Here is a 144,179-nt window from a genome sequence, read left to right on the forward strand (position 1 = left end):
TTGTCAAGATCTACATGATGTACCACTCATTGCCATCATTTATTTAGCTTAGATATATATGCACCTATACATACTCATCTTTTATACAGATTTATAGGTACCAAATATTGACTTCCCTGAATTGTCAGGACGAGCATGCCTCATTGCAATAACCCAATGTTAAGAATTGGGAGATAATGTTCAGGTCCAATCCCAACCATAGCCCAATTACTTGTCCTGAGAAGGAGGACATGTATTTGACTGGCTACCTCTTTAAACTCATGAGTTTATCTTTACTTGTGTTGCTTAATTTTGAGTTTTGGCCAGTTTTGGTAATGTTACTTTTATGTGGATTTGACTATGTGATTTATTTAATTAATGATTTAATTATAATATTTGGGTTAACCATATAATATTGAGAATTATTTAGTATTATTTAATTAAAAATAAAATATTAAAATATGATGATATTTAATTAATTGAAAATTAATCATGTGTTTGAGTTTAAAAGATTTAATTTAAAAGTCTAATTTAAGAAGTTGGATTAAAAAAGAATTAGACTATTAAAAGATTAAAGATTTAATATTGTTTTATTATAATTATTTAATTAATAATACTTAAATTAGAGTTGTATTTAAATAATGATATTTAATTATTATTATTAATTTAAATTACAAACTATGCTGGAAGTATTTTTATTTTCTTGATTGATAAGAGGTTGAAGCTAGGGTTAATTATTATTATTTGTTGTGATTAATTATTTTAATTATTAGTTAATCTCGAGTAAATTTAAACCCAAGACCTCCTAATTAAGAGGCTCACAATTTACCATTGTGTTGTAGGCTCTTACCTAGTGCTGGCAGTAATTAATAAAGCGGAGGAAAATAAAATAAAATAAATTTTTATTTAAAAAGCTCTTTAAGTGTGTATGAAAGGATTGAATAATTAAAGTAATTATTTAATAAAGTTAGTGAATTTTAGTAATCAGGAATAGAATCCTAATTAGGGTTATGGTTCTTTATTAGAGGGTTTGTAGTTCATTTGACAAACACATAAGTTTTGGGGAGAAAATTTTGGAATGGAAGCAAAAGAATTATTGGAAGCTTTGAGGGTTTTAGATTAGCAAGGGTTTCACCAGATTGTCCACATTAGTAGCAACATATTAAGGTAGGCCTTGAAACCCATGGTAGTAAATTTGTTTGAAAATATTTGTATTATTCATCTTCTCTTGAGTGCTTGCAATTTGGTTGTTTGATTTATTGTAGCAACTTGGATTTGTATAAATGATAGAAAAATTTGTATCTAAATTGAACCTAAATTAGAAGACTTGTTATTATCAAACCCCTAAATGAAACTTCACAAAAGAAAAACCAATCAACATAGAAAACAAAATATATTATGTTTGCATGTTTTCAGAAAATCAAAGGCATGTCAAAATAATAATTGCATGTTTATTTTTATTTTATAAAAATACAATTTAACTTTCGGATTTATTTATTAAAAAATGATTTTTTATGATTAATTATTAATTTCATAAATTATTAAAAAAAATACTTTAAAATTTTATTATTCATTTATTTTGAAAATTAAATAAATAAATACCAGTTTTCTTACAATTGGGTTTTTAATATTAATTTATTTTAAAACTTTTAGTTGGTTATAACTCCTTATATATTTATTAATGTAAGTGGAGTTACAATTTAAATATATACTTGTGATTTAATTTTATAGTAAGAAGAGTTATAATTGAGTTAACTATATAATTATTTAGTTATAAGAATTTGTAAATAACGTAATTATAATTATAATTTCAAGTTTGAGTTACTTGTTGTTGCCTATTGTATTAAAGGAAAAGTAAATATAAATACTATTAGATTTAAATAGAAGTCCAATTAATATTTTAGAAATCAAATTGATATTAATATTCAATCTAATAATATTTATTTGTGTTATTAATTAAATCATTTATGATTTAAGATTATTTAAATTAATAACATCATAATATTGCATGTTATTTTATATGCACAAAGAGATTTAACATTTAAATACTTATTGATTTAAATAAGTATATTAGCATAACAATTTATATCAACAAGTATATTCTTATTTTTTGTTTAAATACATCTTTATGGCCCAAACTAAACAAGAAAAAATGATGGAATCAAATCATATGGCTGAAAACTATGCGTTCTCTTAAATATTCAATTTATAGTCTTGTGATGTTTATTTTTGTGATGGTTTTCTTCATGAGTTGTTTAGTTGGCCAAGTTAGGATGTGCATTAGAGGTCATTTTATATATTTCTTTTATGATTATTTGTCTGGATGTCATGATGTATTTTTTATTGAATTAAGAGTTATTTTATGAGATTTTGTTTGATAGGCATTTCCAAAAACTTGGGTTTTGAGAACCAATGTTATTTTTAGGTTTCCTAATAAGGAACTTAATTTAATCAGTATTACTTTTGTGGTATGGGACACAATTATAGTTTGTGAGTTTTTGAGAAGGTAGTCTAGTTGCATCCTATGGGAGTGGCTTGCAATAGAGGCTGGAGCCCAAAGTGAATACCAAGGTAACTCATTGTAAGTTGTGTACCAAGTGATAACATAGTAATTTAAAATCTTTCCTCATCCATGTCTCGAGATAAATTAAAAAGTCAATGTAGAGATTTTTCCTTGTCCATTCCTTGAGTGCTTGTATAGGCTAAGGATGGGAGTGAGATAATACCTTGAGTGGTATGACTAGTTTCATCATCTTCTTGAGAGGGTATTCTAGTTTCACATAGAGTCACTAGGGGATCGGGGTCCTGAGAGACTACTAAAGTAACCTTAGAGTTAACTCATGTGATGACACTCCATAATATGTAGCCTAAGTCTCCTTCATGGTTTTATTATATCTACCTTTAGTGGTGTATTTTTTGGATGTTACATTTAATGGTTTATTTATTGTGAGTTATTATTTATTGATTGAATATCATTTATTATTGATAGTTGACTTCTTTTAATGGATGTCAGTTATTCATTGTGGTGTTTTATTATCAAAGTTAGTGATTGGTGGTTAATTTTTAGTGATAACAGTTGTTATTTTTTGGTCATTGTACTTGTGACACTTGACATTGGTTTGGAGGTGGTTGTATCTTTTTGGTTTTGATATTTGATTTATACTTGGTATCTATTGTTGATTTTGGTATATGATGTTAGTTTGACTGAGTGTCTATTTGACTTTGATTATCTTATCTTTATTAGTAATTTGAGTTGCCCTTGAGGTAGATTTGAATATCAAGATCCCTTGCCTAGGATTTTTTTATGATTTGATTATTTTTGCATGGATTGTACATTATCTCTCCTGCATAGTGGGAGTGAGAGTTTGATTAGGTGACCAAGTGGTCAGGAGGTAGTGACTTCTTACCATTTGGGTCCCCCTTATATTGATAGATGTTGGATGCTCATTGATATAGGTGTACCATTATCATTATTATTCTTTTCTAGGAAACTTCTATTCATTTGATGTATCTATGTATTATGTATCGTGAATTTTGAGATCATATGAGATGTACTATATAATGATGTACTCTTATTTATTATTGCATACCCTATGAAATGTGTAATGGATTGTGTTATTTGAATGTACTTTATCATATTAATTGTTTTTATGTATGTGTATATGAGATTATGTATACACTGATTCATTTTATGGTCATGGACATTGTAATTAAGACTTAAAATTATTAATAAAACTTTCTTAAATGTGACTCAATGCAAAGAAGCCCTTGAGGAATGGAAATTGTATTTGTATTTGCTTATGTGTACTCGATGTGTATGTGTATATTGCTTTCAGATTGTTACTTTGATATTGTATAAACTCTTTTAAAAAATAGTTCAATAAACTTTGTAACATATTAGGTTTATTTCTTTGGGTTCCTAAGTGGGGCATTACATATTATCTATTATATGTAAAAAAATGCATCCCTTCTCTTCCCACAAAAGTATTCTACATCTTTCTTTCTCTCTATGATTAAGAAGTGGATTAGAATTATTGATTATTATTGTTGGCTCCTGATTTAACAATTTTGCAAATAACCAAGAAATGAGATAAATGCATCTAAGTCTAGCAACTTCCTATGATAGATACACTAGACTGTAGTCTTGGGCCAACTATAAGGCATAACTCCTTCACTTCAGGCTCTGCTAAACCTAGGCGAGTGGACCTTGAGGTTCTGAGATATGGTACTAGTGCAATTAAACATAAATCTAAACCTATTTACTGCAAATGAAAACCCCTTATATCTCCTAATAACTCATGCAATAACATAGATCTACAGTAGCAAATTACAATCTATGAAATCCATAAGTTGAGTGAGGGTTAATTCCTTTCAGCCCACTACAAGACATGAAAAATTCAATTTATTTGAATAAAAGATTTTGTGCAAATGACATTCATATCAGCTTGCATTTGATTTAGTGATCAGTGCCTTATCTATTGAAACATAGAGTCATTACTAGCAGGATGACCTAACTTGTTTGTATTACAATCAAGTTTATCAACTGAAATCCCCAAATCCCATTCTTATGCAATATCCCCTTCATACACCCAGAAACCCTATCAGAACATTGAATTATTTACTTAACTCCTTGAGTCAAAAGCAATAGCAAATCCATTTAATCACAAAGTTAATGACATATGAAGAATCAAGAGACAAAATAATAGAACTCAGATAATTCATGTAAATCCCCTTTTATATTCATCCATGGAAAGATTGAATATATTAGATTGGTAAGACTAAATGAAACTTAAGATACTTCACATAATCTAGCATCAATTTCCAATATCTTAGAATGACAATACATGAAATGAAATGAAAATATGCACATAAATAGGTGTGTGGTCTTCATTGCTAGAGCTTAGCTCAATAGACAGGAAGCAAAACCATCAACAACCCTGATTTCAACAGTAGAACTAGAACCCTACTGGTATTACCTAGAGCAAACTGCCAACTACTACAATGAAAGAAAGAAAGAAAGATATAGGAAAGAGATGAATTCTCAAATCTGATGTAAGATTGACATGTGTCCACTTGAAATTCCCTCCTTTGCAATGAAAAGACTCGCTCTCTAATCTCTCTCTTCCATGGATGAATCAAATCCCTCAACTGCTAATCATATCCTTTTTGTTTTGCCTTTCCAAATGCGAAATATCTTAGCAAAAGACAAAGATTTCCTAATAAACCAGATATGTGCCAATTTATCAAATTGAAGCCAAAACATCACAAAAACTCAAAATAATCTAATACAAGAGTCAATGAATAATTTTATGATGTTTTTCCACTAAATTCTACAACTGGTGACTTGAAACACCTAATAAAACATGTAGATCAATCTTTGAGAGAAAACCTCCTATAGCATGAACCAATGGTGTTCTGTCCAAAAACTAACTCCATAATCAAAAAATCCAAATTCTCTCGATTCCGATGATATATAATATCACTATGTTCACATACCAGGAACCTCCATAAAGTCATTTTGAAAATTACCCCCTGGTACAAAGCTCAAGTCTACATTGCTTAATTTTCAAAAATTTAAAATATTCTAAAGTACTAACTTTAGAATATAACATTTTTAATTCAAAATCTTTTGAATGTGCATATGTTGAAAAATAATTTTAAAAATGATATTTTTAAAAATTATTTATTTTTGAAAAGCACATTGAAACAAAAACAAAAACATTTTATTTTTAGTCCACCTGGGCCCTAACATGTGCCATGTGGCATGTTATCATTGGCCTATTTTTTGCTACATCACCTACTAACAAGGCTGGCTACTTCATCTTGACCTGGGCCCACTACCACATGGCGCTTAGGCACATTCTCGCATTGCTTAAAATCTGTGCACTATCACAATGCAGGAATGCACCTTGTCACCATGTGTCCTTGCGACACGTGACACTTCATTCAAAATTTCATCTTATTCAGTCTCCATCCAGTGTGCATAGTGGGCCCCATTTAGCACAGGCTTGCCTTGTAAAAGGCCAATGTCTTTTAGACACAATGCATATTGTTTGGGATAGTATTTAAATTGCTTAAAAATTTCCCATGACACCAATGTGGGATATTGTTCTTTCCCTGCACATGGCTTCATCTATGTTTAAAATGTCATGGCTTTCCTTTTTTATGCATGCTTCCTAAATAACATGGAACCTCTACTCTATGGGCTTGCGGCTCCTTTTCTTCATATGCTTCCTACCATATTGGGTGCTTTATCCTTCCATGTGGGAGAAAACTTCTAAAAAAATATTGTGCCCTGCTCTAGTTCAAAGCTATCTAGACACACTTTTATGCTATGATTTCCTTTTATTTGCTTTGCACAGGCTTCAACTGCTCTTTGACTAATTGGTGGATTTCCTTCTTGCCCTTGCGTGTTCCTTTGCTGCTCTATTTATCTTTAGAATAATGAAACTCTCTTGTATTTAGAGTGAACTTCCAACCATGGGCATGAAATTTTTGTTTTACTTGAGTTGTTGGTTTTAAAACCCCTATTGCTTTGTCTTTTATGACATGGAGCTTCTTTTGTTGACAGAACCTTAGCTTTAGCATGCTGTGCAAACTTTTTTTCCTGTTCCACATGTTCTTATTTCCTATTTCCTTGTTCTTTTGCATGGTAACTATCCTTTAAACTTGTGTGGGATTCCTCTTTTTCATTGTTGTCCTGCCTTCTCGTTTCCTTTGCATTGAATCTACTCTTGTCAACAACTGAATTAATTGCTTTCTTTTCACCATTCCACAAAGAATTATGGCCGCTACCTTGGCTATGTTCTCATCTATAAGTGTGAAATGTACAAGAGACTTGGGTCTTGTAATTGAAATGGAATGGATTTCTGCTTGCTTAAAAGGAGATGCTTGGTGTAGTTTCCCTACAACATCTGAGATTTTTGATGTATCATCTTGAAGATGAATAGAAGTTGTAGAAAATATAGACAAATTGCATGGACTAAAAGAATGTTTTTCTGATCTCATGCATTACTAATCTCTAAATATTGTAGAGTTTGTGCAGTGCCTTAACCTATTCCTTAAATTCCATAGCAGACGACTGATGCTTCTTCTTTTTATTGTGCTGGTCATGATTTATGCTATTGCTTTCTAATTCAAATCTTTTTTTGTTTATCTTACCCTTTTTCTCAATAGACATCACAATTCCTAAAGTGCTTTGGACTCTAGTTGATGTGGAAGTTTCTTGATCAATACTATCTTTTAAACCTATCGGCAAGTCAACATCATCTTGTGATCCTCTAAGCTTCTTTAATGGAACACTTTCCAAATTCTCTCTTTCAAAATCTTCCTGTGCTCCTTGTATTTTGGTTTTAAGAAAACATTTCTACCATTTTCTTTGTGACAAGATTGAATATATGCATCATAAAATAATATAATATTACCTCATGAGGAGAACCAACCAGAGGGAATTAGTTGGGACCCCAAAGCAGGTCCAGCTAAAAAAATTTTCATTTCAAACAACTGATCCATCAAAATGATCCATTTGGACATCTTAGACTCACAGGATTCAAATTTGATCATCGATTCATTATTTAAAACTCACTTTTAATCAAATCTGTAATTTGTGAATTTGTGTCTGGAGGCCCACCAGCTGGCCTTAAAAACTGATTCAATCAAGTAACCAGGCCACAAAAATCGACATGAGTGTTCAATCCTACCCACTCTACTATAGTGCAAATTCTTAGCCTGTGACAAATTCCCAATCAAAATATTTTAATTTCCAAACATCCATACTTCAATTACCCTATAGGTAAACAGTGTTAAAAAACATAAACCGGGTTCGGGTTCGACACTATAAATTGGGTTATTAATCATTTGAGGTTTTGAAAACCAAGATATAGGTTCTTTTCCATGAGGAGAATATGATTCTATGTTTTGGGCTCATGAAAAATCATAAGACGCATTTGGCAAATTTTTGAAAACAAGCACTTGGTAATTTTAAACTAGCAAATATGTCAAAAAGTAGTTTTTGGTAAACGGATGGACATAAGAAAGTATGCACATGGATTCATCATGACTTGAGAATTGGCATACTTGAAAGATTTTCAGGACAAAACACAATGGTACAATCAATTTAGGCTTACCAATCATGGGATCAAAGTTATAACGTGCTAAACAAGGATACGAATCAATCTGGATACCTTAGCTGTAACAAAACAATACAAACTAGGCTTTTAATCATGCTAGCAAACTGATCAAATGGATTCATCATGACTTAAAAATTGGAACATATGAAGTGTCTGACCCTTGAAACACACTACAAAAATAATTTCCTCATTTTGGTCAACTAGGTCAAAGATATTATTGGTCGAACAGGGCTTCTCAGAACTTTGAACAACTACACATGCATGAAACAGTAAATGACCAACTTTGAGGGGTTCAAGACCTAGTCAAACGGATTCAAAATGGGCTAAAAATCGGAACCTGTGTTATTTGATATGGACACTAAATAATCCCAAAGCAGTGAGTCATGAAAAATTTCTAGGTAAAATATATTCAAAGACAAATTGGGCCTCTTGTCACTATTTGACAAAGGCAGAATTGCAAATTTTGACACTAGCTCAAAATGGGACTTCACCGAATGATTCAATATGTCCAAATAACATTGTGGATCACGTGCATATGTCAAATGAAAGGTGTTAAGCCACTCAAACACCATCTAGGCCTCAAACTAACAATTGGCTACATACGCATAAAAAGCATTTTAGGGCATTGATTCTCCAAAATTTTCAATATGTGACTGAAAATTGACCATGCAATTTTTAGTTCCAACAATTGCCAAGCTCTACAATGGAAAGAAGTGAGGAAAATCATCAAGTTTTCATTCTTAAGCATATTATCAGGTTATTTTGTAGGTTTTTTAGATCCTGTAAAAAAATTCTAGGTGTAATCTTTACCAAAAGAGGAGGAAGTATATGAAATTTGAAGATAAAGATGATGGGTAGACCTTGTGATGCTCTTCCATTGCATGTCCCAAAAGGGCATTATGCAATATAAGGTAGTAATTAAAAATGTTTCTTTTGTTGACATTAAGGACAATTTGTCTATTAGTGTCACTTACTCAGTTGGCTTTATTGCTATCGAGATCTATAGTTGCTATTGAGCTTATCATTCATCTAGCAGTGTTAACCAAGTGTTTCAGTTTCTATCGAGCTAAATAGTTAGATTGTAGTTCATTTCAAGCTTCATAGTATCTACTGAGGATCTGAGATAGTTTACAATATCACCCAAGTGTAGCATAGTCTACTAAGATTTCCAGTAGAAGTGATGAAGATCTTAGTTTTAACCAAGATTTGTAGTGTTAACCAAGTGTATCAGTATCTATAGAGCTCACAATGTTAATGAAGTGCATTCAATGTTGATCAAGCATCATAGTCATGTCAACTGAGTGAATTTAGTATCTATTGAGTTTTTCAATTTTCACCGAGTCATATAATGTTAACCAAGTTTGTGATACTCAAAGTGATTAGTATGGACCAAACTTCATCTTCAACTGAGTGCCAAAGTTTTTTGAGTATTTATAGTGTTTGACAAGTATCAAAACATCACCAAGTTTGTCTTCAAAGTTTGAGTTACAACAATGGGCCAACTTTGTGAATTATGATGAATTTGGTATTGTAGTCAACTCCATAAAGTAATTAATTGGATTCATATATATGTATTGTATTGTATCATATCCAAATGAAATCAAGTATGAGCATGTGAAGAAGTAAGAAAAAGATGCGTGCAAATTGAAGAATTCTACAAGTAGTATATGGTATAGCAAAAACTTGTCTATCATAGTAAGGTGATCATTGCAAGTCAAGGAATCTCATTTAGAAAATCAAAGTTACAAATTAGAGATCATCCACTGATTCATCCTAATAGGTGCATCAACCAAATCCTTTAACTGGGTGGACTCAACAGTCTTTTGCTAAATCTCCTAAAAGAGTGCATACTTCATTGTATGTTTGTAAATTCTTTAACAAGGTGGACCTAATAGTCCTTATTGCTCCTAATAGGGCAGATCACTAGAAGTGGTCAATTGTAAGCCTTAATAGATCAACTTCACCCCTTCCCTCTTAGTAACCTAGCCTACCTTATATTTCCAATAATTGGTATCAGAGGTTTTGGTTCTCACATCATAAGTTTAGCAACTTGAGAAAAGATCAAAGGAAATGGAGGTATACAGGCTAGAAAAGGCTATTGAGAATGAAAATTTGGATTTAGAATTAGCTATTGGACAACTCAAGAAAGAAAAAGAAGAAACTCTCTCAATAGAAAAAGGAGAAACTCTCTCAATCCTTGCAAAGAAGGAAAGATCTTGCAGCACAAATGAATGGCAATCTCTATATTGAAGAAAGAAATTAAGTCTTATGCCCAAAAAGAAATTTAGATGAAGTTGATGCAACAGTCAAAGACCTACTTGAGAAAAATCTCATTCTTCAAGAAGAAGTCATAAATTTGAAAAGAGAACAATAAATTCAATCAATTAGATTATGTGAAGTCATGGAACAAAAGGAAAAAGCCAATGAAGAGATAGAAGAAAAAGACAATAAAATTAATCAACTATCTCTTCAGCAAATATACTTTATTGATCAACTCAATGATGCAAATCAAGAGGTTATCAATCAGAGGATAAAGAATGAAAGATTACAGAATGATCTCAACATGGAAAAGAAAACCAATGAGAGAATGATGAAATCTCAAGAAAGCATGAATCAATTGAATGAGAAAAGTCAATATAGATACGAAGGCAAAGATGGATTAGGATATACAGATGGAGGTGAATCATTTCAGAAAGGAGCTCAAAAGAATAAATACCTACTTGCAATCATTGTGGTAAGATAGGTCATACATCAAATAAGTGTTGGAGAAATGGTAAAGCAAAACTCAATATAAAGTGTTACAAACTCAATAAGCATGGTCATAGAGAAAGTGAATGCAAAGAGAAACCTAAATTTGAAGGAAAGTGTCACAATTGCAACAACAAAGAACACAAATCTTCAGAGTGTGAGACCAAGAAATGGAACCTAGTAGAAAAAATTGTGAAAGCCATATTTAGATGGGATTACAACATGGTGTAGATGCCACTACTGTGGTGAGTTTGGGCACATTGGAGAAAATTGTGTAAAACATCACATGAGGAAGAGAGACACTAGAAAGAGATGTTTTGTATGTACATAACTTGTACATCTTGCCAAGAATTGTATGAACTAAGGAAGAGTTGAAGATGAAAAGAAAGCCAAAAAGGTGCAAAAATCTCTAGAGAATGAAAGCCAAAGTCCTCAAGTTATTGACCCCCAAATCAATGAGTTGGATGGCACAAGCACTTCAACTTAGTTCCCTATGGAGATTACTAGAATTGTGATTCAGAAGAAGGCATCTAACATTAGTTCCAATCAAAAAGCAAAAGATCTATATCAACATTTAAGATGTACAAGGATCACCGAGTGATGATAGAAGTTTAAGACCTTACCAAGAAAGGTTGGCTCAGCAAGAACTTATCGAGCAAGGTCAAGTTTCATATCTTTACCTGTTATTAGATGTAGATACCGAGTTAGTGACTCTACCAAGTACCATGTTCAGACTGAGTGATGGTAACCCTAGTGAGTTTGAGGCTTGTATCATGTTTGAAATTCTTACCTAGTTGAAGGTGTCTTCCAAGAAATAAAGATCAAGCTGAATTGAGGATAGCTTGTCACCAAGTGGACAATTTTACAAAGCATTAATGATGATTCTAAGACAAAATTTTGTTATTTGTTGAATCAATTCACCATGAATTTTTAGAACTATTAATGAAGAGTGATTTCAGACCCCCCGAGAGATTTGAAGTAGTATTTGGTGAAGGTTACTTTTGTGTTCAATAATTTACCAAGTCAATGGCATCTTCAAGAAGCAAAGAAAAATAGGGTTTTGAGATGGTTATTCATGGCATGGATTGCAAGGCTCCCACATTCAAATTGGTACTAGAAATTGCAGAGGCACTTGACCCAATTGGAGCATAATCTTAAATCCCTCCTAAGGTACTTTTAACTTATGATATGAGGTCATGTTATGACTATTTGATTCAAGAAATTAGAACACTAGACATGAACCAAGAATTCAATGAACTTTGTGTGGATGGTGTTTTAAAACCCAAGCATACACATGCAGAAATAAAGGGTTTGACACATATTATGTATATGCCACAAGATTTTCAAGGGAAATGGATCATATACATCTTTAGTAGAGTTCATGAGATGCATTTATGGCTAGATCACCCTATCTAGGTCACAAAGAAGATGATACACAAGATTATAGGATCGCCAATTTTGAATAAAGCCAAGACCATGAAAACCCTAGGTCGGGTTGAACTAATAAAGAGAACTCTTGCCAAGTTGGATGGTAAAGGAATGAAGCTTAATTGTGTAACTGACATGGAAATCAAGTTTTGGATACATGTTATTCCTCACAAGTTATATAGCTTACGTAGACATAACAATGTTCCATTTGAAGCAGTTGGCCTAGCACTGAAGGTGGTGAAATTTTTTATCTTTTGACCTTGTCAAGCTACTATTGAGTCTATTGGGAAAAAACATGGAGAGTATCTAAGTCTCCAATTTCAATCCATGCATGTTTGGTTCTCTTTTAACTTATTTATTCTTTTATGTGCAAATTTTTTTCCCTTCTAAGAAACTATGGTATGGAGGAAAGACACACCTATATTATACAAAATAAATGAATTCATAGATGAAATGGGAGAAAATTTTGAAAGTATAATGTATGCCTACTTTGAAGCATTCAAAGAGAAGATGTAGATTAGATATAGGATTTCTCAGAAGCTAGTAGAAGACTATGATAAGATATCTTCTTTTTGGTAGACTACGATAAAGTTCACATCCAAGAAGTTAGGCCAAGAGTGACATGGGTAAAACCTTTGGGTTATAAAGTGAACATTGATGACACTAAAGATATAATTGAGGCTCTCCTTAATGAGCCTATAGATCCCAAAGCTACCTACTTTGGAATATATGAGGAGGAAAAGACTAGGATACAACTTGAGATCAAGCTACCCCAAGTAGTAAATAGAGGAAGAAAAAGGAAAGAGAAAATCATGAAAAATATCAAATCATCAAGCTGTCCTCTCATCCTTACTGAAGGTAAGGGAGATGACATAGATGAAGATGAAGATGAAGATGAAGAGGAGAATGTAGAGGAAGTAGAAACCGAGGAAGAGGAGGCTCTTGAGAAGAAAGGGAAGGTTACAAAAAAAATTTAAAAAACCTATAAAGTCTTCCCCTATTGTGTTCACAAGGAGATCCACTAGATCTAAAAGGAAACTTAAGTTGGGTGATGAAGAAATTTAATAGATCATATTTCAAAAGACTTCCCCTACTTTTGAAGAGAGGCCGAACAAAATAAAAGAAGGAGGAGGTGTGGTATCCTTCAAAACACTCAAGTATGATACCTAGAGTGTAATAGAGCAAAAACAGATTGAAGATTCCCTAGTGGCATAGATGGAAAAATGGAAGTATTCCCCTAACAAATTGGTCAAACAAGTTCTTGATACAATCCTAAAAGTAGTTACACTAGTTTGGGAGAATGCACTCAATGTTTCTAAAGACACTAGAGAATGGACCTTAAGACAACTCATGCCGAGTCTTAGTGACAAAGAGGTGAAGAAAACATTAAAGGAAAATGAGAAGAAACTTATGCCTAAATTCAATGTATTGTTGATCTTGTCTAAGGGCATTAAATATATGGTGAAATCCAATACTATTGCATGGAAAAATAGTTATGGGTTGCACAAGCCTAGTAATAATGTTGTGCAAATAGATGATAATGATGGTGAAGAAGAAGAAGTGGAAAAAGATAATGAAGATGTAGAAATAGAAAATGTAGATGCTAATGATATTGATGAGGAAGAAGAACAAGAAGCTATAGGAGTAAGTCTTCCATAAATATAGAGTATTGAGGACACTGATCCAAAGAAGATAGCATCATAGATTATGACTTCCCTTCCTCATTCTCTGAGTGAAGCTTTAGTAAAATCTATCTTAGAGAAGGTTTCTATTGAGTTGGTTGAGGTCAAATCTACAACATCAATCACCCACCCAATCTCTAGAATTACTTTACCAAGTACTTCAATGAGTGAAGTATCTAACACTTCATCTATCAAGTAGTAGGCTTGGATCTTTCTAGCATCAGACTTGACCGAGCAACAACAAGGTATTCATATTGTTAGTCTTGTTTTCCCTAAATTTTTTGATAGTACATCTATTTCCACTATTGTTTCCACCATGGTTAGTGCAATTACAGTTGAGACTCAGTCTCAACTAAGCACTAAAGTTCTAAATAAGGGAAAATAAATTATTTCACCTATTATTCATAAGAATAAGGGTAAAGAGGAAGAAATTGATCTAGATGAGGACATTGTTATTACAACTTAGGGTACCTCTAACCTCACTACTAAGCTCTATAGTTGCCACTGAGGTTATCATGTATCTAGTAGTGTAAACCAAGTGGTTCAGTTGCTACTGAGCTAAATAGCCAAATTGTAGTTCATGTCAAGCTTCATAATATTTATTGGGCATCTGAGATAGTTTATAGTATCACTTGCTCTACCAAGCTTTCTAGTAGGAGTGATGAAGATCTTAGTGTTAAGCAAGCTCTGTAGTGTTAACCAAGTATATCAGTGTCTACTAGCTCATAGTGTTAACAAAGTGAATTCAATGTTGACCGAGCATCACAGTGTCAACTGAGTGAATTCAATATCTATTGAGTTTCTTAGTGTTCACCGAGTCATACAATGCTAACCGAGTTCATGCTACTCAAAGTGATCAATATGGACCAAGCTTCATCTTCAACTAAGTGCCAAAGTTTTCTGAGTGTTGACAGCGTTTTCCAAGTATTAGAACATTACTAAGTTTGTCTTCAAAACCCAAGTTACAGCAATGGGCCAACTTTGTGAATTATAATGAATTTGGTATTGTAGCCTAGGCCCTACTCCAAAAAATAATTAATTGGATTGATATACATGTAATGTATCATATCATATCCAAATGATATCAAGTATGAGTATGTGAAAAAGTAAGAAATAGATGAGTGTGAATTGAAGAAGGCTGCAAGAAGTATATGGCATAGCAAAGACTTATCTATCACAGTAAGGTGATCATTATAATTCAAAGAATCTCATTCAGTAAATCAAAGTTGTAGATTAAAGGTCAACTACTGGTTCATCATAACAGGTGCATTCATCAAATCCTTTAACTAGGTGGACTCAATCTTTTGTTAAATCTCCTAAAAAAGTGCATACTTCACTGTATGTTTGTAAATCCTTTAACAAGGTAGACCTAACAGTCCTAATTGCTCCTAATAGTGTAGATCACAAGATGTGGTCAATTGTAAGCCTTAATAGGTCAACTTTATATCATAGTACTAAAGCTTGTGGGTATCATCCCCACTCCAGTTTTACTTTCTATTTTGAAGGTTTCTTGGTCACCATATCTTTTGTCAAAGTGTTATGAATGTTATTGATTTCATTCTTACATGCATGCAATTAGATCAGAATAATATATGAAGGATTAATTAGTGAAGGAAGCTTAAAGTTTTGTTGGTTCTTGATTCACCCCTCCTCTCTCAGTAATCTAGCTTACCTTATATTTCCAACATCATTATCATCCCCACAAATTATTTGAATAATTTCCTATTTAGGGTACTTCTAGAGAAAGTTGAGGAAAAATATGGGTTTCATCACCAAAAGGGAAGAGTCATCCCCTATTGATAAAGTTGTTTTGTGAGCTTCATTTGGAGCAATAGAAAAACGTTCCAAAATCATATCAGGGTTTGAAATTTGAATCATCAAGAAGGTAAGGCTTACCTACTTTTATATTTTAAGCTCACTAATATTTTCTAAAATTTCCTAAGGTTGATTATCATTGAAAAGTCTTCTTGAAGTGGAGTAGGTTGTAAATGAGATTCTTGTATTTAATCTTGAGGAGCTATCAACTTTGGATGTTTTTTTTTTAAATGCATGGATAAATTTAAATCTTTCAATGTCTTTATAGGATAAAACTACAATGAAAATGTGGTGCTTAGGGAACTTGGCTTTCAAGGAGATTTAATCAATCAATTTGACACAAATCCTTGTTTGATTATAATTATGTACTACAATCTGATTAGATTTTATTTTACTTAAACAAAAAAAAATACATAAAATATAATTTCCAATAGATATATAATCCATCTTCCCTTGGCCACATTTTCAACTCATATAGATAACTCTATTTTAGAGGCTTTTTGGCTATTCCCCTAGCTCTGTTCATTTTTAGCATGGCTTTTATCGCAGAAGTTCAAGATTTGGCACTCAAAATTATAAGGCATTTTTTGAGCTTTTTAAATTACATGTTTCTTAGTATTGTGTACAAGGTCTCATACTTCATTTACATGAAACATATCATATATGAGTAGAACAAGGTTTCACATGATGATGATTGTGGAAATGTGCTTGTGAATAATGGATACATATTACAAGATTAGAATTGCATTCAAAGAGTCTCAGAAGAAGAAATCGCATATTAGGATAAACTACAGAATACTAACACTACCAATTGTTGTATTGTAGAGTGCCCATTTTTCAAGACTAGAGCAAGTTATTTGAGAAAACCAAATGCAAAAATTAGAGCCTCGGAATTAGTGAGGGTGGCATAAAGTTTATTGATTTCTTTGATAATCGGTTACTAAAACCATTGAAAATATTTTGGGTTAAAAACCTTTACAACTAGGGAATGCTTGATCAAACTTTTTGTCATAAATTTAATAAAGAAACATTGATTTTACTAGTGTAATAGTATCACATTCACTATGTTACATTTTGGTTAATAAATAAAGACTTACTAAAAATGAGCAATGGACTTAAATTTGATGAGTGGATCCCGGTAGTAAAATCCTTGGGAGAAGTAGTAGTATTAAATTAGGTAGAAGAAAACATATAATTTGATAGATGAGATTTTCTCAATGGAACCCAAAACTCAACCCCTAGGAGAAATGGATGTACCAAAATGATGTAAGCACATCAAAAAAATTCCTCAATAGAGCTTTCTTAATAGATTCCTTGATCAAATCCACAAGAGATGTGATAAAAATGGGTAGAATATAAGATCCATATTGAAGGGTAGATCTGTCATAACAGAATCTTAGATTTAATCCCAAGGAAACATTAAATAGTAATACATAAATTAAATGTTTTAAGTAGGTTTTTTATGAAGATATATGTTTTCACTTTAAAAATGATAACATCTTCAACGGGTAAGATATAGTGATACAAAAGAGATAACATTACATTAATCTTTAGTGCATTTAAAAAATGATGGGGAGAAACAGAGGATGACCATATCCAAAGATTTGAGATGTGGCCTATTTATGAACATTACTTCTCCTATGTATGGTTAAATTCTTAGCATTCTTGTGCACATTAGAGGAAATGATCCCTTTATTCTCAGTAGGAATCTTTCAAGAATTTAATCTCAATCAAAGACAAAACTAGTTCTAGAAGAGCTTTTGTGTGCTCGATCCATGCATAAATGGATAGTCTTCAAAGGTGTCCCATACAAAATCATACTTGACACCTAAACACAAATGTCTCACTTAGTTATTTTTCTCTTGTAAACGATGAGTAAATGAGTAGATCATTTTATTGTTAATTGATTCCATACTGAGCTTTAATAACATTAAAGATAATTTCAGATTTTGCATCCCCACCTGACTGCTAATTAAGAGAAGTATACAACACACAATAAAAATAATGGGTAGATCTCTTCCTATTGCTCACTAGTTGTGGTTCCACTTAATGTGATTTGGCCCTTAGTTCCCATCCCACATAACCAAAAATGTCCAACTTAATAGTAATGGTATTTTCATGTCCATTTCCCTACTTAGTATGTTTCTCAACTTAAATTTGTCAAGATTTAAGATATTTAAAACCTTCACATAGTTAAATCCATTCTAAGTGTTGAAAGGGCCATAATCCCATCTTTGAAGAATATGTACTTTCTCCCAGGTTCTCTTTTTGAATTATTATATATACAAAACAAATCCTATCTCTTCCTACCAAAGTATTCTACATCTTTTGATCTCTTTTTGATTAACTGAGCATGCCCTAAATTCAAATCTTCAATGCTTGTGATCCATAGATTGTGGATAATGTGTAGACAAGGGTAAGTAATTATTAAAAAACAACCAATTTTTAGACCATTCTCTTTCCATATTCAAAGAAAATTGGTGTATTTATTTCTTCTTAGATATTATTTGTAATGAGGCACCACCATAAAAATGGAAAGGAGCATAGACCTTGGAGTGAAACTACATTGTGTATTGGTCAAGTTTGATTACATTTGAATCAATGTTTTACTATATTGAGCACAAATATTTCTAAATATTTTTGGGGAGAAAATTTCTTATCTTGCTATCATAAAATTTAAAATATTATGTATCATTCCAGTAAATATATTGTGTGCAAGATAATCTTTACCATACAAAGCTAAAAAATCTACAAACAATAATGCTCATTGATTTCTATTCCTTACTCTCCCCCAAAGTACATAATAGAAAATATAAATGTGTAGATGTCGAGTTGTTCTATTATTAACTCTTAAGGATTATTAATAAGAATAATAAATTCCTGGTGTTTGTCCAAACAAGTTTACAAAAATTCAATAAATCAAATTCAACTATAATAAAAACCCAAGTCCAAATGTATAGGTTTGAATCTTGGGGGATCTTCTCAACAGGAACAAAATTTTGTCCAAAAGAGACATCCCTAAGAGAAATAAGTAAACAAAAAAATATATTATTAGGAAATAAAAACCATTGATTTCTATGAAATTCTAAATTACCTATCGAAGGGGGAATGTTTAAATCCTCTGTAATCCTCAATAGTTTGTTGTGAAATCAAGAAAATGAAGGCTAACTGAACACAGAGCCAGGTTTAGTTGGTCCTAATTTTTCCCAAAACTAAAAAAATAAAACCCTAAAATGCAAGACATCCTTCACTAAAAATGATAGGAGATGAAGCATCTTATACACATCAAAAAATAACTGAATTAATCTATTGAAATTAATGAAGTGCTAAAAATGAGGAAACGAAGATCCATAATGCTAAATATTGGGACATGAACTGCAATAGTCTCATGATTGTTTTTTCTCCCTCAAACTCTTCATATTCAAAGAGATCTTTATAATGGTTGTGTTTGACCCATGTAATTATATCAAATATTTGATTAATATAGTGATTCCCTACTAGAGTGTGGATGTAGGAAAGTTTTGTTGAACCACAATAAACATTGTGTTATATTTTGTCTTCTGAATTTTCATTTTTCTTTTATTTCTCTATTTTTTAATATTCAACAATTGGTATCAAAGTACATAAGATCCTGAAGAGTAGAGTGTCCTAATAGATCCATTAAAAGAAGATTGCAATTCAAATATGAAAGATTACAATAGTCTTAATTCTAGTGAAAAATTAAGAAATCATGCAACTTGGTAGTGCCGAGGAGGCCACACACAACAACTCTCTTAGAACTAATTTTTTGAATTAACAAAGAGGAAAATTTATTTGAGTGCTAATCCTTTGCAAGGTGGATAAGAGATGGGAGAAAATATTTAGGGTTTCATTTTCTTTTCTATGGTTAGAGGAGATGTTGAAGGATAGTGGCCAATCCATATTATCATCATTGACGTACATTAATAGATACATTAAGACTTCACCATACTCTTTCTCTTGGAGATATCTTCTTGTTTGAGAAGATGAATTTTCTCAGTGTTGGACAATCATCCATAAGATTGAATTGATGCATATATGTATAATAGTAGAAGTTGAGTGAAGGAAGCTAATAGTAGAAGTTGAGTGAAGGGAGCGAGCACGGTTTAGATTAAAATAGTGAAATGGTGATATCCTTGTGGATTGGATGCGATGGCATCTTTGATTAGAGAGTCAAAGAATGTAAATAGACTCAAAAGGAGACAATGATTTGTTGTTGTGATATGACCATATGAGTTTTATTAAAAACATTAGAAATAAGCCTCTTCGATATTTCTTGTCCCAAGCATAAGGACGTATTAGAGTGCTTGTATGATGTAGATGGTTTTGCATTTAATATAGCTACTGATATGTTAAGGATAATTAGAGAGAATGCAAAGAAATTGGAAAAATAAAATTCCCTCTAGGGTCAAACCGTTTCCTTCAAAATAGATAACCGAGAAGCACCCATATCCTTAGTTTAGTGCACAATACAGGAAGGCCCCAGTGTTGGAGAAGTATAGTAAGTTGCAAGGAAACCTCAAAAAGAGGGTACCAACTATGTGACTCAAAGAACTGAAATGTAAATACAAAGAGCAATTTGGTTATGGTGGTGCTTTGTAGAGTGAAGACAGAGGAATTTTCATGACAGACTCTATATTATTTGAATGTATTAGTGAGGTAAAGGCATCAAATCTTTAGAGTGGAAAAGGAAATATATTCAAGGTAGTCCTATATAAGAATACAAATATGGGAAATTCTCAAAATTGTATTGGGAGGTGTCAATTTTCATCTACTTGTCTCGATTATAGAGAAATCATAGCTTTAGGCATCACTATTGCATGTGTGATGATTGGTATCTTCTTCTTTTTTTTTCTTTTTTTTTTGATATCATAATAGTTTGACGTCACACCATAGTGGAAGTTTTGGCAATAATTTAGTGTTATAATGATATGGTTCCCTCCATCAAATTGGAGATTTTTGTTATTGTGCCATGCTGAGCTCTTGATTCTATATTAGAGCATCGGTATGAAAAAAATTCTCTTGATAGGTTTTTCTCATTGAAGCATGAATTTTGATTTGTAGAGATCAATTTATCATGTTGTGTTTCTAGGATATGCAGACATGCAGTGCAAGTCTTGACAATTGATCTTGATAGTGCTCTTGGTATCAAGTACATTGGTATATTGACCATGAAGGTTCTCTTGAAAACCAAGAGGCTTGGGTGAGGCTACAATTCTCTTGGTTTAGATAAGATTTGTTGAGATGGTTTTTCTTTGGAGGTTTTAGCATGAAGTCCAAGGAGCCTACACCTATAGATGGACACAATTTCATTATGGACCTAGTGGAGATTGTTCTTGGAGAAGAATCATTATGACTTGGTGTATCCTTGAGGAGATTCTCACTCACCACACTTGGTCTATTTAGAATATTTATCTCCTTGTACATTTAGGAGATGGAGTATTGTTCCTAGTTTTGAATTTTTTTGAGTTTGATCTTCTTGTTTACAAGGATATTTCATTCATGGTGGTTGGGTGTTGTAAATGCTCTCACATGGGGAGGTAAAGGAGATCATACTTGACAAGTTGAGCAATTGGTGGTATTAGTAGAAGGATGAGTTATGGTTTACATGGGTGTTCCTTCCAAGAGAGGATTTGGAAGAGGTCATAATATTTTGTAGTAGGGTGGTTGCGGTATATAGATAAACTCAAGTTATTGCCACACCTTTTATGTGTTTATTGGTAGATTGAGTCAATTTTTGGTTGACATTTCTCATTATTGTATGAGTTGAATATTTCAGCATAAATTTACTAATGTTTTATAGTTGGTTAGATGTGATTAGAAATTAGATGGGTTGCTATTCTAGATGTGATTATTGTCTATTGGAAATTTCTTACCATGGGATTTGGTAAGGGAAAGCAGAGTTTAAGTGGAAGGTTGTTTAGATATGAGGTTGTAGCATGAGTTGAACTTCAAGTGGGAGATTGTTGGTTATGAAGTCCAACTCTTCATTTCATCTTCCTTGACTATTTATTTTATATTTGACTCTATGTCTTTTGTTGAAGACATTGTATAAATATAAGGGCAAAGCCCTCTGTATCTAAGTTGCAATGAATGAATAAATGATTAACTCTGCTCTTAGTGTGGACATAGGCATAAGTTGTGGTGAACCATGATAAAAAAAATTTATTGTCTTAATTAGTGTGTTCTCAATTTTTATGATAACATTATGCCATTGACAAGAGATGGTTAATTTTTGCCATGTATAGGCATCTAGCAAGGAAGAGAGTGTGTGGGTGCTCTTTTGAAGGTCATTAGCACCCCTAAAGAATGCTGAATTTTTTTTGGCTTGACAATAATTGGTACTTCATACCTACCAAAGGCTCTCCTCTACAACTAGTGTGATCAACTTAAACATGACAAAGGCTATTTCATGCCACAAAGAACTGGAGCAGAACAAGTAGGAAGACGAGGAGGAGGATTTAATAGAAGGTCATTTCCTGGCATTGGGCATAAGTTTTGTGACTTGGACATGACAATTTCTGATGGAGAATCCCTTGGTAAATAGCCTAATCAACTAATAATTGGTGACACAAATTATTAATCCATTATATGAATCAAATACTATAATTTACATAATCAACTATATTAGTAGCTAATTTAAAGGGACAAATGATAATGTTAGTTATTTTAACAAAGTCATAAAACTTTAGAAAATAATGTGTGAAGTTAAGTCAAATTACATAATTACATTCATCCAATATTTGTCATGGAACAATATTATGTCCTCATCCTTGTACAATATGCTTTTGAGTTGACCTTTCTATCTTAAAATATCACTTAAAATATTGGCAATATCAACAACAACTTTTATCTAGTAGTGAGTCTAGAATCACAAAGAATCAACCAATTATAGCACATATCAAAAAAAACCTAGGATAGCACAATATATTTATTAAATGAATCTTGTTAGTTATGCCAAGGAACTCCTAGAAAGGCCTAGAAATTAAATGGTAATTAAAATCTTTTCTTCCTAATCTTGCTACTCTTATATTCAAAAATCTCATATAGTACTCAACCTTGCAAGGTAGTGAATATAGAGAGCACGTTAATAATGTTCAAAGATCGACAGTATAAAATAATTAAATAAATATAATATTCAACATAATTGGCCACTAAACTATGGAGCACATTAATACTAATCTCACACCTTAACCATATGCTTAAAAATTCCCCATGGAAAGAAATATTGAGATGGTGTCTCCATTTTAAAGGAATATTGCAAAGAAAGAGTTCTGAAATCCTTAGAATTTATTACATATATCTTCAGTACTTTGAATTCAATGAGTAATTTTATCTATAAAATTAATAATATATCTCTATAAAGAAATTTATAGCTTTATTTATTTTTATAAATGTAATTAATTATAAAGCGAAATAATATTTTGAAAATAAACAAAGTTTCTTTATATAATTAAAAATAATTAAGCTATGAATAATAATTTTTGAGTGAAATTTATTGACCCATGTTTTATGATTAGTAATTTTGTAAGAACCAATCTATTACAATTCGACTTGTTTGAAAAAAATCTCTTAATTCTTAATTGATTAGATTTCAAATAACCACTACAAGTATTATTGTAATTGTATTGAATGATATTCAAAATAGGATTATAATTATGCTCAATAATACTAATATTCAAAATAAAAATAAAATCTCAAATTAATACTCAAGGAAAATTCATCTATAATATTTATTATACCTATTTATTTTCATTCTTATTCTTTTTATAAAAGAATTCAAAAATTTAATTTGTAATCTACTTGTTAAATTTTTTTGCCCATAAATATATCCTCATGAAGAATAGTTGTAATTTAAGCTTGAACTTTATTTTTCAATGATTATCGACATCATTTTATGGATTCAATTTAAATTGTATATTTTTTATTGTTTGATAAACAATATTATCATTTGAGGATTTTGTAATTTTTCATAATTTTACTAAAATATATAATTTTTAAGATAATTCAAAAGATGACATTTTTACATGTAATTATAAAGAATATTTCAAATTTCAGCTCATTAGAATTTGTAAAATTCATTAAAAAGGATTCAAAAACAAAATATTATTCTTGTTGACATTCCAAGGCAAATAGTCAACATCATCGCCCATCCTCAATAGAGATGGTCGAATATAGTGATGTCATTGGGGGATGGGGAGGGGAGTGTCTTTGTGTTACTACAAAAAAAATTCACTACAACATTTATATGTAGAGCTCAATTGTATGCCTTAATTTCAAGAAGTAATAAAATAAATTACATTAACTAGTTAAGACAACAATAGCAGCTGGATCAACAAGAAATATGGCTACAACCAATTAAATGTGACGTCTTTCCCAAGAGACGTTGAGATTCCTAAGTATAACAAGTATGATGGTAATGGGGATCCACACAATCATGTTGGACAATTTTACTCTTTAGGCATGGACTGTATACATGATGACACACCTTATGAGACTCTTTCCTAGAAGTTTAAATGGCCAAGTTGTGGAGTGGTTCACAAAAATCATGTCTCTACTTAAGTATTTTGAGGAACTTATTCAAAGATTTGTTCAACACTCCTACAACATCTATCATCTTGTTACAATGCTTGATCTATGCAATATTAAACAAAAATTAGGTGACCCTTTTGTTACCTTCTTGCAAAAGTGGAAGAAGTTACATGCAAGAAAATGAGAAATTGGCATCTTTGTCAACAACCCTATACATGAGTTGTATTATGATCTTAGAAAATAAGTCTTCCTTGCATTTAATGACATGATTGAAAGTACCTTTTGTATAGAGGATTTTATGGTCAAGAAGGGAGAGATTACATTAAACAAGGACAAATCTTAGTCTGCCCCAACAAAAATATTTCTCAGAGAAAATCCAATGTATCCACACTGAGATAGAATGTAATTGATTGATAATGTACTAGATGTTGAGGAAATGCATATGAATATTGTGACTAGAAAATTATATGACATATAATTATAAACCTCAAAAGGTTTATATTCCTGTGTAATGGCTTATTTCTAAGAATACAAGCTAGAACAATGCCAAAAAGAAAAAATCAAAGTAGACCAATGCAAAATGTGACACTGCCTAAAAAACTCAAATAATGTTTTAACAAAATAATAGATTAATTATCTTCATGTACAAATTATGTTTCAAAGAACTAGTGAATTAGACATATCAATTTAGTAGGTATACTGTTATTATTTTTCTGTTCAATCTTAGAATATAAAAAAACTCTATCATGTCTTCTTGTTGATCCAATGAGAGAAGATACAATCATTTGGAAAGTAATTTTAATGAACATATCTACAATACCATGTACAAATTTTTGAAGAATTCATCATAAATTTCTTAGAAAATAAATTACTAGAAGTATATTGATATATGTGGCCTAGACATGGTAAAAACAAGAAAAAGTTGGTCTTCTTTACAATTAACAAATAAATTAAATCATTACTTGTGATCCAATTCTCATTAGCTTGGTTGAATCAAGAGAGATGTTGTATTGAATGTACTTGTAGAATTTAGGCTTTACAAGCTTCTCCAAAACATAAGACCTTACCCTGATTAAAAGTGATGCAGGAGGATCCTAGGTGTAAGAGCAATCTTGCATCAACCAAAAATATTTTATTTTTAGTATTTTCTATTTTAATAAGGACTAGTAGATAGGGTGGTTACTATTTATGGGAACTTGCTATTTTTACTCAATTTGTCATATGAGCTTAGAATGTTCTCATTTTCTACAAAAAGGTTCATTTTAGAGTTATAAGCTTACCATAAAAATCTCATTGCTCAAGCTTAAGTATCAAATAAGTTATTGCAGATTTTCGGTGGAAAATTTTGCTAAAGAATCTTCATACCTAGATGAGGCCTAAAAACTTGATGAAAGGGCACTAAACTATTCCAAGCTTGTAGATCATGATCTAGCATTTTTGAAAAGTGGTTATAATAGCCAATTGGAGCAATGGTTTGTGAGTTGTGGCCTTTCAAAGTTGGGTTGCTCAAAATATCTAAAATAATTGTCAAAGATGTCTTTGGTCAACTTTATATGTATTATTAGGGTCTTTCGGCCCTAGGTATTAAGTTTCAATGTCTAGAACCTTCCCAAGTGGCATAAAATTACCTATTTAAGAAGGGCTCGAACATTGTCTAGAATAGCTTTGGGTGGTGGTTCACAGCTTTGTCTTGTAGATTATTGTAGTGAAGGCACCTATGTGGGTTAGCATTTTGTACTTGTGAATTTTGTAATTCCACTTTTGCGATGCAAATAAAAAGTCCATATTTTATTCTCGCATTTACTATTGTTTCTTTGTTTATGTTATGATTTTATGATTTTAAGGGGAGCACCGATCATAAAAAAGTTGTGTCACCTCCATATAAAAGAACTTTATTAGTGTGCAACACAACCTTTACAATTCAACAATTCTTATTTAGCTGATAATTTTTTTCACCCATATAAAACAATATAATTTACACTTCATTGAATCTAGTTATAGAAAAGCATATTAAACACTAAAGTTAAATCAACAAAATTGTTTTACCTAGCCTGATGCAACTTCTAGCTGATAGCGCATTAGATCCAAGGGTGTAGAAGCCACATGCATTCCAAAGAAAGTAGCATGGTTGTAGAGGGAGAGTCTTAAAGGCAATTTTATGGAAGCCATCCTGGTTGGCACTCCAATTGCATTTGAACCACAAAAATGTAGAAATCATTTAAGGTGATGCTCTACATTTTCCATGGCATGCCATTAGGTTCTCAATCTCAATCCATAGCATGCATCTGAAATGATCTCATATAAAAGTCATCTTGAAACTCCACAAAAGCATATCTACCTTAAAAACATGACAAACAAAGGAAAAATCTTTGTACTAATCCAAAACCTAGAAAGAATCTATGATCACAATGTTCCTAGTATGCAAATAAATATTGTTCTAAATTTCTAGTACTATCATTAATATTTTTGAAAATAAAACTAGAGTTGCATTGATAGAGAAGTGGTATATATGGGGAATGCTAGCATAAACCATTGATATATGCATTACAGTACTACTCACATATTAGTAGTACTAGTATAAAGTAGGTAAAGAACAATATTGGAATGTCAAGCAGGCCAAAGTAACAAGTGTGGTAAGTGTTAGTCTTCTATCAAGAATAAATCATAGACCTATTCGTTTTTTTAAAAATAACTTACAAAGATTCAATTCAAATATATTTTGATTAAATCAATTAAAACAAACAAATTTCGTGAAACATTGACCTACTATAATATAGAAAAATATTTAAAAAATTATAGTCAAATCTAAAAGTTTCTTTCAAATTCAATGACCAGCTACCACTTCAAGCTCCCACATCTCAATTCATTTTGTACTTTCATTAATCGGTAAACATTTGATCATTTTTCCAAAAATAACTTCAAAACATATTAGAACAGATCAATCAGTAATGAAATTTTATGAAACATTGGTCTACCTTAATATTTGAAAATACCTTCCAGATTGCACCATATCAACATTAATTCTAGAGTAAGTATATATCATACTTTCTGGTAGAAGCCAAGGACAACCATGCTCTTGTTCCATCCATTGTATCTTTCGAAGAGAAAAAAGAAATTGAAATTAGTAAAAATGGCATATGAACCCATCTGTTGGATGTGAAGTCTAATTATCATGACTGTTCATTTCAAATTCTTCTTATTTATCTTTGTTTTCATTTGAAGACTAATGTATAAATATAAGGGCAAAGCCCTATGTATGTAAGCTGCAATGTATGAATGAATGGTTTGCTCTACTCTTGGTGTGGACGTAGAACGTAGCCATAGTTGTAATGAACCATGATAAATCTTTTCTCTTGTGTTAGAGACCGGATGCCAGTGTGCATCGCTATCAAGAGAGGAAAGATACATGTGTTAGAGACCGGATGCCTGAAAAGAAATCTTTTGAAAGGATATATTAGTGCACACAAAAGTTGCTCAATAAGTAAATAAAAATCTTGCATATAGCTAGAAGCGATTGATTAAAGTTGTGAAGGAGTCATTGAAGACATGAGTGTTTGTGCATAAAGCACACAAAGAAGCCAGCCTGGTGTGGATAGGTGCCCAGAGGATTGGGGCATTCTTTAAAGGCCAAATATTTTTAAGTCGGGATTTAGAAGAATGCGAGCTGAAAGGGATTGACGCCAAGTCAAGTCTATGTGAAATTTCAGAAAAAGTGTAAGAGATGTTGCCGTGGAGATGAATTTGTTACCACTGGTGAGAAAAGTTACCATCGTTGCACTATATTGGAAGAGATGGTCAAGGATAATAACCAATTCACATCATCATCAGTATTGGATATCGATAGGTGTATGAAGATTTCACTATACTCTTGCTCTTGGACATGGTCTCCCTGTGTAAAAAGATTAAGAATCTTGGAGGTGGAGGATCATGGATTGGACTAACAAACCTGTATAATAATGAATTTCAAGATTAAGCCCTCAAATGCTAGCTGGTGTGGTAATTATTCAAGGTAGCTGCAACTGCAGAGGACTGTTATATTTTTATGGTAGTGTACTGGCATTTTTCTAATCCTAATGAGGGGAGAGAGAGGTAGTTTTTTTGGGCTATATTATCTTTCCTGGTCCAGTTTGATCAAGATAATTAATTGAAAATAATGTTGTTTGGTTTGGCTCATTTTGGAGAAATTTTAGTTGTTCACTATAACGTTTGATATGGTTTTCTGAATTTTTTAATACTATGAAGAGTTAACTATCATACTGTAGTGGAAGCTTTTAGTGGATAGTAAGAGTTCTATTGTCATGATGCTTTTATTTGTGCCATGTTGGGCTCTTGATTCTAAATTAGAGCATTGGCATGAGAAAGTTCTCCTCACAAGTTGTTCTCTTTAGAGCATGTGGTCTTCCTTTGTGGAGATGTTAGATTATATTGTCATGTTGTGTCCCTGGATTGCAAATGTGTAGTGGGAGCTTTTGGCAGTGGTATTGAGTATATTCATCATTGGGTTGGAGAGCTTTATAATTATGTGCCTTCGGTTTTAAATCTTGGTATGGATTGATGATAGCGATTTGGGTGAGGCTATAATTCTCTTGGATTAGAGAACATTTGTTGAGACAATTTCTTTTAAAGGTTTTAGCATGAAGTTTGAGGAGCCTACATCTATAGATGGGCGCAAGTTCATTATGGACCTAGTGGATATTGTTCTTAGTGAAGAGTCATTGTGACTTGGTGTATCCTGGAGGATCATTCTCATTCCCTACACTTGGTCTACTCGACAGATTATCTCCTTGTGCATTTGAGTTTAGGAGAGAGTTTAGTATAGTTCCTAGTGTTGAAATGTTGGGAGTTTGGTCTTCTTGTTTATAGTGGTTTTCATCTATGGTGGTTGGGTGTTGTAAATGCTCTCATATGGGGAGGTAAAGGAGATCATGCTTGACACTACTGAGCACTTGGTGGTATTGGTAGAAGGATGAGTTATGATTTACATGGGTGTTCCTCCCAAGAGAGGACTTGGAAGAGGTCATAATATTTTGCAACAGGTTGGTTGTAGTTTTGCAAATTAACTCAAGTTAATGCCACAACTTTAATGTGTTGATTGGTAGATTGAGTCAATTTTTTTTGCATTGTTGTATGAGTTGGATATTTCAACATAAGTCTACTGACATTTTATAGTTGGTTGGATTTGATTAAAAACTAGTTGCGGTTGCTAATCCGGTTGTGATGATTATCTATTGGCAAGATCTTATCAAGGAATTTGGTAAGGAAAAACAAAGTTTAAGTGGGAGATTATTCATATCTGAGGTTGCAGTATGAGTTGAACTTCAAGTGGGAGATTGTTGGATGTGAAGTCCAACTGTCATGACTATTCATTTCATATTCTTATTTATCTTTGTGTCCTATCTTGAAGACTAATGTATAAATATAAGTTATCATGTAAACTACTTAATTACATAAGCTTAAATAATTATCACTATACCTAAATATCTCCTCTTAACCAATCACCTTGCTCTCTTTTACATTTTATTAAAGTATATAATTTAAAAAGTAAAACCACGTTATTATTAACCATATTTTATATATTATTAATTTTCATCTTTAATAAAAATAAAAAATATGTATAGTATGTAATTTCAAAATTTTAATCTTTTTAATATAGTATTATCCACATACTATATAATTCTAAATACACAAGTTTTATTTAAATTAGTTTTCATAAAATATAATTAATTTACTAAAATCAATATGTAAACAATTATTTTAATTTAGATTATTAATTTGTAAAATTTTATTACATTTTTATTAATTTATTTTATATTTAATTAAATTATATTAAGTATGGAACTATAGACAAATCATGGGTGTTGAATTTATTTTGTTAATCTCTTCTTTTTCAAATTCTTAAAATAGATTGTATTGCCTTTTATATCAATGTATTTATGCATAATAATAATATTTTTTATCAATATATATTAGTTATATTTTATTAAATTATATTAAATATAGAACTATAGGCAAATACTAACCACTATGTGGTACTTGTTTAAACATATATGTGGAATCCCTCTAGAGCAATCAATTTTTGTTGATGTAGTCTTGCATTAATATTCATAATCTACAACCCTATATCACACTTTAATATTGTTGATTCTGATGTACACCCAATCTTTCTAACTCACATAAATAAAATTAATAAGGAACCTTGCCATGAAAATGGAACTGATTAGGGGGTTTGGACTCCTTGTTCGTCACTGCAGTTGTTGCTCATCATTTGGTAGGTACTAATGCATGAAACTTTGGGGGGACACAATCACACTCTTTATGTGTTAGATTAGAGGTCAATCACTTTCCTCCCCTTCAATTTTTGTTTGATTTTCCTTTATTTAACCTTGATTCTACTAATCCTCTTTACCTCTTAAAATAAAAATAGGGCTCACCAGATTTGGTGGCTGTAAGAGAGGTTGCAAATTGTCTTGGAATCCTTCATTGTGAATTTCACTTTATGGTGAAAGTGTTTGTTTCACTCATATCTTTCTCGGCTTACTTAAAAAAATAGGGACTTTTTGTTGTAGAAGGAGACATCAATGACCAACCTTTTCTTAAGAAATTGTTTGTTGTGGTTCCATTCACTTATGTTATGCATATAGTTGCATAAGAAGGGGTCAGATATGTGATGGGCAATCCAAGCTCCTATGTAATTGTTGGTTTGGTAAATGTCATCAAGGTATACAAATCTATAAATCCTTGAATTGCAATTATATGGGCATCTTCTAGCTTTGCATATGGGTTCAACACAAATGTTTCATTCTCTGAAAATGATAGAACTGATCAACCTACTAGTCTTTAAGTAGCTACAAAAAAGACTAGAGAGAAAATTTATCATACTTATAATCATATATATGGCCTTTCTATAATTAGATTTAGGTTTTTCACTTGTATGGACCTTGGGCCAGACCTAACATGGCTTATTTATTTTTTCACCAGGGATATTCTTAAAGGGAAGACCATTCCTATCTTCTAAGCACCTAATAATGTTAATATTTCTTGGGATTTCACATATATAGATGAAATTGTCAAAGGATGTGTTGCTGCATTAGATACTTTAGAGAATAGTATGTGAGGTGGAGGCAAGAAAACTAGTCTTGCTCAACTCAGAGTTTACAATTTGGGAAATACTTCACCTATTTCTATGTTAGATCTGGTAAACATACTTGCATGCTTATTGAAGGCAAATGCTAATAGGAATCTTATAAAAATGCAAGAAAATGGAGATGTACCACTTACCCATGCCAATGTCAGTCTTGCTCATGCAGAGTTAGGAAACAAACCATCTATGGACCTCAAGACTGGTCTAAATAAGTTTTTCAAATGGTATTTGAACTATAATGGTGTCCCTTGGAGGATTGCAAGATGCTAAATGTTGAAGATAGCTTCTAGATCAGCATCCTAGCATTCTTCCAACTATATTCATGATATTTTAGTCTTAAGAAATCTTTGTTTTTGAGATTTTTCTTTATTAATATAAAACTTTCTTTAGTGCAAGGTTTATTTGGGATCTTGTCTCCTACACAATTATATATTTTACATTATATTTTTATGTTGATTTGTCTTTGAAGGCTAAAGCCTTAGTTCTACAAGAATTCGTATTTTTATCCAATGAATTTAATTCTTATGGACATTTGTTTCATGTCAATAATGTACATTTATAAAGGATGTAATTATACAACTCATATGATATTGGAATCTATAAATGTTTATAACTATAATGGTAATATTTTCGTACACAAATATGGAATTTAGTCCATTTATAGCTCTAACAAGCTTGTATTATGGATATGTTAGCAGTTAAGTCCCTCGATGATGTTTCAATCTAGTTCAGATGTTTCTCATGTACCATCCACTTTAAGGGATATGAATTCATTACAAATCAAATATTGTTAATTACACCATGACATCTATTACTAGACATGGGAGTTTTGCATATTTTAATGTTAATCGGCTCCATCATTTGTTTAAACATGTTTTCCAATGCCTTTTACTCTTAAAATGAGTTATTATTGTTTATATGCATGCCTACTCATTTTATGTTTTCTCATTTAAGCATACAACATTTGTTAGTAATGAGTGTTCCAGCTATTGGAATGCCTAAGTCGGTGAATGTTATTACTATTTAGCAATTTTCTTTTTATAGTGAAAGTTATATTCAATTTTACCTATATGAAGGTTGAGTTCACCAATGATGATGGTCTTGTCTTTATGAAATTGTGCTTCATTATCATCTCTTATTACGATCAATGTTTAAGTCTATTACTCTTTCTGATGGAATTTATTCAAGTCTAGTTACATTTTGACTTTGCAAGAACATCAATTCAAATGAAGTTTTCAATATCACTGCATTTAGAATAGAGGTGTTTAGTAGGACCTTATTAAGGTGTGAATCTTCATATAATGTCCATAGTGCACTTACATCTCTTCTTAGAAACATTCTTGAACACAATTCTGAGCAGCATTTTTTATGCTTTGATCTTCTAACCTTGATTCTTCTGAAGGAAGAAGATAGATGAATTGTCTCCCTTGTGGAAAGGACATAAAATAAATGTTGCACACTTATGTATTTAGTTCTTTCTCATCCATTTTCCTTGGTTATCTTATCATTTTTATGAAAAACTAAGTTGAAGGGTCAAAATTGCAACTGGTGAGAAATTTGCCTGACAGAAGCTCAATAGAGTGTGGGCCTTGGACGAATTCAATAGAATGGAAACCTTTAATGCATTGAACTGAGCTAACTAAGCCCAACACTACCACTAGTTTCGCAAAGAGATCAATAAAGTGTAGGCACTAGGAAAATTCAATAGAGCATATATGTTTATTTCATTAATCTTAGTTGATAATATCCAGTGTTACCCTAGCACAGAGGTGCGGCGATGTGAGGGGGCATAGGGATGAGTTTTGAGTGCAGGAAAAAAGGGCCTCAATTTGGGGATAGCAGGGGGATGACATGGGTGTGGCTATGGGGGAGTAGGGGGTGGAGGGGTGGGAGTGGAGGGAGGGGGTTTCATAGTATATATATAATATATATGACTGAAAATGCTAATTATGAAATGATACTTCAATATATTATATAACATATCAAATATAGTTGAATAGAGAATTTGAAATGTGATTCACAAACCATAAGTTCAAACTTGAAACTTGAAACTTCATAACCGTTACTAATGACCATTTAACAAATTAGCTTAGTTCAAGATGCAAGATTCAAAATTCATTGTTCAAATATGATTCTATGAATATCATATATCATAAAGATACTCATGATAACAATGAGCCAAATAGCATGAAACAATGAAATAATAAAAATGTATCATAGCCATATCAAAGTGATTACAATCAACAAAATGAAAAAATGTCAATAATGATAATGGAATCATCTCAAGTGCTCTCTAATCATCCCCTATACTGAATTCCTCATCACTGGAACTACTAGACTCCTCGTGGGTAAGATCTTGATCCTCTAAAGGAACACCAACTAGCCCTACATTGACTTCTACTACATCATCATCCTCATCAATTTGAGCTTGATCCTCTAGCTCCACATCCCATCATGTTGTAGGGCTCTCCTTGTACTTGCATGTCTTGCGATCTTTGAGCTACAAGTAACCATGTATAGCAACCAACTTCTCTGCTCTCTTAGAGGTAAGTCTATTCCTCTTAATAGAGTGAATGAAGCTATAGGTGGATTAGTTCCTCTCTGTAGCTAAGGAACTAGACACTTGAGATAACAAAGTTGAAATTTACAAACAAATATTCGTACAATTTGTAACAAATAATAAATGGTAAACCAATGATTATTGAATCAATGAGTCATAAATTAAAATCAGTAAAGTAAAACTCTTAAAGTTAAGATTATAAATGGCTAGAATTAGTAATTAGTATTAAAAACTTGAGAAAGTAGTCAAATGGCTAGTGAGGTGATCTTTGACTTCTGTGACCCATGACATTTCCACCACAAAATGAGATTCTTTTATGCCATGGTTTTGAGATCCACCTTTGCAATATCCGAGTATCCTACAATTACAAGTTTACAACATAATATTAAAATAACTTAAATAAAGTTATAACTTATAAGTAGAGTAACAATTAATTATTAAAAGAACTTATAATTATAAAGACTTTAGAGCATTTAATCAAGATTTAAGAATTACCTGAAAGACTAGAAAATTAGGACCACTCAATGAAAATCTCACTAGCAATCTCAATATCATACATCCTAGCAATGCATCAAAAGAACCCATTCTTCACCTCATCATCCCAAAGTAGTATGACTCTATCATGCCTAGATATGTAGCACTTTAGGTTCAATCCATAGGCAGCCATGTGTAAAGGAGTGTTCAACTTCTCCCACCTATAGTGAATGAAAGGCTCAATGTGCTCCATATAGAATGCTAGAGTGGGGTCTCTCTCATGCACAACAACCCTCATCTCCCCAAGCATGGAATCAATGTACTCATAAACCTCTCCAAGGATAGGTGAATCTACATCTCCATATCTAATCACTTGAAACACTAGAGTAGTGATGGAGACTATGTATTTTAAATCACTCCAAAATTGATCACTCTTCACTGTCTCCTTTACCCTTTTCCCACTTAGATCATCAATTCCATTCTTATGTCATACGCATGAGTTGCAATGGCTCTTGCAACTCAATCATTCTCTCCAAGAGAATATAATATGATGTGTACTAGTATCAACTAGTTTTAGAAATTGCTTCTTTGTGAAGCTCCTGAAAAGTGCATGTGATGTATGGTGATTGTAGATAAACATCTACACCTATCTCCCATCATTAATCACCTTTCTAATTCACTCTATTTTCCCCATGTCTTTGAGTGTATTTTTCATTGCATGCACACAACATGGAGTCCACCAAATATTCCTATATGCTACCTTAACAAGCCTTCTTGTAGCTTTGCACACATGTGTTGCATCTGTCACAAATTGGACCACATTTTGTGGCCCAACCTCCTCAATGGCTTCCCTAAGCACATGAAACTAAAAATCAGCATCTTTATGATGTCCTGAATAATCAACTACCTTCAAATAATATGGACCCTTAGTGCATGTAGCCATAATGTTGATGAGTGGATGATGACTAATGTTCATCCACCCTTTCATGATAATGATGCAGCTTGAATCCATCCAACATGCTTTCATTTGCTTCATCAAGATCCCAACCTTGTCATAGGCTCTATCCAACACTATGGTCCTCAACTTGTGGTCACCTAGTGGCACATATGATGGCTCTCCCTTATTTACTACCATGGACATCATCCTCACAAAATAGGGAGATCAAACCACATGTGTAGAGATGCCATTGGAAAAAGAAGAAATCACCAACAACAACATCTAACCAGTCCCTTGCATACATGTTAAATAAATGAGCAATGGGGTTACTACCACTATGACTTGTAGTTGCTTTCTATATCCCCCTATTGAACTATGTGTAGGTGAGAAAAATGATTTTGTAGGTTACATAGTCCCTGCTCTTTGATGCAAGATATGATTAGATGTATCTCATTGCTCCTATAACTACTTTATATTCTATAACTATTTCTTAGTAGACAAAGATTTAGGCACTAGAACATCACTATCATTAGGAATTCCCCATAGTTTGTTCACTTCAATTCTGTATTTCATATTCTCAGGATTTGACAAGAATATGCATGGGTTCGCACCATAGCCACTCAAAAAAAAAAGGTGTGAATTAACTCTTGTAATGCTACCAAACCATCCTGTGTGACATATATTACAGTTTCATTTATGTGTGCCACCACCTGAAGGTGTAGGGTGTGCAATTTTTGTAGCAAACTATTTTAGAGGGGACATTGGATCATAAGGACCCCTAGCATACTTTATCAAAATCTTTGAAGGGATATCAATAGAAGGCACTGCTGGTGAAACACAAGGAGGCTCTTCCTTAGATTGACCATCTATATCAGCCCCATGATCACATCCTTTGGGCTTAGGCTCATAATTAGATGCACTTGCCTCATTAATTTCTATGTCTTTTGCACTTTGGCTGAATCTAGATGCCATTTATAAAACTGCATTTCACAAAATGAAAATAAAATTATAAAAATGATCATGATACATTTCAGCCCAAGTAAAAATAAGTTATACAAACTAGTTTTAGCCTACTTAAAATTTAAAAACTTTACTATTTAATTTTAGCATTTACTATTTAAAAATATTTAAAAAGGAAGCTAAATATTAAATACTAAATACATTTCAGCATATGTCATATTGCCATATTTTTATTTTAAGAACAATGAAAAAAATAATATAGATAACAAAAATCATAGAACTATTAACTATCTCCTATCAACAAGATTCAAGAATGAAACAATAAAGAATTTAAGTTGAAACTTGAAAGTAAAACTAAATACTAAATTTAAAAATTATAAATTGGCTTCTAAAACCAAAAAAAGTTGTAAAAAAAAATCCTACCTTGAACTTGAGGAGACTCTTGCCAAATCAAATCTTCTTTATCCTCTTGCTCCTCTTGATCTTGCAATCCCTTGCTAAATCACCCACTAAGCTCTCACAAACTCTTCCAAACTCTTTTGCTCACTTAGCTCCTTGCTGCTCCAAAACAATGAAATGAAAATGAGGTCTATTGGTCTTGTCAAACCTTCAAAAGACCACATGGAACCCACACCCAATTAGGGTTACCATGCCTAAAAATCAAATTTAAATAAAAAAAGAAAAAAAAACTTTTTATTTTCAAGTTTTACGGCCATCTACCTCACCGCCCGCTACAAGCTCACTAGGAGCATCCTCAAACCTAAGCACCCACCACACACTTGAGCACCACATCCCACTTGGATTCTTGACTAGTGTAGCTAAGGTGTGTTAGCAAAAAAAAATTCAGCGGGGGTACTCAAGTGCATGACACACCCACACTGAGTGCTTATGTGCACCGGTTGCATCATGGTTTTGACCCGATTGCACTCACCTAGGTTACATTGATAATATCCAATACCAATGAATTGTTTTTTCTTTAATAAAAATAATTTTATCAAAGCCTTGTTGTAATTTTCCTACATTAGAGCCATGGTTTTTAATAGCATAACCAAACATATCTAAGAGATCTTGTTTCATGCTAACTAATGATAACTTACCATATGAAATATAAAGTACTAAATTTTTAGTTGTCTCAAGGAAGAAACTTTTTTGACCATGTTTGAGAGTTCTATCTATCCTGCACATGAAATGACACAATTGTGAGAATACAAATGGAGATGATTATACGAATACAAATGAGTATAACTCACATATTTTTTTTGATTTTAAAGATAATTTTTTCCAATGTCACATGTCTAAATGAGAAAACCTATTACTTCTTGGAACTCAACTAAACTTTTCATCCTCATTTGCTACATGTGATGGTCCTTCAACCAAGTCATCATTGGAGGAGTCTAGACCTTGTCAGGTATTAGCGATTAACCTTACTTCTGTTAATATAGAATGATATAATTTGTAATTAGTAAATAACTTAGTTATAGAATAGAGTGAAGGTTTGAATTTTTCCTATCCAATTTCCATCAAGGACAGGCTCAGTTGTCTAATTAGCCTCATTTTTCTTCTTAAAATATTTTTCTCTTGCAATTTCCCTATAATTCCCATAGAGAAAAACATGCTTTTAATGTGTGCTCTTCTTTCATCTATCACATACCTTTCCAAGCTCTCTAAGTTTTTCAATTTCTCATCAAAATGACATTCTCCATTGTGAAGAATTGTATGCTTACTTTTTCCTTCTTTTGGAATTATTCCTTCATCTGATGTACATTTGTCCTCTTCATCAGTATTTTCCTCTTCATCATATACTATTGGTAATTCTCCCTTTCTTATGTATATTGTACATTTTAGAATATCTTCGTCATCTTCACCATCTTTACTATCATTTCCATCTGAAATCTACCTTCTGATAAATTTAGATGAGATATTTTCAATTTTTGAGTTCAATCCATGTATTTCATTCAACTGGCATCTATCTACAAAGATATTATAATTCATTATTCTATGTGATTGGATTTTAGATCTCAAGAACATATCATAAGATTTTAGATCCTCTAATTTCATTAACATGGTTGAAGCCTCTTCATTGCCCCTGACCATGCATGTTTTAGGGATTATCTTACATTCTTTACTAGCATTCTCTATTCCATCTTCTTAAGAATTTATTAGGGGATTGCTTCTGAGATTTTGAACTTTAGATTCAGTTTCCTCTAGTCTTCTACGTAGCCTTCCAACCTTGTTGGTGTTGTAGATCCTCATGTACACAAGATCTATAAATTCATTTACCTTACATTTGTACTCTTCAATCTTCTATATAAATTCATCTATTAATAACCTAATATTTTCTTTACTTCTTAGTTTCTTTTGGGCCTACATCGCCACCACCATTCTTTCAATTTCTTCAATCTTCATTCCCAATTGAGCAACTTCTTCATCCTCTTGTTCCAATTTTCTTTGCATTGTTTGTGTTTCCTACTCTTTCAACTTATTTTCTCCTTGAAGCTTCAAAATATACTCACCCATGGACAAGATTCTAGTCTGGATCACTATAGAGTCCAATCCCATGATCTTGGTTTTATTCTTAAGTGGAAGCGAATTGGGTAATATAATAATGCATTTTACCTTGGCCCCATATTCTAGTGTTCCAATGGTCTTGTGTAAGTCTTGAGGATCTAAACTTGCGTAGGAAACCATCAATTTTTTGACACCATCAAATATAAATTTATCATTTAAATCTATATTTGCATGCATCCTTACATCATTACACTAAATGGCCTAAGGATTCAATAGTTTGAATATTTGAAAAACACATATTAGTTCTTGAATGATGGATAACAATGAAAAAATTAAATGATTGACACCAATAGTCAAACAAAAATTAGTTGCCAACTTAATTGAAATGTTACTTGAAGAAGAATTGTGAGTTTGATGTCTCTATATGGCACATGTGAGTCTCCATTTGTTAAGGATTTAGCAACTCTCTTCATCATAGAGTTTCCTTGATTAATTTTACATGTCTGAAATTTTAGAGTGAAGAATTCACAACCATCCATGAGAGAATGATTTGGGATCCAATCATAGACTAGAATCTAACATCCATTGTTTGCTTCAGATCCAGGGCCTACTTGATCTATGTTTTCTAATCCAACCATATCCACAATCATAAGTTGTCCTCCACTTCAGGTATATCTATTATTATTAGAAGGCATAAAATTACATAATTTAGTAAGTATAAACACATATTATACACATCTAAGGACAACTCACTCATTAGATAGTGATTTTGGGAACTTCTTTCATTGGTGAGAGTGCTCTTCATAGTTCTCCTTTTTTCAACTTTTCATACCTCCTTTGTAATCTTATTAGCTTCACTACCATATATGGAAATTGCATTCTTCACCTTCTTTTTAATTATTTCTAGTTTCACCTACAAGTATAAAAAATGTTATGGTCAATAAATTTATCAATAATATTTGAAGCAATGACTAGTGTAGCCCTAAATTTAGCACATAGATCTACATACAAGTAAGAAATTGAAATATTTTGTATAAAATTACATAATAATCCCACAACATGGATAGTTCACCTATCTCCAAGTGAGAATTCATAATGTATCCTTTATCTTCATCATGAAAAATAATCAACAAACAAATTATGACATTTTTCATTATGCTAGTGCTAGATTAAAATGGAGTATATGGGCCAGTACCACTAGTTGAAGTTATTCTTTAATGGATCTCAAGTTGGAAAGGCTGAGACTCTAGAGCTAATATTGCTTATTAGGATGTCAAGAGTTCTATTTTGGCTTCCAAGCTCCAACCAACCAATAGAGATTACCATGAATCCTTCAATTTGTGCTACTTTAATTTTGTTATTGCTGACCTTTGCATTCTTAGAAATATGATTTTCCCTTCAAGAGAATACACTACTAGCTAAAAACAAGTATTGTTTTCCTATCCTTCAGAAGGTGAAAATATATGCTTGTGTTGTAGCCTATATATTTTAGGATATAATTGTGTATATTTTTTTATTATTAATGTTTCTTATTATATTCTATGATCCATCATCAAGATGAGACACAAATTCAAGGATGTGACTATGTATAAATTTCTATCATAACTTTTTCTGATCATAGTCCATGATATTTCTCATCATTGAATTTTCTTTTCATTCTGCTAATGGATCATGAAGCCTATATGTTTCTTGATATGATTGTGCATGTACAAATTTATTCAATGTCACTAAAAGAACCATGGATCTACCAATGTATATGTCACTACATTTAAATATTTATTATTTATTTCTATTAAATATTTACTATATATTGCTATTGGCTAAATTTTGACCATAATAACAAATCATAGTTAGTAGAAAAAAAAACATTTTGATGAATTGATTGGTCAAAATTTTGACCAAAATTCATTGAAAATTGGGTCCAAATTTAATACTGTAGTGTGTTATCTTAATAAGGTGCTATTGAAATTGTAATTGAGAAATCCCCAAGACCGACTCAACGAACTATTTTGAGGACCTAGTATAAAGGAAATTTATTTTCCTTGTGATATAGTGTCTAAGTGGGGATTATGAAAGTGATATGTGAATTAACTAAATGTGAGTAAGTGATCAAAGGGATTATTGTGTTGCAATTTTGGAGATCTACTATTGAGATTTTAGAAGTTTTTGGTACAGAAAAGGCATAGTAAGAGGAAAAAGCAAGATTTTGAGGTGTTGAGATTAGTTGTATTTCTATTAATTTGAAAGGAATAATATAGAGACTAGTTGGATAGTGAGCTTGGTGGTCTTTACCCTAAAGCTTTTTGGGCAATGAGTCTTTTTGCCTTCTATAACTCCTAAAAAGGTTGGCACAACTCCTAAGAAGGTTGGAATCTCCTTATAGGGATTCAAAGTCTCCTATCAGGGAGTGATGTGTAATGAATGTATTTCATTGGCTCCTAATAGAGTCCATCCTCTTACAAGGAACTTATATATTAGTATGTCATTTTGTGGTTACCATCCCCACCATTGTTTTCCCTCTAATCAAGGGTTTCCCTAGTTAACATATATGGTGTTATTGTGTATGTGTATCTTTTGATGGTTGTTCTTTATATTGATCACATATTTGAATTTTAATAAGGTTAATAAAAGTAATATTGATCTAATTATTGATTCATCCCCCCCCCCCCCCCCCCAGTTATCTTGGTGGACTTTACTTTCTAACATACCCTTCCTTTTACCAATTGATTCAAAGGTTTAGGCTTTATTACAGACATATACAAGGAACTAGAAATAAAGAAGATAAAAAAGGACAACAATGCCCTATCAATAACATAGAAATCCCTAGAGAAAGGTCCATTAGAAAGGTAAGAGAATTTTTTTGCCAAAACAAAAAGGGAAGGAAAGGAATTAGAGAAAAATAAAGCACTTCACAAATCAATCCAGGAGGAGATTAATAAAAAAAATTTCTTTCAAGCCACAAGGAAATCTTATTATACTCAAGGGGAATGGATAAGAGTGGTTAAAAGAAGAAACCATAGGGAAATCATCTAGATTAACCCCATAAACCTATTTATTTTTAGAATTCTTTTAGAATAACTAAGAGGGGGGTGAATCAATTATTCAAGGTCCAAATGTATAAATAATTATCATTATGCATGCATCCATAAGATTATGCACTCACTCAAAACTTGTAGGTTACTATTAAATGAATTTGCAAAAATGTAAACATGAAACATAATAAATTCAACAACACACTTGACACAATGATTTATGTTAAAACCCAATTTGGGAAAATCCACTAGTAACAAGCTACTCATTTTCACTCTTCTAAAGTGATGTCCTATAAAAGGCCAACCTTGTTAAAGGTTACAATACACACTGTTAAATGTGACCTTATTAAAGTATTTTAATCACCCTATTAGGAGGGAGACTTATTAGAGGACTTTAGACCATTTACTTGGAATATCACCTGGTTAAAGGATTTATAAATAACTATTAGGTCAACCTTAATCCAAAGGATTTACCCTAGAATACTATAATTATTAGAGAGTAACAATAAGGCTTGATTTGAAAACAACTTAAAACTGCATTTGTAGATTACAAATCTCTATTTCAATCCTCCATTCTACTTGGATTTCACACATTTTAGCTCTAATATCGTGTTCACCCTTCAAGCATTCATACCCTTTAGCCTTCTTTTTTAACATGCCAATGCATACTCTTCAATTAGTCATTGAATGAAGCAATACCCTTGACTCCTTTTCTCCCTTAGGTTCTTGCACATGACAACCCTTGCTTCTAATGAACCATCCTTATAAATGGAGAATTAATATCTTTTGTCATTCATTCTTCATTATCCATTTTAGGTTTAGGATAGATTAGGTAGTATTTAATGAATCTACCCCTCATTCCATATTGTTTCTGGAAACTTCTCCTTCAATCCTCTTTTAATTCACCTCAAATGGTTTACCATTAATTTTGTGCCACTAGCTCATCAATCTTATCTTCCCCCTAGTTCACACAATCTAAGAAAACAAACTTGTTAGCTTAGATCCATCGAATTCATGATCGTTCTAATAATTTTGGCACTTGACATTAACTTGCTTCTAATGCTTGATACAAACTATGTTGTTCAACATCCTCTAAAAAATCACTCGGCACAAACTAAAGTTTACTAGTGCTCAACATTAACTAAACTTTACTCGACATCCACTATTTTCCCAGCATACACTAGAATAGACTTTTACTTGGCTCCAACTAATTTTTTGCCTAGCTTGCACTAAATTTACTTAGCACCTACTATCCATTCAGTCAAGCTTTGTAGAAAAAATTTGTTTAACTTGTTCTTCTTAACTTACTTAGTTTAACCAACAGTTGCAACCTTAAGTAGATTATTAATGCATTATGTTACCACTATCTTAGTTGATTCTTGTACTCCTTTTTCATATCATAACTCAATCTTTCCTCTAGGTGCTATTATTACATCTATTGATCAAATCCACTTCATTAATCAAATAAGTGATAGTACTTAAATCATATAAGTAGTTGTCTTGCCAACAAAATAGCAAGTTTGACATCAATGAAAAAACAATGATTGAAACACATGTATCATACTTGTATCAATATGTTTTCAATAATCCCCTTCTTAACAATCTCCCTCTTTGGCATTGATGGCAAACCAAACTGATCCACCAAATTAACTTTGTTAAACTAGTAAGACCAATGCAATACCAAAAAGAAAATAATTCCTTGTATTGAAATCTCCCTCTATTAGCAACTTTCATCTTTTGAATAGGTTACAAAATTCTATTTTGTTCTAATCAATAGACATTCAATTCATCTATATGACTCCCTTTGGATGAATTACTTCTTATATCTCCCTTCTATAGTATCTCCCTCTTACTAGGTAGATGTTTATCAATAGATGCACTTTCTTTCTCAGCAGTCAACATTTCTTAGATTTTTTTGTTTCTCTTTGTTCAATGTCTATCTTACTCATATCTCTCAATCTCTTATATTTCTCCCTTTAGGATCAAATCAATTTTTTTGTATTTCTCCCTCTTTGACAATAATGCCAAAGGCTTGTCATCTTAACATGCAGATATGAACTTCTTCAGTTTCTCTTTTAATCACCTTGCTTGTGACTGGTTTGTAGTTTCAACTTCTTTGATTACTTTAGGCAGCTCCTAAAGTAAGATCCCTTTCATCAATGTGTAACATATGTCAATCAGCTTGTTTGATGTAGGAACTCCCTTTGTTTCTTGGATAGCCTTTGATATGGGTACCACCCCTAGTTTATCTCTTAGATACTCATGAGAATCCTTAGGTAATGCTTTTGTGGAGATATCAGCAATTTTCTCTTTTGTGTTAGTATATATCTTCACCTCTTTATCTTGAACTAATTCTCTCAAGTAATGATACTTAATTACAATGTGCTTAGTCTTTGTGTATATCATAAGATTCTTTGATATATTTATAGCACTTGTATTATCACAATAAAGTATCAGTGGTTTTGTGATCTCTTCCTTCATACCTTTGAGTAGCTGTTTGATCCATACAATGTTTGTATAATTTATTGTAGCAACAACATATTCAGCTTCAGTAATAGATTGTGAAGTGCAATTTTGTTTCTTGCTAGTCCATGTAACTAGTCTCTTACCTAAGAAGAATGCTTCTCCATTGGTGCTCTTTCTATCATCAGTGTTTCTAGCCTAATCAGCATAAGTATAGACTCTTAATTCAAATTTCTCATTTTTCTTGTAGTATAGACCATATTCCTCTATTCCTTTCAGATATCTCATTATTATTTTTATAGCCATCAAATGATTCTCCCTAGGATTAGCAAAGAATCTTGCAACTATCCCTATAGATAATGCAATATCAAGCCTATTATGTACTACACATTGTAATTTTCCAATCATAGACATATATAATGTTTAATTCACCTCAACTAAATCATCATTCTTTGACAATTTGTGCCTTGTCACTATAGGTGTACCTACTAGTTTGGAATCCTCCAATCTAAAAGTTTACAGGATCTCTTTGACATACTTTGACTAAGTGATGTATATATCATATTTCATTTGATGTACTTGCAAACCCACAATGAACTTGATATCTTCAAACATTGACATCTCAAATTCTTGCTTCATCTCATTTTCAAAAGCATTACATAAAGCATCTTTACCTCCAAATATGATATCATCAACACAAATTTTAGATAACAAAATACCTTTTCCTTTCTCTATCTTCACGTACAAATTGATGCTATCATCAGTCCTTTCAAATCCAATGTTCACAAGATAATTATGAAGTCTCTCATACCATGCTCTTGGTGCTTGTTTAAGACCATATAGAGCTTTGTGTGATCTACATATCATATTCTTATTGTTAACATCAAAAAATCCTTATGGTTTTTCTATGTAAACTTCTTCCTCTAATATGCCATTCACATATGTAGATTTAACATCCATTTGATAAACTTTGAAACCTTTGTATGCTGAATAAGCAAGTTGAGTTCTTACTCCTTCCAATCTAGCAATAGAAAAAAAAGTTTCTCCATACTCAATTCTTTCTTCTTGTGTATATCCTTTATAGACTAATATTGCCTTGTTCCTTATGACTTTGCCATTTTCATCTAGCTTGTTTCTATATACCCACTTGGTGTCAATCACATTTTTCTCTTTTGGTCTAGGAACTAGAGTCCATGTCTTGTTTTTCTCAATTTGTTCAATCTCTTCTTCCATGGCTTTACTCTAGTCCACATCTTCTAAGGCATCTTTTACTATTTTGGGTTCTTTCATGCTTAGTAGACATGTATCATTTCTCAACTTATTCATTTTCATTGGTCTAGCATCTTTATCTCCAATGATTTGTGCAGTAGGATGATGTCTCTTGACATATTTGGACAATCTTGGTTCAGCTCTGGTTTCTTCATTTGGTTTCTCAATTTTAGAGTCACTATGTACATCTCTATCAGGTATTTTAGCATCTCTCTCATGTACACTAATAACAAAATCAGAATATACCTCAACTTCATTATGTAACTTTGCATTTAAATGTAGCTTGGTTCCTAAATGCAACTCAACATTCATAGTACATGACTCGGTAGTCATTGAAACTTACTATTTGTATGGAATTTGATTTGTAACATCTTCTTTAGTAGGCATACCTTCATAAAAGTATACAAATAATTTGTATTCTTCTGGTTCTTTCATAGGTTCAGCCTCATTTACTTTTGTATATTCATCAAATTTAACATTTTCAATTTTCACAACTTTGTTAGTGTTAGTATTTAAATACTTATAAGCTTTACTTCTTGTGAAATAACCTAGGAATATACCTTCTTCACTTTTTGCATCTAGTTTACCATTCTTGAAATCTTTGAGAATAAATAATTTGCTTCCAAATACCTTAAAATATTTTACATTGGGTGAATATCCATATCATAGTTCAAAAGGTATTGACTGAGTACATTTCTTGACTTGTACACGGTTCAAGGTATAAATAACTATGCTTACAACTTCTTTCCAGTATTTCAAAGCAACATTTTTCTCCATCATGAGTGTGCTAGCACAGTCCATTACATACCCATTCCTCCTTTTAGCAATTCCATTTTGTGGAGGGGTTCTAGGAGAATATGTTTGTCTTTTGATTCCCCTATCATTATAGAACATCTCAAACTCATTTGATGTAAATTCTCCTCCTCTGTCAGATCTCAAACATTTTAGACTTTTACCTATCTCCTTCTCAACTCTTTCTAAGTACCCCTTAAACATTTTGAAACCATCAAATTTCTATTTTAGAAACATGACTGTCATCATTCTAGAATAATCATGAACAAGTAGCATAATGTACTTATCTCCTTTGTAGATTTGCACTTCAATTGGTCCACACAAGTTAGTATGAACAATCTCTAGTATTCCTATAGAGGTATGAGTTTTACTCTTAAAACTTGACTTTTTCATTTTGCCTAATTAACATTGTTTGCACATTATATTTTCGGGCTTCTTCAACTTAGGGAAACCTCTAACTTTTCTCATGTTTACTAATACTAACCAAGTTATCAAAATTAACATGACATAACCTCTTGTTGCATAGCCACACATCATCAAATTTTACAATAAGACAAGTAACATCCTCTATATAAGGGTAGAATAGATTACTCCTAGTTTGATCACCCTTTCCAATTAGTTTTCCATCAGCATCATATATCTTAGCAATCTTCTTTTCAAACTCAACCTTATATTTTGAATTACTCAATTGTGACACACTCAATAGATTATAGTTAAGTCCTTCAACATAGTATGCATTGTCACATTAAATTTTTTTTGTGAGTTTGATAGAACATTTTCCTCTTATCAAACATGGTGCATCATTACCAAATCTTACACTATTTCCATCATAAAAATTCAAGGTAATGAACTTACTTTTATCTCCAGTCATGTGATGTGATCACCCACTATTAATGATCCATCTATCATTCTTGTTCACACAAGACACAAGTATAGTTGCCTCATATTCATCAGATTCATCTTTCATAGCAACATACACCACTTCATCATCATGTTCATTAGATTCTTATTTTGCTTCCTCCTCAGCAATGTGGCAAGACTTATTTCCTTTGTCTTTGTAATATTTTTCATCTTCATCTCTTCTACTTTTGTACTTGTTACAACCTCTATAGTTCTTCTTCTCTTTACATCTAGTAGTAATATGACCAACCTCATTGCAATTGAAATAAATGATAAGTAGTTTACCTTTAAACTTTCCTTTACCTCTGTGAAATCTCTTTGCCAATAGTGCTTCAATTTTTTTTACATCTATATCACTATCATTGGACACATATTTTGTCCTTTTCTTCTTCACATTAGATTCTTTTAATAACAACTTAACTTTGAAAGTAGATTCAGTACTTTCATGTTTGTAATTATCAAAGTTAGATAGCTCAAAAGCAATGAGTCTACCTACCAGGCCTTCAAGAGATAGAGTATTCCCAAGTATACATCTCAGTTCTTATATTGCAAAAACTATAATAGCATATATAGGCAGCAGTGTTCTCAAAACTTTTCTTAGTACAATATCATTATCTATTGTTCCAGTGGCTCCTCTTATTGTACTAACAACATCTTTTATCCTTGAGAAATATTCAGCAATTTTTTTCCTTCTTGCATTCTCACATCATCAAACTTACCCTTGAGACTCTTAGATTTGGCTCTTAGAACATTCTTGTCTCCTCCATAGATGGTGTGTAAAGCATCCCACATTTTCTTTTGCACTATCAAGACTTTTGATATTATCAAATTCAGCATAGCTTAGGGAAGAGGCAATCTCCAACATTGCCTGGTTGTGTTCTTTATTCTTTTTCAGATCCTTAGTAGTTAGGGCTCTAACAGGATCAACATGCTTAGTAGTAATGGTAGATTGTGCATGATCTCCAAGTCCTCCAATGTGTAGCTTCATAAAAAATTTCCATGTGAGAAAGTTATCTCTATTAAGCTTGGGTACATCTCTTTTTGACATCTTGATCTTTATGCTTCTAGTACCTTCAAACTAGTCCTCTTAAGAAGATATCTCTAATACCAATTTTTGGAATTCTTTTAGAATAACTGGGGGGGCGGGGGGGTGAATTAGTTATCCAAGGTCCAAATGTAGAAATAAAACTTTTCACAACTTAGTGAACCCAAAAAATATTTATCATTATGCATGGATCCATAAGATTATGCAATCACTTAAAACTTGTAGGTTACTGTCAAATCAATTTACAAAAATATAAACATGAAACATAACAGATTCAAAAACACATTTGACATAATGATTTATGTGAAATTCCAATTTGGGAAAAACCACCAGTATCATGGTACTCTTTTTCACTCTTCTGAAGTGATTTCTTGGGAAAGGAAAACCCTATTAAAAGATACAATACACACTGTTAAATGTGACCTTGTTAAAGGATTTCAATCACCCTATTAGGAGTGAGCCTTGTTAGAGGAATTTAGACCATTCGCTTGGAATGTCACCCAATTAAAGGATTTACAAATGACTGTTAGGTCAACCTTAATCCAAAGGATTTACCCTAGAATAATACAATTATTAGATAGTAACAGTAAGGCTTGATTTAATAACAACTTACAAAAAAATTTGTAGATTACAAATTTTTTTTTAGCCCTCCATCCTACTTGGCTTTCACATATTTCAACTTTGATATCTTATTAACCCTTCAAAAATTCATACCCTTAAGCCTTCTTGCTTAACATGCCAATATAGACTTTTTAATTAGGTCACTAAATGAAGCAATATCCTTGACTCCTTGTCTTCCTTAGGTTCTCACACATGAAAACCCTTGCTTCTAACTAGCCATCCCTATAAATAGAGAATTAAGATTTTTCTTCATTCATTTTCCATCATCCAAATTAGGTTTAGGATAGATTGGTAGGATTCAATGAATCTACCCCTCATTCCATATCATTTCTAGAAACTTCTAGTTTAATCCTCTTTGAATTCACCTCAAAAAAGTTTACCATGAATTCTATACCACCAGATCATCAATCATATCTTCTACCTAGTTCACACAATCCAAGAAAACAATTTTTTTGGCTCAAATCCATCAAATTCATAATCTTTCTAATAATATTGGTACTTGACATTAATTTTTTTCTGATGCTTGGCACAAACTGTGTTGCTTGACATCCTCTAAAAAATCACTTAGCATGAACTAAAGTTTACTAGTTCTCTTAATCAACTAAACTTTACACGACATACACTAGAATAGACTTTTACTTGGCTCCAACTAATTTTCTATTCGGCTTGCACTAACTTTTCTCGGAACCTACTATCCATTTGGTCAAGCTTTGCAGACAAACTTTGTTTAACTTGTTCTTCTAAACTTGCTTAGTGTAAACAACATTTGCAACCTTAAGTAGTTTATCAATGCATTATGTTACCACTATCTTAGTTGATTCTTGTACTCCTTTTTCATATCATAACTCAACCTTTCCTCTAGGTGTTATTGTTACATCTTTTGATCAAATCCTCTTCATCAATCAAATAAGTGATAGTACTTCAATCATATAAGTAGTTGTCTTACCAGAAAAATAGTAAGTTTGACATTAGTGAGAAAACAATAATTGAAACACATTTATCATACTTGTATCAATCTATTTTCAACAATCTCCTTCTTAACATTAATCCCCCATCCTAAGTACATTTTAGAGGCTAACCAAATCCCTCTAGGAATAAATCCACCATAATTCCAAGAAAAATCAAGCAAAACCTCAAATCCTAGCTCATACCTCCAAAAAACCTAAGCCTCTAAACAATAATCCCTTTACTTATGCATACATCCACCCTCACATAGTAGACCCCCCTTCTTCCTCTATCCAAATAGGTGATCTTCTAATCTATCTAAATCCTTCTTATACTTACTATCAACCTTTCACAAAGCCCCCTTGCTTCCCGATACTTGAATCAAAAGTAAAAGTATCCAATATGGATAGTTTGTTTGATGAGGAATAAATAGACAAGGCGAATAACCTAGTGAAGCTCTTAAATGAACTAAGCAATTTTATTATCATCAGCAATATTCACACTAAGGAATGTTCGTAGGACTACTAAGACCTAGTTTTGTTTGCAATCTAGGATGGTCCCAACTCAAAAAAACCAAAACTCATCAAATGTTTGGAAGACTTATGGCGGGACTAGGTAAGCATTTATAACTTTTCCAAGCATTTGATTTATATTCATTGTCTTAGTGAATATGTTAAATATGAACTTTTATCATCACACTCTTCTTTTTTAAAGGATATCCAAAAATCTTCATTAATTGGGAACCAAATTTTAAAGAATCTAAAATTCAAAAACTCCAAATCCCAATTTGGGTAGCCATTAAAGCATTACTTGTTGGACTCTGTCAAATCTAAATTCTTAAGTGCACAAGCTTAGTTTTTGGTAATCTAAAGGGAATAGATGCTAGTTATGAACACTCAAACAGTATGAATTTTCTTATTAATTTGAATTTAAAACACCTAAACTCAAACCAATAAAATTAATAACAAATAGGTAAATTTATGAACTAAAATATCAAAACACAATGGATCCATCCAACAAATAATCAACAATAATCCCACCCAAGATATGAGATTCAAGCATTTAAATAAAAACTCTGCTCTCAAAGAAGTATTCTTGTTAATGCACTTCAAAAACAAGAACAAAGCTAGAATGAGTACAATTGGAAAAGAGTTCAAACGGAAAAAAATATAAGGTGTTCACATTATGGGATTAGTAGAAGGTCTAGAAGAAGGAGAAATAGAAGTGGATGATAAACAACATAAGAATAAGGACTTTCTCTCCCATGGACAACAATCAAGTAAGGAAAAACTTGTAGAAGGGAAAGATGCCTCTAAAAATTAATTAGAATTAAATGCAAAATATAGAAACAATATTGAAAGAAAATTCTACTTTTACCAACAATGTTTACTATGTCACCAAGAGTACTTTATAGAATATATCAAGAACAACCTGATAAACCTCAATAAATTGACTTATGAGTGCATGCTATAAAATAATGATACTAAGAATCAGTTTAGATTAATGGAAAAAGAACACCATCCTCATTTTCAGAATAAAAGTTGGCCTCATTTAATGAAAATAAGAGAAACCCAAAAAGGCCCAAAGTCAGGGGTCAAGATGAGAGCAGATCCAAATTTTAACATAGACAAAAAACCAATAGAGCCTAAGGAGGATTTTTTCATTTAGCCATGTCAAGGTAAAGAAAAAGGAGTTAATGAAGACCAAACAATAGAAAATGAGACTACATTGATACTTACTAATTCAACATTAGTCAGCAAATCATCTCTAGACCTAGAAGCAAAGGAAATAGAATTGAGAACCTCAAGAAGGATTCAAATGTCGACCAACATGAAAATTAAACATAGCAACACACTTGAAAAAATTCCTCTAACACCAAAGATTGCAAGTCAAAAAGGAATAGAGGATCTAATTCCTATTCAAAAGAGTAAGAAAATACCAAAAACAATAAAGTCACTAAGTGAAAACTTAGAATTAGCAAAAAGCCTTTCTCCTCTAGCAATATTAGGTAAAACATGATAATTTATTACAATAAGGAAAAAAGGAAAGGATAATAAAAGAAAGACATGTAAGTTTTGGAAAACACCTCAAAATGAAAAGGATCCATTCTACAAAGATATTAGGCAGGAGGGTAAAATAAATTAGAACTATGTCCCCTTTGAAGTAGAAACTCTCATGAATGAAATTAAAATGGAAAACCATCATAATATTAGAGAAGTAGAAAAATTGGATAGAACATAAGCAAAAAAAAAAAAAAATTTTGGGAGGAATTTGGAGTATTATACTTAATGGAGAAAAAATCAAATCTTAGTAAAGGAAAATTTCACAAACCAGTCAAAAGCTGCAATTACATCATCAAATAAGGAGACAATAGATATCATCACTAATATATTACAAGAAATCATTCAAGAAAAAGAGGATTCTAAGGATGAATCAATAGATGACAATATACAAAGAGCTAGTGAACACATTGCTAGATTAGGTCTAGCACAAAACCTGAATGGTATAGAAGCCCCAAGATGTGGCAAATAGTAAAAAAGAAAAAGAGGCACGAAATCACTTGCAAAGTTAAGAGATGTTATTGGTAATGTGGATAACCAAAAAAATATTCAAGACATCCTAAAATTAGGGAAGGGGGAGGTCCTTCTCAATAAGAAATGAGGTCGATTACATGGAATGTTAGCGGTTTAAATGCCCCTAACAAAAAGTACCTACTCAAGTGCAACTTAACCTTATTTAACTCAAAACTTATTATGATACAAGAATCAAAATATGCAAAAGCGAAGGTCAAAAATTAAGTAAATCTCTTGGTTATTGGAAAACCATCTTAATAGAATTTGAAGGGGCATTCAATGGTATAGACATAATTTGGGATCCTAGGAAAATAGAATTTGATAAGTTAACTTCAAGCAAAAATTGAATGGGAGGAAGAATAAAATGCTACAGATCAAATATTCAATTGATTTTAATAAATGTATATGGACTAGTTTCAAAAATAGAAAAGTGAGCATTATGGAATGAAATAAGTGTCTTCATGGAAAATCACCAAGAATTTTATTTATTGGATAGGGAGAGACTTCAACGCTATCTCAGAATTGTAAGAAAAATGCAGTGGCACACAAATAATTTCCCAAATAATGGCATATTTTAGAGAATAGTTTCTTCAAGACAACTTATTTGACATTTCACCGAAAAATGGCTTGTATACATGACACAAAAAAAGGAAGGATTCATGCCAAATAGGAAAAAGGTTAGATAGATTTATCTTTAAGGAAAATCTAAGATCTTTTAATTATGTGATTCAATCACACATACAAACTAATGCAAGATCGGATCATTTCCTAGACAACTTAAATATAGTCAAACAACAAAAACCCTCAAGAAACCCATTTAAATACAAAAAGATGTGTTTCCTCAATGACAACTTTATGGAAAATATAAAATAGTTGTGCTTGAAGGCACCTTCAAAGGATCAAGGATGTTCTACTTTGTATCTAAGCTCAAATTATTAAAAGAAAACATATTAATATGGAATGAAAATCACTTTAATGACATATTCAAAGAAAATTTGGAAATTGAAGAAGAATTTAAAAAAATTAATGAAAAAGTTGTAAAAATTTGGTATGGACAATAATAAGTACACAAAAGAAAAAAATTTACTCTAAAGACAAGAAAATATCCTAGCAAAAGAAGTAATATTTGGAGACAAAAATCATGAGAAACTTGGCTTTTAGAAGGTGATTGAAACACAAAATTCTTTCATAATAGAACTATTAACAATAGAAATATTAACAAGATATCAAAAATCAAGAATAACAAAGGTAATTAGGTAGAGAATCCAAACCAAATAGCATATACTTTTGTAAACTACTTTACAAACAATCTTAACAACTATGATCACTCAGATTTAATAGCTCAGAATGCTCTATTAAGGTCTATCCCAAAGTTAATTACAAAGGAAGATTAAAAAATCTTAAATAAAGCCCTCATGTTAGAAGAAATCAAAGAAGCTCTCTTCATCATGAACCAAGAAAAATTCCCTAGGCTTGATGACTTCCAACCCTTTTTCTTCCAAAAATGTTGGAATATATTAGGAGTAGACTTATGGATATCTATTGAGACCACCAAAAACTTTGGATCCCTTTTAGCTAAAATCAATAACACCTTCATAGCTCTCATCCTTAAGAATTTAATCTAAGAGGACCCTAGCAATTTTTTTCCAATAACACTATGTAACACCATTTACCAAATTTTAACAAATGCTTTAGCAAATAGGCTAAAATTGATGTTACCAAAATTAATTTTAGAAGAACAAGAAAGCTTCATGCCTAATCAATCAATTATAGATGGAATAATCATCATTAAAGAATTACTTCACTGTACCCAAACTAAAAAGAAGGCATGTTTGTTAATGAAGCTCGATATTCAAAAGGCTTATCACAAAGTGGATTGGAAATTCTTGTGTAAATCCCTTGAAATATTTGGCTTCTCACACCAATGGATAAACCTTATCTTTAACTACATTTCAACACCTAAAATATCTCCTCTTATCAATGGTACTCCTGAAGGATCCTTTAGCAATTTTTAGGGGGCATTAGATAAGGATACCCAATCTTCATTTTCATGGCTAAATAATTTAGTAGATCCATTAAAAAGGCTCAGACAGAGTCAAAAATTGAAGGTATTTCAATAAAAAAAGACCTCCTCTGTATAACCCATCAATAATTTGTAGATGACACTATAGTTCCAAGTGAAAACTCACTAGAAGAGGCTCAAAATTAAAAACAAATAATTAATCATACATGGAAGCTTCACATTAGAAAGTCAACATAGAGAAATTATAGTTTTTTTTCCTAAACACAAAATTGGAAACTAATAGGGATAAATGCCAGATGATGGGATACATGAAAGGATCCTTCCCCTACAAATACCTTGGAATATAGTTAGAATAAGGAAGAAAAGATAACAAAATATAGAACCCTTTCATTAATAAGATAAAAAAAAAAATAGAAAGATGGAAAATCATATGGTTAACCGAAGTAGGAAGGGTTACCAAAATCAAATCAATTTTAATAGTTGTCCCAACATACCATCTATTATTTATCCCCTTACCTAAAGGAGTAAAGCATAAAATAGACAAAAAATTAAAGAATTTCTTTGGAAAGGGACAAAGGAAAAAAGAAACTAGCACTCATCAAATAGGATAACATTTGTAGGCCAAAAGAACTAGGAGGACTTGGAATTAAAATTTTGAGATGGAAAAATGAAGCCTTGGGAGCCAAACTTGTTTGGAGAATTATAATTAAAAATGTAACATATGGTGAAAAAGCCTATACCAGAAATACCTCAACAATTTGAATCCCCTCTCCCTCTTTTGAACTCGCAATCCCCCTAGAGGATCAAAAACTTGGAACTTCATATTATAGTCTCATTAACAAAAACTTGGGGCATTGACCTCAGCAGAGAATATTTATTTTGGGAAGATTATTGGAATGGTCTTTCCCCACCAGAAAATCTTGACCTTCTACTGAATATAAAAAACACATTATCCAATTCGTGGGGCCCAAGAATGGGAGATTAAAAACACATAGTAAATAGAAAGTGAGAATGGAAATCGGTAGAGGAGAGAAGCTTGTCACGGAAGGAAAAAGAAATTTATGAATAATTTATTAGTCAAAGACAAGAAATCCAAAAAGAAAGACTTGATAAGTTAATATGAGGAGCATCAAAAAATGACATCTATAATGTCAAAAAGGAATTGAATTAATGAAAAGCTCTCAAAGATGGGATCAAATACACATTCCCTTCTCTCTATGCTAGGATATAACATGCCTACCTAGGGCCAAAATTTTCCTTTGGGGAGAAATGTAGAAAAAAAATCCTCTTTACTAATAGGTTCACCAAATTGGGCTTTGAAGGCCCATCAAGAAGTCTCCAATGTAAATCTAACTTGAAAATAGAAGTTCACTTGTTATACCAATGTGACTTCTCTAAGGAATGTTGGAAAATGCTATGCAACAAAATCAATTGGTCAACAACACTCCCAAATAATCTTAGGGACCTTTTTAAGAGTTGGCCAAAAAGGGTCAATCAAATATTTATAGCAACTTGTCGGAAATATCTCCCTCAATTTTGATGTTGGAAATATGGAAAGAAAGGAACAAAAGATTTTTAACAATGAAGAAATACCATTACAATCCCTTCTAAATAAAATAGAAGCAATTATAACCAAAGTTATCATAAAAATCTTAGGAAATCTAACAAGGAAGAGGTAACCTTTTTGGATTGGGATGTAGAGATGAAGAAAAATTGGAAAAATATAATCAACCCTCTGTTGTTATATCTTAGAGCTAGAAAAAAAGCTAGAGATAACTACAAATGAGAGCCCCTATCAGTGGGATGGTCAAATTTAAATTTGGATGGAACATTAATAGGAAACTTGGGTTCCACACAATTAGGTTATATCATAAACTCATCTCAAGGAATTTGGATTCTCAAATGAGCCAAATTCATAGGTTCAATCTCGAACAATCTAGCTAAATTAGATGCTCTTATAGAAGGTCTAGATCTTAGCTTATATCTAAGCATCAGAAAGCTAATCATAGAAGGAGATTCTCAAATAATTTTGAATACTCTTAGGAAAAGAAAAACACCGACTGGAAGCTTAATTTTAAAGATGAAGATGCTTTACTTATGGCTAATTAGGTTGAAAAACTAGAATCCAATATAGACTTCAGGAACGCAATAAAAAATAAGATAAACTAGCAAACTTAGGAGCACATGGGGAAGATTTGATCATTAAAAATATTTATATTAACTAGCAACTTTTATCCCTCCCTTAAAATTAAAATTGGTTTGATAGTAATGGTTTTAAATTAGCCGAGTTCCAAATATCAACTCTAATAGCAACCATCTCTTTCTTTCTATTATAATTTTCCCCACAAGCCTAATTGCTTTAGTATCCATTACTACATTTTTTCTTATCTTTAATCATGAACTTAGCTTTCATCTATCTAAAAGGGAAATCACTTAGCAACCCTTCAAAATTTTAGAGTATCACCTAGCACAATGATTCATCTTCAATTAAAGATAAAACTAGGCTCAATCTTGAGAAATCGTCCTCTATCTTATGTCAAATTAATCCTAGTCTGGAGGCTTTATGATCTTGGTCTAGCATTCACTCAGACAAAGTGATAGTCTTTACTCTGTAAAAACTATTTTATAGACTATCTAGGATAGATAGTGAATCATTTTAACACAAACTCCCTCAAATCTAGATAGTAATTTATCAAATTCTAGCAAATCCAAACCACTCCTCTAAATCAGATAGAAGTTTGACAAAAGGAAATGATTTGTGGAAGTAGTACTCACTTCCAAATTAATTTGTACCAGTGTTTAACTCACAGTGGTTTACATAGAAAGTGTGAGTTGTTTTAAGTATTATTACTTTAACTCCATGTTGAATAGCCCCATAAGAAACTATGAAGCTGAGTGCTTAGAGATATTTCAATTCCAATCTCCCTTGTTCTAGAAAAAGAAACCCTTTTAGGGAGAACATTTAAAGAAGTAATCAGTAAAGAATTGGATTATTCATTTTAAGTTTTCTAATGTTTTTTCCTTTTCAACTTAGCATTTAAAATAATTTTTTAATCTCAATCTCAGCCAACCCTCCATCAGCATTAAAATTGTCTGGACCATCATGAAGACTTACAAAAAATGAATAAGAAATGGAGAATTCCTATAACCATTTTCATATGTGTTTAATCCCTCCATTTTTTGTCCCATCTGCCTCACTGATATTAATTCTTCTAAATGATTAAGGAAAGTCTAATGTATAATGAATCTTCACAATTGTAAAAACTATGATGAATGCAAAAAAAAAAAAAAAAAAATTATTAATAAAACTTAGTGGTGTACTATGCCCTAGTAATAAAAAGAGTATATTATTTTTATTTTATTTATAAAAAAAAGTTAACCAGCTATCGATTTGAAAATCAATCTAATCCTCTTAAAAATCTCTAAAATTGTACCTCTTTTTTCTCCTAAATGTATTGTCTAATCATCCAATAAATGGTTATCAAATTCAGAAATTATAAACGAGAAGAATCAATTTTTTTTGTTGCAAGAATTGGTTTTTTATTACTAACATAGAGGTGAGTGGTAAGTTTGATTAAGGTTCATAGATTAAAGAAGGAGCTCAAAAGCACCAATCAAGACTATCAACTTTATTTATAAAAATAACAAAAGAGCACTATCAAAGAGGATCCATGAAAAAGGTCGTTTTATTCAAATGACAAATCTAAGAAGGAAGGTATTCAACATATTATATAAAGAGTAAACAAGAAATAATTTTTTGCCAAAACCCCAATTTTGAAAGGGGAGTTTGTAGTCATTCTATCAACAAAGATATTCAAAAAGAAGGGTATGCCCTTCATTATAAATTGTAAACTAGGGTATGCCCATTTTACCTATGTAAATATGTATAGGACTTCTATCCCAGAAAAAATTGGAGGTTTTCTTCTCCATTGTTTCCTACCAGTGCCCATTTGAATGGGGACTTCTTAGTAGTCTTTTACTTATAAATATAATTTTCAAGGCTCCATCCTTATACCAATCAAAAACTAAATAAATAAATAAAATACATGACAAAAATGAGAATTATGCAAGTATAACACAAGGAAAAAATAAACAACTGTTTTTTTTAACATAAGACAAAAACTCACAATAATAAGAACTATATAAAACATACTAAACAAAATAGGAAAGATAAAGACCAACCATGATAGAAATAGATCTCTCTCTCTCTCTCTCTCTCTCTCTCTCTCTCTATATATATATATATATATATATATATATATATATATATATATATATATATATATATATATATATATATATATATATATATATCTTGATTTTTATTTTTATTCATTATAATTTTTTCATGAATTTTTGAATTGAGATGAGGGGTGGACTCTTAGTATGTTGTGGCAACCTTTACTTCCAATATTACAAATCTCAGGGGTAGTCCATTACCCTAGATTTCTTCCCCCTTCTCCTTTGTCCCCCACATTGTGGTGTCTTCTCCCCCACCCCTCCTTTTATAATTAGAACTTATATATATTTTTTGTTTAGAAATTTTTATTCAATTCTTATTGTTGTGATATTTTATCTTGTGTTCAAAAAAATGGTTGTTAATTTTTACCTTGTGTTATGTTTGCAAAGGTCTCATTTTTGTTATGTATTGTATTTTTTTTTTTTTTCTATGTTCTTATTTTAATCTTTTGTTTTGTGTGTATTGATTTTATTCTTTTTGGGTGTCTATATTCTTAACTAAAACTTTTTTTTTGTGTATTGACTATCTCTTATTTTATTTATTGCTTCTTAGGTAACTTTGTCCTTTCATTGCCACTTATCATTCTCTTCTATCATTTCCATCCTTTTATATGGTTTGGTTTTCTACTTCTCTAACTTTCTCATGATGTTGTATTTCTCTTGTTGTGATGATGGATCTGAAATGTCGATGAAAAAAAATATTCACACAATCAAATCTAAAACATAATTGAGCATTTCATATGAATTGTGGAAATCTTCTTGTTCTTATCAAGACCCTTCATGGAAGGGAAACTTGGTTCAAATGAAAATATATAGATACATTAAGTATCAAATTGGAAATTAAAGTAGCAAATCTAACCCTCCTTAAAAGATGCAAGGACTCCCAAATAATTCCCTCTTTTTTTGAGATTTAGCCATCACCTATGGAACTCATGCACCAAGTATATTTTCTTTAAAGTAGGTATTTATCTCCTTAGATGGATCATCAAAACCATTTAAAGGGCAATTTACTAGTTCAATGAAAGAATTTATCCTCTACATTAGAAATTAGCTACGTTATTAAGACCGTATCTTTGGGCTTATCTTGACACATCTTCATATTTGAGAGCCATGGGGCAATAGATTGGTAGCATTAGTAGATAGAAGCAAAAATTCTACAAGTTACAGAATGGAGTCTTACCTAGGAATCATGTTGGGCCTAAACATTCCTCTCTGTGACATTCGAACCCATCTGGTGGAGTTGTTCCCTCCTCTCAAGCACCCCCCATTCTTCATGTCTCTCATGTGTTATAACTTTTTTTAAATGAGGTCTTGATTTTTCCTTAGCCTCTTATATTATTCCTCATTATGATTTTCTAATTGATATTGAGAATGCCATGTGCTCTCTCCCACCACAAATGGCATAAGAGATTAGGAAAGATTGTGTAGTAGCCTTAAGATAGGTGAAACCTATCCAAGGTGGAGACCATGGCCTTAAGCTAGTTAGCTAGGAATAATGATTTGATCATCTCCAAAGATGAGAAAGGCAATACCACAGCCATTTTGGACAAGACTGATTATGTTTCTAAAATTCATGCTCTCCTCTTTGACAACAACAATTATAGAACCATTTCTCACAACCCTTGTGCCAAGATTCTTAAGAGAGTTAGATCCTTGGTAGCTAGTTCCTCTTTTCATGATGCCACCAAGAAATGTCTTTTCCCCTCTAAGGAATTAACACCTTGTATCTATGGCCTCCCAAAAATCCATAAGCCTAGCATTTCATTGAGGCCTATTGTGGACACCATTGGTTGTCCTATCTACAAGCTTATCTCCTTTCTCTCCAAACTCATTGTCCCTCTCATTGGCCATTCTAACTCATTTATAAAATATTCCTCCCATTTTCTTTAGTTTATCCAGGGAGCACATTTCAAAACCTTAGACCTTTTAGTGTGTTTCAATGTCATCTCTCTTTTTACCAAAATTCCCATTCTCGATGTTATTGAGATTGTTAGACTCAAGATGTATCTAGAGATTGCTAGCTTAGTGTAGTTCTACTTATAGTCTATCATTTTCTCCTTCCAAGGTGTTATCCTCAAGAAATTTGAAGGGGTGGCTATGAGTTCACCCTTGTCTCATGTCATTGCTAACCTCTTCATCAAACATTTCAAAGAAGTGGCTCTATCTGTCTCCCCTCACAAATAAGTGGTTTGGTTCATCAAAATAACAATAAGCTCTATCTAGCTTAGGAAGAAGACCAAAACCTATCAGAGGGTCATGAAATTTGGTGAAAAGTTGGAGAAGGATGTATTGGTGTATGTGGAAGCTTGATATCCTAGAGGGTGCAAGGGAGTGAGGTGTGTGGAATTTTTTTTTCCTTGATGAAGGTTGTAGGCTACTTGGAAGATAGGGATATGATTGTGAAGGTGAAGTTGGCATGTGGAAGAGACCAATCACCACTACCTTGGTCTTGAGTATGTCCTAGGAAGGAGTGCTAAGCATCATAAGAGGTATTAGATTTCAAATTGGAGCTTATTGTTTGGATGTTTGCACTTGATTGGTGTTCTACATCAGGGATCGACAAAATGGTGACAAATGTGGAATTGGTCAAGGAACTTCAAGAGTAAAAAGATGAGAGTCAAAAGTTGAAAGATAGGTTATTGTAGTTGGAAAGAAAGATAGTAGTAGTAGAGAGAGCTATTGAGAAGATTGAGGAGAATCTCACTAAAGGTGAAGAGAAGATGGAGGCAAAAGAAGAAGAACATGCAGATGATGAGTATAACAACATGCATGTAGACTAGGAAAAATTCATAAAGGCCCTAAAGACCTTTAGGAGTAAATCTATTGATACTCCTATTTTTGGAGGGAAGATGGAACCTGATGCTATTATGGATTGGATGGAGGCTCTTGAGAGTCACTTTGTATGTCATGGAATAACAAAAGGGAAGAATGTGAGGCTAGCTCAATCAAGGATGAAAGGGACAACACTCACATGGTGTAATTTCATTTAGGAGGAGAGATTCAAAGAAGGTAAGGATAGAATTACCTCTTGGAAGCTAATGTCTAATATGATAAGAGATGCATATGTTCCAGAGGACTATGAAGTAAAGTTGCACATGAGAAGGAAAAACCTAAGGAAAAAGAAGTTAAATGTGAGTGTATACACTGAGGAATTTCATAGGCTCTGCATTAAGTAAAGAATGGTGGAGCCAAATAGTGTGAAGGTGGCTAGATATCTAACTAGTCTAATGTATAATATACAAGAGGAAGTTGTGATATTATGCCCCAACACAATAGCAAAGTGGCTTTAGCTAGAAATAAAGATTGAAAAGAAAATAAAAAGGAAATAAGAAAATTCTAGTAGGGGTAGAGGAGGAAGAACTAATTAGCAAAGGGGAAGAGGAAATTTCCAAGGGAGGCTAGAAGACAATCAAAAAAATAGTAAAGGTGGTAACAGAGGTGAAAGCTCACAATGAGGGAATCACAGATTCAGAGGGTAGAGGAGGCCATTTAATAGAGGTAGAGGTTATGAAGGTGGACAAGGATGGGGGCATGGATCCATTAATTTTTTATTCATGTGGGTAGCCAGGGCATACAATGGCTCAATATCCGCTCAAGAACACAAATCTTCCTAATTAGAACATAGATAGAAAACATTAGTTGGTAATGACTGATGAATCTTGCTGTAGCAATAGTTCCACACAAGTTGGGAGTGTAGCACCAGTTTTTGATGGGGAAAATATGATGTTGAGGAGGACTATGTTGAAGGTATCTTTAAAGATAGAGCCACCACAAGGAAAATCCTTATTTAGAACTCAAGGTAAGGCATATGCAAAATTGTGCAAAATAATTATTGACTTTGGATCAGTAGCAAAATTTGTATCCTTAGATATAGTTGAGAAGTGTAAACTTAAGAGGTTACCTCATGTAGCTCCCCATAAAATTTCATGGTTAAACAAGAATCATAGTTTTACAGTTGAAGAACAAGCTTGGGTAGAATTTGAACTTGGTGATTATAAGGATAAGGTGCTATGTGAGATCATTCCTTTGGATGCCTATCATTTGATCCTAGGAAAACAATGGTAGTTTAATGTAAAGGATAAACATAATGGTGAAAATAATACCTATTTGATAGAGAAGACTGGTAGAAAATTCAAGATGGATCCTTTACCCTATCATACGATGAAGGACCAAGATGATGGAGTAGTCAAATTGATCAGAGGTAAGGAGTTATTGTAGATGAGTAAAGAAGATAATTTTTAAGGGTATGCTCTCATTGCCAAGCCAAAAAAGGAAGTTAGAAGTAAAGAACCAATACCTACAGAAGTTGAAAAATTGCTAAAATAATATCTTTCCATAGTTATAGCGGAGAAACTAGAATCTTTACCACTTGCCAAAAGCATAAGTCATTAGATTGACTTAGTGTCTGGTGCAACCTTTCGCAACAAGCCTTCCTACAAGCTCACATCATAGCAGAATGAAGAGGTAAGTAGACAAGTTGAGTATTTTTTAAATAAAGGGTTGGTGAGAAAAAGCCTGAGCCGATGTGCATGTCCATCAGTTGTACCACCCAAGGAGGATGGAAAATGGAGGCTTTATGTTGATTCAAGGGAAATAAATAAGATTAGAATTAAGTATAGGTTTCCCATGCATAGAATTGAAGACCTAATGGATTATCTAGGAGAATCATGTGTTTATTCTAAATTGGATTTCAAATTAGGGTATCACCAAAATAGGATTAGATAAGGGGATGAGTGGAAAACAAGTTTTAAGACTAATGAGGAACTATATGAGTAGCTAGTGATGAAATTTGGCTTGAGCAATGTACCTAGCACATTCATGAGATTAATGAGAGAAGTTTTGGTAAAATTCATTGGCAAATTTGGAATAGTATATTTAGATGATATTCTGATATTCAATAGGAATAGAAAAGAGCACTTGGAGCATCTTGAAATAGTGATGAAAAAGTTACATGAGGAGAAGCTACACATGAATTTGGAAAAATTATGAGTTCTTTAAGTCTGAATTAGTTTATCTTGGTTTTGTGATTTCCAAAGGATGCCTAAAAATGGATCCTATTAAGGTAGAAGCTATTTTAAATTGGCCAAGTCCTAAGGCAATAGGGGATGTTAGGATCTTTCATGGCCTAGCTACTTTTATAGGAAATTCATTAGAGGATTCACTGGGATAGTAGCTCCCATACTTGACACCATAAAAGGAGGATCAAATGTAAGTTTAGGTGGACTAAATTAGAAGAGAGAAGTTCTCAATTCTTGAAGTAGAAAGTTGTAGAATTACCCACCTTAATGCTACCTAGTTTTGACAAAGTGTTTACTATGGAGCGTGATGCTAGCAAGTATGCTATAGGAGTAGTTCTTAGTTAGGAGAATCATACCATTGTATTTTTTTCTAGAAAAATTTAATGAAGTTAAGAATAAGTATTCCACCTAAGACCTTGAACTATACTCCTCGGTTCAAGCACTAAAGAAATGGAAACACTACCTCATGCCAAAGGAGTCATAGTGTACACTAATAATCATGCCCTCAGTTTTCTAAATAGGTAAGATAAACTCAACCATAGACATGTTAAGTGGGTGGAGAAAATTCAAGCATTTACATTTTCAATAAAACACAAAAAGGGAACAACCAACGAGGTGACTAATGCTTTGAGTAGGAGGGTACTTGTAGTCCAAGAAGTCAAACTACAAAGTGTGGGATTAGAGTAGATCAAAGATCTATATAAGGAATATTCTAATTTTAGAGAGGCCTATAAGACTTGTTTGGAGTATGCTAACACTTTTCATGTGAATTTTTTGATTATGTAATGTAGGATAATTTATTGTTTAAGGGTAGCAGGTTATGTATACCTAAGTCATCAATGAGGGAAAACATAATCAAGGAAAAACATAATGGGGCTCTTGGAGGACATTTTGGAGTAGACAAGACCCTAGAACAAGTTGTAAGGTTCTATTACTAGCCTGGATTATAGAATGACATTAGGATATATGTCAAAACTTGTCTAATTTTCCAAAGAGCCAAAGGTACATCATATCATGTAGGCTTATATCGGCCTTTGCCAATACCTACTAAACCTTGGGATAGCATAAGCATGGACTTTGTCCTTAGGTTACCTAAAACTACTAGAGGAGTAGACATGGTCTTTGTAGTAGTTGATAGGTTCACAAAAATGGCTCATTTTATACCCTACAAAAGCAATCATGATACATCTTAGATTACAAACCTTTTCTTCAAAGAAGTAATGAGAATTCATGGACCTCCTATGACAATAGTGACTAATAGGGACAACAAATTCATTGGGTGATTTTGGAGAACCTTGTAGAAGAAACTTGACACACATTTGGATTATTCATTAGCTTATCCTCCTCACACTAATGCCCAAACTAAGGTGGTGAATAAGTCCTTGAGAAATCTACTTAGCAGTCTATCAAAACAACATGGCTTGTTTTGGGATCAGGTAATTAGTCAAGATAAATATGCATATAATGATTTTATTAATAGATCAATAGTCAGGACACCTTTTGAAGTAATATATGGTTTTCATCCAAGAGCACCCATGAAATTAAGGGATTTACAAGACAAGTCTAGAAATGCCACAAGGGAGACACTTATTGAATTGATGAAGATAGTACATGATCAAGTCAAGAATCATTTGGAGAAATTAGTAACTAACTACAAAGACAAGGTAGATAAAAAGAAGATGGAGATTCATTTTAAGGTTGTTAACCTAGTCATGGAATTCCTAAATAAGGATAGGTTTCCTAAGTGACTAGGCAGAAAACTACAGATGAAAAAGATAGGTCCTTGCAAAATTTTACATAAATATGGGAACAATGCTTATGAATTGAAATTACCACAAGGGATAGGAATATCACAAATTTTCAATGTTGCAAACCTAAAATTATACAAAGGGGACGATAGCAACATGGATTCTAGTAGTAGTAGGAGGGTAGATGCTAAAGTAGAATGGATGAAGGACCTACCACTACACAAACCATTATAGTTGGAGTGCATATTTGATACCAAGAAAGTCAAAAGGACAAGGAACAAGAGATACAAGGAATATCTGGTGAAATGGCAAGGCCCACCTGAGGTGGAAGCAATCTAGATGACAGAGGAAGATATCATCAAGCATGACACAACTCTTTAGCATTTTGTAGCTCTAGGGACTTAATTTTTTCAAACTAGGGGAATATGGTGTAGGGGCCCTAGGTCCTAAATAAGGTGATAAAACATCAAAGAGGCTAGTATATAAGTTCAATAATTGTCCAAGATGACACAAGATAGTTTAGAAAATCTCAAAAATACATTTAGGCAAGTTGTTTACATGTTGTTATAAGGTTATAGGCAAGTCAAAGGGTGATCAATGATTGGTAAAACATTGAGAGTTGACCAAAAATCTCCATTTTCATTTTTAATAATCTTTTTACATGTTTTGGTGTAGTTTTTTTTAGGCATTTGAAGTCTTTTTTGTAAAGTTTGTGTAAGAATTGTAAAAAATTACAAAATTACAATAGAAGTTGTCATGCAACTTTTATGCAATTTTTCTTGTAAAATAGAGGGCCAACGGTCAGTTTCACTATTAGGTCAAATCTAAAGGTAGTTGTAAGGTCAAGTGGTTTGACCTATATATTTAAGGTTTACAACATATGAAGAGGTTAGATTGAGCTGTACAGATTTTGAATGACTAAAAATTTCATTTCAGAGGGAAAATTGTGTACAATCAGAGGATATCTTTCTAAATCCAACTGCAGGTTGACAATAAGTTTCTTGTCTATGTTTTAGAAAGTTGATATTTTCTTATTGGTGAATATACTAATTAGTTTTGGTTGAGTAGGAGAAAGTTATATTGAGTTTGGATTTTATCTAGTTTGTTGTTTACCTCAGCCTACAGTTAGGGTTTAAATGAAAATGGTGATTATTTCCTAATTCCTTTATGGAAAATACTTGATGATGTTTGTAAACAAAGGTATTATGTTTTGAAATATGTTCATGGCTTCCTTTCAATCTTCACCTAACTCTGGTATTACAACAACATTTGAGTCCCTAGACTCAGTCTATTCAATGTGCTAACAGACTAAAATCATGTTATAGAGGTCTAGAAAGGAGTCATGGATGTTTGATATTTGGTAGTTAATGAGGTACAAGGTTGAAAATAGTGATGGGAGAAGAAAATCCATTGTGGGTTTTAAGGTTGGAATCCTAGAAGACTAAACATTGTGTTTAAGCCTAAAAGCCTAAAAACTAGGGCTTAAGGGTTAAGGGGTCAAAAGGGGTGATCCAAAGCTCATATTTTGGAATTAGTTAGATCATCTTATTTAATGGAGTATTTTGTAATTTTTTTATTTTTTTTTTTTGGGGGGGGGGGGGGGGGGGGTGGTGGGGGGTTTAGAATTTATTTAAATTTGGTGTTATTTTGATGAAATAGGGCTACTAGGAAAGAACCCCTATTAGGCCTCCTAGTGTAACTTGTAGATTTGGCTTAGGAAGAAGCATAAAACTATCAAAGGATCATGAAACTTGGTGGAATGGTGGAGAATGATGTATTTTTGTATGTGGAAGCTTGAGATCCTAGAGGGTGCAAGGGAGTGAGGTGTGTGCAAATTTGTTTGTCTTGTTAAAGGCTTTAGGTTACTTGTAATATAGGGATAGGATCGTGAAGGTGAATTTGTTGTGTAGAAGAGACCAATCACCACTACCCTAGTCTTGAGTAGGTCTTAGGAAGGGATATTAGGATATCCTATTGGTATTATGCCCATAACTTGCATCAATTTCTCATTAAACAAATATGATAGTTCTTTAGGACGTCGAGTTTTCCATGAGGCCACCCACATTAATCTTTACCTCCACTCCTGTAAGAATTTGGTATATATTTGATACCATGTAAGAATTTTCTTAAGGGAAAAATTCACCCATGAACTAAGAACTCAAACACAAGCACAATTGTAGACCAAAAATGGATATGATCAATTAATTAGAGTATGTCCTAATACATTGCTTTGTTTAGTATGTGATGTGTAAACACATTAGGAGTGCCTATATATAAAGGCCTCTCAAGAAGCACCTATAATGTCTCTAGAAATAACTAGGAGATAAGATAAGCATCATGACAACCAAGCACATGTCTTATCCATCATTCTAGATGGGTGGATAAGAATGACAAGGTTGTAGACACCATGTGCATAAAAGAGGTGTACACTCATGTGTTGTCAACATGACAACTATCAAGAGTACACATACTCCTAGGTGGCTAATAAATAAATACTAATAAATATTCATTAACCTAAGTAAACTTAAGTAAGTGTAAATAGTGAATACTTATTTACACCAACAACCCCCCTTAAGTGTAACTTAGGGGAATACCCTAAAGCTTATGAAAACTAGGATGAAATGCATAATGGGTCCCAACTACTAGGCCATGTTAGGTACCCATGTACATAATGATATGAAAATATCTCATAAAGCAAGGAAAGAAAGAAAACCTCATGGGAAAAACCCTCCTCCAAAAAGAGAGATGAAAAGGGATGCATGGATGGATGGAGTAATCAAGACCCCCCCATTACAACATACATCCAGCATATATAGGAGAAAAATGGAGAAGGAAAAAACCCCCTAAGAGGAAAAACTCCCCCCCAAAAAGGAGAAGAGGGAGATGAGGTAGTCCCCCCCCCCCCAAAAGTAGTGTACCAATTGGTGAGAAATGCTCCACTGTAGAAGCTGATCCATGACCATTGAATGATGTTCCTCCCCTTTGGAAGAAAGAAATGCAAGGGTAAAAAGGAGATACATCCTCTATATGGAGAAGGAATCTCTAAGATGAACGGTGTCTTTGAAACCTGTTCAAGTGTCCCTATGTTGATATTGATGGTAGCTTAGTTCAGATCAAACAAGTAGTGATGTAGAACCTATTTCAAGAAACCAATAGTTTTCTCAAATGGCAAAGAGACCTCCTGCAGATGTTGTACATAAGTATCGACAATCACATCAACCCATAAAGACTAATCATGTAGAGAATGGACATGAGGGTCAAAGTGGGCCCTCACAAAAACTATAGAAGGATCATCCTTAGCAAAGAGAAGTAGTATAATATCAAAGAAGTCCTCCAAATCTATTGTGTGTGACTCTACAAAAAAACCTAAAATGTCAGTCAACAAGTCATCACCTAAGGCTAGAAGACCATGTGTACATTGTTGTGTTGAAGTACATGAATATGTCACTATGGTAATGAATGAATTATTCACCTCAAAGAGAAGACAAATATCATCAATAGTGTCTCCCACATCTTCAATGTGAGACTCCATGAACAAGCCTACAGGGGCAGAAAGGAATTCATTGCATGAAGGTAGAGTAGGAAGAGATAAAGGGCCCTGTTGCAATTAATCTAAAGCATTTGTGGTTGAAATAGGATCAGTAGGAGCAACAGGAGCATCTAGAGGTGTGATCTCATCTAAAGAGGATGTAGCTACAACTGGAGGTATGATATCTTCTAGGAATGGAGGAATGTTTGGATATCCATACTTCTCCCAAAGATACATACAAAGATCATGTGGAGACCATATCTTGGCAACCATATTATAATAATTAGAAGAAGAGAGATTGGTAAGAATGATAATGATTAGTATGCCAACAAGTGGTTGTTCTTCAGTGTTGAAGATCAGGTCATTGGAACATAAATAAGGAAATACTTCCTTATGTTCACTTCTAAGATGATCAAGGAGTGTATCACTCCATGTGTGATAGTTTCTTTTTGTCAACCTGGGTCTAATTCCATGCCAACATGTGAAATAATACTCCTCTTTCATGATGGACTAATCAATGTAACCTCCAAAGAATTAAAGAACCCCCCCTAATGTATAATTTAGGCACTTGATAGCCACTTGTCAATTTAGGGCCTACTTCTTAAAGTAGTATTTTTGTCTACAGAACCTATAATCTGATTTTAGATCTAAAAAGATAATTTAAAAAAATGTACTTTCAAAAAAAATGAAACCTGATTTGGAGTCCAAATGAGCTCGTACTAAGCATTTTAAGTGGCAAAAATTAGGATTTGCGAGTTATAGAAAAATTTAGGAATAGAGATCTCAAACCACCTATACCAATGTGTAGATCATGAAATTCTACCCCAAAACAAAAAAAAAAATTATCACAAAAAGGAGTTCGTATGAGGGAGATATCATTTTTTGAAAATCGCTACTGCTATTTTTTTTTTTTTGAATTGTCGTCATGCCTCCAAAATACAAATGGCTCTAGATTTTGCCTCAATTGTCTGATTTGGATGAAACAAAATCTGATTTGGGGGTTTTTGGACCTTCTCAATGTGAATCAAATATCTAATTTGCACTAGCAAGCTTCAATCTTCACCTGCAAAAAATCTCTCCTATGGCCCTATGGCAAAAAAAAATGTGGCAAATAATGCAAATCTAAAAAATTTTGTAGAGATGCAAGTCTGAAAATTAAATGTACAGATCTAAAATGGTCATACCAATTCTACAAATTAGTCCTTCGGGTGCTGATTTTCAAAAAAATATTTGCCTCACAATCAACTTTGGCCTAGGGTAGGCAACTTTATAGCCAATTTTCACTGAATCATCATTCTAGATGCAATGGTTAGGTCAAATTTGGGTCTAGACAATCCCAATTTCTACAGTACTCTAGATTTAGGATAAGGTGTTGAAGCAACAATGGTCTTGAATGGCTATGTGATGAGAAAATCTCTAAGCTCTGATACCATGTAAGAATTTGGTATATCTCTAATACCATATAAGAATTTTCCTAAGGGAAAAATTCACCCAGGAACTAAGAACTCAAACACAAGCACAATTGTAGACCAAAAATGGATATGATCAATTAATCAGAGTATGTCCTAACACATTGCTTCATTCAGTATGTGATGTGTAAACACACTAGGAGTGCTTGTATATAAAGGCCTCTTAGTAAGCACCTAGAATGTCTCTAGAAAGAACCAGGAGATAAGATAAGCATCATGACAACTAAGCACATGCCTTATCCATCATTCTAGATGAGTGGAGAAGAATGACAAGGTTGTAGACACAATGTGATAAATTAGTGTGCTAACTCCAATGTTGTAGACACCATGTGCATAAAAGAGTTGTAGACTCCTGTGTTGTCAACATGACAATTCACAAGAGTACGCATAATCCTAGGTGGTTAATAAATAAATAATAAAAAATATGCATTAACCTAAGTAAACTTAAGTAAGTGTAAATAGTGAATAGTTATTTACACCAACAACTCCTTATCTCATCATCACCCAAGCCAAAAAGTTAAGGTCCTAAAAACCCTCACTTTGAGGGATTACCATATTTGTGATGCACATAATTTTCAAAAATAACTTGACCATCTATGTCATATCTTTAGGCTAAATGGTTATTCCACTAAATAAATTTCTAGAGCCATTTTCAAGACAAATATCATTTCCTCTCTCTTTCCTCTCGCTCTATAGCTAGACATAGAGCCCCCTAGTGCATCTTTGTTGTACATTGAAGGTATTTGCCACAAGTTGTCCAAAATCATCTCGAAGAAAGCTATATGTTGTGCCTTTAAACCTTTATCATTGGTGAGGCATCATATTGTGTCTCTTCAAGATCTAAGAGATAGTCTCGATGAGTCAAGTGTTTATAAGGCCACTTGTTCATGTGGCACACCTTATATAGGTGAAAGAAGTCACTTATTTAATACTAAGATCAATGAACATGGTACTAACATTAAACATGAATGTGTTCTTAAGTCTACTCTAGCTAAGAACTCTCACACCACCAAGTACCATATTTGTCTTGAAAGTACTAAAATTCTTGCTAGAGAAGAGAACTTCTTTAAGAGAAAACTTAAGGAGGCCATTGAGATAAACAACCACCCTCTAATCTAAATCAAGATGAGTGGTGGACTCTTAGTACATCATGAAAACCTTTACTTTCTAGTATTAGGAACCTTAGGGGTAGCCCATTACCCTAGGTTTCTTCCCCCTTCTCCTTTGTCCTCTATGTTGTGGTGTCTTCTTTCCCCCTTCCCACCCATCCCACTTCTCCTTTCACACCCCCCACCCCTCCTTTTTCTTTCTCTTTTTTATTTCTCATTGTTAGTCTTTCTTGTCATATTTTACTCCCCTCATGGACCCTTATTGGTTGTTTATATTTTAGGGGTGAGTTCATGTCTTTGTTTATTGATTTCCTTTTACTTATTTTTTAAAGTTCCCTTTTTGTATTTTCAATTATTTCCTTGTATTTTATCCTTCACACTTAAGCACATACATATGTATGTAGGTGCATATTATCCTCTTTTCTTATTTATTTGTTTAGGTTTGTATATATATACTTTTTTTATCATTTAACTATTTATAATTTCAAAAATTAGTTATCTACTATATTCACATATAAATTATATACACTTGGTTTTCCCTTTTTGTTATATATATATATATATATATATATATATATATATATATATATATATATAATGAAAACCAAAGTTCATTTAAGGTCTAACTATAAAATATAGTATATAACCAAAATTTAGTTATCTACTATATTCTCGGATATAGTTGGACCTTATATTCACATTGAATTTCATTTTTTCTATGACTTTATTTAATTTTATGTATATGTATATGTATATGTATATGTATATCTATATGTATATATTTATGTATGTGTATATGTAAATATCTATCTATATATATATATATATATATATATATATATATATATATATATATATATATATATATATATATATATATATATATATATATATATATATATATATATATATATATATATATATATATGTTGAAAATAGATTGATACAAGTATGATATGTGTGTTTCAATCATTGTTTTGTCACTGATGTCAAACCTACTACTTTCTAGTAAGACAATTGCTTATATGATTTAAGTACTATCATTTATTTGATTGATGAAGAGGATTTGATCAAATGAGGTGACAATAGCACCTAGAGGAAAGGTTAAGTTATGATATGGAAAAGGAGTTCAAGGATAAATTAAGAGAGTGATATTATAGTGCATTGATAATCTACTTAAGGTTACAAAGGATGGTTACACTAATCAAGTTCAAAAGAACAAGTTAAACAAAGTTTGTATACCAATCTTAACAATCTACATAGTAGGTGTTGAGCAAAGTAAGTGCAAGTCGAGTGAAATAGTGTAAGCTGAGTAAAGTTTGGTTTATGTCAAGCACTAGTAAACTTTAATTCATGCTAAGTGATTTGATAGAGGATGTCAAGTAATGTAGTATGTGTCGAGCATCAGAAACCAATTAATGTCAAGTGCCAATATTATGAAAAAGATTGAGAATTTGTTAAATTTTGAGCTGGCAAGTTTGATTTCTTGGATTGTGTGAAGTGTGTGGAAGATAATATTGATAAGGTGGTGGCACAAAATTCATGATGAACCATTTTGAGGAAAATTCAAAGTGGATTGAAGGATAAGTTTCTAGAAGGGAATGAAATGAAATAATTTCTAGATTCATTGAATCCTACCTAACCTAACCTAACCCTAAAATGGAGGATGGAGGATGAATGACCAAAGATCTTGATTCTCTATTTATAGAGATAGTTTATCAAAAGAAAAGGTTGTAATGTGTGAAAACCTAAGGAAGTCAAAGAGTCTAGGATATTGCTTCATTCAATGACAAAGGGGATAAGTACATTATGGTGCTTGTTGATGATTATTCTAGAATGATGATAGTTATGTTTCTAAAATAGAAATTTGACACTTTTTGAATGTTTAAGTGGTATTACCAAGCATTGAGAAAGAAATAGGTAAAAGTCTAAAATGTTTGGGATCTAAACAAAGAAGGAGAATTTACATCAAATGTGTTTGAGATGTATTTTAATGACACAAGAATCAAAAGATAGACATCTGCTCCTAGAACCGCTTAACAAAATGGAATTGCTGAAAGAAGGAACAAATCTATAATGGACTTTGGAGAAAAATGTTGCTTTGAAATATAAGAGAGAAGTAGTAAGTACAATTGTCTATACCTTAAACCATGTGCAAGTCAAGCAAGGTACTCATTCAACATCTTTTGAATTATGGTATGGATACTCATGCAATGCAAAATATTTTAAAGTATCTAGAAGCAAGTGTTATATTCTCAAAGATTTTAGGAATGGTAAACTAGATGCAAAAAGTGAAGAAGGTATATTCCTTGGTTATTCCACAAGAAGTAAAGTTTATAAGTGTTTAAATACTGACACTAAAAAGGTTGTGGAAAATGAAAATGTGAAATTTAATGAATATACAGAAGTATATGAGGTTGAACCTATAAAGAAACCAGAAGAATAAAAATAATTTCTATAATTTTATGAAGGTATACCTATTGATGAAGATAATGTAAATCAAGTTTCAAACCTACAACAAGTTGTACTGACTATCGGGTCACATACTATGAATGTCGTGTTGCATTCAAGAACCAATCTACACTTAGGTGCTAACTTACAGAATGAGGTTGAGGAACATTCTAATTCTAAGATTAGTGTACATGAAAGAGATGTTGAACTACCTAAAACCAATGTACATAGTGATTCAAAAGTTGAGAGACCAAATGAAGAAGACAGAGTTGAACCAAGATTGTCTTAGTATGTCAAGAGACATCACTCTATTGCACAAATCATTGGAGATAAAGATGTTAGACCAATGATAAGGAACAAGTTGAGAAATGATACATGTTTTTTGAGCATGAAAGAGATTAAAATAGTTAAATATGCCTTGGAAGATGTGGACTAGAGTAAAGCCATGGAAGAAGAGATTGAACAAATTGAAAACAAATAAGACATGGGCTCTAGTTCCTAGACCAGAAGACAAAAATGTGATTGGTACCAAGTGGGTATATAGAAACAATTTAGATGAAAAATGGTGAAGTCACAAATAAAAAGGAAAGATTAGATTGTAAAGGATATGTACAAGAAGAAGGGATTGACTATGGAGAAACATTTGCCCCTATTGTAAGACTAGAAGGAGTAAGAACTCTACTTGCTTACTCTACATACAAAGGTTTCAAATTTTATCAAATAGATGTTAAGTCTACATTTTTGAATGGCATATTAGAGAAAGAGGTTTATATAGATTAGCTAGAAGGATTTTTGGATGCTGACAACAAAAATATGGTATGTAGACCACACAAAGCTTTATATGGTTTGAAGCAAGCACTAAGAGCATGGTATGAAAGTCTAAACATTATTATCTTGTGAAGATTGGATTTGAGAGGACTGATGATAATAGCAATCTATATTTGAAGACAGAGGAAGAAAAGGGTATTTTTTTATCTGAAATTTTTGTCAATGATATCATATTTGGAGGTCAAGATACTTTATGTAATGCTTTTGCAAATGAAATGAAGGAAGAATTTGAGATGTCTATGTTTGGAGAGATCAAGTTCTTTGTGGGTTTGCAAGTAATTAGATAAAATATCGTATATACATCACTCAATCAAATTATGTTAAGGAGATACTAAAACTTTTGGATTGGAGGATTCTAAGCTAGTAAGCATGCCTATGGTGATAGGACATAAATTGTCAAAGAATGATGATTCAGTTGAGGTGAATCAAACATTATATAGGTCTATGATTGGAAAATTACAATATGTAGTACACAACAGACCTGATATTGCATTATCTATAGGGATAGTTGCAAGATTCTCTACTAATCCCAGGGAAAATCATTTGATGGTTGTTAAGAGAATAATGAGATGCCTGAAAGGAACTAAGGACTATGGTATATATTACAAGAAAAATGAGAAATTTGAATTGAGAGCCTACACTAATGTTGATTGGGCTAGAAATATTGATGACAAAAAGAGCACCAATGGAGAAGCATTTTTTTTAAGAAAAAGGATGGTTACATTGATCTGAATTAAGAATTTAGATTAGAATACCTGGTGTAGAACCTGCAGTATTGTGAATTAATTGAAAAAACCATTAAATGCCAAAATAGATGATTTGCAAGCCAAAAGTGATCCTTTCCATTTGAAAATAGAGCTTATACAAGTATGATGGATCCCAAGGGTCATCACTATCCCTTGGAAATGAAAATGAAAAGTCCACAAGATAATTAATTACAAAATAAATCCGAACAACTATAAAAAATTACAAAAATCTATATTAAAAATTATGCCTATTTGTAGAAGTCATAACTTTCTACTCACAGCTCGAAAACACAAATTGTTAGAATTTTTAGAAAGATCTTCTAAAGTTCTTCATTTTTTGTTTGAAGTCTTAAGCATAGCACTATGACTCCTTGTCAAAGCCCAAAAATGCCCCAAAAGCCTCCAAAAATGCAAAATACTAGAACATAGAAAATACCAACAAAAATAGATTTTGGTATTTTCTCATTTTTGCTCATGCCAACATCTTCTGCATCTTCCTAGACTATGTTTTGATCATGCATAGACTAGCAAGAAACAAAACAACATTTCTCAATATACTGATGAAGCTAAATATGTTGTTGTTGTAATAAATTGTACAAACATTGTATGGATCAAATAGCTACTCAAAGGTATGAAGGAGGAAATCACTGAACCTGTGATACTTTATTGCAATAATACAAGTGCTATAAATATATCAAAAAATATGTGATCCATACAAAGAATAAGCATATTTCAATCAAGTATCATTACTTGAGAGAATTAGTTCAAGATAAAGAGGTGAAGATGGAATGTGTTAACACAAAAGAGAAAATAGCTGACATCTTCACAAAAGCATTACCTAAGGATGCTCATGAGTATCTAAGAGGTAAACTAGGGGTGATACCCCCATCAAATGCTATCTAAGAAGCATGAGGAGTTCCTTACATCAAACAAGTTGATTGACATATGTTACACATTGATGAAGTGGATCTTACTTTAGGAGTTGCTTAAAGTAATCAAAGACCTAGAGCTATAAATCAATCACAGGAAAGATGACTGAGGGAGAAACTAAAAATATTCATATCTACATATGAAGATGACACATCTTTGGCATTGTTTTCAAAGAGGGAGAAAGTGTACTGAGTTTAGGAAATTATTAAGAGAAAAAGACATAAAGAGGGAGAAATCAAGATAGAAGATACAGAACTGTGGAATTTCTACTCAGAGGGAGAAAGTGTACCTATTGATTACATCTACCTAGTAAGAGGGAGATAATGTTTAGGGAGATATAAGAAGTTATCAAGAGGGATTCATAAGGATGAGTTGATTGATTGTCTATTGACTAGAATAGAATTTTGTAACCTAATCAGAAGATGAAAGTTGTTGATAGAGGAAGAGATTTTCATACAAGGAATTCTTTTCTTTTTGGTATTTTGTTTATCATACTAATTAAAGTCTGGTTGGTTTGGTTTTCCATCAATGCCAAAAAGGAAGATTGTTGCAATTATTGTTTTATCACTAATGTCAAACCTGCTATGTGCTTGTAAGACAATTGCTTATATAATATAAGCACTATCATTTATTTTATTGATGAAGAGGATTTGATAAAATGAGGTAACAATAGCACCTAGAGGAAAGGTTGAGTTATGACATGGAAAAGGAGTACAAGGATCAATTAAGACAATGATATTATAGTGCGTTGATAATCTATTTAAGGTTGCAAAGGGTGGTTACACTAATTAAGTTTAGAAGAACAAGTCAAATGAAGTTTTTCTAGAAAGATTAACAATATGTATAGTAGATGTAAAGAAAAGTTAGTGCAAGCCAAGTATAAAATTAGTTGGAGCCAAGAAAGGTCAATTTTAGTACAAGTCGAGTGAAATAGTGTAAGCTAAGTAAAGTTTAGTTGATATTGAGCACCGGCAAACTTTAGTTCATGTCGAGTGATTTGATAGAGGATGTCAAGCAACACAATATGTGTTGAGCATCAGAAGCTAGTTAATGTCAAGTGTCAACATTATGAGAAAGATCAAGAATTTGGTGAATCTAAGCTAACAAGTTTGATTTTGAACTGTGTGAAAGATAAGATTGATGAGCTAGTGGCACAGAATTCATGATGAACCATTTTGAGGTGAATTCAGAGTATATTGAAGGAGAAGTTAGAAGATAATGAAATGAAATAATGGGTAGATTCATTGAATCCTACCTAATCTAACCTAACCCTAAAATGGATGATAGAGGATGAACAAAAAAAGATTTTAATTCTCTATTTATAGAGCTAGTTGGTTAGAAGAATAGGTTGTCATATGTGAGAACCTAAGGAAGTCAAGGATTCTAGGGTATTGCTTCATTCAATGACATAAGAGAAGAAACTGCATTGGCAAGCAAAGCAAGAAGGCTTAAGGGTATGAATGCTTGAAGGGTGAACAAATTATTAGAGATGAAGTGTGTAAAAGCCAAGCAAAATAGAGGACTAAAATACAGATTTACAATCTACAAGTGTGTCATAAGTTGTTATCAGATCAAGCCTTATTGTGTTTTCTAATCATTGTACCAGTCTAGGGTAAATCCTTTAGATTAAGGTTGTGTTGGAATTAAGTTATTATTGCCATTAGTGACAACACTTATCTACATCAGTATGTTTACCAAGCTCATCACTCACTCTATAATATATACCAAGCATTTAGTGGTTACCTTTTACATTCATCACTTCACAGTTCACACCAAGTTTCACATTTTACACTGAGCATTCTAGTGTTAACCAAGCTTAGTAGTTCATATCAAGCATTCATGAAGCTACCGAGTGGGTGTGCAGCCCAGCAATATCTATCGAGCTTCACAGTTTACACTGAGCATCTCAATAGAGCAGTCAGACTATGTCATGGGAATCTAATGTTTACCGAGTGATGAAAGTATAGTGTTTAGTGAGTGAAAGCAAGGTAAACAAAGGATCCAATTTTTACCAAGTGACACTACATCTATCGAGCCACCTGTGGTTACCGAGTTTAGAACTATGTCGAGTGATTAGTATGGATCGAGCCTTCACTTCTACCAAGTGCATGATGATGCCAAGTAATGCAGTGGACACCAAGTATTAGAAGGTTACCAAATCAGTTTAGTGAACCCAAGTTATTTACTATTGGGCCGACTCAGTAATGTTTTGTTCACTTGTGTTTTGGTCGACCTTGCAATTGTAATTATTGGAATGGTATATATGTAATGTATTATATCATTTGCAAGATGTATGGTATATGAATGAGAGTATCAAGAGAGACATGTAATGTTTTGAGAAGTGTAAATGTAAATCAGAAAAAGAGAAAAATACTTAGCAAGGTCTACAAGGAGTAGTAAAGATCCATCAGTCACAAGAGGTGATCTATACTTCAAGGATCTAATCAGAAAATCAAGTTTGTAAGTAGATTCACTATTTTATCCTAATAGGTGAATCAGTTTTGTAGATCCTTTAATAGGGTAGACTCAATAGTCTTTTTATAAATCTCCTAATAGAGTGCATACTTCAATGTATGTTTGTAAATCCTCTAACAAGGTGGATCTAGTTGTCCTTTATGCTCCTAACAAGGCAAATCACTAGAAGTGGTCAATGTAAGCCTTAACAAGCCAACTTCATACTGTAGTAATGAATTTTTGTGGGTATCATCCTGACCCCAGTTTTACTTTCTATTTGGAAGGTTTCTAGGTCACCAAATCACTATGTACATGTGTTATCTCTCATTTATGCAGTAGATTAGATGAATGAATGGTGAATAGTATATATGGTTAAAATGTTGAAATGTTTCAAAGTTTTTAAAGTTACTGATTCACCCCTCCCCTCTCAGCAACCTAACATATCTTGAATATTTCCAACAATTGGTATCAGAGAATTTTGGTTCTTAGGAAAAATCTTGACATCTTGAGCAAAGATCAAGGACAATGGAGATATTTAGACTTGAAAAAGCTATTGAAAATGAAAAGCTAGATCTGGAAATGGCCATGGCTCAACTCAAAGAAGCTAAGGAGCATATTTCTCAATCCTTGAAGAGAAGGAAGGAACTTGCAAGACAAATGAATGATCATCAGTATGTTGAAGAAAAGATTGAAGACATTTTACCATCAAGCAGTTTAGATGAAACTAATGAGACAATTAAGGAACTCCTAACAAAGAATGGTTCTCTACAGGAAGAAGTAAGAAAGCTTAAAAGAGAACAAGAAATCTAATCAATTAGGCTATGTGAAGTTTTGGAATAGAGAAACAAGGAAAATGAAGACTTAGAGACAAGAAATAATCAATTCCTTCAGCATGAAGATCTTGTAGGTCAATGATCTAATGCAAATGAAGAAATTATGAATCTGAGATCTGAGAATGAAAGCACGAGGAATGATTTAATCACTGAAAGACAAATCAATGAAAGCTTAAAAAGTGACTTGAGATCTAAAAGACAAATCAATGAAAGTTTGGACAATGACTTGATCACTGAAAGGCAAATCAATGAGAGAATGATGAAATCTCAAGCAGACATGACTCAATTAAATCAACAAAGTGAGCAGAATCTTCATAAACAAAAAGGTAAAGCTGGACTTGGTTACAAGGAAGAAGGTGAAAACTCCAAACAAGGTGCCCAAAGGAACCAAAAACCTACTTGTAATCATTATGGTAAGTTAGGTCACACACCAAACAAGTGTTGGAGCAATGGAAAAGGTAAATTCAATGGTAAATGCTACAATTGTAGTTAGCATGGTCATAAAGCTAATGAATTCAAGGAGAAACCAAAATTTGAAGGTAATTGTCACAAGTGCAAGAAGTATGGTCACAAGGCATTCCAATGCAGATCCAAATTATTCAATCTAGCAGAACAACTTGTTAAGGAAATATTTGGATGGGATTACAATACCTGGTGCAAATGTTATTATTGTGGAGAATATGGACACATTGGCAAAGATTGCTCAAGGCATCACTCAAGAAAAAGAGATACAATAGTAAGATGTTATACATGCACTAAACTCGGTCATATAACTAAAAACTGCATGAATATAGGAAGATTTGAAGATGAAAAGAAAACAAGAGCTGATAACATTTGGAAGAAGATGAGGCAACAGTGGATTCCAAAATCTACCAAGCAAGATAGTTCAAGTGATGGCAATGTCACTCAAGAAGTGGGTGACTCCATCATTTCCAATTAGATTCATAAAGGATCTAGAACTATATCATCAAGCTATATCTAGAGTAGTTCCAAATACAAGAAAGAAAAATGATCAAATTAGTATTCTAGATACACAAAAATCAAAGAAAGTGTATCTTTCGCTGAGTTGCATCTACTAAGGAAAGTCAGTTGAAGACCTTACCGAGTTAGGTCGGCAGTAAGTAAAAGTTTTGTTCAATCACTAAGTTGCAAGCTTCTACCAAGAAAATGAATGAAAGCTTGTCAAACACTATGTCATCTCAGCTACCTCCGTACCAAGCATTAATGACAAAATTTTCATCAAAAGGGCAGAATTTGATTTCATTCTTCATCGCGATTTCAGAGCTAAGAAATTTTCAGGTGTAATTCAAGCAATTTCGAGCGATTCCAAGCAATTTTCTAGCAAAAGATTTGTTTGAAAATTTTCTATCTTTTACTAAGCATCAATGGTATTCGAGAGTACTAGCGGCACCAAGGCAAAATGAGGTTCAAAGATGCTGGTAAAGGTTATAGAATGGAAAGCGCCTAACTTCAAAATTGTTCTAACCGTTGCAAAATCACTTGACCCTAACGGTGCTCAATCTCAAATTCCATCAAACATACTCCTTATAAATGATATTTGCACACATTTTAAATGTTCTATTCAAGAGATTGGAAACCTAGAGATGGACAATGCCCTAGGAGAAATGAGTTTTGATGGCTCTCTGAAACTCGAGCATAAGCATCTTGAAACTAAAGGCTTGACTCATATCTCACATATGCCAAGAAACTTCCAAACCAAATGGATTAGGTATATTCTAAGTTGGGTGCACAATGGGAAACTATGGTTAGAGTAGCCAGTGTTAATCACAAAGAAGATGATTCACAAAATCACGGGTCTCCCTATGCTCAACAAAGTAAAGGTTACCAAAACCCTAGGACGAGATGAGTTGCAAAAGATAACCCTAGCCGAGTGAAATGCTAGAGGTTTGAAGGTTAGCACTATATCTGATGTCGAACTAAGATTTGGCATTCATGTCATTGCCCACAAAATCTATAGCTCTAGTCAACTGAATAGTGTACCTTGTGAGGCTATGGATTTGGCCTTCAAAATTGTAAAGAAGAACCTTGAATTTGACCTATCTAAATTACTGTTGAAGCAATTAAACAAGAACATGGATAGTATAAGAACTTCAAAGAACAATCCCTGTAAATTTGGGTCTCTGTTGACTTGTTTATTTTTCTACATTCAAAAATTCTTTCCATCTAAAGGGATTGTCATATGGAGAAAAGACATTCCAATTTTGTAGCAGATAAATGAGTTTGTAGCAGAAATGGGTGAAAATTTTGATAACATCATGGATAATTATTTTGAAGATTTCAAGGAAAGAATGAATAATAGGTTTTAAATTCCTCCAAAATTGGTTAAAGATTACAGAGATGATGTATGCTTTATGGTTGACTGTGATACGATATACATTCAAGCAGTTAGGCCCTAAGTTGCATGGGTAAAACCTCTTCCTTATGAGGTAAATATTGATGAAGCCAAGGACATTATAGAAGCACTATTGAATGAGATAGTAGACCCAAAGAAACCAATTTTTGGAACATATGATGAGGCAAAGGCCAGAATTGTGCTTGAAATCAAGCTACCCCAGGCCATAAGCAAAGGCAAGAGGAAGATAACCAAATTGAAAATTGTTATCGGCCCTCTTATGCTTACAGAAGGAAAAGGTGAGGATGAAGAAGATGATGAAGAAGAAGAAATAGAAGAAGAAAAAGAAGAACATGAATCTAAAGAGGAACCACCAAAGAAGAAAGGTAAGGTGATTATCACCAAACTTAAAAAGAAGCCTACTGCAGTATTTTCTAGAAGAATCAGAAAAGGCAAGCAGGAACCTATACTTTTCAAGCCTCCACTCACATTTGAGGCAAGGCTAAAAAAATTGGAAGAGGGAGCTAGCATCACAAATTTCAAGGCATTGAAATTTGAAACAAGAATAGATGCAGAGAAAATGTAGATTGAGGAACTGGTACTCAATAAGATGGGTAAATGGAAATACTCCTTGGACTAGCTTGCCTCTCAAATCTCCAAAGAACTATTGGAGAGATTACAACCAAGATGGGAGTCAGCCACCCAAATGGTCAAAGACATATATGAGAAATCTTTAAGGAATCTTCTATCAAGTCTCACTAGAGCAGAAATAAAGGCAGCAATGAAGAACCATGAACGTAAAATGATGATTAGATTCCACACATGTTTGATTTTAATTAAAAACATTGAACATGTTGTAAATGATGCAAAAAACATGCGGAAGAACATCTATCATATGCAAAATCCTAGTGAAGATCCAGTTGAAATCAAAGATGATGACAACAGTGACAATGATGATTTTGATAGCACTCCATCGATCATAGTTACTCCAAGAGAGCTGCACGCACTAATGAAGGAAAAAGAGGAAGAAGACAAGGAAGACGAAGCACATGAGGAAGGAAAAGATGAAGAGGATCTAGTTAAAATTGCAGCAGAAGTGATTGCATCCTTTCCTCACTCTCCACCAAAGACTGTAACATGCACTATGGAGACAACTTTTGCAAGTGAAATTGTGAGCACATCAGTTACATCAATTGCTCAATCTTCACCAAGCTCCTCCTAGCTTCGAGTATCTAAAACAGAGGTGGCAAGCACTTCATCTACCAAGCTATCTATCACTTCTTTATCCACCAAGTCAGCCTCCTTAGCTCCTTCATCATTAGTGAGTGTAATAGTAAGTTTTACAATTTTGTTTTCATCAATTCCAATAAGTTCTACAGTTTTGTTTCCATTAGCATCATCTGTATCCACTTTGATTCCAATCAGTTTAGATACTAAACTAAGTACTTTACCGAGTATGACACCAATTTTGGGAAGTGTTTTTAATCCGGTTAGTACTCCTATTGGCATTCAATCCTCAAGTCCTATCCCAATTTTTACTGCTAGCCCTTCCATCTCCACTATTGTGTCTATTCCTAAGGTCAAACTAGTCATCACAAAAGTCAAACAAAAGAATCCATTAAAACTTTTGATCATTGGAAAAGAAATTGCAAAAGAAATTGACTTGGACACAGAAATAGTGATTCCAAAGATTGACTATGACAATGCTACCATTGAAGAGATGACGTTATCTAGTCAACTCATAGAGATGAAAGCTACACAGAACCAGTTAAGGTCTGAAAGGGATAAGGAATACAAAATAATTGAGAATGCCAAGAATATAATTACAAATGCTATAGGTGTTGAAGTAGATTCTACACAACACATTTTGATTTAGTTAGAAGAAGCTATACAAAATTCAATGAAGATTCTTCTAGACAAGAAAAACTTATTGAGAAAGCTAAAAAGAAATTTGATAATAAGGTGCTAGAGCATAATGCTCAAAAGATAGCAATAAAGCAAGTTGAATTGTCAACATTTTTGGGAAATTTTGAAAATTCTTTTAATAATGCAGCATCACTTTTTGCCAAACTTTGTGATGTTTATGGTTTTACCAAAGAAATAAAGGATAAGTTAAATAAGATTGACATTGATATTCAATCAAGTGCTTCCAAGCTAAAGATGGACTCCTCCTCCACAACCTCCCATCACACCAAAATCAGATATTTGGTAGATATATAGGTAGAACTATTGAGAGAAGAAGCAAGGATCCAGTCTACACTCATAGACATCCAACACATGATCCTTCCTATCATGGACACAATGTAGAAACATCTTGTTCATTAGAAGTTCAAATTGCTCTCTCCACCTGTCAAATTTTGTAGAAAACTTGGGATAGTACTTTTGTAACCATCCTTAAGGTGCATCAAGAATTTCTATCTCACTTTGGTGTAGCCATATAAATTGTATATATAGTCCTTTGGTTTTATTGTCAAAAAGGGGGAGAGATTCAGAGATTCAGAGATTCAACATAATAATGAGGAGAGTTATCACTATAAGTGATAGGGGGAGTTAGCACTCATTAGAGTTAGCATGTGTACATAAGTATCTTTGTATATATATTATAAGTCATCAAGAAGATATATAGAAATGTATATGCAGTGGTTCTACAAAGATCAATTTTGAAAAACCAAAATTCAGTGAGTCAGGTTATGTACATATGTTTTGGCTCATAAGTGTTTTGTCACTAATGCCAAAGGGGGAGATTATTGGTATTAAGTTATTATTTCCATTAGTGACAACACTTATCTATATCAATATGTTTATCGAGCTCATCATTTAGTCTACAATGTATACCGAGCATTCAATGGTTACCTTATACATTCATCACTTCATAGTTCACACTGAGCTTCACAATTTACACTGAGCTTTGTAGTTCACAGCAAGCTTTGCAATTTACATCGAGCATTCTAGTGTTAACCAAGCTTAGTAGTTCATATCGAGCATTCATGAAGCTACTGAGTGGTTGTGCAACCTAGTAGTATCTACTGAGCTTCACAGTTTACATCGAGCATCTTAGTATCTACCAAACAATCAGACTATGTCATGGGAATCTAATGTTTATCAAGTGATGAAAGTATAGTGTTTACCGAGTGAAAACAAGGTAAAAAAAGGATCCAATTTTTACCGAGTGACACTACATCTACTGAGCCACTTGTGGTTACTGAGTTCAAAACTATGTCGAGTGATTAGTATGGCCCAAGCTTTCACTTCTACCTAGTGCATGATGATGCCGAGTAATGCAGTAGATGTTGAGTATCAGAAGGTCACTGAGTTAGTTCAGTGAACCTGAGTTATTTACTATTGGGCTAACTCAATAATGTTTTGTCCACTTGTGTTTTGGCTGAGCTTGCAATTGTAATTATTGGAATGGTATATATGTAATGTACTATATCATTTGCAAGATGTATGGTATATGAATTAGAGTATCAAGAGAGACATGTAATGTTTTGAGAATTCTAAATGCAAATCAGTAGAAGAGCAAAATACTCAGCAAGGTCTACAAGGAGCAATAAAGATCCATCAGTCACAAGAGGTGATCTATACTTCAAGAATCTAATCAAAAAATCAATTTTGTAAGTAGATCCACTATTTCATCCTAACAGGTGAATCAGTTTTGTAAATCCTTTAACATGTAGACTTAAAAATCTTTGTATAAATCTCCTAACAAAGTGCATATTTTAGTATATGTTTGTAAATCTTTTAACAAGGTGGACCTAGCAGTCCTTTATGCTCCTAACAGGGTAGATCACCAGAAGTGGTCAATGTAAGCCTTAACAGGCCAACTTCATACTATAGTAATGAAGTTTTGTGGGTATCATCCCCACCCTAGTTTTACTTTTTATTTGGAAGGTTTCTGGGTCACCAAATCACTGTGTACATGTGTTATCTCTCATTTATGTAGTAGATTAGATGAATGAATGGTGAATAGTATATATGGTTAAAATGCTGAAATGTTTCAAAGTTTTTAAAGTTATTGATTCACCCCTACCCTCTCAGTAACCTATCATATCTTGAATATTTCCAATAGGTTGACCTAATAGTCATGTGTAAATCCTTTAACTAGGTACCATTCCAAGTGAGTGATCTAAAGTACTCTAACAAGGCTCACTCATAATAGGGTGATTGAAATCCTTTAATCGAGTCACATTTAACAGTGTGCATTGTAACCTTTAACAGGGTTGGCCTTTCACGACGCATCAATTTAGAAGAGTGAGAATGAGCAGCATGTTACTAATGGTTTTTCTCAAATTGGGTTTCCATGTTAAATCTTTGTGTCAAATGTGTTATTGAATCTATTATGTTCCATGTTTACATTTCTACAAAGTTGATTTAATAGTAGATTATAAGTTTAACTGATTGCATAATCTAATGGATGCATGCATGATGAATATGTTTTATGGATATGGGTACACTAAGTTGTGAAAATTTTTAATTTGTACATCTAGACCTTAGATAACCGATTCACCCCCTAGTTATTCTAAAGAATTCCAACAATATATACATGTATAGATAGATATATAACTATATGCATACATAGATAGATGCACACACACACACACACACACACACACACACACACACACACACACACACACACACACGTGTGTGTGTGTGTGTGTGGACACCCAAAAATGGGTAAAGACCTAAAAAAATTCAATTTTGATAAAATGATGCAAATTAAGGATAAAATCAGAGGAAAACAATAGACTTTTAAATCAATTGTAACATCAAGTCATTAATCAATCAAATAAAAAAGGACCTAAATCAACTTTAAAAAAGGGTAAAACAATTCAAAAAACCTAAAATAAAAGAAAAAAGAAAAAAGTTGAAAATAAATGGAAAATTTGTTAAATCAATAAAACCATTTATCCTCACAAAAGTGAAAATCCTCCTTTTACATATAAAAGAATTGGAAAAATTCTCATTTTATCCTCATGAACTAAGTTTGTTGGACTCTTCCTCTTGGTACTTTATGAGATATTTATATTTTCACCATTACCCCCAATCAAAAGTGAAATCTTGATGTTTACCCCAACCCATCCTAAAATCCTATAAATATGTGGGAAATTCAAGAGCAAAGGGACCCAAGTTTTAGGCATCTGTACTATAGGCACATTTAGAGTTATCATCTTTTAGCATTATCATTATAGTAAATTCATGTCATTTTGATAGCATTTTAGCATTTTTTTCATGTTATTTAGTATCATTTAGCACATGTTTAGTCTATTACATACTCATATCATAGCATTCTAGGGTTATCATACTCATATAATATGCATTCTCACATAGATCTTGCATACCTCTTTGTAGATCTACATTCATAGCATACTCTCATTCTAGAACTGTCACTGAGATGTTGGTCTGAGATCAATCTTAGAAATTTTATTTAGAGAAACATGGGATGTTCATAAAGTCTCTATTTGGCAATGATTTCTTGAGTTTAGATTAGTTTGTTGTCATTTTATTTGTACTATGCTCTAATGTCTCATGAATATGTGATTCCATCATGTACAAAATGGTGCCCACCATGGGGCTTCTTCTTAAGGCCTCTATGTTCTTCAAATTTTCTTGCTAATCTTTTCTTTTTCTTTTAGATCTATGTTTTTCTCTATTTTTTGGGGTAGATATGGCCCATTCTAGGTTCTACAGCATTTGGGAAGCTTCATAAAAAGATTAGTAGACTTTCAAAGACACTCCCAAACTCACAAAAATTGGATGTTCTATTTTCCTAACATTGTAGTTCTTTTAAACGTTGTTTTAATGCTTTTGACCAGTCATTCAAAGCATTTGAAGTCTTCTATAACACTCTTGAAGCTTTTTGTAGTGCCTTTTCTCTATATTACAACACATTTGCATTATTAAATAGTGCATTTGATTATTCTTGTAGCACATTAACATTTTCTGTGACACATATGTTATTTTTTGTCATACATCTGATTTGGGTTATTAATCATCACATCTAACATTCAGATCTAATTTTCAATTATTTCTAGATCTCTTCTAAGCTAATAGGAACTCTCAGGCTACTAGAATCATGAGGCAGGAATGAAGACCCTCAAAAATGTGCCTAGCCTTTACTAGCTTCGAACCAACTAAGTAGACCTAGACCCTTGTCAATTAGATTGAAACATTACTAAGTTATAATCTAGTTTAAGTAGGAAGTTTGATCTCGCTAATCCAAATAGAAGTAGGCCTATGCTCTCAACTCACAAGAGTTGATCAAAATACCAAACCTTCTATGAGGGTCAGTAATAGTCCAATAGGGAATGAACAAACACCTAGCTTAATTAGGATCCCCTTTGTCTTCTGTATTTAAGGGCTTGAAATTGAATAAAACTTGTCTATCATGTTTGGGAGATCAAAGTAGTAGTAATATTCTCTCACTCTCTTAGAGTGATCAAACTACCAAACCTTCTTTCAATTTCTACTTTTCCTGCTTTTTACTAGCTAAGTTAGTCTACCAGAGAAGGGCTACATCTTGAGATTTTCCTTAGTAGGTCTAGTGAGAGGGAATGTCTTCCAATCATATAGTCTTAATCTAATGTAAGTCAACCATGTTTGAAATATATTCTTCCTCTAGTAGTCTCATTAGAGATTACACAAAACCTCCTTAGCGTTGGTGGGAAGCTCTTTGTCACAGAGAGATAAATTTGAACATCATTGGTCAAACACTAAAACCTAGCAATCTCCAACTTAGATAACCCTATTAGGAAGTCATTTCTTTTTTTTTCTAGGTGTGTGTGGGTTTAATTCATTATTAGTTCTACTAAAATTGTTTGTGGATATTTCTGTTGTAATACATAATAACTTCAATTTTTTAGACCACAATCCCTTCAAGAAGATGCAATGGAAAATAGATATGAAATAGAGCTCAAAAAACTATTGAATAACCTAAAAAAAACATCCCATCCATAAAACAACACATTTGACCTCTTCCGTGATTCATTTGCACCCTAAAACAATGCATATGATTGATGAAATAGCACATTTGAACATTTAAATAGCACATACCTACAAAAATATGCCTAATGAATTGTGAAATAGTGTATATAATCATTTAAATATCACATCCAAGGCTTTTTGTAGCATATTTGAGGAAAATCCTAAAATAGAGACTATTTGCATGTGCAATTTTCACAAACAAACTATAGATTTGGATGTCGTTTTCCCTTATTGACATTCTGCCAAACTAAGAGATTCAGAAATTGACTGTCACCATTTTTCAAACAAGAAATGTTCTAACTCCAACAAAGACCTTTATCCAATAGTTATTGTTATTTCAGCCCCACATATCAAGTCAAAAATGAATTAGAAACACGCATTCATTCCCTACCTGACTTTGCAAGATTGAATTTTACCATCATCAACACGGTTAAACATTCTTTTCAAGCAGAGCTTGTTTCTTAACAAATAACGGTCTACAAGAAATTCTCATGTTTTCAAAATAAAAATGAACTAAATGAATCCTATCTACATCTCATGCCACTACAAAAAACTAGTGCAACCATGAAACAAAAATGATCACCTATACGGGTGACTGCTAGAATAGCCAAAAGAACCATCAAATGCTCACAATCTCCTAACCCCAGTGAGCCTATTACACATACCAATTGTTCACCAAATACAACTACCCATGAGTCACCCTTGTTCAACCAAAACTTAGAGCCCTCTTTCAAAATGGGTTCATCCAACATGTGGGATGAGAAGAGCATTGAAACCAAAATTGAGGATTTTTAGCAAAACCCTAAGCTTGCTAATATCATGGACAAGATACTCGAAATACACAAAGAACACTACCTGTTACCATTAGCATAACAAGGTGTGAAATACCATCTAATTTTGAAGCAACAAACCTTAAACAGAATGAAGAAAAATCACCATTAGATGTTGTTACACAAAAACTACAAGACTTACAATTAGAAATGGAAATGATCAAAAGAGGGAAGATCCAACCTATATAATTCAGCCTTGAGAAGGTGTATCCCCTTCCATTCGATAAAAGTATCACCTTTACACCTTTCCCATAGAATGTGCACTTACCAAGATATGATAAGTTTTTTGGTACATCTGATCCTCAAGATCACCTTAGATAATTCTATACTCTAAGTATGGAATTTTTCCATGACACAACTTACCTAATGTGGTTGTTTCCTAGAAGCCTGGGAGGGAAAATGATGGAGTGGTTCTCCAAGCTTTCTTCCAACATTAATTCCTTTGATCAATTAGCCTCAGTCTTTTGATGCAGGAACATCCTAGGTTGCATTTTTATCCTGCATGTTTTCAATTTTTCCTAGTTCTACCAAGTTTTAATGTCTTGCATTATCAAGTTCCCAATGGTTGTCGAGCGTTTAGTGGATGTCAAGCTTCCTGGTTGATGCCAAGTTCATAGTTGTTGCTGAGTGTTCTTTGGTTGCCAATTAATCCTTTGGATTCCAAGTTTGTATAGCTATCAAGTTCATGTGGTTGTTGAGTTCATTTGGATGCCAAGTTTGTGCAGATGTCAAGTTCATTTGGGTGCCAAGTGCTAGTTTTTCATGGAGCCTTTGTTTGTTGAGTTGTCTATCTACAATTTCCTGTTGGGGTTGAAATATGCATTTAATTTAGTGTTTTCTATCTATTGTGAGATGACTTGTGGCTTAGCCTAGCATTTAATATGAGAGTTTATTTAGTTGAATTTGCAATAGGATGAGTTATGGTCATGCATGTATTTAAAAGACCTTGGTTAGAGTCTTTGGCAGAGGAAGTAGAACTTAGAAGATGTGAAAATTGGAAGCATATGTGTTTGGAAATCTAAATTTGAAGCTGGATCATGGATTTGAATGTATTTTGTATCTGGTCATAACCCAAAAGGCCTTATAATTGGGCATGTATGCTGATTATTTGATGAATCAATAAGTGATTTCTCTTCTTCCTCCTTTGGCCATTATTCTTTGTATTTTTTTTCCAGTGTGTTAACTCTTACAAGGTGGTTTGGATAGCTGGGTGTGCCCTCGGATCTAGTTCTTCATCCCTCCCTACATCATATTCATAGCACAATATTCTTATAATATCAAAAGGGAAGTTACTATGATTTATTTGTGTAATACCAAACAACTCCCCAAAGAGTCATTCAAAGTCTTCTTACAAAGGTGGAGACATAATTTTGCAAAGTACCACAAAGACATCTAAGACAAAGAGAAGACAGACATCTTCATCAATAGTCTCTCAAAACTTATGAATTATTCACTCCAACTTCAAGGTCTTGAGGACTTTAAGACCACATTAGAAAATGCAGTCAAAGTAGAAGAGACCCTGATAAAAAATGATATCATCAAACTATCAAAAGATGGTAAGGATTTCTCAATGAACTCCTCACAAAATTAGAATGCATCTAATCATTCCACCAATAAATAAAAATTGTGGTGGATAAATAAAAAAAAAAACATAGTTAATGATGGGGTGGTTGAAGTTAATCATGTCAAACCACAAACTCAACCCCATCCAAACTAGTAGTATCCTATCATCAATAACACCGACGTGAATACTAGACAAAACCCACCCAAACAAGATGATGTTTATCTATTTTCCCAACACAACCTAGCTACTCCTTCAATTTCCAATCAATAAGTAGCTTATAATCAAGCTCCCCCCACCCCCACCCCCACCCCACCGCCGCCCCGCCCCCCCCCCCCCCCCCCCCCAAGATGATACCAATCTGATATACCTAAGGAATATACACCTATTGGGGTGTCTTATGAGAATGCATTGCAAACACTCTTAGCCAATGAACTCATTGTACTCCCTAAGGATAAGTCCCATGAACCACAAGTTAAACCAAAGCGGTGTAACGACAAGAACTTTTTTTCCTACCATCAAAATAGGGGGATTTTAACCAACAACTATCATGCCCTTAAAAGGGCTATACAAAAATTGATCAACAATGGAACTATTGAATTGAATAACCTCTATAATAATGAAGACCACATAGCCTTCAAAAAGCCCTTCATGAGTCATGAGAGGGTGAATCCTCTAGAGAAAAATAGAACACATCTTCCCATGACAAAGATAATTATGCTCATCACTACAATAACACTATTAATATGATCTCTCGATTTGACGATGTCATAAATGTCATTATAAGTAAAGAAAAACATAAGAAATAGTCATGAAACACTATTACCTGAGGTCAAGCCTCTAAAGTAATTCTACTAGGGCATGTGATGAGTTTTGTTCATGAAACCACAAGTTCCACCTTACCCAAATACAACTTGGTCAACTAGTTACTAAAGACTCCCACCCATATCTCTATTTTCAATTGGTTGCAAATTTTCCCTGAGAATAAGGAGATCCTCACCAAAGCCTTAGTGCCAAATGACCTGGATGTTAATAAACTTCAAAATATGGTAAGTAACCTTGTTTCCCCTCATTGAATATCTTTTTCATCCCAAGATGAAATTTTTGTCATTCATCCGCAAAATTCTTTGTTGTCCATTGAAGTCTTTATTCATAGAAATAGAGTCAAAAGAGCCTTTATTGACAGTGGGGTAGGCCTAAAAATTTGCATGTTGAATTTGGTGAGAGTCTTATGGTATATAGAAGATGTGGTTGATCCAAAGAAGAAAATAACCATTAAGGCTTATGATGATAAAGAGAGACCCTCCAAGGGTATGGTTATTCTGCCAATCAGGGTAGGTCCAGTTGTAAAAAAAAATATTTTTCAAGTTTTGAACTTAAATATTAACTTGCAATATCCTATTAGGAAGGTCATGGATCTATGACATACAAGTTGTTCCTTCCACTTACCATCAATTTCTCAAATTTCCACACATGGGTCAAGAGGTGACCATACCTGGGGATCAAAACCCTTGCCCAATATTGTAACTCCCTTGATCCTCATAACACAGAAGAAATTGGCACCATGACAAATGACATTAGCTATTTCACATCAACAGACACTTCATGTTCTACTAGCCAAGACAACAACCACTTATGTACATCAACTAAAGCTAAAGAGAAAGTCGGTTGTTCTAATTCTTCCATTGCTTCACCATCATCAACAAAAAGCTTCAAATAGTTGCATTATGAGGAAATGGACCACTTAGTGAAAGAGTTTGATAGGAAGTACAAACTATAATGCAAAGGGGTAGGCAACTACTCAATCTCATTATTTGATCCCCCACTCTCTTTGTAATCTCATGAAAAACTATCATCCACCACTAGGCCTTATCATGCACATTTTGTCAAAGAAAGTGGTGTACCTTCAAGTTCCATAAAAGAAATTAGTGAACAAATACAAATTGTTGAGATTTCACCCTCACCTATATGGAAAAGGTTTTGATTTAATGAAAAAGATGGGATATGCATGCAATGTCCCTTTAGGGAAAGGGAAAGGCATCGTCGAACCCCTACCAACACAATTTAGCTCTAACATATCAAAAATAGGGGTAGGGTACTTTGAACAAGATAATACAAAGATCACTTCCAAATCTCATTCCAAACACAGTGGTTCCTCCTCTTCCACAATTGTGTGGGTACCCTAAGAAAGAGATGTTAATACCCCAAAGCAGCCGACAACAAGAATGTAAATCTATCCATCCTCGATTTACATCATACAAGGGCATTGTTCATGGACACCTCTAATAACAAAGATGATAATGATTCCACCAAGCAGGAATTCAAATTTTTATCTAAAGAGTTCATTCATGATAAAGAATGTGATTTGGTTTGCATTCTTGCATCTAATAGTTCCATTACACAAGGATCAACCTCTCATTCAGATTTTATTTTACCAAGATCCAACACATATTAGAACAACTTAGAGGCTGATATAGAATAGATGAAACATTTCACATCATATGAAGATGGTGAACCCATTGATGGGTTTTAGTTTCAAACTTTATTTCTGAACATTTTTAGCAAAAGTTGAATATGAGTATTATGAGCCACTCATGGGCTCTACTTTTCTTGATACTTTAGAGGAAGCACACATTATAGACCTAATTAATATAGTGTATGAACTATCAAATAAGGTCATGTCTTTAAACCTTTCCAAATCCTATCCATATTACACACCTCCCTCCTTAATCCATCCCAAGCTTATCAATTGGGATACAACCGACCCTCACCATATTCCCAATTTTAACACTAACCATGATGTTTTCATCTACCTTGGCATAGTTGAACCATCTCATTTATAAAGGATAGGAGAAATGCATATAGAGGGGTCTAATATCAATCATCTTAGTCATACTAGAATAGGTCGAGCACATCAAAGCATTAATGACCAACACTAGGTTGTATCTAATCTTGAGAAAAAAATTGAAATAAATAGAAATGATGCATCCAATGGTGAAAACCCAACTATGGCACCCACAGATGAGATGATTGATACCTTACCCAAGCACTCAGATCAAAGATCATCTATCCTAATTGAACCTACACAACATTGGAATAGAGCATGAACCAAGGATAATCCATTTGGCACAATCTTTAAACACAGAAGAAAAAAGTGAATTCATTCATTTTTTCAAAGAGAGGAAAATAAAGTTTGCAAGGTCTTATGTAGATATGCCAGGGTTAGACCTAATTCTAATTCTCTATCACCTCAACATTTCTCCAAAGGACAAGCCAGTTAAGAAAAAGCTAAAGAAAATGTATCCCCACATAGCCTTGCTAGTCAAAAAAATTGGAGAAATTGCTTAGCACCAATTTCATCTGGCCCTTAGCTTATGCATCATGGATATCAAATATTGTGCCTATCTCAAAGAAAGGTGGTAGCACACACAACTATATTGATTTCTGGGATGTCAATAAAACATGTCATGAAGATGATTTCCCCCCTCCCAACATTGACACAATTGTAGATTTGGCAACGGGCCATTCCATGTTTTCAGTCATGGATGAATTTTTAGGATACAACCAAATTAGGATAGCACCAAAGTATCAAGAGAAAACAAATTTAACTTGTACATGGGGCACATTCTAATCGAATGCAATGCTTTTTGGCCTCAAGAACATAGGGGCCACCTATCAGTAGGCCATGACCACTATTTTTCATGACATGATGCACACCTTTATGGAAAATTATGTTGATGAGCTTCTTGCCAAATCCCATACCCAAGAAGATCATCTTCCTATTTTGGACAAGATGTTTACCCACCCAAAAGCATTCAAAGATGGGCTAAACCCTAAAAAATGCACTTTTGGAATGAAATTTGGCAAACATCTAGGGTACATTATTTCAATCAAATGATTAAGTTTGATCCCAAAAAGGTACAAGCTATAGTCAACATGCAACCTTTAAAGAACTTGATTCAGTTGTGTTCTCTCCAGGGAAGACTTTAATTAGTTCATCACTTCATCTCTCAATTAGCAGAAAAGTGTGTGCCTTTCACTCATCTCCTCCACAAGGACATAATTTTTAAATGGGATAATCAATGTCAGATGGCCTTTGATCTACTCAAAAACTACTTGATGAATCCACCTCTGTTGGTACCTCTAGTGTTGCACAAACCTTTGTTTCTCTACATCTCTTTAATAGATAAATCAATTGGAGCCCTCTTGGCACAAGAAAATAACCAAGTAAAAGAAAGAGTTATTTATTACATTAGTTGCACCCTGGTCAATCATGAGTTCAATTACACCTTTATCGAAAAAGCTTGTTTAGCCATAGTTTTTGCTTCACAAAAGATATGTCGTTATCTTTTGACACACAAGGTTAAGCTCATATCCAAGATTTACCCTCTCAAGTACCTTCTTAGAAAGATAGCATTAACAAGAAGATTGGCCAAATGGGTAATGATCTCAAGTGAGTTTGACATTAGGTACATTGATAGGAAGGCTATAAAAGAACAAGCCATTTTTTATCAATTGGCATATGCACCCATAGAGAGCTTAATCCTATCCTAGCTAATTTTCCAGATATGCACATTCTTCAAACAAAATTGGGCACTTGGAAGTTCTGCTTTGATGGTTCTTACACACACCATGGTTCTAGTATTGGCATTTTGTTCATTACACCCCTAGGTGTTACCATCCCCAAATCCTAAAAACTACTTTTCCCCTACAAAAATAACATGGTGGAATATTAAGCCTTGGGTTTAGGCCTCAAACTACCAAGGATGAGAATTTGTTACCTTACAAATATATGGTTGACACAATTAAGGAATTCTTTTTTCACATTACTTTTGAAAAAATTCCTAGAGATAAGAATGGATCAATCATTTCCATGGCCACCTTGGCCTTCTTGCTTCCATTACCAAATCAGCACGAGCAGTGTGAGTTCTTAGTAGAAGAGGTGGTTCAACCCACATTTACTCAACCTAATTCCCTCATTATTTACCATTTAGACACTCCTGATTCCCTTTGGTATAACTCTAACACCACCTATCTCTACAATAAAACCATTCCATCTTACCTCTCGTAAAACCAAAGGCATAACTTCATTCAATAGATTTCACATTACACTTTGTGTTGAGATCAGATTGAAAAGATCATTGTTGAGGGAGATTGTTGAAGAAGACTATGTGTTTCAATCAATGTTTTGTCACTGATGTCAAACCTACTATTTGATGGTAAGACAACCACTTATAAGATTAAAGTACTATCACTTATTTGATTGATGAAGAGGATTTGATCAAAAGATGTAACAATAGCACCTAGAGGAAAGGTTGAATTATGATTATGTAATGAAGTACAATAATTAGTTAAGATAGTGATGACATGATGTATTGATAATATACTTAAGGTTACAAAGGTTGGTTATACTTAAAAAGTTTAGAAGAACAAGTTACACAAAGTTTTTCTACCAAGCTTAACTGAGTGGATAGTGGGTGTCAAGCAATGATAGAGCAAGTTGAGAAGAAAATGAGTTAGAGTCGGGTAAAAGTTAATTTCAGTGTATGTCGAGTAGATAGTGGATGCTAGGTAAAGTTTAGTTGATGTCAAGAACTGGTAAACTTTAGTTTGTGTCAAGTAATTTCATAGTGGATGTCGAGAAACACATTATGTGTCAAGCATCATAAACTTGATAACGCCAAGCTACTGCATTATTTAAAAGATTGTGAATTTGATGAATCTGAGCTGACAATTTTTTTTTTCTTTGGTTATGTAAACCAGGTGGAAGATAAGGTTGATGAGTTGGTGGTACAGAATTCAAGGTAAACCATTTTTAGATGAATTCAAAGTGGATTCTAGGAGAATTTTCTATAAGAGATATGAGATATGGGGTAGATACATTGTATCCTACCTAATCCATCCAAACCATGAATTGGATGATGGAGAATGAATAGCAAAATATCTTAATTTCCTATTTATAGGAATGGCTAGTCATGAAGCAAGTTTTTCATGTGTGAGAACCTAAGGCAGACAAGGAGTCAATGGTTTTTCTTCATCAGGTGACCTAAGAGAAGAGTCTACAATGGCATGTTAAGCAAGAAGGCTTAAGGAGATGAATTCTTGAAGGGTGAACAAGCTATCAAAGCTACAAAGTATGAATGCCAAGAAAAATTGAGGACTGAATAGTAAATTGTAATCTGCAAATGAAGTTGTAAGTTGTATCAGATCAAAGCCTTACTATTACTCTATAACAATTGTATCATTCTAGGGTAAATCCTTTGGATTAGGGTTGACCTAACAGTCATTTGTAAATCCTTTAACCAGGTGACATTCCAAGTGAATGGTCTAAAGTCCTCTAACAATGCTCACTCCTAACAAGGTGATTGAAATCCTTTAACAAGGTCACATTTAACAATGTGTATTGTAACCTTTAATAGGTTTGGCCTTTTACAAAGCATCCCTTTAGAAGAGTGAAAAAAGTAGCATGTTACTCGTGGTTTTTCCCAAATTGGGTTTCCACATAAATCATTGTGTCAAGTGTGTTGATGAATCTATTATGTTTCATGTTACATTTATGCAAGTTAATTTGATAGTAACCTACAAGTTTTAAGTGATTGCATAATCTTATGGATGCATGCATGAGTATAAATGTTTTATGGGTTTACTCATTTGTGAGAAGTTTTATTTATACATATGGACCTTGGATAACTAATTCAACCCCCCCCCAGTTATTCTAAAGTATTCCAACACTTTGGTGGTTGATACTTTGCATAGGAAAGGTCTTAATGGTATTTTGTTTAAATATCTTGAAAAAGATGAGTCCAGAGTCACTCTGAAAGAAGTCCATGCAGGCATCTATGGGTCACACTCCAACGGGTTTACACTAGCAAAGAAAATTCTTACGATGGGCTATTTCTAGCCAACCATGGAAAAGGATTCTATCGATTATGTTAAGACTTGTAAAAAGTGTCAAATCCATGGTAATCTTATTCATGCACTAGTACAAGAACTCAACCCCTTGGCCACACCATGGACTTTCTATCAATGGGGCTTTAATTTGATTGGAGCCATCCATCCACCCTCCTCCAATAGACATAAATGGATCATCACCGCAATTGAATATTTCACCAAGTAGCTTGAAGCAATGCCACTTGTAGACTCTATAGAAAAAAAAAATCTTCATTCATTTTAAACCATATTATTTATTAGTTTGGCATACCTCATGCCATCCTAATAGACAATGCCTTGTACTTTAAAAATCAAATAATTGATCAATTATGTGAGAAATTTCACATTATACACCATTCCTCATCAATCTATTATCTCCAAGGCAATTCCAAGCAGAGGCCACCAACAAGAACACTATGAACATTCTTAAAAGAACCATCAATGATATTGGTAGAGACTAGCATTTACAACTGAACCATTCCCTCTGGGCCTACAAGACAAGTTTTCACACTCCTATAGGCACCACACCCTTCTCCTTGGTTTATGGCTATGAATCCATTCTTCCTTTAGAGGTTAAGATCCCATCCTTGAGAATTACTCTCTATGATATCCTATCAGATGAAGACTACAAAGTGGTCTGTCTAGAGCAAATGGAACTCCTAGAAGAACATCAGTGTACAACACATGAGCACCTTAAAGTGTATCAGAATAAGTTATCAACACACTACAACAAAAAGGTCAAACCCCATGTCTTTCAAATTGGTGACTTGGTTCTTTGGGAAAACCCTAAGAATCAAGTAGCTAGAGAGAAGAAAGGAAATTGGGAGGCCAATTGAATTGGTCCTTACATTATTACTGAATCCTTTGGAATGGGTACCTATAGAATTTTAGATTGTGATGATGAATAATTAGCAAAACCTATCAATAGCATCCATCTAAAAAGGTTTTATGTCTAAAGCTTTGAGGAAGCACCTCATTGCTGAAAATACCATAAAAAAACACACCAGAAAACATCCAAAAAAAATTTGTACAAAAGGAATGAGAAATATCGCCTTTGGTTTAAAACAAGTGTGAGATAACACCTTTAGACTTCCCTAAATAGCACAAGTCCTGCAATGCAAAAAGACAACCAAGGCATGACTCAAGCACCTCTCTAATAGAAAAATTTTTCCTATTTATGGCCTTTTCACTTCATATTGCCACCCTACCTAGCACAAGTGAGTTAATTTCACACATACATCATAGCTCAATAGTTTCTTAGCATTAGACACAATTCTTAGCAGCGAAGATAGCTAGAAAAACAACAACAAAAGGAAGACAAGCAACTCAGAGGAAACATGGAGTCTGATTATGTTCTAAGATATCACAAACATGAATTACAAAAAAATCAGTGTGCATCTCAACTATCTGTCACAGCCAAAAGTTCACAATATCCATTTTAGTCTTCATAAAATCCATTTGAAGTCCCAAAGCTCTTTTTTTGCCTCCATCATCTCAAATATATCACTTTGAGCCCCATTTTAGCCATTTTGGCCCACTTTTGATCTCCTTGACTCTTTATGTGCTCCAACAAGGCCTTGATTCTCTCCCTAATTCCAAAATATCTTGCTCACATGCTCATTCCATTCTCGCTAGTTCAAAAATTATCAAAAAAATTTAAAATTGTCAAAAAATGTCAAAAACCTTCAAAAATTGTCAAAAACATTAAAAAATTGTCAAAAATTATCAAAAACATTCAAAATTTGTCAAAATTTGTCAAAAACATTTAAAAATTCTCCAAAATTGTGAAAAATAGTAAAAAAATCTCAAAAATATAAAAAACAACCCAAAAATTAGTCTAAACTTAGCTCAAATAGGCCATTTAATTTTACATAAATTATTTTTGTATTTTTCAAACAAATGATCCATTGATTTCATCTCAAGTTGGTGTCCATCTATAATTGTTGCTCCTTCAGGATAGGTTTGCATACCTCAACCATTTTTTTATGAAATCAATGGTGAGGCCCACTATATTGAAAAATATTTTAAATATTTTATGGCATATTTTATTGCCCTATTACCTTTAGCAAAAAAATACACAGGAACTTCCATTTATTAAGAAATAATGTAGTTATGTCTTGAAACATCTCGCTAGGCTTTAGAAAATTTGACTCAATGTGAATAGTGGAAAAGGTATCAGCAAGGTCCCTTTATTTTCCTCCTATCAAGAACAATAATTCCCAATAGATTTATAGTCTCATTTATGCTACGAAGACCATGATTTATCCAACAACCTTTCAACAAATATATCAATGCTATCTTGAAGGGCCCAAATATCCATTTGACTCTTTCATTGCCATCTAACTAGGGCTCAGAATAAGTAAGCACATGTTTGAGACATCACAAGACCCTCAAATGCCTCTTCTAGCCCATGGCACCTTTTTAGGCCCCATGAACCTTTTTATAGGCCCAAGTGCCCTTTTCAAGCCCATTAGTGCCTTTTTAGGCCCCCAAAATGCCTTTTTAGGCTCAAACGTGTTTTTAAGGCCTTATTTCACCTTTTCAGGCCCTCCCACCTTTTTCAAGGCCCAAGCACCCTTTTTAGGGCCCAAAGTGCCTTTTCAAGCCCTAAAGCACCTTTTTACGCCCCATGCACCCTTTTCAAGGCCCAAACATCCCTCTCAAACCCCCAAATTCCTTTTCCAAGGCCTCTCTTGTGCCTCTTTTGATTGTTAAAGCCTCTAATAGGCCCAAACACCTTTTCATAGGCCTTGTGAGCATCTATATTAGCACACACTTAGAGAAAAATCCCAACTTTGGTCTTAAGCTTGTTTGTAAAGGCTATCAATATATATAGAATGGTGCCTTATGATTTGTGGTTTAGCACTTCCTACTTTTTCCATCTTAAACATCATGGTTGTCCAAATGTTACACAAGTATGTATTCATCTTTCATTGAGAGCCCACACCATTATTCAATTACCCCACATAAGTGAAGGACAATCTTCTGCTACATATCTCATTGTTCCCACTTTTATGGAGATCAACAACCTTTCAAATATTTGCAAAAATCCTAAAAACATTCAAATATTTATGAAAATTCCCAAAAATAGTCAAATATTTACAAAAAACTTCAAAATATTCACATATTCCTCAAAATTCCAAAAACATCCAAAACATATCTAGAAAATAACGAAAAAGGAAATGACATTGTTTGTCAAAAGTTTTCAATCACATTGTTCATTAATGTGTGCCCTGGTCACCATCTTGATTGCCACACAAACACACTTTTTTTATTTATTCTATTCCAACAACAATGACAACATTGCATTCAAATAATATCTATTGGCTCATTTATTTTGGCCTCCCTTGTGGAGGTGGTAGAACAAGGTGTCCAATCAAGGACATTTTTATAGACCAAGTCCTACAGGATGAGGACCCACACCACTTTCATGGGAATTGAAAATCTCCCACTAGACAATTAAGCATTAGTGGTTGTGTGAATTCCTTATCTACAAATTGAGTCTCTCGTCACTTCTCCTCAGGGAGTGACTGATGATAAAACCTCATATAGTAAGAAACTTCCTAATCCACTTTTGTAGTTTTTTGCATATCCACAAACACATTCTTTACCAGCTTGTTTATCCCTAGTACAATGATCACTCATTGGGCCACATCTCACTTTTGTTGCATTTGATCACTTGTCATTCTCTAGTGCTTGACATTTGCTTTCACCTCACTCAATCATTGTTGTAACTACCTCACCTTTGACTCGCTCAACGCTAACCACTCTTACAACTGCAATGATAGGGTGTTTGATTTTGCAATTTCCTCCCTAAAAGACTTGGACTATGCCTACAGTAACACTAACACATTATGTACACTTTCAAAACCCTCTTGTGTCTTTCTTAGTGATTCTTGCAGTCTTTGTACATGTGATCACTCTACCTATAGACCCGCATAATTTCCCTCTTCTCATGACTATTCCAATCATAGTTTTTCTTCTAGTGACTGCACTTAAGCATGTTCCAAATTCACCACTACCTGGATTTGCTTTGCTTCTATATGCACTCCATCCTTGCAAGATTTCTTCATCAATCCCAACAAAAATGCAACTTCTTGCTCTACATTATCAACTCAAACTCTTTTCATAGCTAGCATTTTTCATAAGTCCTCTACCTCACTTGTCACCAATGCTCTGCCCTCTACCTCTGGCAATGGCTCCACTGCACTTGATCCACCCACCTCCTCTTTCATTGACTTTTTCCTTGGAATCCTGAGGCTAATCAACTAACTTACTACACTCATCACCTCACCCACGCTAACATCTTTTGCCACCCTTTGAGCTTCTCTAGTGAGTCCATCTCCCCCACCTTCATCACTACTTTTGACACACTCTTTGTCACCCTAGGTAGATTGTTCTTCATTTGCATCATCAGATCCTCATCCAATACCACTTGCAATTCCTACTACGTTGTGCTCCCTCACAACATCATTAACACTGATAATGGTATTTCTTCCACCCTAACTCTTGGCCCTTAGGTTATGCTTGCACCATTCCTGCATGACTTGATTCACCCTGGTCATGTACTAATTCTTGAAGTTCTGACTCATACACCAATCCCTGGAGGTCCGCCAACTATATTTTTCCCTTTTTCCTTGCCTTGCTCATCCTCCTTGGCTAATGTCACCCTCCTATTGCAACTGATTTGGTGAGCCTAACATGCTTTCACTTACACATCTCCTCGAACTTCGAAATAAACTCAATATTTGTGCTCTTCCCTTCACTATGCTTCATTTTATCTTCATATTACCCACCTATTTATAGTTGTTACTTGCCATGCTTCACACTTCACATGACTGCTTGATGTAGCTCACTACACCTATATTAGGTACACTTGTTGCTCATCCCTAACATTCAGACACCTTGATCCACACTGACACATATCTTCCACCACAATCATAAGATCTTGTTATTGAATCACCACTGACACTACCAGACTCCTTCAATAGTTGTGTCCACCAGGAATTGAACAAACTTGACACTATTGCACACAACTATCAGCACTACTAGTTTGCAAAAAATGATTGTTTCACTGTTATGAGCTTCGAGTACCTCGATGATGCACTTGACTAGAGGTATTGGGATGGAGCCATGATCCTTTTCTTTCTTTTGGTTTTTCACTATTTTGTTGTAGTGATCCTTTGATTTCCTACATTACTAGTGACCACTTGTAAGTTCCTCCTCTCATCTGGAAGGCCATGTGTACCTCCACCAATTTTGTATGATATCTGAGGTGAGGTTCTTTATCTAGCATATGATTGTTTGCATGCCTATTTTCATTTACTATGGCTATATAAATTTTTTTCTTAATAGTTGTCATATCTTTCATGTGTATTGTTTGAGTATGGTTGTCCTTCTCAATGTGATACAACATTCATATCACCATAGCTAAGCTAGTGGTGATTGTACTAGGTCACTTTTTACTAAATTCTCTATGATGAAAATTAATTTGTGTCTCATTACAAAAAGTGATAGTTAGTTGCATTCATTTAGTTTGCATTTTAATCTTGGGTTCCTTGCAAATAAATGGTTGGTACAAAATTCTGACAAGCTTAACAAACACCATACAACAAAATGACCACACAATTTGAGGAAGGCTACCAAACAACAGAACAACAACAACATCCTTGTGCATGGTTAACACTCAACTATTATGGACTTTTTCTCATCACAACACTACCACCTTGTATCACACTTCATTCTCACATATCATTTATTCCACCTATTGCATTATGTGACCTTCAAATCTCAAACAATTATGGTCACTAATCTCTCCTATTTCACCTCATGCTTCTTTACACCACATCATCTATCAAATTGTGTGACCTTTGAATCTCACACAATTTTGATCACTATTCATCATATTTTATGCATTCACTATTTCACTTATTCTTACTTGGATCTCAAGTTTCATTTGTGACTTTCAAATCTCAAATGTTGAGTCCCATCTCTTCACATATTTTCATCTCTAGCATAATCATTTTCTTCAATACATTCTTTCCATCTATCATTTCATTTACCATTTCATTTCATTGCATTTCCCCATATTTCACTTTTTATATCACTTCATTTATCATCTTCTTTCATTTCATTTCACTTATCATTGTCATTTCATTTCATCATATTTTGTCTATTACATTTCATTTCATTTCATCATTTTTCATAGTTCATGCCCTTAATCATATTTCACTTATCACATCATTTCATTTATAATTTTATGTCATTACATTTCATGTATCATTCTTTCTCACTTCATTTATCATTGTCATTTCCTTGCATTTCAATCATCATTTCCTTCCATCTTCATTTTTTGCATCGTTTCATTTTCTCATTTTCTTTCATTTCATTTTTTTTATTATTATCATTTCATTTCATCATGTTTCATTTATCCCTACACTTATTTCTCATTCCATTTATCACATTTTATTTATCATTTCTTTCATTTTATCATGTTTCATTCATCATTTTCCTTCACTTCATTTATCACGTATCATTTCATTCTATTTTATCACATTTTATCATGTTTCATTTACTCACATTTCATTTATCATTTCCTTTCTCATTTCATCTAATCACATTACCTATTCATTAATCACATTACATTCCATTTATACATATCCTATGATCACATTTCACTTCTCATTTCATTTTATATTTTTCATTCATCCATCATTTTACATTTATACATATCCTTTCATGTTATTGCATTCTATTTGTACATATCATTTATCATTCCATTCCATTTCATCCATTATAGTTCTTCACATTTCATCTACTCATATTTTATTTATCATTTATTTTATTTCATTTTATCACATTATATTTCCTTTTATTGCATTTCACTTTATTACATTACATTTCATTCATACACTTAATTTCATTTCATTACATTTCATTATATCACATCTCATTTCATTACATTTCAACCATACATTACATTTCATTTCATTATATTTCATTCGCCCATATTTCATTACATTAATTTTTTTTTCATCACATTTCATGTCATTTATTCATCTCGTTACCTAACATTCCATTCACACATCTCATTAGCACATTTCACTCATGCATGTCATTTAACTACTGCATTCACTATCCACATATCATGTTATTCTATATACTACATTAATTATCCATAATGCACCAACACCTACAATTATTATATCAATTAATTCACAACACCACATGCATACAAGAGTCCATGACACAACAAGTACAACATCAAATTATCTCAAAGATCAGATAATCATATATATCAAAAGGATCGCATCAACATGAACATCAAAATGTCCCAACATATATCAATATGAACATTAAAAAGTCACAAATTACATCCATATGGACATCAATAGGTCGTCATCAATGATACATGTGATAAGTCAATAAAAGTGCAATACAAAACGATACACAAATCAACCCTATGTCTCACCATCTACATCATTTATCGATGTCTTCTCTGGAGGTGCTTGCTCATTTGGGGCAATCCTCTCATCTCAAGGAGCCTACTCTATTACACCTATCATCGGTGTGCTAGGTATGGTGATGCAAGAGCATCCAGAGGTATAAGGGCAATCTTGTGTCACCCAAAAAAATGTACTTAGACTTAGTTTATGTTTCATGTGTTTTCATTTCTAGATACCCATTTGGGTCAAATAAAGGTTCCAACTCTCACGGTTCCACTATCAGTATTCTAGAATAGAGTAATTGAACACCTTGGGATATGTGTAAATGCCAAAAAAAATAGAATTATGTAATTGAGCCTTCATTTTGGTGAACTAGGAGGTGTAAATTGGCCAAATGAATTTAATTGTAATTTAGAGCATTCCAAAAAAAGAATCAAGTCAAAAGGCCCCATGGTTTGAAAGTTATCACAATTTTTCGAGTTTTGGAGACCTCCTAAGAATGCTTCAAAGTCAAGTTAGGGGCATTAAATGACCTCCAAAAGGGCCAAAAAATGGGGGACAAACAAAGCTGGTCCATAGGGCTATAGAGCACTTTGAGAACTTTTCGAAAATGTAAACAGTTTGTCAATCGGATCTATGGTTCAAAAGTTATGCTTCCCGAAAGTTCGGTTACCATTTATGGATTCTTCTGGATTTGTGTTGACTTCTAACACAGCTCCTGGAGCCTTCTATTTGGTCAGTGGATGCCAACTAGGACTTTCTAGAATGTATTCCTAGTCCTTAACCCTCTGGGGTCTATTTAAGGAGATTTTTGGCATTGTAAAAGGCAGTTCGGAGTGAAGTTTGAGAGGAGGTACTAAAAGGAGAAATTATCTCTAGATTTATGCTATTGTAAGCCCATAGGGCATGTTTTGAAGTCTATTTTCTCTGTACTGGATGTATTAGCTTATTTACAAAGTTAATAAAATTTCCCTTTCCTGTTGTGTCCATTTTGTGCTTGGGTTGTGTCCCCATCATATGGTTGTGGTCATTTGACTAGTTGTAGCCCCATCTGTCTTTGGTGGCAGTGGTGGAAGTGGTGGCCTCAGTGCCATTGATGCCATAAATACATGCAACATGCTAGTCAACTAGGTGGTCTTTTTCCCCATTACTCCCATCTATACCTCTATGGTACTAATCTAAGTCTCCACCCTAGATAACCCACTCAATTTATATGGTGATAGTTTCACTTGGGGCAGTATCTATTATTGCAATGGTGGTTGTAATCCTTGTGCCCCTAGAATCAGAACCTATATCCACAACCTATACTGTTGAATGAACTGCACATCATTAAGTAACCTATCCCTAACCTACTCTGTCCTACTTTGACTTACATCATCTACTCACTAGCTAGATCCTACACTACTTCCTATACTTCCCCTCATCCTCACCCCACCTCAGCCACAGATCCCTCTCTATCTCTTTGTCGGCCTCTGCACTAGGCCCTATGTGATGATCCTTAGTTATGGTAACACTGCTACTCAGCCTTGCCCTCCATATCTTCTTTGTATCCTCACTCCACCCTTGGCTCTACCTCATCACTGACCCCTACCTCTCCCTCATCCATCCTCATTATCCACATCATCCCCTCAACTTAATTGATCCTTAGTCCCAGGTATCAGATATGTCGGATCTATATATCTTAGGAATGGATACTCACATAACCATCATTCATAATCTCCCTCCATCACTATGTGTGCCTCCCCATATCTTAATGCCCATACTTGTGGTGTCTCTATCATCTACAAAAATGTCTCTTGATAGGACTTATACTCCAAGGATGGCCCCCATACTGACCTCTTCGACTAAACCCATGCATAATGTGTTGATCCATATGGCATGCCTTGACACCAACCAAACTATCTCACTAACCTCCTGAAGAAAAATATCTCGATAACTGAGGCCACCTGGTCAAGTAAAAATATTAGACAAAAGAATTATACCAGCTCATCATCATCCTTAGCCCATTCCTCAATAAACCTATATAGCCTCCACACTACCTCATCCATATCATCCAACATTTTTTGTCAATACTCTATCTTTCCCTAATGGGGCTACATGATCACACCTAAATAGGTATATATGTAAGACATCTCATTTGGCCACTGATGCACACATATCAATTGAGGAATAGGAAGGTGCTCCCTTGTCCATATCTATAATAAGACTACAACTGTTGATAGTGATGAGGCACTAGAATACACAACCTAGTGCAAATCATGATATAAATGAGCCAATATGCATCTACCCCATGAAAACCACTGTGGTTGATCAATCATGTCCTAGATAATCCATCCCCATCCCACTAGACATCCTTGCCTATCTAGAAAAAAAAGTCCACCTATCAATCTGGCCAACACAGTAGGCAATGGGTCATACTATAGCATCTGAAACCAAGATACACTATCATCCCCAATGCTATCATCGCCAAATACATCTCTAAATGTTACCTTGTCTACAATCTGATCATAGTAAACAAGGTCTCCCACTGTAGGAATCTTGAGAATTTGGTATACATACTCTTCAAATATTGTCATCTCCCCTAGTCGCATGTGGAAGGTGTTCTAGTATGAGTGTCACCGCTAGCCCATAGCTATCAATAATTTTTTGTTCACTCAGAACTAAGGTATCTATAAAAAATAGGTGAAACCACGTCTATCAATCACCTGGCAATCTAGCATAGACAATCTAACAACTAGCTCCAATGGCCATGGGTACAATAAGCACACTATGAGTTTGCACCCACATACCTATTTCATCAAACAATCAATCAACAACATCAATTTTACTTACAAGTGATCATCATACATCAATCAAATGTCAACATCTATCATACATCAATCAAATGTCTGTTAGAATTCTTTAGAATAACTGAGAGGGGGGTGAATCAGTTATTCAAGGTCCAAATGCCCTATTAAACACTTTTTACCACCTTTAATAAATCCATACACTTTTCATTCATCCAAACTTAAATCAATCATATAAGTAAGTTACAGTAAATCAACATGCAAAGATCAACACATGACACAATGATTTACGTGGAAACCCAATTTGGGAAAAACCACCAATAACATGCTACTTGATTCTCACTCTTCTAAAGTGATGCCCTATTAAAGGCTTACAACACACTGTTAAATGTGACCTTGTTAGAGGATTTCACCAAACTGTTAGGAATGGGCCTAGTTAAAGGTCTTAGAACATTCTCTTGGAATGTCACCCTGTTAAAGGATTTATCTTATGGCTATTAAACCAACCTAAGTCCATAGGATTTAAACTTACTATTACAATTTCTAGAAAGTAACAATAATGGTCTTTTGATCTGATATAACTTACAACATACTTTGTAGATTTCAGATCACACTCTCAGTTCAATCCTTATGTTTGGCTTCAATCACTTCAGCTCTGTCTACTTGTCTTCCTCTCAAGCTTCGTCTCCTTGAGTCTTCTTACTCATTCTGCCAATGCAATCATCCTTGCGGTCATCTATCCAAACAAATTTCTTGTGCTTTCTTCTCCTTTAGCACCTTCTTCAATACTTCATTCTTTTATGCTTGACCACCTCTCTCTCTCTCTCTCTTCTTTTTTCATTAACATATGTCTTCTTAAATAGAAAACTGATTTTCCTTTGCCACTCAATTCTCCCTCTCCAATTTTAGGGTTTCAAAATGGATTAGGTAGGATACAATGTATCTACCCCATATCTTGTTCTCTTCTAGAAACTTTGCTAATTATATTCTTAAAAATGTTCTACATGGTGTTCTGTGCCACCAGCTCATCATTCTTATCTTCCTTTTAATTCACATATTTCTAGATAACAACCTTGTCGGCTTAGATCTGGTGAATCTTTGATTTCCAAAATAATACAAAAACTCAGCATTATTGAGTTACTAGTGCTTGGCACCTCTGTGTTACTTGGCACCTATACCTACTTGGCACTTGGTTAACTCTGTGTCACTCGGCATCTGAACTTGCTTAGCATCTGAAGTTTACTCGGTATCTGATCTTGCTCGACATCTGAAGTTTACTCGGCATTAACTAGGAATTTTCTCGGCTCTTACTAGCTTGCTTGGCTCCTTCTCTCTAATGAACCTAGTTGATCTTTACAAAAGACTTAGCTAAAGCCTTAAATCTTTGATATGTTCTAGTGTGCCCATTCTTTGTATCTTATAGTATGTCATCAAATACACTTTTTCATCAATGGCTTAGCTGATCCTTGTACTTCATTACAACATCATAACTTCAACCTTTCTCTAGGTGTTCTAGTTACATCTTATTGATTGCCTCCACCTTGACAATCAACTAATTGATAGTATTTGGATCACTAAAGCGATTGTCATTCCTGCAAGTAGCAAGTTTGACATCAATGACAAAACAATGATTGAGGACATTCTTTACCAGTTCCATATATTATTCCAACAACTTTACTTATGATCATTTCAATCATTTCCAACAATGTCAACATCTAACTACTCAGCTAATCATTTCCATCAAATATCTCATTTTTTCCTTTTGCACTTCTCCACAATTCTCTAATTTGATTTCCCAGTGCTCCCTTTTTATTTTCCTTTATTTTTCTTCATTTTTTCCATAATTATCTCTCAATGTAAGAATTCTATATATATAGTTTTTTATTCCAAGAGTCGTGTCTTTTCATATATAATTATATTATATTGATATTATAATTACATTAATGATTATATTACAACATCTATTGTATTAATAATATATCAATTATATTTGTTATATTAATATTAATATCATTACATATAATACATTAGTTTATGTATTATTAATCTAAAATTTATATTTTATTGCCTAATATAACATTTAATTCTCATATTAATATATCATGCACTATTATAATATGATATAATATGATTATTAATATTATATTGATTATAATTTAATGTTTAATGTCATACTTATCAATAATATTAATAAGGTATTTAAATAAAGTGTATGTATTTATTTAAATATATATTTGTATTGTTCACGCCAATTAGGGCTCATAACAAGTCCACCCCTCTCAAACTTGCTTGTCCTTACGCAACTAATGTGGTTCATAGTTGAGATTCATTATTTTCCCTACATATGTATTAAACACTTGCAAAGTTTTCTTGTTAGTAACCAATGAAAGAACATATGAATGAAGAGACAAAGTAGACAATTAATGCATGAAGACACAATGCAAACATGAGGTAGACACTCAAATGTAGGAAGACACAAAGAATACATGAAGCAAACATACTAATTCATTAAGACATGATGTAGACACATAGTATAGATGTCAAAGAATCATTAGAATCCTTCTTACAATTCGAAATAAGAAAATGTAAGGAAATATTTTACCACTTTGATCGTGAATGTCGCACTTCTTTCCCTTGTCTCAAAATCAAAAGTTCTTGAAGATGCATATTTTTAACAACTTTTCTATAGCTAGTAATATAATAGGGTGTATAATTCCATAGTAGATGGTAGATTTATTGTTGGTCGAGTTTGGACATGCTCAGCTTGGGGCTAGCTCCCTCAAATTTTAATTCACATTGGGATTCTCTTTTCCCAATGCGACCAATTTACTCATCCCCCTGTGCACACTCCCTACCCACTAGGAACATGTTTAATTTTGATGTGGATTTACTACTTCTTGAGTTTGGACATGCTCAGCTTGGGGCTTCCTCAGATCTTTATCCATATTGGGATTCTATTGCCCCAATGCGGCCGATTTACTCCTCACCCTATGCACACTCCCTATCCATTATGAACATGTTTAATTTTGACGTGGATGGTAGATTTATTGCTTCTTGAGTTTGGACACACTCAACTTGGGGCTCCCTCAGATCTTTATCCATATTGGAATTTTCTTGCCCCAATGCGAATGATTTACTCATCCCCCTCTGCACACTCCCTATCCACTACACACTAATACAAGTGATCTTATAGACTTATCCACAATTTATTAAAAGTATTAATTATTATTATATTATACTTAGGTTATGCTTCTTTATTATCCTAATATAAAGTGTAGTAATTTATCATAGGCTTCTCAAAATCTAAGTCTTAATAGGAAGTAATTATTCTTCCAACATATCCAATAATAATATGGAGAATATCTTTCAAAATAATGATCTTTATCCTTAGAATAAAATAATTATTTTATTATGAATAATAAAAAACTATATAATCAAAATATATATTCCCCATCATCTATCATATCAAATTTTCATTTTAATTCATAAAACATATTACATTTATATTAATTTACCACCCCTCTACATATGTAATAATAATAGAAATCACATAAAAATGAATTTATAACATTAAAAATATACTTACACTTCTTTCTTGGCGAGTCTCTCTCACACCTTAGGAATTTGATACTTACCTGGTGGTATTGCAAGGTGGAGCTATTTGTTTGAACCATTGCCATAGTCAACTTATGACCATATAATTGCATTTAAATATCTTTGGTAGTGCCATCATTTATTCTAAATCTACAAATGAAACTTTACTCCAATTTATTTTCATCCTCGTATAGTAATTGGTCTCTAATTTTGACTATTCCTTCTCTTGTACATAACTCTTTATCTTTATCTAGCTATTGCTTGTTGGCATGTTGTATTTTTTTTTGGCATAAGATGGGAACATTTATTTTCTCTTCCTTATTGTGCATCTTGTTTATTCTCTTGATTGTATTTCTCATTCTTTTATCATTTCATATTAAATGAGCCACTAATCTTCATACTTGCCAATGCTTATTGATAATTGACTCTATCAAGATGTATACGAGTTGCTCTATCTTTATCATAACCATTTTATCTATACTACCTTACTAATTTTCCATGTCTGGTATTTCGTTGATATCATCTACTAACAAAATTATATGTTAAATGATTCATTTCAGTTCTGAAACATGTGAATACTAACTTGGAGTGGAACACAGAGTACAGAAGTTCAAAACCTTGCTCATACAATACTGGTTACCAATTCAATCTACAATAAAATATAGGTATAATCGTTGCACCAAAATTAGCTATTATCATCAATATACTAGAGTAACATTGTCTTCTTGACTGAGCAATCCCATGACATGGAGGCTTTGTTGGAATATTTAATACAGTGGTTGTCTTGCCCCTGGAGCCAAATGCCCACCTACCACCTGACAACCAGCAGAACAGTTAAAACATGAATGCGATAGGTGAGATTTTCAAATTTGGAAATGAGAGGGAAAAAAATTTCAGTTCAGAAGATAAAAGGAATGTTTATTCATTCATTCATTCAGTCAGATTACTCAGAGAGTTTTGCAGATCAAGCAGATCAGAGAGAAGTTGCAGAGCTAAGCAGAGAAGGAAGAAGGAAGCAAGTTTGTGCCTATAGTTGCACATGTTTCCTTTGTTCACTTTGTAAGTTTTTCATTGTTAGATTCACCCTGTAGAAGCAGTGATTGCTCCAAGCACCATTGTATGCAGCCATTAGAGCTGTAAGTTTAAGGTTTAAAGTTTAAAGTTTATTGAAAGTTTGAAGTTCTAACATTTTAGGGTTTTCTAGTTGAAGCCGAATGCTCCTAGATTTTGTATTAGTTTAATGAAAGATTGTATAGAAAGCAAGAAAGCATACTTGAATCTATCTTCCTCTTCTATTCATTGCATTTGACAAGTTTGGTTGAAAGCTTAAAGCTTTGGCTCTCTAGTTTTATTCGTGAAAGCATTCACGTTAGATTTTTCTAAGTTATAATTTTATTAGTTGGAGCCGACCTTACTTGACATCCATTTTCTTCTTTGAGTTCCGAGCTAACTTGGCATCTACATCTATTTCCTCTTTGTGCCAAGTTCACTCAGCACCTGTTGCTTGTCACTCAGCACCCTCAAGTGTCGAGCAAGTGCTGAGTAAATTTGGCACTCGGCACCTTCCTGTGCCGAGCACTTTTCTTCAAGTGCAGAGAAACCTGCCACTTGGCACCATCAAGTGTCAAGTAAAAATGGCACTTGGCACCCTCATGTGCCGAGAAAATTTTAAGTGCTGAGCAAATTTTTTAGGGTTAGGGTTGTGAGTTGAAATTTAAATTTCTAATATTTCTCACAGGCTTGTCTATCATTTATAATAAGAACATTTTATCATTTCTCATGGTCTTGGTGAAAAATCTAATGCAATGAACTCCAAATTCATTTAGGTCAAGGTTTATTTGCTGACAGAGATTATTGAAGATAATACTTACTCATCTATAAGATCATGTGAACTTCATTCACAATTTAATTGTTTTCTTTCTTTCTACAATTATAAAATTATTTATATTGGAATCTGGGCATGATCAAGTCAATAGGACGAATTAGTATCATCTCCTCTTATTTATTTCTTATTTTTCCCCCAATCATAGTTCCTTCTGCTACTTCATTATTCATTTTTTCTCCTTGATTTATTATTGTATCTCACCCAAAAATCTCTTATGTCTCTGCAATTGATCATCCTGGTGTAATTGGTATGGATTGTATAACATGATCAAAATATTCATATCATTGGTTTCCTCAACTCCCCACAGTGATATTTTTATGCTCCCACGTGCAACCTTATGGGTTCATTTGTGATTATGATAACAATGAAATGATCTTCATACATTGATATTACCACTAGTTTTTCCCAAAATGATTTTTTTTTTGAACAAGTGTTAATATAAATTTCAAAGTGCATTGTTCTTCCCTCCATAATTGTACGCCAAGGCGTCCTCCTTATTTATTCACACTTTCTTCCTTTTGTCTTGACAATTAAATGGAGGAATTCTCTTTTGTTTTTTAACTAGTTCCTGTGGATTAATTCTGTCAATTTTTTTATATCTGTAATAGTCCTCAATTTTGATGTGGTGAAAGGTCTATATTCTTCATGTTTTCTTCCTAGTGGATACTAACTGTGCATACCTATAAGAAGGTCCTCACTACAAACATTGATTATGCTTGATTGTTTGCTAATATGACTTAACTACAACTTTCAAATCTTTTGATTCCTATAATGAGATGGTATTGAAGTCATTGAATTTTGGCCAATGCAAAAAGAGCTTATTTGTGATGTAATTATGTCACATGACTGAAGCCGATCATATGAATTGAAAAGCCTTATAGGAATGACTAGATCACAACTTCAATTTCATAAAATAAGTCATCTAATGTCTATGATAATAAATTTGAATAGATTTTATCCTTTTACTTCTGTCCCTCAAATTTGATAAAATAAAATAAAAATATAGGGTTGTATATTTTAATTTCTGTTATACATAAAAGACAACTTGGCAAGAAAACTTGCTCTGATACTATTGTGATGTTGCCCAACTGGCACAATAATTTTTTTTAATGTAGTTTCCCTTCACAGATCAAATATCTCATTTTTTTTCCTTCTGCACTTCTCCACAATTCTTTGGTTTGATTGTCCATTGATCCCTTTTACTTTCCTTTATTTTTCTTCATATTTTTCCATGATTATCTCTCAATGTAAGAATTCTATATATATATATATATATATATATATATATAGTTTTTTTATTCTAAGAGTCGTGTCTTTTCATTTATTATATAATTATATTATATTGATATTATAATTACATTAATGATTAGATTATAAAATATATAACATTTAATTCTCATATTAATATATCATGCACTATTATAATATGATACTATATGATTATTAATATTATATTGATTATTATTTAATGTTTAATATCATACTTATCAATAATATTAAGAAGGTATTTAAATAAAGCGTATGTATTTATTTGAATATATATTTGTATTGTTTGCGTCAATTAGGGCTCATGATAGGACCAGTCATTTGTCCTACTCTGTATCCTGAGCTGGACATTTTTGTTTTCACTACTTTATATCTTAAGGGGGTCATCATTTTCTATCTATCTAATGATTGCTATTGCAACATCACTTTGTGACTACACAATCCCTATTGTTTGATTGTTATGAAAAGCCTAGCCTTTTGCATTACCTTACACTCAATAAATGCTATGCAATTCATTTATGCTATTCCACTCATCATTAGCACTATTTCCACACATGAATCTGTTGCAAGAATAACTTGTGTCATTGATTGATTCATATGTGGTAATTCATTCAATAATTGTGCTATTAAAGACATGTGTGTTACTAAAGTCATCATAAGCACTATTTGATTCAGTGGATGCACTATTCAATATGAAAGCACTCCCAAAGTATGGATTTGCCCTTTTTACACATGTTTTCATATGTGCTCTAACACGATCCTATTGACTCGACAAACCCTCAAAATTAAATGCGCTAATCTACATTTCATATGCACTAGAGGATACATCATATGTGCTAAAACATTCACATGCACTATATAAAAACATGTATGCACTATTGTTTTTGTGTATGCACTAATTTACTACAAACCTAGGGTTTCATATGGGCTATTCTATTGGGTGGATGGGCTAAATGAAATAATAAAAGTGCTAAAAAATATAAAATACCACATTCATAATAGATATTTGTGTAAAAAATCAAAAAAACTCGTGTAAAAATTCAAAAACCTTAAAAATAGAGGATCTCGATGACTCACCAAGACATCGTAGTCAGCTAAGCACTCATACGTATGACCCCTCTCAAATCTATGCTCTCATAAAGGGACCACCACCCTCGCTAGCTCAGAGCTCCAAATCACCAAAATTCAAAAGGAGTGTGAAAATGACAAGGGTAAAATGTCTTTTGACCTATTTAACCCTCCTTAATGGCATTTCTACGACTTTTTTTCCCTATTCACCCAAATTAAAACTTTTTCACTCATTTTCTTCAATTGTGTATTATTCTAAACCAACTTGATCATCCTCATCTATTAGTTATCTACATTGTCAGAAATAAAATTAGAATATTCCTTTTTTGCACATTCATTTTTCTAATTTCATTTCTGAGGGGTCAGTATACTAGGGCATCAAAAAAAAAATTCAAATATCAAAAACATTTTATCCTAGCCAACATTTTAGCATTAAATCAAACTGGGGCATCTAATCAAGTTATCTCAAATAAAGGATTTTAAAAGATGAACATTGAATCAAACATCAAATTGTCAACAATCAGGCATCGAATCATTGGCAATCAGACAACAAGTTATCAACAATCAGGCATCATATCAATCTCAAATCAATCTAGCATTCACTTATCAGAATTTGACTTAAAATCATAAAATTAGACAATCTTTGTACTAATATGCTTCACATATTAGCTCAAAGAGGGGCATTTGTAGACACCCAAAAATTAGCTAAGACCTAAAAAAATGCAATTTTGATCAACTGATGCAAATTAAGGATAAAATTAGAGAGAAAAAAAAATTTAAATCAATCGTTACATCAAGTCATTAATCAATCAAATCATCTATCAAATCAAAAAGGACCTAAATCAACTTCAAAAAGGGGAAAAACAATTTTAAAAATTTTAAATGAAATAAAAAAGAAAAAAAAGAAAAGACAAAAGTTGAAAATAAATGGAACATTTATTAAATCAATGAAACCATTTATCCTCACAAAAGTGAAAATCCTCTTTTTACATTTAAAAGAATTGGAAAAATCCCCATTTTATCCTCACAAACTAACTCTATTAGACTCTTTCTCTTGGTACTTTATGAGATATTTATAGTTTCACCATTACCCCTAGTCAAAAGTGAAATCTTGATCTTTACCCAAACCGCTCCTGAAATCCTATAAATAGGAGGGAAATTTAAAAGTAGATGGACCCAAGTTTTAGGCATCTACACTATAGGCACATTTAGAGTTATCATCTTTTAGCATTGTTATTATAGTAAATTCATGTCATTTTGATAGCATTTTAGCATTCTTTTCATGTTATTTAGTATCATTTAGCACATGTTTAGCCTATATTACATACTCATATCATAGAATTCTAGGTTATCATACTCATATAATCTACATTCTCACATAGATCTTACATACCTATGTGTAGATCTACATTCATAACATACTCTTGTTCTAGAACTATTATTAAGATGTTGGTCTGAGAGCAATCATAGCGATTGTAGTTAGGGAACATGGGATGTTTATAAAAGTCTCTATTTGACAATGATATCTTGGGTTTAGATTAGTTTGTTGTCATTTTTTTTGCACTACTCTAAGGTCTCATGAATACGTAATTTCACCGTGTACTATGTGTGTGTGTGTGTGTGTGTGTGTGTGTGTGGGTAAAAATACAAAGTTGTGTCATCTTTCAGGCTGACTTATCAGAATGACTGAATTTGAGTATTTCTATCTAAAAACATATGATCTCAATAAATTTATTCTAGTTAAGTTATATATGGTCTCACACTTTTCTAATTGGAAATGCCTATTAAATGCATGTTTTATACTAGTTTGTATCCAATTACTAAAAAAATAAAATTATTTCAGAAAAGGGGCATATCAATAACTCTTACTATTTTTTATGATATTTTTTTAATAACATATAAACACCATTTTATAGAGCTCAAAGTCAAAAATATTCTCGTATAGAGTTTATAGTGTTTTAGTTAGATATAGTATATTATAATTAAAAAATTCTACAAGCACGTATTTTAACACTCAAAAATATGTCAGTTTTGAGAAAGAAAAAAAAATGAAATCATATCAAAAAAATCTAAAAATTATCTGATATTCTAGAGGGGAGAGTCCTCTTCTAGAATGTACAATTTTTCTCTTGGTTGGAATAGATTTGTTTTGAGACATGTGGTGGGAGATGAAAATTATCGATTTCAAGTGAGTTGAAATTTGAACCATTATGAAAGAGAAAATATAGGTCTAAAGTTGATTTTTATTTTTTATTGTTCTAGCTATATATGTTATCTATAACATAGTTTGAGATCAAAAGGAAATAAATTTATTTTCCTATAGTTTTGTGGTGGGAACTAGACCCCTAATTTTCAGTGTTTTTGAACAACTAAAAAATTATCTTTAAAATTTAAAAAAATATATCAATTCTTATTCCAAATAATTATTAAAAATTATAATCCTAAAATTCATCCATTTCTACACATTTTATTAGTTTACTTCATTTTCAAATTGAAAATAATAATACCAACTTTATGTCATTGAAGGTGAATATTCCTTTACAAAAAGGTGACACAGGTATGTGCTTTCACCCATATGTGTGTGTATATATGTATATATATGTATATAGATATATATCTATGTGTGTGTGTGTGTGTGTGTGTGTGTGTGTGTGTGTGTGTGTGTGTGTGTGTATCTACACACACACACACACACACACACACACACACACACACACACACGTATATAAGCTAGGCAAAACAATATGATAAAAAATGAAAATCAAGGTACATACAAGGTCTAATTAGCTATATACAAATATAGTTCATAACTAGAATTTAAGATCAAAATTATAATAAACAAAATAAAATTAATTAATTTTATATATATATATATATATATATATATATATATATATATATATATATATATATATATATATAATTGTTTTATATATTTGAATATAGGATATATAATATTAATTTATTATTTTATATTATTTATGGTTATTTACATTTATACTTTAATTCTTGATTTTAATTTTTTTATTCGGGGTTAGTCTTGTTATCTTTTCTATTTTGTTTCATATGTTTTATTCACTTCTTATTGTTGTGAGTTTTTGTATTGTGTTCAAAAAAATAGTTGTTTATTTTTGTCTTGTGTTTTGTTTGCATAGGTCTCATTTGTATTATGTATTTTATTTATTTATTTGGTTTTTAATGTTCTTATTTTATTCTTTTGTTTTGTTTGTATTGATTTTATTCATATTGGGTGTCTATATTCTTAATTTAACCTCTCTTTTTTTGTATTGACTATCTCTTATTTTATTTGTTGCTTCCTGTGTAATATTGTCCTTTCCTTGCCATGTGTCATTCTCTCCTTACTTCTCTCCTATCCTTTCCATCCTTTTATATGGCTTGGTCTGTTACTTCTCTTACTTTCTCATGATTGATTGTAGAGTTGAAATGTTGATGCAAAAAAGTATTCACACAATCAAATTCAAAAACATAATTGAGCAAATAAATATATATATATATATATATATATATATATATATATATATATATATATATATACTAACCATAAAAAACTATTCATAATTTTTACTTTAAATTTAATATTTTTGTTAATTTCATTTAGCCCTCATTGTTTTTTGGTTCACTTGAAATATATTAATATGTCAATTTGTTATTATTAATAGTTTAATAATTTTTAGTTACTATTTAAAATGAACTTACTTTCAATTGAGACTCTAAAGAAATTAACATAAGTAATTATTCGTAGAAAACAAAAATATAACTACACTTTCTCATGATCATATAAGTTGATGTATTAATCATGAAAATAAATAAAATATTCTTAATTTAAGTTTTTATTTCTAATATCAAATACTAAAAAAATAGTTTAAATTTTCTAGACTTTAGATTTATTTATTTTAATTCAAATACTAATTTAAATGTATAAATTAAAATAAACAAAACAAATATTAACTATTTTAATAAAAAAAATTAATTTCACAAATTTTCAGCATTGGATTCTTCCATTTAGTTTCTTTGTCTTCAATTTTTTTAATTGAGTTGAAAAATTAAAGTTAAATTTTTTATATACATTATGTTATTATTAACATTTTACTTTAAAAGGGTATTTTTTATCAACATTTTACATTGTTCAAAATGAACTACATTCTTAATCTCAATTGAAATTCTAATTGAAAAATATCTATCTGCATTCTTAATAATATTTTTTTATTTCTTAAATTGAAAAATTAAATTTTAGAGTAAAACAAATTAAATTATATTTGAAATCATTCTATTTTCTTTAAAATTATAATTTTGTTAACTGTGATAATTGAAATTTTACAAATCTGTATTCTTAATTTATTGCTCGGAGGCATGGGTTTATTAATACGTTTAGGGCTTTATGTCTCCCATGCTTTTATCATTATTATTTGACACTAGGCTAAATCTTATTACAGATTTATTTGGTCTCATCTTGCTAACATCAGGCAATGATGGCAAACAATCTAGTTGCTTTTGGATCCTTTGAATGAGTTTTAGTTTTCTATTTATATTGGCCAAGTATTTATAGCATATATTGTCCTATCCATGTTGAGTCTATTTTAGCTTCATTATTAGAATTGAAACAAATGTGAGCCTATTTCATGCCTCAGAGGGCCATACCATGGCTTTTAGAGGCAATGTAAAATAACACGATTGGGAGACATTGAATAAAAAAATAATACATGCACTCAAAACCTAACAAAATGTGAATTGTAGATTTATCAACCTATTTCAAACTTTTTTGACATATTTAATAAATAATTTTTTTAATGGATGCATTTTAATTTTTCTTTTGGATTTTTTTTTAAATATATTTTCTTTTTGATGGAGGTTGACCATAAACAAGTTTTGGGTATTCGATATCTGAAACCTCTACGGCTCAAAGCCAAGGAATAAAAAGCATCCACACAGGGCCAAATTCATCAAGGGAACAATCCCAACCTCATCCCTTGTGATATCTTTGAGCCTTTCACTCAGCAAGACTTGCTCCCTAATGGACTTGTTGTGAGCCATTCAACTTCACCATTAAATTAGAGGCACGGGTTAATTTCTTTGTTGTTGAGGACATCCAAACATATAAACACACGTAGGCATGTCTAGGGATGGGGATATATTGAGCCAACAAGGGGCCGATGTCCCACAATTCCTTTTTGGTTGATGTGAATGATTTGTCTCAGTTTTTCCAAATTGAGTGTCCAATACCCAGTATCACTTACAGCTTTTTTAGCATCGTCTCATATACCCACATCGTCTTCTACTTTCTAGCCCAAATAAATACTATTCAAAATAATTAATACCTATCAAAATAGTTTATTTCATGTTTGAATTTCCAATTTTTTGGAGTTAGGAATTGAATTCCATCGGTCTATCCTTTCAATAAATATAGTATATTGGCTAAATTATCATTTTTTATTACACTACATGACCCATCATCAAGATGAGACAAGAATTCAAGGATATGATAGTGTATAAGTTTCTATCATTGATGGTTCTAATCATAGTCTATGATTCTTCTCATCCTTGAATTCTCCTTTCATCCTGATGATGGATCATAGAGTGTGATCCAAAATATGATGATAAAAATTTAAACATAACCATATCCATAAACATACAAGCCATATTGTCAAGGATTACAAAAATGTGCTCTCATAGTTATCTATAAATATTGATCAACCAAGTCAACATGCAACTAAATTAAATGGGTGGTTCTTATAGAAATAGTCACATAAATAAAAAAACAAATCATAGTTTTAACACAAGCAATAATAATGAATTTTTAGAGTTTTAATAATGCTTGGCTCTCGCACAATTTAGAAGGCTGGGGGATCTATATGACTACAAAAGGGGATTCTTGCTAGCAAAAGTATGGAATACATATCAACTAACTATTCAACATCAATCTGAGAACAAGCATTAATAGTTGGGTTAAACAAGTGATGTCTAGTAAAATAAAACAATTATCTTCTAAGATAAGTACCTATTGTAAGCTTGCATATTAGTCTGATACCATTGAGTGTCTTCTAAATTAGTGATACTTGCAGAGTTTGGATATGTAAGAAAAGACTCTAAAATAGAATAGATCACAAACATTAACGAAGTTGAAAATGGTAGTAGCAAGATATTCTTAAAATAAAATTCAAGAGCTTACCTGAATAAAAGTCAATATTTGTTGGAATATTAAATGCAAAAGGCCATTTGCCCCTAGAGCCAAAAGCCCACCTACAATCCCTGAAGACGTGCACAATAGATAGAAACAATAACTACGGCAGGTGAGTTTTGAAATTTGAAAAGAGGGGGAAATATATGACAAAATGAATGTCTCAGATTCATTCAACCAGTAGAGTGTGTGTTCAGTAAAAAAAGAAGAAGAGAGAGTTCAGAGTTCAATAAAGCAAAGAAGGAAGAAGAAGAAAGTGATTAGCAGATCCAATCTCTCCAGTTGCATGTGTTTCCCCTATTCACTCTGTAAGTTTGTTATTGTTGGATTTGTCATGTTGAAGTAGTGATTGCTCCAAGCCATTAGAGCTACAAGTTTAAAGTTCATTGAAGTTTGAAGTTTTACCAGTTTAGGGTTATTTTAGGTTTTTTTGGTTGAAGTTGAATGCTCCCAGATTTTTTAATTATTTAACCAAAGTTTAATAGAAAGAAAATAGGTATACTTGAATCCATTGTCGTTCTTTTCTATTCATTGCATTTGAGAAGTTTGTTTAGAAGTTTCAAGCTTTGGCTCTCTGGTTTTAATGGTGAAAGAATTCACATTGAAATTTCACTAAGTTAAATTTTTTCTAGTTTGAGCCGAGCTCACTCGGCATCCATTATTGCCAAGAATTTCTCTTTCAGTGTCAAGCTTACTCAGCTTGCCCTTTGTGTGCTAAGCTTACTTGGCTTCTTCTTGTGTCGAGCTAACTCAGCACCTACTGCCTATCACTGAGCACCTTCATGTGCCGAGAAACTTGCCACTCGACACCTTCAAGTACCAAGCAAAACTTGCACTCGGCAATAGTTTGTGCTGAGTGAATTTTTTTGAGTTGTGATTTATTTCTCACAATATTGTACTAGCATTATGGCAAGGAGACATTACGTCCTAAATGATGTCCATAAAAAGTGTTCCATCATGATACACTGGGTGGATACAAAATTAATTTTATAAGTTCATGTAAACAAGAAAACAAACCCAATAATGGCTTTGAAGTTTATTTCTCTCAACAAGTTTTACTAGTAGGCAAGTAACTCTCTTAGATACACAAGATGTATACAATTCACCGAGTTAATGTCACAACCTGATTCTCCATAACCTGATTAAATTGGAAAACTTGTTGTCACCTAGATTTTTCTAGAGAAAATGATTAATTAATATCTATATTACTTGCACTAAGGATGTAATTAGTTGGACATGAATTATTACTTAATCTTGATTGAATAACCAAAAAAAGGGGGAGATTGGGTTAGTTACACCCAAAAATAAGAGGAATATATCATGTGGTTATGGCTCTCTAAGGAGGTACGGAGAGAAGATAGAGAACTCAGGCTAGGAATTGCGAAAAGAGTGGGAAAACAAGCTTGACAACTGATGGACATCCAGTTTCCTCCTCTATTTTGCATGACTTACTTTTAGATCCTTGAGCAATGGCAATAATATTTTAGTTAATGTCTTTTGTTCTTTCAAAATGGATGTAACTATTGTGCATTTTGTATAGATGATAGATGATAACGTGCTTGATTATACTTTTAATGACATTGGGTCTTATTCTTTGTGTAACTAGCCAAGTAGAATGGCTAGTTTTAGCCACCATTTTCTGGAAAGTTCTCCTTATTCAACTAGAATCATTTCTCTTTGTTTGAGTCCATTAATGCATGACAAGAAACCTGATAGCGAGCATGTGTCTCTACCTTGATACATGACGGGGTGCTCAATGTTTGAGTTTTTTTGCACATTTTCTCTTCTTTCTTGAATAAGTATTGATCTTTTTAACCATCTTGCATCTTAGGTTGGGTGCATTTGCATCTATATTTTTCCATTAAATCTTGTGGTAGTAATAGCTTAAGGTGAAACAAGTTATGGTATCTGTTACTTAATTGTTTAACTCCATGAAGATGGGTATTTGATGCAACCTGAATATAAACTAAATTTCAAAGGTAGTCAAAGTTGAGCCCCAAATTTATTAACAACTACCAATTTGGCATGATTGGTTATGCACTCTTATACTACCATTTGTTATTATAGTTATTATAATTACTTAAAAGGAGTTATTGAGTTTTGTATGGTTACTCCCTAGCTAATTAGGCTCTTGAGAAACTGGTTGCCAGTTCATGTGAGGCTCTTGAATGCTTAGTCTAAGAGTAATGCTTAGTAATTATTCACTTCTTTAGATTTTGTGAAATGGATGGTTAATAATTTAGATTATTTTATATTTCACTAAAATAAAAAGAGTCAACTTCCACATGTTAACTCCATGCAGTGCTATTAGAATAATTTTTCGTCGTCATGTATAATTATTTATGTTATTTAAGTGATGGCTATGAGGAGTTTAACTCAACATTATGCACTTAATACTCCAATCATATGTAAATTTTTACATATTATAAACTGGTATAATCTTCCATCATCAATGGTGAGAAGATTCTTATAAGAAATCTAACGTAAATCTTTTGTGCAGCACTAATCAATCAAATTTATTATGTTGTTTATTTCCTTATAGGAATGAGCCCAAACCATAATGTTCAATACTAACCATGTTGATCTCTATGTGAGAGTAGATCACTGACTTTTTTTCATTGTAATTCTTCCTTGTCAAAAGAAAATGAAAGAGGGAGACCTTATTCTATTGCATATGTGCTATAATTACTGATAGCTAGTGATGGAAAACTATGGTTTATTTGGGCTGGTCCCACTTTAATATGGTTCACCACTAATATTGGCCCATGTTCTTTCATGGCTCAAGTTAGTAAGATGATAAGTACATTCCTCTTATAGTCAATGCTAGAACTGGAAACATCTTTCTTATGGTTGTAGAATTTCTAGGATAATCTGACAATAAAGGTACTCATTTGGGATCAAGGACGACATGGAATCCAAAGCTCTACATGTTATGTTTGTTATTATGTAACATAAGTGATTTTGTGATCATTTAACTATCCTAAAAACTCTATTGATTGTTCAATATCATTTTCTCAATCACATGTGAAATCATTTTATAAAAGTTATATTGAGTTGTGGTTTCAAGTAATTATGATTTCAAAAGTGCCAATGCTATTAGATGATAGCAAAGAAAGAGCACATTTAGCATTTATTTACTGAGTATTCTCGATGAGAGGAAAATATGCTCGATAAACTTGACTTCAAGATGAACTATAATAAATGATCAGGCTATTTGTTATTGCTATTCATTATTTCAAGCATAGTAACTTTGAATGCTATGTAGATAGCTATAGAATTTTTTGATTAAATTGTACCATTAATCATTCTTGTAGTGTTAAAATGAAAGACATTATCAAATTCTTATTATTTTCCTAGTAGAATACACCCTCTACATTATGTTGTTAAGCCAGATGCATATGAGTACATCCGTGGAAACATATTGTTATGATGAATGTTGTTGATACCTTCTTGAATTATTACTTTTATAATATTGAATATAAATGAGTACATTCTTTGAGATATTTTGCAATTGTATTACTTGATATCTCGAGTGTAAGTTGTTTAACTCTTTTATGAGATGTGTGTAATGTGGTAAAAAGGGAGGGTTAGAGATGAATGCATTACATTTTGTTCTCTCAACCTGCTAGTTTTAATTGGAGGGATTCATTTTGTTTTGCTTCTCCTTTCAATGAAAATTTGGCATTAAGTGCTTGGCCAAGCCATTTATTTTCTCTACTACATTTAATATTTGTTGGACTTGTGCATATGTGTAGATATTTTTACATTTGTTGTTCATATGATTAGATATACTTTAGAACGTTGCATGTGAGTAGATATGTTTCATAGCTGCACTGCATCCATTTGATCCTCTTGTTCTAATTTGTTAGGATTTTCATGCTAGGGTCGAGGTGTTCTTCATGTCATGAAGAACCTTGAGGGAGTAAACACTCTGTGGTTGGCATGGTAAAAGCACCTGGACCACACTCTCGTCTCAGATAGAAGATGGATGATGACAGATGGCTTTGGAGACTAGATCACATAGATGGACACATGCTGAGGTTACTTGATTCCTAAGGATTATTCAATCATCTTTAGATGATCATGATGTAGTTATGTAATTGGATATTGTATCTGTAATGATCTCGTTGTAGTTGTTAAACATGCATTTTGATGGATGTGATGTGTAAAATCAGCATCTTAGATAATGCTATTATAAGTACTTGTTGTTAACAAATTGTTAATCCTAATTTTAGTTACTATAATGGATATTGACTTTTCAACCAGGGTTCTCTTATCATTTTTACTTTTGAAGAATTTGTATGATGTGGCATTTTTTAACTAGGACATGGTCCTTACACATGGTATCAGAGAGGTGTTTAAACCCTAAGGCGTTGGGCTACTATGCTAATGTCCACATAAATGTATAGGTGTATTTGTTTGATCTATCACCATGAGAACTAGAGCTCTTGGTTCCACACTCGGGCCTTGAGTTCACTATGCTAGACGCAAAACTATAATTCAACTAGAATAATATATGTTTGTGTGAGTTGATGACATGGGTTGCATGTTGTGTTTCAAGTTATGATTACTTTGACATGGAAGGATATAATGGTCCTTATGTTGACCTTGCAATCTTATAAATATTGTCAAAGTGGAACCTTCTTTAATGAGGAGTAATTGGAGTACCTCATATGGGTAGGATTGCATGAATTTTGTTTCTACACAATGTGCATTTTAGATTTTAAAATTAAGTGTTTGATTCTTTCATGTTTGAGGCAAGAAGAGTGTAGATAGATCTTATCCATTGACAGAGTACATTGATGGTTAGGAATGCCTCTATGTTTTTTTACTTGTGATAACAATGGAAATTATATCTTATAAAGTATAAGAGACACATGTTGCATAGGTGGTGCAAGAAATTTGATATTAGCTTGATGAGATTTTTGGAATAACCTAGTGTGATATGAAGGAAGAACAAGGGACTTTGTTTATAAAGATATTATTGCATGTTACATTTTGCATTTAGGTTCAATGCATGGAATTGTAAAGAAAATATTTAATTAACAAGATGTGATGCATGTTTTTGAAGTTTGGTCATGTTCTTAGCGCTCCTTGGATGCAAGGTGTCATGACAAATCTGCTCCCTATGATAACGCATGAGAGTTATTGTGTTTTATGTGAATTAGTTTTCATTTGATTATGAGAACTTTTGGTTTTATGAACTTTAAAGTGATGAAGGGCTAGCTTTAAATTTTATATCTTCCTTGTGACCACCTAGCCACCTATTTTCTTGGTGATCTATATTTTATAGATCTTTTTCTTTTTTAATTTTATTTGGTTTTATTTCTCTCTTTTGAGCTTTGAATTGCAAATAATGAATCTTGATTCACTAGTGCATTTAACCCTAAATTTTGACCAAAAATTTTGACCTAGTCTTTTAAATGGGTTAGTTGGTCGATTTATAAAGAAAACTTTTGGTTTTCTTTTTTTAACATGCCCATGTTGGTCGCAAATGTGACCAATTATTTTGGTCTCAATTGTGATGTACAGGGCAGCATAAAACAAAAAAAAAGGGCAAAAATGTCACATTCATTTGAGAATTCAGTGTCAAGGGTTCCAGAGCATTCGAGAAGGGTTTTTTGGTAGCCAAGCTAGCTAGGGGAAAAGTTCCAAGAATAGGAAACAGGCCACTCGAGTGTGGCAGAGTTGAGAATGCCACTGGTAGAGTAGCACTGGAATAGGGCGCGGCTGAGGGAGCCACAACATTTTGCATGAGGACTCACATCAATTGAAAATGACATTATGTAGGGCGAAACTCAACATTTTGTAGGAACCATTGTAACAGGTGAATTTTTTCTTCGAGGGATCTGCTTACAAATTTTTATGTGCTTTGTAAACGCTTTGACATTTTATATGCATGTTTGTCAAAAAAAACTTTAATTTATGGACACAAACTCATCATTGTATGGCCCAGCCAGCCCAAGGGTGGGTTCACTAGCAGGGTTTCTTTAAGTAGATTCAGCTACGTACTATTGTGACCCATGGTAGTGTAGGGGCCCACAACTAATAAATTGATAGTTCTTCCCAGGGGCCTTTCAACTTTAGAGGTGGGCACCATAGTAGCTATTGAATACTTCATTAAATGGGTTGAAATTATCCAACTCTACTGCTACAGGAAAATAGGTTAATTACATCATTTGTTGTTATTATTATGTTACTTTTTCTCCAATATTCCCTGTTCAAGAATGAGAAATTGTTTGCTTACTGATAATCCCAGATTGAAAGGAGACCCACCTTTCTTTCTAAACCATTCTTCTTCCCTTGTTTTGTTGTATATCGCCTTGTGCAATATAGGAGCGATTTACCCACTTATTACAATTTTTTTAAAGCTTCAAATCTTGAGTCTCCAAGGGAACAATATATATGAAGGTATACTAGATCTGCTTTCAACAACCTTTCTTCCCTTGTAGTTCTCGAACTTAGCTACAAACACCACCTAACTAGTTAGATTCCTCCATCTTTGTGTCATCTTTTAACAATAGACTAACTTCAGTTAAGCCATAATTGTCAAGAATAATTCTAAAGTCTATTTCAAAGCTAGCCAATTTAGAAGAATTTTCCCTTCACTCCAGTAGATTGACAAAAAATATATCATTGTAGCTATTCGATAATCTAATCAGGCTTCAAGTTCTAGCCCTTAAATCATATGTAGAATCTATTGCATCATAGGATTGTCTAGTCTGGGTGCCTTGGACTTTCCCAAATGGGCATTCTTGCACTTAACATTAGTACTCCTACAGTGATACATGATAGCAAAGGTGGCTCCTCCAATAGGTCACTGAATGCTAACACCTAAGTCATTTAGTTCTCAACCAGGGCAGTCTTCCTTGGTTTCAACTATTTAGCTAGGTTGTCCCCAAGTTGATATTTTAATATTTGTACTTGTTTGAGTTTACACACTTTTTGAATAAACCCATGTTCCAATTATTTGCACATTTTTTGGTTTCCCTACATTTTATGTCTATGGCCCTTTACGTAGCTGGTTCTTTGCTATTGTACATTATGTAATCCCTGTAACCTACATGTGTTCATCCATGCAAAATAATATATTTAATCTATTTCTTTCTTGACATGCATAAAAACAATTGAAGATACAAAGTAACCATAATTGCCTATAGTAAGAAATGCTATACTTGGGATTCTTGCTTTGTTGGTATCATTTCAAATTTCCTTTTTCTTATCACAGTTATTCCACAAAAGTACCAGAAAGGTGAAAACACTGAAAATGGCCATCATCAAGTTTTGAATATGTTTCACCTGTATCACATAATCACACCAAATTCACATGATGGAATGGAATAATACAATGTAAGCATGCATTCCAAATTTTCGGTTAGAAGGAAAGGACTATTAAAGAAAGATAGAGCTTAATATGTATGGCTTTGCTAATTGCTTAATTATAACTATTAATTATCAAAAGTTTACTGAGTGACAACTTGCAGTTTAAGTAGCAAGAGAAAATATGATATGGGACCCAACACAATTGTGATGAGAGATTTCTCACCTTCTAAGGAGAATAAAAAACCTAACAATTCTTGTGGCATGAAGCACCATAAACTTTGATATAAAATGCATTAGCTTCTTTGTACACAATATTCACTTTATCTTACTGCCACATCTTAATTGGTTTAGAGTTTATTTATTAAATCACTTCTTTTTTGGAAATCTACTTGAAATTCAAGATAAATTAATGGAAATGACATGTAGTATGAGTTTCTTAGGATATAAAGTTATACCTTCATTAGTAATATCAATACACCAACACACTTTAAGCTTTCTGGAAGTAGTAGGGAATATCTAATGCAAACACAATGAAAACACAATCTAAATTTGGAAAGAAAAATAACAAGTTGTTTAAAATTGGAACCTTCACCATTCTCAGATATATGGAAGCATTTGGTAGAGAGCTATTCACCTTTGGGGAGACAAACTTCATTTCATTTGTGCTTGCATTTAGGCATTGGAATTCGCAAGCAAGCATACTTTCTTAGGTTCAAAAAATAAATATAATCAACCAACAAGGTCTTTTCTTATTTTTTTACAAAATGTAATTAAATATGGGGTTACCAGGTAGCTTCCATATGAGCATATACAGATTAGTGAGTTGATAAAATGGATAAAATTAATAGAACTAAATAGACATGAATAAGTAGAGGTACTAAAATAAAAATATAACAGTTAATTGCAAATTTATTACTTTGATTTTAAATCCTTATAATTCACTTGGATGAGACATATCTGAAAGCAAACAAAAATATGCAGGCAAAATCTCACTTGTTACAATAAAGAAAACATATCAACAAAAATTGTCACTAGAACAAAATTATGTAGCTCATCTGAACCAGTATAACATTAAGCTTATTCACATAAAGCTTCTCTTGACGAAATGAGACTTCATCACACGAAAGCTAGAGAAAATAATAGACCCAACTTTCAATCTCAGTGCACCATAAAAAAAAAAAAGGCAAAATAACATACTAATAGTGAATTCCATACAGATCAAATCAAATTCCAAGCAAAAAGAACCAAAGTAGATGAAATTGTGAGATGAGATCTGATGTAGAATTTTTTATTCTATACCTAAACAATAAGATCTAATATAAAGTTATTTATTCCATTCCACTGTTCAATAAGCAATGCATTCCATCGATATTTGATAGCTCCTTCGAGAACCTTGAGCCACATAAATGAACCCAACATATTTATAAATTTTCAAAAGTTGTCAACATATTTAGGTAAATTTCAGCAACATAACAGGCATTTGTAAAAGAAAAGTGAGGTTTTCAAGTCACTGATAAGAGAGATATATGACATTGAGTGCAATTGTTGATGGCATCATTCTTAGAGTGACAACTAACACTAAAATAGAAAAGTGTATTTGAACCCTAATTGAATCTAAACACAAAAAAATCAACAAAAATTTTAAGAAGCCTAGGGCCAAAATAGGGTTTGGTATCATCTCTTGAAGTTTTTACTGCTGATTGGCGAAGGGTTTTATATTGTTGAATATTATTTCTATATTGTATCAATAAAATATAGAACTTTAAATCAATCTGAAAGTAATATGCTCATCACTGTTTCTGATGTTCATCAATTTTGTGTATGTGATGATCCACTTTTTTATCCAAATGATGGCTTGATATAATGGCCAGTCTAAAGTTTTTTATTGTTGCTTCTAATATTTAATCTTGTTTCTTATGTGTTCTTGTTAAGATCATCCTCTCTAATTGAGGATATATGCACATGCAATCTTTATTTCTTACCAATGGCGGATTACTTCTACCCTCCTTGGTTGTTGTAAGGCTCTTGTAGTCCTCAGTATGCTACTAAAATAAGGTTTGATAACTAATTCAAAATATTCATGTTACTTTGGGTTTCAATTTAAATGTTTCCAAAATTTCCAACAATTAATGAAGGTTTCTAAAGCCAATTTGTTTATGGTCATTTAAACTCATTCTATTTTATGTTAATATTAGGATTAAATGGAATTTATAGAAGCAGAAAGTACCATCTAACTTTGTGTTTCTTTGTTTGTTTTGAAGTGTAACTTGCATTTCTTGGAAGTGGTTTACAACATAGAACTCCTTCAACAAAATTATCCATGATGGACAATTGGTAACTTCTTTTCTTTCTATGGAAGATTGTAATTGACAAAATTTAAGACCTTTATAAATACTATAATGAAGCTTTCAATGATATGATTGCTCATTGGATAAGTGGATTATTGAAACAAAAAGACCAAAATATTATGTGTTTTTATTTGGGTGGCTTTGAAGATTAGATTTTTTCATCTATGAAGTGTATTAAAAGCTAAGGATTTGGAGTGACTTTGTCATTTCATTTGTTTCCACATCTTGTTCAAACCATATATGAAGCGTATTAAAAGCTAAGGATTTGGAGTGACTCGTATACAATTCATTTTTTTTCATTCATTATATGGTTTGAACAAGTGTGGAAAAAAATTATATTTTTATTATGAATTTTCTGTTCACCAATCTATGCTAAACTAATCAGCAAAGATTTGGTCCTCTAAGTTGTAGCAATTTTGAGAAAAAACCTAACTTTTAATCACCATATCTTAAATGAATTTTCACATTGAGGTGATCTGAGGTTGATTAATTATTCTCAATACAAGTTGGTGTCAAGTTTCCTTTTTATTATTTTGTAGATCTGTTACTATTTATTTAATGTGCAATTGTGGAGAACTTTTTAGATTATCGACTTTTGTATCTCTGAGGTTTTCTTACAAGTAAGAAACATTACTTGATTAAAAAGTTCACAATGTCTTTTAGACTCCTGTGGGGTAGATGTTACACATCCACACCCTATAGAAGATTCTAGTCTATCAATAGCGGCAGTAGGTTTTCAATATAGATCATTGTTTGTTGTTGTTCTAGTTCACACAATTCATATGAGAAATGCTTATCTTAATATTTTGGGTTTGGTGCAAATGTCAAGTGGTTGCATCTCAAGAGTAGCCTGAAGTCACAAATAATTAACTTGGGGAAAAATTTTACAACTTCACACACCATGGATTAGGGATGTGTTCTGAATTACTAAATGACGAAGAGGAGAAAACCCTCTAGAGCACACTTTTTTCCTTGATTATTATGCATTTTATTAACACTGAACCAACCAATGAAATTGAAAATTCTTAGACAAGTTACTACTTCTCAAAATTAAAAATATGTTTTTTGGAAATTCACTTGCTCCTCAAAATTTAGAGTATGATATTAGGAAATTCGAATGATTTTTTCACTTTGATTCTTTACAGAGAGCTATTGATTTCTTTTCGCAGAGCAACACTAAAAAAGCCTCTAAAAATCATATTTAATAGGTAATTTATTTCATTTTGATTGGTTTTTGTGGTGAGATTTAGTTCTACATTTCTTGTGTCTCCTTAGTGATAGCTTTGGTATTTATTCAGAGATGGTGTAAGTGAAGGATAGTTTTACCAAGTTCTACTTTATGAACTGGATGCTATTTGCAGGGTTGGTTTCCTAATACTCACTATAGTACTTGCTATTCAATTGAGATAGACATGGCTCATTAGTTTGTTTGTATTCTCTTTGGATTTTGTTAAAGAAGATAGCTGAATGCTATATGAACTAAAAGTTTTGTGGTGTCAATAGGCTTGTGCAATTCTTGAGCCAAATTACTAGCCCTAGTGACATTTGTTGTTGTTCAAAAGTGGCACCATACTAGACTATTTGCAAACAACCATGTAGATAGGCATTCTATAGATAGACGTGGGAACATCTTGCCAAGTCTTTAGTACATAATAAAGCAATTGAATTTCATAAATTGTTTTTTTGATAGTTGATTTTTTTAAATATTGCCCATCAAAAATTACTTAGTACATCTCATCTTTTTTTTGCACAGGAGCTTGTAGTTTTGAATAATCTGATAGTGAAGAATTTGAAGAAGATATTGTAGCAATGGTATATTTGGTGTTCTTTTTTAAGTGAAAATATGACTGGAAATTTTGTATATTGTCATATTTCACATGTAGAAAGATCAAATTGTAAACAGAGGTGAAATTGTATGGATTTAAGTTTCTTCTTCATTCTTTATAATGCTCTTGATTCCTCCTTTCTAGCTATAAAAATACTTGTTTATTTTCACCTTTCTAGATACCCTTTACTAGGTTCTTCAAGATTCCAAAATATCTTGGGCTGACCCCACTCTAGCATTTCCTAACTCCTACTTGGTTCACATACCTAACTCCTTTTTATATGTGTCTTCCTCTTACTAATCCATCTATAGGTTGCAAACAAATCATCCTTCTTCCACCAATGAGTTATTCCATTCAAGAAAGACCATGTATGACGATATCAATGCACAAAAAATAGGGAGACAATTGCTATAATTTGGTCTAACTTAAAAAGAAAAGGTAATGGAAAATTTCATTGTCCTTCCAAAATGTGTAAGGGCTTGAAGACTCGAAGATATCTAATCACAACAGCTGAGCAACATTGTAGGCAACATGGTCACATTGAAGGGGGAAACGAATATCATCCATTGGTATGTATTGTAATAGTTTATAAATTACATAAGACATGATTTTATGATGACATCATGGTCATGGTTAATATAAGGTCATCATTTTCATACAGTTCAACGTTCCTGAGTTTCATGTTATGGACCATGACAATTCAGAGAATGCAGATTTCCAAATGAGGGAACATGGAGGTGTCAATATTGAAGTAGAAGGTAATGATACCATGGAAGAAGACTAGGATGATGAAGATCATGATGATCAAGATGATCACGACGATCAAGATGACGATGATGATGATGTTGTTGACGCAAAGGCACACCAGTCCCTATATGAAGGCTCCAAACAACTCTTCTTTCTGTTGTATTGTGGTTGGTGAACTTTAAGGTTATGAATGGTTTATCCAATGTAGCAATGACATGTATGTTAAGGTATGCCATCTTCTTTCATTATTTTACTCTTAGTTCCCTTACAATTAACATTGGGTTCATGTAGCAATTAATATTCTTTAAATTAACAAATTATATTTTTGGTAATAGGTTGATAGGTGAGTGTTTTTTACCACCATCAAACATTCTACCTCACTACCGAGAATTATCTGCCATCATGAAAGATATTGGAATGGAGTATCAAACAATACATGCATGTCTGAATGATCATATTATATATCATAAACATCATGAATTTGCAACACAATGCCCTACTTGTCATATCAGTAGAAATCAATCAGACCGATTAACAAAAAGGGTGCCTCGCAAGGTTCTTTGGCATATTCCCATTATATCATGTCTATAATGATTATTCAGGTGCAATAGCTTGGCATAGTTTATGGATTACCATGCATCCAATAGAAGTCAAGATGAAATTATGTGAATGCCTATAGATGTTTGGTATTTAAGGAAATAGAGGAAAAATGGCCACACTTTAAAGAAGAGCCTCATAATCTCAAGCTTTCATTGGTAGTGGACGGTGTCAATCCTTTTGGAGAGATGAGATCTACTTACTCAGTGTGACCTATTTTTGTTATCAACAATAACATACTTCCTTGGTTGTCCATAAAGAGAGAGCACATAATGTTGACACTGATCGTCCCATGTTTTTTTTGATTTAGTGGTCATCTAAATTAATTTATTATTACTAATCCATAAAATGGTCATAATAATTATGTAATGTTTTTGTTCATTCAACTAGGTAAGTACCAAGTTAAAGATATCAATGTATATATTGAACCCCTTTATCGACAAGTTGATGGTGTTATAGAATGGGGTTACTATGTATGTGTAATGTCCCATTTTTTTGGAGGAGTTAATTATAAAGTTATCGATTACAAGGTAACTTTATTAAAAAATAAAAATAAAAAAATCTTCTAGAGGGTTCTAGAAGAAGCGGAGAAAAATTTAAAAAAAGGGAGGCCAACCTATCAAAGAAAAGAATAAATAGGCATTGAGGGCTCATTGCCTATCATCAAGATTTATTATTGATTTTTTCTTATGTGCGTTGTGGAGCCTAGGGTTTCTACAAATAGTCACAATTGGCCATTAAGAACGAAAACTCTCAATTGGTATGCAATTTTGAGGGTGTGAGAGATCACCTGAATTATTACAGCTGGGGAAAGGATATTTTAGTCCTTTCATTTGTGCTTAATTATTGACTTGGAGTTTTCAGTGGAGTTGCACTTTCACCATATCATCTACAGCATTCATTCTCCACCATTTGATCAATCCAGGTTCTTTATTTCAATCTGTAGTTGGAACAAGTTCTCAATTGTATACAGCTAGTTAGGATTTCTTTGTAATGTGCTATGTCATAATGTTTTGGTTCTGAAATTTTCCATATCATTTGTAAAAACATTTGATTTTCATTGAATGAATACATTGGCACTGCTATTTCTTTTATTCCAGCAATATATGTTAGTAGTGTATTAAATTTAGGGTCTGTTTAGTGGCCTATTGGTACGGGTCATTACAGTGGTATCAGAGTAGTTTCCTGCCAACCTGATAGGGTTACCCAGCCACCATTTAATTTAGTTTACAAAGGAACTAGCATAACTAAGAATATGGCTAAGAGACATTCTCCAAGCCCATCCAGAAGTGTGCGAGATGATGAGACTTTACAGCAACAGGAGAGGCTTCTACAGTCAATAGAGGCAAGTACACAGGCAATGATGGTTATGATGCAACATTTGATTGGGGAAAATAGGAGAAATAATCATGATCAGGATGATAGAAGCATAGCAGGATCACAACATAGGACACAGTCTGGAATAGCTGATAGACCCACACGTCCTACATTTAGAGAAGAAACTCTAGCATGCAAACCTGATGCTATGGTAACAGATATTGTAGATGAACTTTTCCAAGCGAGGAATGAGTGGGATTCATTACCAAAATATGTACAAGATGGATGGAAATTTGACAGGTACCTGAACTATAGAGCTGCCAGGCAGAAGCAAGTAGATAAACACAGTGAGTTGCAACAGGTCACTAACAAGTTGGTATTACCCACATTTGATGGTAGTAGAAAAATGGTTGTTCGTGCTTGGATTCATAAGGTGGATACTTTCCTATCTCTGAAGACTATGATAGAAATTGAAGCACTCAAGTATGCCACTTTACACTTAGATGGGGTAGCACATGATTGGTGGACACATGGCATGATCATATTGCAACACAATTAGGTAACCACTTATCAAGAGCTTATGGATAGATTGATAGAAAGGTTTGATAAAAAAAATCTTGAAGTTTATTTCCAGGAGTTAGCCCAGTTGAGACAATCAGGAGGCTTAGGACAATTTATTAATGACTTCCAAAAGCTTACAGTGATGGTGCCTGACATTTTAGAAAGGAGGCTAGTCATTTTATTCACAGAGGGATTAATTGAACCACTCAAGGGGTGGGTAAAGGCCTTTGATCCTCCTACATTACAAGAAGCCATGAAGAAAGCCCGCAGTATGGAACTTGCAGCTCTAGCAAACCGGTTTAGTTCAAAGAGTTCTTTATCATTTAGAGATAACAAAGGGGATTTCAGCAAGGGTAAAGAGAAGGTTAGTGACTCAAAAGACAAGCTAGCTGCACCTTGGGATAAGGAAACACTTAATGACTTTTGTAGGAAGAAGCTATGCTTCTTTTGCAAAGGTCCCTATGAGTTTGGTCATGATTGTCCTATGAAACCTAAGGGGAAGGCTAACTGGGTGATGTGGGCTTATTATGAAGGTTTAGATTTAGACATCTTAGAGCACCATGATGAGGATCCTGATGAGGTAGAGGGTGAACAAGAAGTAGATAGTGCTGAGAAAAAATAGGAGGCACATCTATCTAGTATTCAAAGAGAGGGATCTTTCAGATTTTGAGGAGTCTTGGTAAGACAAAAGATTATTACTCTGTTGCATACAGGTGCCACGCATAATTTCATTGATGCACGAATTATGGAGAGGTGTGGACTCATTACTGAGGAGTTCAAGGGACTGAGAGTTAAGGTTGCTGATGGATATACTCTTCGTTGTGATAGGATGGTACAAGATCTACCTTTGTGCCTAAACAACTATGAGTTTAAGGTGGACTATCATGTGGTCAACATGGGTGACATGGACATAGTACTTGGGATGCAATGGCTACATTCTTTGAAGGAGGTTACCCTAATATTGGAGGATATGGAGATATGATTCGTGGTGGATGGTAGGACTCGTGTGTTGAAGGCTATTCATAATGGTGATGTTAGGACTATCTCATTTAGGTGGTTGGAGAGATTAGCTAGGCATAATAATATAGAGTGGGCAGCAATATGTGCCTTGATGCCTACCCAGGGGGAGCAACATAAGACTGAATATCATCCAGATATTCAAAAATTGAGAATCAAGTATGGGAAGGTATTCAGCGAGATTCCACTAGGTAGACCACCAGACAGAGGTATTGAGCACATTATCGAGTTGGAGGAAGGTGCTAAGCCTATCATGATCACACCATACCAGCATCCAAAATGACTTAAATATGAGATCGAGAGGATCATCAATGATTTGCTAGCAATGGGACACATCAGACCAAGCTATCACCAGATCAGAGTTCGAGAGCAGGATATTGAAAAAACTACTTTTAGATGTCATTACGGGCATTTCAAGTTTGTAGTCATGCCTTTTGGTTTGACTAATGCACCTGCCACTTTTTAGTCCACTATGAATAAGGTCTTCCACCATCAGTTGAGGAAATATGTGCTAGTGTTCTTTGATGATATTTTAATCTATAGCAGGACATGACAGGAACATTTAGAGCACTTGGAGACAGTATTAAGCATTTTACAAAGTGAGTCCTTGTATGTCGAGGAGTCCAAATGTGATTTGGGGATGACAAAATTGTTGTATCTTGGACACATCATTAGTGCAAAAGGAGTGTGAATGGATCCTGAAAAGATCCATGCTATTGTTGATTGGCCACCACCAGAGAACCTTACACAGTTAAGAGGGTTCCTTGGTCTATGTGGATTCTATCGCAAGTTTGTTAGTGGCTACTCACGACATGTAGCACCCATGACAGATTTGCTAAAGAAAGGGGCATTTGTGTGGACTCGGGAGGCATAGGAGTGTTTTATGTGATTCAAGGAAATAATGACTACATGCCCAGTATTAGCATTGCTTGATTTCACGAAGCCATTTGAGCTTCAATGTGATGCTTCTAGAGAGGGAGTTGGTGTTGTACTCATGTAGGACAAGCATCCTATAGCCTATGAGAGTAGAAAACTTAGAGAGGATGAGAGATCATTCAGTATATATGATAAGAAGATGTTGACCATCATGCATGCCTTGGCCAAATTTGAACAGTATCTTGTGGGCAGAAAATTTTGTATTAAAATTGATCATAATAGTTTGAAGCACTTTTTGGGACAGTGAGACCTGAATGATCGTCAGCAGAAGTGGGTGAGTAAGTTATAGGCATATGATTTTGATATCACATATGTTAAGGGGATGCAAAATATTGTTGCAGATGCTTTATCCCATAGGCCACACCTCACTTCTATGATTCAGATATCAGAGGATTGGTGACATTTGATTGTAGCAGAATATGCCAAAGACACGTGGGTCTCTTCTATAGTGGAGGGAACAACAATCCACACCAGATACACTCTCATAGATGATTTGATCATTTAAAAGAATAGGATTTACTTAGTCCCAAGATCGAAAGTGAAGTAGTTGATTTTTAGAGCATTCCATAATTCACCTACAGCAGGCCATCCTGAGTATTTCAAGACTTACAGGTTAGTATGGGAACGATTCACTTGGAAGGGACTTAAGGCTGATGTTTTGTAGTACGTGCGTGAGTGTCATGTTTGCCAGCAGAACAAACAAGAGCACACTTATCTAGCAGGGCTCCTACAGCCACTTCCTATTCCTGACAGGAAGTGGGAGTGCATATCTATGGATTTTATTACGGGCTTGCCTAGGGCCCAGGGGTGTGATTGCATCTATGTGGTGGTGGATAGGCTAACAAAATATGCTCACTTCTTCCCTATTGCTACTACATACTCAACAACTCAGGTGGCAAAGATCTTCTTCAGGGAGATTTTTAGATTACACGGGTTACCTCAAAGAATTGTGAGTGACAGGGATAGCTGCTTCATGAGTCACTTTTGGCAGGAGATATTTCGGTTGTCTGGCACTGAGCTTACACCTAGTACCAATTATCACCCACAGACTGATGGTCAAACAGAGATTGTAAACAAATGGGTGGAAGGGTATTTGAGGAATTATGTGGCAGATCAACAACAAGCTTAGGTCAGATGGATATATCTCTGTGAGTATTGTTACAATACTACATATCATATGACTATACAAATGACACCCTTCATGGCACTTTACGGTTATGAGGCACCTAGTTTCTTAGATTTTTTGTTGGGAGACATTCGAGTACCCTGTGTAGGTGAACTATTACAGGAAAGTAAGGATATAGTTGCTACTCGCAAAAACAACATTGCTAGAGCTCAGAACTAGCAAAAATAGTATACAGACAAGAAGAGGACTGAGCATAGTTTTGAGGTAAATGATATGGTTTACCTTATGTTGTAGCCATATAAGCAGTCCACTCTCAAGAAGAGTGGTATAGAGAAACTTAAGCCACGCTATTATGGACCATTCAAGATCATCAAACGAGTTGGTGAGGTGGCTTATGAGTTGGACCTTCCCACAAATAGTAGAGTGCACAATGTATTTCATGTATCATGCCTCAAAAAGGTATTGGGTCAGAATGTGATGCCTTCTACAGTATTACCTCCCTTGGATGATGAGGGGAAATTAATCTTAGTGCCAGAATCCATTCTGGATAGTAGAGAGAAGTAGCTTCACAGGAGAGTAATCAGAGAGTATCTAGTTAAGTGGAAAGATTTACCTATTGAAGATGCTACTTGGCAGGGAGAAGTGATTTTTCAGCATCCAGCATTAAGATTGCTTGAGGCCAAGCAATTTTAGGAGGGGTGGACCTGTAATGTCCCATTTTTTTGGAGTTAATTATAAGGTTATCGATTACAAGGTAACTTTATTAAAAAATAAAAATAAAAAAATCTTCTAGAGGGTGCTAGAAGAAGCGGAGAAAATTTTTTTAAAAAGGGAGGCCGACCTATAAAAGAAAAGAATAAATAGGCATTGAGGGCTCATTGCTTATCATCGAGATTTATTATTGATTTTTGCTTATGTGCATTGTGGAGTCTAGGATTTCTGCAAATAGTCACAATTGGCCATTGAGAACGAAAACTCTCAATTGGTATGCAATTTTGAGGGTGTGAGAGATCACCTGAATTATTGCAGCTGGGGGAAGGATATTTCAGTCCTTTCATTTGTGCTTAATTGCTAATTTGGAGTTTCCAATGGAGTTGCACTTTCACCATATCATCTACAGCATTCAGTCTCCACCATTTGATCAATCCAAGTTCTTTATTTCAATCTATAGTTGGAACAAGTTCTCAATTGTATACAGCCAGTTAGGGTTTCTTTGTAATGTGCTATGTCATAATGTTTTGGTGCTGAAATTTGCCATATAATTTGTAAAAACATTTGATTTTCATTGAATGAATACATTGGCACTACTATTTCTTTTATTCCAACAATATATGTTAGTAGTGTATTAAATTTAGGGTTTGTTTAGTGGCCTATTGGTACGGATCATTACAGTATGACATCTATAGACCAATAGGACAAAGACAATTTCAATTTCATGCAATGCTTGTATGGACAATACATGATGCCCCTGGGCTAACACATTTTTGTGGTATGTTCTCTTCTTGACACCTCTTTTTTGGTATGTCAAAGTTAACACATTTAATCCAATTATACATGATCTTGTAGGTCTTCAGACAAAGGGAAAATTTGCATGTCTAGTTTGTGGTCCAAAGAAAAAATCTTGTCATTCAAAAAGTTTAAGAAAGTAGGTGTTCGATGAGAATAGACACTTTCTACACAGAAATCATAAGTACTGAATTACCAAAAAACATCTTTTCAATGGAAAAGAAGAGACTACATCAAAGCCATAGAGAATGACACCTCACCTATGGAAGTTGGCATACAATAAAATAAATCATTGAGGTAATGTCATTCCATATGATGTTTTTTGTTTCCAATTTATATTTCAATATTGTGTTTTTTTTACTGATGATGTGATTGATGCTTGTGAAGGTCATGAAGGCATCAATGAGAAACTTCCAAAAGGACTAAAAATTTATCCTATGCAATTTACTAGGTTTCCATACTATGAGCAACTCCCAATTGTGCATTTGTTTGATCCTATGCATATTGGAAAGAATGTACAGAGACATTATGGAAAATCTTGGATCGAAGGTGTGACAAATATCAAATTGTCAAAACTTATAGTGACATTGAAGAATCCAACCATGTAATGAAAAATGGCATTCGATCAAATAACAATGGAGACCAGATTGATACAAGTGCCCTTGGTTGGTTATTGTCAGAGCAGCAGAGCAATGCTATAAAAGAAGTCATAAAAAAATACAATTTCCCATAAGATTTGCTGCGAACATAAATAATCTCATATCAAAGAAAAGTGAATTTGGGCTAGGGTTGAAAACACATGATTGGCATACATTTATTAAGGTAATTCATGTTATTTTGTATTCATTATATATTTATATATTGCATGTAGTTTTAATTGCATCCTTTTATAAAATATTGACAAGATCATTTTACAAATATTGCAGTACGTTCTACCTCTATCTCTCCCACACCACTTCGCCAATAATATTAAATAGGTTATATATAATCTTGGAAAATACATGAGATGGTTGTCATCTAAAGAAATCAATAAAGAAGATATAAAATATTGGAAGAGAAAAATTCCTCTTCTGATGTGTGAAATGCAAACTATCTACCTCCAAGTTTTTTCAATGCACAAGAACACTACCTCATACATCAAGTTGAGGAGATTGAATTGTGTGGACCTGTACCAACCAAGTCAATGTGGATGGTTAAGAGGCACTTGAAATTTTTGAAAGGCTTGGTTCAATAGAGAGCAGATCCTAAGGGTTCTATGGTAGAAGGATATATGGTATACTAGACCATTGAATATCTTCCTAAATTTGCAGCAAAGATCCATGTAGATCGCATTTGGGATCCCAACTCAATTAAAAAATTCAAAGGGGAGTACTTGATGGGAAAAGGTAGATCAAAAAAAGTGAGAGGTAAATCTAAGATGTTATTATAGTTAATTAATTCTTATAAATCTTCAATATAAGTTATTTTTAATTGGTGTATTTTTTTGAAATAGGTAGTTGAGAGTGGGATGCAATACATTTGTATATTGCGAACAATTTTGACTAGATGATGGAATGGATTGAATGATGTCAACAAAATGATTGCTCATTAACATGGGAAGGTGCTACTTCATTGGTTAAAGAAGCTCGTCATAATGGAGATTCCAATGTTATGTCGGTGGTAGTTGATCTAGTAAAAGGTTTAAGAGGCGGAGAGGTATGTAGAAATTTATTAATGATCATAACTCGACTTATTTTTCATATCAACTCACAATGAAAATAATTTACACACACTTCAAAAGTTGCAAATCAAGCACCACAAAGCTATGTACAATCATGGCCAAAAAGTTCATATAAAAAGGTTGGATGATACAAAGAAAACTTGTGATTCTGGGATAACTACAGCTTTCAAGGTCACCAATATATCATCTAGAAATGACATACATCCTCAACAATCTCAAAATCAATACTATGGCATCTTGGATGATATAATTGAGTGTGAATTTAACACCTTCAAATTAGTTCTATTCATCGTCAAATGGTACAAGTTACGACTAAATCGAAATGATCC

The 144,179-nt window shown here is 33.0% G+C and overlaps 2 pseudogenes; one reads left to right on the forward strand and one right to left on the reverse strand.

Annotated features, from left to right (window-relative positions):
* The first annotated feature begins 30,827 nt into the window (after positions 1-30,827).
* On the forward strand, positions 30,828-31,742 carry LOC149574723 (UDP-glucuronate 4-epimerase 2 pseudogene; annotated as a pseudogene).
* A 6,132-nt stretch (positions 31,743-37,874) lies between these two features.
* LOC149574724 (kinesin-like protein KIN-10A) lies at positions 37,875-102,821 on the reverse strand (annotated as a pseudogene).
* Between the last annotated feature and the right edge of the window lie 41,358 nt (positions 102,822-144,179).

This window comes from Cupressus sempervirens, chromosome 2 (assembly GCF_028749045.1).
Source record: "Cupressus sempervirens isolate cs-2001-9-10 chromosome 2, ASM2874904v1, whole genome shotgun sequence".
NCBI lineage: Eukaryota > Viridiplantae > Streptophyta > Pinopsida > Cupressales > Cupressaceae > Cupressus > Cupressus sempervirens.